Here is a 144,179-nt window from a genome sequence, read left to right on the forward strand (position 1 = left end):
ACTTACAAAAAAATAAGTAGTTAATTTTGGTTAAATAAGCTACTCCGGTCAATAAGATATCTTAAGTGTCGTGACAAACAGAGCCTAAGTCTCTTATAAAACCGCTTACAATAATACCGTGTAAAACAATTTACAAAATACGTTGATCCCTTCTCACCCCAAGCATGGTAAGTAATACGAGTAAGAAGTATAAAGTTATTTTATTGGGTTAATTAAATTAACCTATTGCTTAACAATTACTCCGTATTAATAATTGTGTGAAACGCCCATTTTACCCAATAATTTTAATGTTAAATATATAGGACTCTCATCCATTAGTAAACTATATTTTTTGCATTATTGTACTAACTCTACTTAATTAATTAATGTCTAATTAGTGTTATTCGCACGTTCTTTGACCTCTATTTATTAGATTAGTAATAAGCAATGTAATATATTATTGCTAATCTACTACAAGTAGTCTAGTACCGATCGAGGAATATGCCAAAGTACACAGCAAAATTTGCCATCGTATTCCCAAGTGTTAAGATGAGTTATTTTAAGTTAAGATGAGTTTATTTTTTATTGACATAATAGGATGAGGTTAAGATGAGTTGTGTTTACTTTGGATTTTATCGGTTGATGTTATTAATTCGGGTGAGTCGTGTTTAATCCAAAATTTAAATTTGTCGAATTATTATGATCTAAACTACTTGATGGGTTAGTTAGTTTTAAATTTGAGTTTTTCAATTTAAGGTTGATTAGTTTCAAATCAAGTTAAACTGAAATGTTTGTTATTCGATATTAGTTGTTAGTTTCGAAAAATTGTTTGTCAATAATTTGATTGAAACTAGTTTTAATCCAGTGTCAAAAATGCACGGGGTATTTTTAATAAAGAATTTTTACTAGGAAATGTGAAAAGAGTTAAACATTACGTTCATAAATACACTAAGCTCTATATGAATATTACATTACTCTGAAAAGATCGAAGAGTACAATTACTTAGAAAATTTGTGAAAGTACGTAAATAAGTAACTAACTAGTTTTTGAACCCGTGCACTTCACGGGTGGCAATATAGAGTGTTAATCAAGGTATATTTTAAATATTTACTCTTTCCGTTTCGATTATTTGTTTACCTTTTATATTAAGAATATAAATATTTAAGTGAAAGGTAAACAAATGATTGGGACGAAGAGAGTATCTTTTATATCTTCTAATTTTATTATCGTAGTTTGTGATTTTTTTTTTATTTTGTTAAATTATGCGAGTTTTAAGGAGATTTACTGTTCTAAGGGAGATCAGACTTAGTGTTATTAGATTTGTCTTCTCAGATGAATATCTTATCGTAGTTGCCCTTTCATGGACACATTTTACTTAATCATGGACTTTTTCTCATAATATTTCCATAGAATTCCCTTTCCTCGAAAAAATTCTCTCTAATCCTTCCCCAAAACCTCATCAAATTCCCCCAAACATTATAATTATGGATCTCAAATCTCATATTAACCAACAAATACATAAATTTTGTTTAAATTAAGTTGATTTACGTGTTATACTTTCATTAGGGTGTGTATTTTTTCCGATTAGGGTTTGTAGGAAGGGATGGTGGTGACGCAGGGGAGGGGATGGCAGGGGGTCGTGGCTGGTGGTCGGTGGTGGTCCGGTGCAGCAGTCTGATCTTGATCCATTGAGGGAGCCGCAGTGGGGAATTCACGGAGGAATCATTGAAAATATCGTATTACTATATCCAATGTTACTACAATTTTTTTTTACTCTTTAGGTATCCAATGAGTGTTACTATATCCTATTAAGGTTACTTTTATTACTCTCACAACTCGAAATAAATATATTACATATATGCATTAAATTAATTAAGTCGAAATAATTCTGAAATATTATACTTTTTGGAAATCTGGCTTGATTTATTTATTTTTTAATAGTTTCCAAAATATAATATACTTATATTATATTTGTTTATTTTAAAATATTTAACATCTTTATACTAATTAATACCATAAGTGGGGCATGTTTATTTTAAGGAAAATTACCATATTCCATGTTCTCTAAATTTATAATTCAACCAAAACTATATAATATTTACATTGAAGTCTCTTGTTCAGATCCATCGCACAGTGCTATTGATTTAAAACAATATAATATAATTAATTTGTATAAATTTATTTAATTACATCGAAGTCTCTTGGTTTCTGGAATTAATATATAATATTGATTGAAGTGAGTTGAATATGTATTCCCTCCGTCCCAGTCAATAGTTTACACTTACTTTATTTCCCTTCACAAAATAAAGCAAGTGTAAATTATTCACTGGAAAAGCAAGTGTAAACTATTCATTGGGACAGATGGGGTAGAAGATTCAAGATTGGGACTCCTCGCCTTCGCTTTGAATATTTTAAAGATTAAAGAAATTGCATTACGAACAATTTAACATTTTATTTATCCTCTAGATTTAGGGGTGAAATTAATGTTCCCCATCAAGAATTGATAATGTTTCAAGCGAGTATGTCTTGGTTTAAAAATTACTTTACCGAGTTTATTCTGATCGAATTGATAATCTAAGAGTTAATTAAAATTAGCTATATATTTTATATTAATCAAAACTTGGATTTTAACACATTATCATTCAAATTAGAGTAAATTAATAATTACCCCTTTTTATATATTACTTTTCTAAAAATTCGCTATTATAAACTTTTTAATAAATTGTTCTCCTCAAATGTTCACAGGTAAAAAATTACACCCATTTTGACTTTCAGGTGAAAATTAGTTTTTTATGACAGTTATGCCCCTATATGATAATATTTAGACAACATTCACTTTTGATTATCTCATCTTTTTTTTCTCTCATTTTTATCGACATTCAACATCAAATTTTAACCCTAAAATTTCCCCCAAATTTGAGCCTTGTTGAATCAAGCAACCCTAATTTATGGCGATTTCAATACTGCATTCATCATCTCTTTCACCTACTATCTCTCTAGTCATCTCTAACCTTGTCGACATTTTCATAGTATTTCCCTTGCTCCATAAACCAACTTGTTTTGGGGTTTGAAAACACCAAATTTTGGATTAAAAAGTTTTAGATAAGAAGAAAAAAAAAAGAGTAACAATCACTTTCGTCATCTTTTTGTCGCTAAGTTATCCTCACAAACTCTTTTTGTTCTTGATTTTAGTTTCTGGGTTCATTTTTGACAAATTTATGGGTTCGAAATTGTAAAGATAACACTAATCAGAATCAGTCCACTAATCAAGCCATTAATCAGGTAACTAAGTATGCTACTAATTCGAGTACAAAGGACAATAACAAGAAGTTTGACTTGTCCAAGAAGCAAGCTTACTCATACCTTAAAGCAAGGAAAAAGAATCATATGTAGTTGTTAGAATCCTATGTAATTGTTTTTCATATTTAGATGATACATAGTCTACTGCTATTGTCCTTTGTAGCCTATGTTAGTTGCTTTATCTGCTGGACAATGTCCACAACTTAATTGTCCAACTGCATATATCATTTCCCAACTGCATTGTACTTTCTCAACAATACAATTAATAAAAATTAAACATGAAGATCTTCCTACAGTTCTCTGAATGTCTTCTACTTCCTACACTTCATTAAATTCATCATGGTATCAGAGCCTCGGGAATGAGGAGACTGATAACTATCCATGAATTGAGCATTTACTATCCTTCACCAACTACTCATTGATTCACTGCCTATTTATAGAGCAGTATTTCTCTCAACAAGCTCACACCAAAAGTTTTTGTGAACTCTAAACAACAAATTCATCTCATGGAAAATCCTTTCTCAAACACTGAAAACATTTCCAAAACACCATCATTCATGGAGCCAACTGATCCTCTTTACCTTCATCCAGCAGAAAGTACTCATCCACTGGTAGTTGATATTAAGCTGTCAGGGATTGAGAACTATCTGGAGTTGAAGAGACAGATGGAAATAGCAATCTGCTCGAAAAAGAAGTTGGGCTTCCTAACTGGAGTTGTTAAGAGGCCAACTGATGATCCTTTGAGAGCTGATGCTTGGGATACATGTAATAGCTTGATCATTTCATGGATCTTTTACAATGTGGAGAAATCTATCAAGAACTTTGTTCTCTACACCAAGACTGCAAAGGAGATCTGGGACTACCTCCAAAAGCATTTCTCTGTCAGCAATGGCGCAAGAAAGTTCAGACTCAACAAGGAACTTGAAGATCTGGAACAAGATGAGAAGAGTATTTGTGAATACTTCACAGAATTGAGGATCTTGTGGCAGAATCTAGAGATCATGACCGACTGGCCTCCCGTCACAAAAGTGACCCCTGAAATCAATTCATGGCTTGATGCACAACTGAAAGAGCAGGAAGAGAGGAAGTTGTTTCAGTTTTTGAATGGACTGAACTCCTCCTATGCCACCATGAGGGCTAATGTGCTCATGATGATCATCTATCAACTGTAGAGGAAGTTGCTGCCTTGTTTCAGCATGAGGAGGCCTAGAGAAGGAACTACAAAGGAGCTGAGAAGATGGAAGTGGATAACTCAGCTTTTAATGCTAATCAGCATGCTGGTCAGAAGGATATTGACTTCATCCCTTTTTGTCCAATATGCAAAAAGGATGGTCATGCCAAGAATAATTGCTAGAAGATAGTTGGGTATCCTGCTGACCACCCTGTGTCACAAAGGTTCCCTGAAAAATCTCAGGAAAACAAGCTCAGAGGTGGATATCAGTGCTCTGGATCCAAAAGTGGCCACCAAGGCTCTGGAGGATATCAATGTGGATATCAGGGTTCTGGATCCAAGAGATTCAAAGCAGGAATGAACAAAGGAAAGCAAAATTCGATGTATAAAGGTGGGAAAGGTGCTGCAAATGCTGTTTTGGGATAAGGTTCCAATGATTTGCAGGCACTGTCACACTCACTACTCAACAATTTGAGCAACTCATGACGAGCAAAGGAAAAGGAGTGGGATTTTATCCAGATATTGAAGATGAGCTAAAAGCTAATTTTGCAGGTATAGCTTATCTAAATTGTAGCTATGCTCATAACCACTCTTATGAGTGGATTATAAACAGTGGAGCATCAGACCACATGGTATCTGACCTGACTATTCTGCAAAGTGTCAGGGAATTGCAAACTAAACCTAAAATAAATTTACCTAATGGTGAAACAGCTGTAGTTTCTCATACAGGAACACACACTTTCTCCAATGGGATAACTTTGAACAATGTTCTATTTGTTCCTGCTTTTAGACATAACCTTTATCAGTTCCAAAATTAACTCAAGATGAACAATGTTATGTGGTGTTTTATGCAAAAATGTGTGTGATACAGGACTCTCAAACCAAGACAACTAGGGGACTTGGAAGGGAGAACAAGGGTGTCTACTACTTACTAAATAATGATGGCACTAAACACCCTAAGTTAGCTGATAGTTCATCCAGGATTAAGTACTCTATTTTATGTAATGCAAGTGTGTCTGTACTCTCTAACAGTCAAGGAAAAGGAAAAAATTCAGGGGGCACAATTTTTAAGCCTTGTAGTGCACCGGACATTATATGTAATGCTTTGCCAATTTTCAATGATAAGAACTCTAATCTGTGGCATTTAAGATTGGGTCATGCCTCTGAAAATAAACTGAAACATATCCCAAGTGTCCAACCTTTAAATCCAAAAGGAATTTGCATTCCCTGTTCAATGGTAAAACAAACAAAATTGCCATTTCCTGTGAGAACTGATAAAGCTAGTGAGTTATTTGATTTAGTCAATGTGGATGTTTGGGGTCCTTATAGAAAAGAGACAAGAAACAAACATAAGTTCTTCTTTACTTTGGTTGATGATCATAGTAGAGCTACTTGGATATATCTAATGAAACACAAATCTGAGGTAGCTCAACTGCTAGTAGTTCTGCAGCTAGGCTTATTGCCTTTTCTGACTCAAATTGGGCTTCTTGTCCATTCAGTAGAAGATCTACTACTGGCTACTGCATTCTCCTTGGAGATTCACCCGTATCCTGGAAGTCTAAGAAACAATCTGTTGTGTCAAGATCCTCAGCTGAAGCAGAGTACCGAGCAATGGCCATGACTACTTGTGAAGTCACTTGGCTATTTCAGCTCCTACAGGATTTAGGTCTCAAACATCTAGGCCCTGCTCATCTCAAATGTGATAATCAAGCAGCCCTTGCTATTGCAGCTAATCCAGTGTATCATGAACGTACTAAACACATTGAGGTTGACTGCCATTTCATAAGGAAAAAGAATCAGCAAGGGTATCTCACAACATTTTATGTGAACACCAAAGATCAAGTGGCTGATGTGTTAACCCAATCATATCCTATATCGCAACACAAGTACTTACTCTCAAAGATGGGAGTTTCATCCAGCCTCCACTCTCATCTTGAGGGGAGAGTAAAGATAACACTAATTAGAATCAGTCCACTAATCAAGCCATTAATAAGGCAACTAAGTATGCTACTAATTCGATTACAAAGGACAACAGTAAGAAGTTAGACTTGTCTAAGAAGCAAGCTTACTCACACCTTAAAGCAAGGAAAAAGAATCTTATGTAGTTGTTAGAATCCTATGTAGTTGTTTTTCATATTTAGATGATACATAGTCTACTGCTATTATCCTTTGTAGCCTATGTTAGTTGCTTTATCTACTGGACAATGTCCACAGCTTAATTGTCCAACTGCATATATCATTTCCCAACTGCATTGTACTTTCTCAACAATACAATTAATAAAAATTAAACATGAAGATCTTCCTACAATTCTCTGATGTCTTCTACTTCCTACACTTCATTAAATTCATCAGAAATCCTAATTTATGGGTTTGAAACTCCCAAATCTGGGTTTAAAACCCCAATTTATGTGTTTTTAACCCAAATTCCTGGGTTTGAAACCCTAATTTCTGGGTTTAAAACGCAAATTACCTGCGCCCGAAATATCAGAATGTAATAGTCTTCATCAAACAGCAGCTCTTTATCGTCCCAAATCATTAGGAATCATTGACGTTGAGGATTACAAGTTAGAAGATATAGCATTTTACAGGTCGTAATTTAAGAAGAGGGGTGAATGAAATTTAAGATAGCATTTTACTTCTTCCGAATGGAGTGAAAATATAAGGAGAAGGAAGAGAAGACATGAAGTATATGATAGAGTAAAGAAGGGTATTTTCGTCATACTTTTAGGTTTTAAAATAGAAATTGAATTTTGATGGAATATGTCACCGGAATTTGAAAATGGGTGCAATTTTTAACCTAAGAACATTTGAGGGGAGTAATTTAATAAAAAGTTTTTAAAACGGAGTTTTTAAAAAAAGTGGTATATAAAAGAGGGTAATTATTAATTTACTCTTCAAACTAAGTTGTGGTGTACGTGTTATATAGAGCCCTAGAAACTATGCTTCTAAAATTCTGAAATATTTGTACGAGAATTTGCTTAATTATGAACTCAATATCTAATCACTTTCTTCATATTTTCGTGAAAACAAAAAGGAAATAAAAAAAGCATGCATTGTACTCCGTAGATAGAGTATTGTTAATGGGATGATAAACTAATTAACGCAACATGATAAGCCTCTTTATTTTCACAAAGGATAACGTTATTCAAACCACATACCATATACATAAAAAAGTACAATGACCCATGATGTTATGACAGAAGCAATAAAAGATAACTAAAAATGCAAAGAAAGTAACACACAGAATTACGTGATTCATTAACGGTGTTTTAGCCACGACCACAAGCCAGAAGCGAGACCCCTGTGATAGTCGTCCTAGTCTAGAGGGGCTACTAACAGATTCAAGGCACAAATAAAACATTTAACAAAGAACATCAAGTGTGTAGAACAAAAGAAAATCCATAATCCTTTAATTGCTTCCGAAATCCTGTCCCAGTCCCTCTCCAATATAAGAACCTTATCATCGGGATTAAACCCATTCGGAAAATTATTCAGTACCATCTGCTCGATATACTTGAATCGCGCTGCCTCAGATACCATTTGAATAGCAACCAACATAAACTTAGCTTCAGCTGGTATGCTACGCGCCTTCCCATTTACCGCATTAAGGTAAGTAGTAAGTTTTCCAATCCCTAACCCAGCTTGTTTTCTAGTTGTTTTGGCTGCCTTTTCAAGTGAGTCATAATTTTCCGCGTACTCTGTTATTACTTTCTGATTTTTTTCACCCTTTGCCTCTGCGAAAAGGTTATCTAATTGAGCCGAAGTAATTTGGCCTTTAAAGTAATATGCCTGAAATACATTTTTATCATTCTTTGTCAGTAGCGCAACCACATACAAGTCGCTACGTTTAAGTCCAAGGGATGCAGTTCCTGCAGAAAGTGTGAGATTGATTCTAAGATATGTGTTTGTGGGTGCTCCTATTACTGGTATACCAGTGGCACCGTAGTTGAGATTCGGGTTCCTCACGTTGTTTCGAATGCCAGTGAGAAAAGTCGAGTATTTAGCTTTGGTTGAAATTTTGAGGTCCAATGCAAATGAATTCTCTAACAAAGCCGATGAATGAAGGATAGTCCATGTTATTGTGACGATTAGCCAAGATTTCATTTTTTTTTGTGTACCTGTTACAAAACTGATCATCAACTTGACATATAAAATATAAACATAAAAAGGATCGCATTTTATTTTATATAAATGTCAACATATTAGTGTACTATTATAGTTTTTTCTATCTTCTTTTTCAATTTATGGTCAACTTTAAATTCAATGTAAATGTGGTGTTTGACTTTAATCGCTAGTTTTTACTTGAGACCCATAAAAAGGGTTAAATATTATCTCGAATGCGTGTATAGGACAAATATTTTAGTTTTTCCTAGATATTTTGCTTTTGTCTTATTCTTCCACATAGATGTATATACCCATTTTAAATGATAATTTGCCTGAATTTAAATTGAAAGAGTATAGTTACTATTGTTATAACCAATACTATCTAATGTAGATCTCGTGGGAATGCACTGATTTTTCGATTGTAATATATAAACAAACTAGATTTCACGCCCGTGCATTGCACGGACTCTAAAATATTCTAAATATAATAGTTTATTAAGACTGACATTTAAAAGTGATTTTTTTATTGGTTTAGTTTCTTCATTTTAAAAATAGGGTAATGATAAATCAACTACCGTTTTTACTACTCCGTATATACTTGTTTTATTATTTTTTTTTCTTTTTTGGATTTTTTATTTACTCATTTTTTCTAGTGTTTTAGAATAGTTGGAGTCTCTTACGGTGCCCGAAAAAACCCTCTTTTATATATATTGATTGATTGATTGATTATAACATATACGTAGTAGGTAATTAAATTTTAAATTTAGTGTTAAAAGTCTATAAATAAATATAATTTTTAAGATACATTTATAGTTAAAATGTGTTTATAATATAGTAAAATATATAGAAGTCTTATATATCGAATAATATGTCACACATTTTTTTATAACTGCTACCATGTACTCTATAATTTAGATTTTACCAACTGCTATCAAAGTAATATTTCTTTAAAAACTGCTATCAATATTGTTGGTTCAGATTAAAACTAACTACTACATCACGAAAAGAAGCAAATAGAAAATATCTCAGCCATCCATTTCAAATTGTCATCTTAAGTTGTATTTTTACTTCCTTTATTGCCCATACCCTCTCCCTTATGGTTCTTCTAATACATTTTTCAACAACTCCATTAATTTTCAAGTTCATCAAATTAAATTCTCATTCTCACCCTCTCTATTTACTTCATTATTCTCATCCTCATTTCTTATTTCATCTTTTATTTTCAAGTTTAGGTAATTATTCTATCTTTTTTTTACTTCCTTTATTTGATTTAACCATTGTATGTTTTCAAATTAGAGTTCTTCATTCTTCTTTTTTCTGGTTTTGTTTTTTTAATTGTTGTAGCAATTGTTGTACCGAAACATATCCCCTTTTTAATTGTTTTAATTGTTGTACCAAATGCAAAAAGGGAGGAATTTGGGGAAGAAGTAAAAACATACTTGGGATTGAAACTCATTGGGGATTTAGATTAGATGTAAACCCTAATCTGTGATTCAATTTGGAGAAGAAGTTTTAAGATTGAGATGATTTTCAGAATCTCCAACTTAATTAGGAAGTAATTTAGGTTTAGGTTGAATGATGGGTGAAGTTAAAAAAATTATGTAAAAGAGGGGATATGTTTGGGTAAATGGATGGTATGAACAAGGGGAGTGTAAAATATGGGTATTCTTGTCTTCTCATGCGCAAATAGAAAGTTCGTGATCACGCGTGGTAGTTAGTTTTAATCCGAACCAACAACAATATTGGTAGCAGTTTTTAAAAAAATATTATTTTGGTAGCAGTTGATAAAATCTGAATTATACGTATTAGCAGTTACTAAAAAACCCTAAAATAAATGATAGTGTAAAGTACTTGTGGACAGCGGGGGCCCACGGGGGCGCTTGGGAGAGAGGAGAAACAAGCGTTTGCATTTTTGTATGGAGTCGCCACCAATTTTTATGGGAAATTGGAACCGTTCGAATACCTTGTGTCATGTCAAGACACAAAGTAGAGACATGAACACTAAGCAATCATTACCCTTAGCATTCTATGTCTAGAATGACTCTCGTGGATGCCAATGAACACGGGTGTTCACAGATATCTGGAGTAAGGGGTGAGGGTACGTATTAGGAAGCTCTTTTGATCGAACACCTAATCCCGCCCGCCTTGATAGCGGCCTCTACTAATGATTAGGGAAGTTATTCGTACTCGATATATTGTCGATTATATGCATGCAATGCAACATCCAAGTTTTAATCCTAACATGTGAAGATTAGACTAAGTCGGTGAACAATTAGTTTAGCATACAATTAGGTCAAAGTAGGGATTTAATGCTCAATTACATGTGAAAACATTCAAGCAATAAAAGAAATACAATAATTATAAATTACAATAATGAAAATTACAATAATTACAATGAATTAGGCGATTTATGTCGAAAATACCTTTAAAACGGATAATTTGAGAAAAAGAATAAAAGAACAAATTAACGAACAGGAATTAGGCGATATTACGGTTAATGGTTAATTATACATAAGCTAATTAAACAGGTCAAGGCAGAACGGAAATTCAGAGACAGAACTCAGTCAGGAACAGGCGCAGCAGAGCTGCGTCCCTTGGAAGAGGCGCAACAGACGCTGCGTCTGTTCCTTGGCTCAGTTCTGGCTGTGAAGCCGTAATTGCAAGCCGTTAATGTTAATTGGTGATTTAATGATTGATTAAATTATTTACTCGGATGAAAGTGATTAATAGGTTATTTAACATATGAATGGGTCATAAAAACAGTAAAACATGGATGAGACGGAATTAAGATGAATTAATTACATGGATGAACGATTAATTAACGAATTACAAACAAACTAACTAATTAATTAGACTAAACATGATGAACTGATGACAAATTAATGATGAAGAACAGATACAAATATCTCAACGGTGAATTCCATAAACTCAATATGAACGAATTAAATCTCTAAAACCCGAATTGACTTTAATGACGAAAACCCGCAAATATGAATTATAAGGGATTTAAGTCAGATTTAAGGATGAACTAAACATGTTAATGATGATAAATAATATACATGTGATTATTATGCTATCATGTGAATGAATTAAAGAACAAACAATCGAAATCAAATAAGAACAACGAAACGAATTATAGAGGACGAAGGAAGAAGAAAGGAAGCAGGAACTGCGGCAGCCTCACAAAGAGGCGCAGCAGGAACTGCGCTCCTTCGAAGAGGCCCAGCAGTTGCTGCGTCCTTTCTCGACGGTTAGTCTTCTGGAAATTCGTAAAAAGAGGTTTTAAACAAGGTTTTAGAAATCGGTTTTAATTGTATTTTTGACATAAACCTTACATTAATTGGTACAATAAATAAAATACAATAATAAAAGAGGAATTATACACCCTCAGACTTACATGTTGACGAAACGAGATGAACTAAGATATCGATTAGTGATGCTCGACGCGAATGTAAAGAAAGTGCCCTGGTAAGAGGAAAACGATTAAATTAATTAAGTTGATTGATTGTGGAGTTGGTCAAATTGGTCGGTCATGCAAACGAGGCTGGTACTCAGAAAGATCCGAGCTTACGCGATCGAAAGATCAAGCATGTAGGCGCCAAAAAGTAAGAACAAAGGTCTAGAATGCAAAGGGAGAAGAGAAGGGCGGACACTCGCGTGAGAAATATGTGAGACCGAAGGTCTCTATTTATACTAATCACGCGGAGGAAATATGGTAAGAGTAAGATACGGAAGGAGAGATCCGGAAACAACCGACTCAGGTTAAACACGGAAACTTGGACAAAAAGAAAACCTTGAGGAAAAGGCGCAGCAGATGCTGCGTCCCTTGGAAGAGGCGCAGCAATTGCTGCGTCCTTTCCTCAGCGGGTTCCTCCTGCGCAAGAAAGCGCGTTTGACAGCCTGTCGTATTATAGGCATAACTTTCTCTACCAGACTCGGAATAAGGTGATTTCGGTGGCGTTGGAAAGCTAGAAGAAAGATCTAGAACTTTATGTGGAATAGGCCTGACCCAAAAAAAGTCGTTATCACCTCGTAAAATGGGCTTAAAGGTCGGGTTATCAACTTAGCTAAATGAAATGCACATTTTATAATGTAAATTTTAAGTTTAGCCTAATGAAGTGACATGGGACTCAAAATGAGATATATTCTCAACATTTTATGGCATCCTAACCTTAGGTAGACAAGAACATTGCTTTGACTCGGGTTTTGACGGTTTTAGGAAATGAAGACGATTTTTTGCCCGGACTCCAAATGTACTCTAATGACTGCCAAAACGACCGTAATGACACCTAGATAACAACTATGAGGTAGACACAAGTATTTGAGCGATCACTTGACGATAAACTTACGAACTGTCACAAATCGTTCTGCGTACCAAACATGCGGCCCAATCATCACCGAGTGGTTTGCGGGAGGTGCAGAAATAAGGTATCTACAGTACTTTGATAGAATATATTTTGTACAAATAATCATAAATAAGAATTATATAAGGTAGACCGACATTTGTATAGACTATAGAAGCGACAAAAATATGAAGCCCAATACTTGAGAATATGTACCAAACATGTTATTTTTTTTTTTTTTTTTTTTTGGCAGTTGTGAAGAAAAAGTTTTACATTATAGAGGTACGGCTTACTAAACCATACCTATAGGCTACAACTGTAACACCCCCATATTCAGAGGAGCCTTAACTAGGCCTTCCTTAGCATATAAGGGCGTTACCATCTCGGTTGTCCGAGGATAGTAATAATCAAATGTCGATAAGAGAACTATTATATTATATTACAAGTGATTTAAAACCAACTGATGATATAAAAGATACAACTCAAAGGCTACTTGCTAAAACTATCAAATCTCGTGAAGACTCATCCCTGCCCGGACTCCAGCTATCAACAACATCAACACCTGCTAAGACAGACTACTCAACATAAGGGATCACGGCAGACACATAACAAACAAAACAACCACACAAGGTCAGTACTGAGATAAACCCAACAAAGCCAACAACATCTAGCAACACAATGTAACACAATCAGCCACACACAAGTACACCCACGCCGATCAATCTCCGTCACCGACTGTCCACTGGACCAGCCCTGCCAGTGGGGGACCGCAGCCGTACCCACCAAATCCCCGCTCATCATACCGAGCGATAACCCTGTCCCATTAATGTGCACATCCCCTTCCGTGGCGGGTTCCACGAAGGGCGAAACTAGGGCGTGAAGCCACTCCCGCAAGTGACTCCACTCAGCCGAGAACGCATCTCGAGCACCATAGACAAACAATCACAATCACAATATCAACAACCGTCTGAATCCATCAACAATGTATAATCACAACCGTCTGAATACAATTACGATATTAAACAATCACAATACAACCACAACAACCGACACACTAGACTATCTACAGAAACTGAGTAGGCGAACCTACCTTTAAGCAACTGCAACCAATCCATGCCGACATACAACATATCCAGCAATCAAGCAATGCCTATAACCATAATACAATCATCTATTACTATCAAGCAAACCCTAACTGCAAAGATGAGGACACGGATGATGATTATGACATACCTATAAGGAGAAACCCGGCAAAAGACCGCTACCCGACTCAAGCTATGCTCTCCTAAGGCACAAGGACCTTCAAAAGGCTTCCAAGGAGGTTTTATGGTGAAGGGAAGGGATAGAGGCGACTGAAGGATATGAGGAATGAGGCGGAAATGATTTGCGGATTTAACAAAACGCGATTAAAAACCCTCGCTGAAAACTCGATACTCGATCGAGTACCCAACATACTCGATCGAGTGGCCCCCTACTCGATCGAGTAACCTCGCTACTCGATCGAGTAGCCTCTACTCTATCGAGTACCACTCATAACCTGTAACCCAAGATAGTTTTGGCACGCATTTCTAAGACTATTCCCGCTCCCAAGGTCAGTCAACGCTGGTCAAAGGGTCTCTAAAAGGGCGGGTATTACAGTCTTCCTCCCTTAAAAGAACTTCGTCCCCGAAGTTCAACTCACCTATCTCAACACACAAGACACGGGAAAACACGACATCACCATTCTTCCTACTCGAGTCATTACTCCCCGGAAACACCATCCCTCATGTCATCATCATCACCGTCTAACGTTCTATACATATCGACTCTTACAACTATCATACAACCATTATCATCATCCACTGTCACTCTATACGTATACATCAACTCTTACAAACTATCATATATAAAATATCAACCTCGCAATACAAACCAGCACAAACAACCATCACCCATCATCTGATGACAACTATCGACCCGAAACATATCTCATGTCAACTTCATGCTGCACGACTAATACCGCCTTGTTACTCAACAACGCGATTCTATTACGACACATTGCACCACAACTATCTCCTTATGACCGTCCTTTAAAATACTATCACATTCACTTCAATGAACTAAAGTAACCACTTACACTTCATATAAGCAATGTGATCAATGTACTAAAACAACAACAAAACATTGTAAATGAACAACAACATAATTTAAAAATTAGCCTTTTTATTTTGCGACATTACTCTTCCCCTCTAAAAGGAACTTCGTCTCCGAAGTTCACCACCAAAATTACCACACATATTACCTATTACTTGCATCATAACATAAATGAGAACCATATTATTTATTATGGACATTACTCGCTAAGCATACACTTGTTAAATTCAAAATCATACACAAACCACCGGAATAACTAGCCGCCGTCGATAAAGCATGTTAATATCATATGCACAAACGTATGAAGAGATGTAACTTCAATGGATAAATAGTAATATGGCATATGTAATATTAAAACAACAAGAAACCGTCACCACTTCACTAATTGTGACAAACATGCATATAAAACCCAAGCGCGGCTTCCAACATATGAAATTAACGGTTCAAAGGTGTTACTACGCACTAATAACCACATTAAACATCAAACTTGCAATTATAAAACAATTGCACACTTTTAATTTTCGAAAACCTCCTGTAACAGTGCTACTCGATCGAGTATGCAGTGGTACTCGATCGAGTGCCATGCTACTCGATCGAGTGTCTTGGCAACTCGATCGAGTAGCCCAAAGATCAGAATGCTTTTTATCCCTCTTTCCTGCAGCTACTCGATAGAGTACGGGGTACTCTGTCGAGTACCTACAGGCCAAGTTGCCTTACAAAACCTGTCATAAACCAACATATATATACAAAGTCGTCACATAACTTGAGTCGAGATGATTTCCCGACCCCAAAATTAATCCTGCAATAATGTTAACTAACAAATCCGGCCTTATGGCCAACAATACAAGTCCATAAACCAAGTTTCAACGAAAATAACTACCAATATCTAACGATACTACCCACATCTACTATCAATCGACCATAAACAAAGATAAAACAAGGAGCATCACTCCTACTGCTGCTCAACCATCACCTCATCATCACCAACACCTCTTGAAGTACCCGCTCCCGATGACCCAATCCCCGCATCTACTCCTGCTCTGGCTCCCGGACTCACGTACCATGGGGTCAAGCCACCGTAGGTAAAGGACTGAGGTGTCCCCCACATCGACTGATCCACCCCGTAGGAGTGGAAAACCCCTGTGTAGTCCCCAACTTCACTCCACCAAACCGGATGCGGTCCCTCGGTCTCTATCCCCTGAGTGTACGCCATCTCGTGCATGTTCCTGAGTGTCAAAGTAGATGACACTCTCTCTGCCAAGAAGCTAGATCGCGTCTCCGGGGCGTCGAGGTAAGGGTAGCACGGAAAAGGATGTTGCTGCTGTGGTGCTACCGGCCGTGGCCTAGTCTCCGAGGTCCTCTCCCTCACTCGACGGGGTCCTCTCCCCAACCTAGGTCTCTCAACCACCACAACCGCCACATTCTCGCCCTTCTTCGGCTCTGGCATCACCTCGAGAATCGTGTCGTCGATGAGGTAGGTCTGCAGGTGGCGGGGTCTATCAACATCCTCATCCTCCTCCTCCTCATCATCAGATTCCACAGTCACTATCGCCGGCTCCAAGGGCTCCGTCGGTGGGAGGTGCTCAGGAGCTGGAATCTTCATCCAACTCATGCCCCACACCCTCTAAGCTAGGCTACCGTCAGCCAAAGTTCTCAACCATTTCAGGTCGAGATAGTAGTCACGGTCCAGAGTGGGCACTGGGGTAGCTAGAGGCACATACTCCGAAGAAGCCTCAAAGGAGGTTAGCTTTTCAGCTAACCGAGTGGCGATAGCGCCACAACTCAAGTACCGGGAAGAGGCAGTAGTCATCAAGGCAAGGGTAGCACAAACCATGGAAGGAGCATTAAAGACCACTTTCCTGGCCCGCTCCGGGTTGAGGTAAGACATCAGAAGCAACACCTCATGATTATTCAGTTTACTGATATCCGGTCTATCATAAAGGAGGTTTGAAAGAGAACGGAGAAAGACCCTCAAGGTAACATGTTGAACGTCATTAATTAACATGTTACTTGAGGTAGGAGCTGGCTTTCCAGTCAGACAAGGCATTAGGCGGCAGACACCGCACTCAGCAGGGATATCAGTGATAGAATCCTTGGGAGGCTTGGCCAACCCAAGGTGAGACGCAAGCAGATCCATAGTCAACAGAAAACTGGTGTTCATCAACCTAAACTCAATGGTCTGGGCAGCTGGGTCATAGCTAAAGGAGCTCATAAACTCCAAGGTAAGAAAAGGATAAGAGTGTTTCCTCAGCCTATACAAACCCGTAAGGCCCAAAGTCTCAAATATGTGACGGACATCTGTCTCTATCTCCAAATCCTCCAACAATGTAGTATCTATACACCTCGTCGGTCTCATTTTGCGTTTTTGCAAAACTACAAAACGCTCTCGCTGTTTGAAATCGACAAAAACAACAGAAGGGTACTCCGGCACTGCGGGTACCACGGGTCCACTCCCCTCCCCAATCTCAGGTTGTGTAACCCTTCCCCGTTTACTATGACGGGTTCCTACGTTCGGTCTCGGCATCTGTTTCAGCATATGACTTAAGCAACTTGCATAAACACGTAAAGCATATACCTCATGTAATTTGGACTTTACATACTCAGCTAGGTACACAAATTCACCAACAAGTTCGACATGTGAAGCACATAATTCATGCCATTAACTTTGAATACTCAGCTAGGTACACACATTCACCAACAGTTTCCCAAATTTGATATATAAACTCAATTTACAGCTACTCATAAATCACAGTTGTGAAAAATTATCATGGTGAATACATATGCTCAACAAATTCTAACATCCTAGCATGATTCTAAGGCTACTCCATAACACTCCCAACAACATGTGAGGCAATTGAACAAGTTTATGGAGAAGTAATTTAGAACATATCATCGTCACCTTCAATATTAGAAACAAATAACTCAATTAAACTTGTCAGACGGTCTCTACAGCTGTAACTATTTGACATATTTTTTATCAATTATCATCACTACTATCATATTGAAGTTCAACCTTTACTTAATCAGCCATATACAACACCAAATTTCGAATATAGATCACGAATTTCCATTTGAGGCACTTTTAAGACGGAGTTTTAAGGCAACTTTTTAAGGTGAAAATCATCAAAATCCATCCTTCAATATGATATAAACAATGTATAATACTCAATTCCAACATCTAATCAATGTAAAACAATCAAAAATCAATTTCAATTTTGTAACCCTAGAAATTTCGGCTTCAATATTGGCAATTTCTAGCCTATTTTACAGCAATTACTCACCAACAATCAAGGAAAGAAGGCATGGGAATCATATTACAACAATTAAAACAACAAATTGATCATGTGAATCGAGATTTTCAGGTTATACTATCATCCTCAACAAATTTAAGGCATAAAAACATGTAAATAAGGAAGTAATCATACCTTGGTTGAGTAGAAAAGTAAGAAACGAAATCAAACAGAGAAAACAACCCCAAGAATCACCACTAACACACGAGATGAGGAAGCTTTTGAGAGGAATTTAGGATTAGGGTTCTAAATAGAAAGGAGGAATGAGAGGAATAAGGAAAGAATAGGGGTTTTAAGAAACCCGTGAGATTCACTGTATAGTAACCTACTCGATCGAGTGCCTAGGGTACTCGATCGAGTACCACCCTACTCGATCGAGTAGGAGCTATTTCGTCGAGTATCTGCAGGAAATCTTTCCACGTCCCGATGTCATAGCTTCCTAACTAGATCGAGTGAGGTCTACTCGGTCTAGTAAGCACTCGCACTCGGTCAAGTATAATTAATTACTCGGTCAGAAATACGAAGTAACTTGAAGATTCCTGCAAAACAACATCACGTGTCGATTCCAAACTAAGTCCGGAGTTTGGCACTAATTATCACACTCGTTTACGCATTATTATTATTACTCACGTATAACGGATCGTCTCAACTAATAAGGTATATGTCACATTACGCTACACAACTTACCCAACTCGGTTTACCTGCTACCGAATCATTCATAAACCTAATCACGTCATCGTATTACACTTAAACTTACTTTACACATTACTACCACACTCGTGTTCACTTCAATTTGAAGCATGCAATTAGCATTAATTCATTCTTTCATATAACATATAATGCATATTCTTCATGACAAATTAATCTATCATGTTTCAAATTCAATCATAAGCAAATCATCTTACACAAATCAATAATTACGCAGCGGAAAAATTTCAACTAATAAACAAGGCATAAACGCATTACTATATACTATGTTTCATATTATAACTCAACAAATCTATAACTATCATCATCGTAATCACGGTAGGGTTTATAAACTCGTACATGACTACCGTCATCATCAACTTATAGCAAACACCAACATGATCATTCTTCTATTATAGCACACCCATTCACATTTCCACGTATTTCTATCGAATAGACTTTTGTCACGTATCTCGAAATCATCACGCAAGCTCACTAATCATGTCAAAACTTCACTAAGTACCATCCAGACGCAACTACCACACCTATCTCTATGTTAGCAAAAACTCCACCACAAGTAGCTCCGACAAAATTATTATACACATCACACATATACACACGGACTCCACATTCCCACACCATGTGACTGGCTTAAGTATCATGGGGCCAAGATTTTGAAATGAGGGCGCCTACTCACCCAAAACCTAGCATCAGCTGGGGCTCCCATTACACATACACCAGGTTCATTTTATTAGACTCACTACGTTCATTATTTTTATTTGTTACAGGTTCCAAAATCGTCGCTCTGATACCACTTTGTAACACCCCCATATTCAGAGGTGCCTTAACTAGGCCTTCCTTAGCATATAAGGGCATTACCATCTCGGTTGCCCGAGGATAGTAATAATCAAATGTCGATAAGAGAACTATTATATTATATTACAAGTGATTTAAAACCAACTGATGATATAAAAGATACAACTCAAAGGCTACTTGCTAAAACTATCAAATCTCGTGAAGACTCATCCCTGCCCGGACTCCAGCTATCAACAACATCAACACCTGCTAAGACAGACTGCTCACCATAAGGGATCACGACAGACACATAACAAACAAAACAACCACACAAGGTCAGTACTGAGATAAACCCAACAAAGCCAACAACATCTAGCAACACAATGTAACACAATCAGCCACACACAAGTATACCCACGCCGATCAATCTCCGCCACCGACTGTCCACTGGACCAGCCCTGCCAGTGGGGGACCGCAGCCGTACCCACCAAATCCCCGCTCATCATACCGAGCGATAACCCTGTCCCATTAATGTGCACATCCCCTTCCGCGACGGGTTCCACGAAGGGCGAAACTAGGGCGTGAAGCCACTCCCGCAAGTGACTCCACTCAGCCGAGAACGCATCTCGAGCACCATAGACAAACAATCACAATCACAATATCAACAACCGTCTGAATCCATCAACAATGTATAATCACAACCGTCTGAATACAATTACGATATTAAACAATCACAATACAACCACAACAACCGACACACTAGACTATCTACAGAAACTGAGTAGGCGAACCTACCTTTAAGCAACTGCAACCAATCCATGCCGACATACAACATATCCAGCAATCAAGCAATGCCTATAACCACAATACAATCATCTATTACTATCAAGCAAACCCTAACTGCAAAGATGAGGACACGGATGATGATTATGACATACCTATAAGGAGAAACCCGGCAAAAGACCGCTACCCGACTCAAGCTATGCTCTCCTAAGGCACAAGGACCTTCAAAAGGCTTCCAAGAAGGTTTTATGGTGAAGGGAAGGGAGAGAGGCAACTGAAGGATAGGAGGAATGAGGCGGAAATGATTTGCGGATTTAACAAAACGCGATTAAAAACCCTCGCTGAAAACTCGATACTCGATCGAGTACCCAACATACTCGATCGAGTGGCCCCCCAGTCGATCGAGTAACCTCGCTACTCGATCGATTAGCCTCTACTCTATCGAGTATTACTCTTAACCTGTAACCCAAGATAGTTTTGGCACGCATTTCTAAGACTATTCCAGCTCCCAAGGTCAGTCAACGCTGGTCAAAGGGTCTCTAAAAGGGCGGGTATTACAACAACATAAAACACTAGAGTACTACTAATCACATAAACTAAAACAAGGTAAAGATTGCATCGGTTAAGAACATAGTGTTGATGGCGTAAGACGGAAGTCTGAACACGCTCTTCAAAATCCAAATCTACCCCAATCGCTAATGGATGAGCAACGCCGGCCCAAGGAAAATACCCATCTTTGTTTGTCTTGATTGATGTAGCGTCGGAGAAATACCTGCAGCAAAACCCAAGGAAGGGTCTCGGAGATTCATCTCCTTGGCTGTGAAAATCTTCCTCAGAAAGCCAACATGCCTTCGCAACCTCATTGTTACTCATCTTTATTGATACAACTTCGAATAAATACCTGCAACAATACCTAAGAGAGCATCTCGGAGATTCATCTTCTTGGTTGTTATACACCTTATCTGGAAACCAACTAACCTCTTGACCCAACGAGAGAGAACAGAGTGCACTTACGCCCGAAGGACGTAGAAATAAAAGGCGGAAAATAGACCACAAAAATATGTCTCCAAAGGAGAGCAAACTCCTACACTTTAGGAAACAACCCCCGCTGACCAGAACCTCGTAACCAAGAGGAGCGGGTAAAAAGGTAGAAAACAAAGGGAAAAACCATATAAATATTCCTCTAACCAAAACCAACTCTGGAGACTGAAGTGAGTTGGGCTCAACACTATCCCGATGCAATGTACCATTCATCCTAATTACCCCAGGGGAAAGGGGACAGGACACCCCAAACCATCCACCAGAGCTTATTATTTGAGTTAATAAAAAACAGAAAAAGACGGAAACACACATAAATTAGTGATGAAACCACCGCATCCGACCCACCAACAACACTACCCAAGAACCCGACTCCACCCTACCCAGCACCTCTTCAACAAACGTGACAAAACCCCAGCCAAGACGACGCGCCAATCCAAGAAACAAATGGCCCCAACCTGCCATCATGAGGAACCCGACAGACCCCACTACCTAATACATAAATCGAGACTCCAAATTCCAAAAAGACCCCCCAGGACCATCGGCTTGCAAGCAACCAAAAGATCGACTCAGACCGACACTAAAACCAGTAGGTGGAACCGATCAGTGGGGGAAGGGGAAACACCAAATCGTCCCAAAAACTAGCACCACAAATAAAAACTACAACAATATGATTAAAACTCATCGACCAAAACAGAAAACACACGGTGACCCGGACAACTAAGAGGAACATACCATGGGTGGGGAAAGGGACGAGGGAGAGGGGAACACTCCTGGGCAAGCAAGGCTTCGATGACAGGACAGGGGAATGGAGGAACGGACCGACCTCGGAGCACCGACACGACAACCAACGCCACGGCCAGCTGGACGATCACGGCAGAGACGAGCGCCGTCAAGGAGGAGGGCGTGATCTGTTAAGATATGATCTCGTATATGTTCTGTATATATTCTCTTTATCTTTTGTACCCTATTTTATCTTTTGTACCCTATTTTATATTTTGTATCTTTTGTAGTTATCTTATTGCCTTAGCTTAAGCTATTAGGTTGTATATATACTTATCATTTGTTAATATAATTCTCAAGCTTTATGCTATACAAACTCTCACATGGTATCGAGCCTTTGATCCGATATCAACACTAAAACCCTAAAACAAAAAAAAACTCCCACCCTCCTCCCTTCTCTTTCTCATGTCGACATCCACAAGCCTACCCAATCCACATGAGCCTCTAACTCCCTTCATTGTCCTCAACGCACACTCCGTCGAGAAACTCACCGGCTCCGACAACTACCAAACCTGGCAACTCCAGGTTGAATCTCTCCTTGTTGGGTATGGTCTCTTCGGCTACGTTGATGGCTCTGTCACGACTCCTCCTCAGACCGTGACCTCTGAAGGCGGTAAAAATGCTCCCAATCCCGAGTACCAAACTTCGTACCGGCAAGATAAGCTGCTTTAGGGTGCTTTAGCCGACACTCTATCCAAGACTGTTGGTCCCCTCATCAGTCGTACCAACACCTGCAAAGAAGCGTGGGATATTCTCGCTACTATCTACGCTAATCCCTCCCGAGGTCATATCAAACAACTCAAATTCAAACTTCACAACACCACCAAAGGCAACAAATCCATCGCCGAATATATGACCTCCATTAAAACCGTTGTTGATGAGCTTGCCCTCCTTCATAAACCCGTTGACCCAGAGGACATTACGGACCATGTTCTTGAAGGGCTTGATGACCCACGCTATCAACCCGTCATTGACGCGGTCCATGCCCGTGACTCTCCTATATCCTTTGCCGAACTTCATGAAAAACTCATCAACAAAGATGTCGTGACAAGCTAGATGCTAGGTCTACCCCTTGTGTCTTCGTTGGCTACTCACCCAGCCAACACGCATTTCTTTGTCTCGACCCTACATCAAACCGCGTCTATTCGTCTCGCTATGTCCGCTTTGTTGACCACTCCTTTCCCTTTCACAAGTCCTCGTCAACATCCCCACTCCCGTCTCCTGATGCGTGGTGTACAGTGACCATTCCCCTCGTCACTCAGCATGCCCAATCCACCCCTCCACCCGAAACCCAACCTGAATCACCTCCACCCGAAACCCCTCCTGACTCACCTCCTCCTGAAAACCCGTTCACCCAACCAAACTCCACTTCCTCAACTTCACCATCACCCCCACCCCCTCCACCACCTCCTCGAACTCACCTCCACAACACTCGCGCCTCATACAATATCTTCAAACCCTGTACCATGTTGAACCTGGCTGCCCAACTGACCCACACCGAGCCTCGCTCTGTCAAGGCTGCCCTAGCTGACCCCGTTTGGTTTGCCGCTATGAAGTCCCAATATGAAGCCTTGTGTGCAAATGAAACGCGGACCCTTGTCCCTGCCTCACCCTCCATTAATGCGGGTGGCTGAAAATGGGTCTTCCGTACAAAATATAACCTCGATGGTACTATCCACAAACATAAAGCTCGCCTTGTGGCCAAGGGATTCCATCAACGCCCTGGCCTTGACTACACCGAAACCTTCAGTCCTGTGATTAAGCCGGCTACAGTCCGTTTGTTGCTTTCTCTTGCTGTTACTAACTCTTGGTCCTTGCGTCAACTTGAAGTAAATGACGCATTCTTGCAGGGTACTCTCACCGAGGAAGTGTACATGGTCCAACCTCCGGGCTTTGTTGACTCTTGATTCCCCGATCATGTCTATAAGCTTCGCAAGGCCATATACGGTCTCAAGCAAGCCCCTCGAGCGTGGTACAATGAACTTCGCTCTTACTTACTCTCCGTTGGCTTTGTTAATTCTCTTACTGATACGTCTCTATTTGTTAACCATGGCTCCGCTCCTGTTTATGTGTTGGTCTATGTTGACGATATCATTGTGACTAGACCAAACTCTACTGCTGTTTCTGCGTTTATCACTTCTCTTGCCCGCAGGTTTGCTCTCAAAGATCTCGGTTCTCTCTCGTACTTTCTTGGTGTTGAGGTTCGTCCTTCCTCTCGTCGTATTCTTCTCAGTCAACGCCGCTACATTATCGACCTTCTAACCCGGGCCCACATGCTTGACTCGAAGCCGGTTTCCACTCCCATGGACTCCACCTCTCGGCTTCTTGCTAATGATGGTGATGTGCTCTCTTATCCCACACCCTTTCGTACTCTTGTTGGTGGTCTTCAATACCTGTCCATCACTCGTCCGGATGTTGCTTTCTCTGTCAATAAGCTCTCTCAATTCATTCATCGTCCGACAACTGTTCACTGGGCTGCCCTCAAACGTGTACTCCGTTACTTATCTGGTACTCTTGATACTGGTCTAACCATCTTTCGAAGCTCCCCAAGCTCTCTTCATGCTTTCTCTGACTCTGATTGGGGGGTGACCATGGTGACGGTCTTTCCAATGGTGCTTACATTGTATGCCTTGGTCGTAATCTAATCTCGTGGAGCTCGAAGAAGCAGCGTACTGTCGCTCGCTCTTCTATTGAGGCTGAGTATCGCTCTGTTGCTAATACGTCGGCTGAGCTCACCTGGCTCAGTAATTTACTACGTGAGCTCAGAATTCCTCTCTCTGGTACTCCTACTATCTACTGTGATAATATCAGTGTTGCTGCGCTAAGTGCTAATCCTGTTTTCCACTCCCGCATGAAGCACCTGGCCCTTGACTTCTACTTTGTTCGTGAGCAAGTTCAGTCTGGTACCTTACGCGTTACTACTGTTCATAATGATGATCAACTTGCTGACTTGCTTACAAAACCTCTATCTCGTCCCCGGTTTCAAATGTTCTTATCCAAGCTTGGTCTTTCGCTCCGCCCGTCCAGCTTGCGGAGGGATGTTAAGATATGATCTCGTATATATTCTCTATATCTTTTGTACCCTATTTTATCTTCTGTATCTTTTGTAGTTATCTTATTGCCTTAGCTTAAGCTATTAGGCTGTATATATACTTATCGTTTGTTAATATAATTCTCAAGCTTTATGCTATACAAACTCTCACACGATCAAGGCTTAGAGGGCAGAAACAGAAAAGGGAAAGGTACAATCACCGGAGATAGGTCCAAAGGTGAACCCATCTCCGGCGAAAGGGTAGGAGGAGCAGAGGGGAAGTGTGATGTGGGGGAGGCGGCGGAACAATGAAAAAAATTAGGGTTGGTTTTGTGTTTTTTTTAAGAGAGAGGGGAGAGTAAAGTTTAATTACTAAACATGTTAAGCTCAATTTATAACTGAATTAATTTGAGTGAGAAATTTCATAAATTCGCCTACTCTTTAAATAAGTAGAGGATTATTGACTTATTGTCACTGTCAGCCTGTCAGGTACCGGATATGAAATATGATAACAAAAAGTCTAACGTACGTTTACTATATAGAACACGAATCCAGTTTAGACGTCCCAACCACCGTCCAAATCCAAACTTTTTTTTCCATTTTTAGGTGAGACGAAATTTAGAATCACTTTTCCGTATTAGTCATACAAGAGCTCATGTTAAGACACCACTTGTGAAACATGAATTTTGACTCACGACTAAAATAATACCACAATTTCATTTACAAGAATAAAAATAAAGATTACTTTTACTATAATGTTATAAAAATACTCCTTCCGTCCTAAAGACGATAATGAGACGAGATGGATGTCTATCGAGCAGCTCGAGTTCGGCTATGTCAAACATTGGTCAAAGGTCGAGTCGAGAGCTGGATGAGTTAAGCCGACTTGATGTTGGCTCTGCTCAAAAAGCTCGCGAGCGGCTTAAACATGTGTGATTAAATAATATTTTGTTCTTTATTTTATAAAATATGTATCATAATTATGCGAAAGTAAATGAAAGAGGAATTCGATCAACAATTATATATAAACTTAAGTTTAACGCGTATTCAGCTCAAGCTCGTGTTTAAACACACGAATTTGATATCAAGCTTTATTTTTTCAAGCTCAAAATGAAGCAAAATAATCAAAGTACTTAATAAGTTTTCTTACCTTATCAAAAAAAAAAAAGAAAAAAAAAAAGAAAAGTACTTAATAAACTAACGTACCTAGTAACTTCAGTCGTATATTGGAACTTAATTAGACGGAGTATAAGCTTTAAGAGGAAATGTTATTTGTGCATGGTAGACTTCTAAATATGGGCTTTTTATATGGGCTAGGAGGTTACAATAAGTGGGCCCATTCATCTCTTTCGAGTCCAGCTATGAATGGTCTCTTTCGAGTATTTCGCAGCCTCCCTCGTGCCATGGCGGCTCTGCTACTCATCGTTGAATAATAATAAAATTGTCTTTTTCAATACTCCCGGTCTTTGTTGTTCTATTGTATTTTAGGATATCTCAATCAATTGTTATTATTTTTATTTTAGGGTTGCATTTAACGATTAATTTGTTCTTTTACATCCAATTTGGTACACTTGTTATCTTATAATTGACATCCTCCTTTTGCCTTAGTCGTTGTGTCAAAACCAAAGGACAACAATTGACCAAAACGGATAGAATACTAAATTAATTATTGTAATTGTCAGTTTGTCACCTTCTTTGATCTAGACTTTACATGATTGTATTTAGTGAGTAATAATGCAATATGCCGATACATGGAGACTAGAATTTAATTAAATTGACATGTAAAAACAGTAAAATAGTCCTCCAGATATTTTCCAAACTATTGAGATTCCCGTATGATCCTCAAATTATTTCCCATGATTATTATTGGTTGTTCCAAAATTTACCGCCAAAGCGAACAAAAAGTATGATAATCTACCGCCAAATTGCCTTTATAATATTCCAAGTTGACTGAAAGTGTATTCATTCATATTGCCGCCAAATTGTCTATACCCTATATTAGATTGCTTCCCATTTGTTAATCAGCCGTATTGCAAGTGATTAACAAGCATTAAACTACCATTGAAGTGAATTGTTGTGATCTTCATACTTTGCAGTCATACTTAATACTGTAAAACATGAATCAAATGTTGAACGATGACCGTCAATTTTGCGGACACGAACAAGGTACGTCTGTTATTTTACAACGAAGTAGGGACGATGTGATTAGGATTGGTACTTCTGTTAGTAGTGAAGAAGAAGCATATACATTTTACAATAAATATGCAATTGAGAGGGGTTTTAGCATCCGTAAGCATGTTTTCCGTCGTAACAAAGAAGGAAAAATCACTATCTACACGCACATTTGTATGTTCAAAGGAAGGAGTATCAAATGCAGAATCTGAAAATCGTTTGGATACTCGGACAATGTGTGAAGCGTTCATTAGGTTTAAAGAAGAGGGTGGTATATGGTCTGTTGTTGCCTTTTATGATGAACATAACCATGAAATGGCAGCATACGACGAAAAACACTTATTTAAGTAGGGTTGTGAAACAAAAACACATTCTTTTAAAGTCAAATGGTTTGAAACTATGTATGTATGAATACTTTAATCCATCATGACTTAATCTTATAATTTTTAAATAAAAGTTGGATCAGTTGCACAAAATTTCAAATGGTTTTAATTTTGGGTTATGCTTATTCATGGACATGATTTACTCAATTATGGACGTGATTTACACAATTATGGACATGAATGACCATTATACCCTTGTCATTTCTAACCTTCTTTCCTTTTGTTCCATAACAATAAATCCTCTCAAAATGATTAACCCAAGCTCCTACCAACCAATCACCAGCCGCACCACACAGACGATCGGACCACCCCCTCACCAATAAGCCAACTCGCCATATCGCTCCAATACCCGCATTCTGCAGTCATCCTGCTTGCAGTCCGGTTGAATAAGCGTCGTGTATTGAACCAAGGAAATTTATGCGCGTGGCCTCGTATGAACCATGAGCATTCAATTTTTCAGAGAGCTCAATAAATTTGCCATAACACAAGCACTATCGTGTTGAAGAAGTGTTGCCAAACAGTGTCCATCATGTAGGATGCAGCATATTTGGCCATGCAATTAGACTCCGACACAATTACTTTTCATTGACAGTCATTTCCTCAAACCCTAATTTCATTAGTATAAATTAATTTAATCTTCTTAATTTGATATAGCATAGTTAATAATTAATAAGTTAATAAATTAGGATTATTACTTGATCGACATGAGAATTAGCGTTCATAATTGAGTAATTTAACGGATTTGGTTAATTTGTGAGGAAGAGAATTAGAGAGAGATTGTTTATTTTGTTTTTTGTGATGGGTAAAGAATGGAAAATTAATGGTAAAATGTCCATGAAAAAAGTAATGTTTGTCCATGAAAGATCAACTACGTTAATTTTGGGTTGTCCTTGACAACCACATATGTTAAATATTATATTTGATACTCATATCTATCCAATAACGAACTAATTCTACTTCTAATCGCTCTAACTGAAACGAAGGGTTCTACAATATTTTGATTATTATGTTTTTAGTTATATCAAATGATGATCATCTCTATAGTAACAATATAGAAAGGGGTATTTGAAAAAATACAGTGGCAAGACCATCGTAACGATATGTTTTATCTTATGATAAAGTCTGAATCATTGGTTTCATGCCTACGTACACTTCCATCTCAATTGTCTTTTTTAACTAACCCAATAAACATCAAACTTTTTCTATGTTTTACTTTAGATTTATAATATCATAATACAATAACAATCCATCAAACATATGAGACAGAATAAAATTGTCATATTATTTTTGAAAATCAAACTATTAACCCCTAGTATAATAAAAATGCGTATTTACCAATTATTATTTTCACAAATTCTCATTTGTGACGGGTATATCCGTCGCAAGCTTGCGACGGACCAAATACAACCCACATGAGGAGATAAGACAAAAGTAAATTGTCTAGGGATTAATATTCTCTTTTGTCTTATTTACCCATGTGGGTAGTATTTGACCCGTCGCAAGTTTGTGACGGATATACCCGAGACTTGCTGTATTATTTTAATTAAAAAAAGTTGATGCATGGGAGGGGAAGAGAGATAATTGTCAAAAATGAAACCAAGGGCCTATTTTATGTACATTTACTTTGATCTAACTATTTCTATTCTTTGATGGACTTGTTCGCAAAACAATTATTCTCGTCTTATTGGACCTTGGTAAAGTTGATGCAGAATATTTTGTTAGACTTTTTTATAATAAATTGGACATGTTTTTTTATTTATATATAAGGGGGTAAAGGATGATAGGTTATTTACTTAAAACAAACTCATCAAATGTTACCTCCTAATAACTTACAAAATGTCACGGTATCTTATACGGTTGGTGTCTCATTGGTTCCTAAATCCTAATATAGTAGTTCTCCGCATATAAATTGAATACTCTCTCTGTCTATTTTAAGAACGAACTTGAGGATAATTTGATAATTCACACTCAATTTAGTCCACTTGTTATAGTAATTGACTCTCTCCTCTTTTCTTTGTCTTTGTGCCAAAACTAAAGAATATCAATTGACCAGGATGGAGTAGGTTTCTACGGATAATAGAAAAATTAATAATTCACTCCCAAAACCCGGTCATTATGCAAACATGTAGAATGAAAGACGTATACAATTTAGTTTGGAAGCAAATATTGTCATAATCAATATTATATATTAAATCCAGAAACTAAGGGACTTTATTGTAATTAAAGAAAGTTATACAAATTAATTATACTATATAGTTTTAAATCAATAGCACCGTGTGATAGACCCGATCAAGGGATCTCAATGCAAATATAATATAGTTTGGGTTAAAATTAAATTATATAGAAGCTTGGTAATTTTCTTAAACATGGTCAATTTCCTTAAAATAAAATAATTAATTAAGATGGTCAATTTCCTTAAAATAAAATAATTAATTAAGATGGTCAATTTCAAGGAGACTAAAACAAAGAAGATGCCTGTAATTTTCCTAAATATTTATAGAAGATGGTCAATTTCCTTAAAATAAAATAATTAATTAGTATAAACATGCACACTTATGGTATTATAATTATTATCATCATAAAATTATATATTAAATTTAAAATCTATGCAATTTTATTAAACTTTATAGTTTATTATATGTATAGAGATGTTAATTATTTAACATACAAAAATATAATAAGCAGGTTATAAATAATTCAAGTTAGATTCCATAATATATAATATTGCATAATTCTTTCGATTTGATTTAATGCATATATGTAATATATTTATATAAATATATAATCCTCTTAAAATTGCATGCCCAAGTAGTAAAAGTAATTTCGTCAGTAAAGAAAAGATTATAGTAACATTGGATATAGTTATATGATAGTAATCACTCATTTGAATAGTAAAAGTAACAATATTATCAACGAGATTAGTGAGAGTGGTAGAAACAACAACGCGAGTAGTGAAATAATCAAGATTAATGCGACAATAGTGAAAATAACAATAATTACGGCAGAAGTAGTGAAATTATCAATATTAATGCGACAGTAGTGACAGTAACAATAATTACGGCGGGAGTAGTGAAAGTAACAATGATTACGGTCAAGTAGTGAAATATTATTACTATTGTTTCACTAATAAGAGTAAAATATAAGTAGCGGTAGTAGTGAATTTATCTCAAAATTATTTCATCGTAATTTTAGGATATGTTATAGAAAAATATATTAATGATAAATTTATGGGTTATGCAACTTTAAGTAATTTTATTTAATGAAAAAAAGATTTAATAGTAAGTAGAGGTAGCCCGAGCGAAGTCGGGCACCAATACTAGTGAAATAAATAAAGTAAAAAGCAAATGGAAAATAATTTAGTCTACCAATTAAATAGGAAGTATTGTCCTTTTCCATTATTCAAGGATGTCCTTTTCCATTAGACTTACATAAACTGAATATTGTATCTCTAGCCGATCACGGATAAGTCATCTACCACCCTAACCCGTTTGTCATCTTACTACAAAACATATTATCAATCCAACCAAATTGGTAATTAGATAGGGTCATAGGGAAAAAAGAAAATTATCAAAACCAAAGACACCAATTTGAGATTACTTTCAATGCATAAATGGCTAACCCAAATTTTCTTATATAATCTCTTCTAATCTGACATCCAACTATTGTGATATTGCTTGGTATTCTTCAAATCTGTCATTAGAAAGAAAAAATATTAGTTAGATACACAAACACAATGACAACAATTATATCGTATAATAATCAAATCATATGAAAATCAAAACACACATTTTCAATCTAAGAAAAGATGTCAGAACAAAAATAAATTATGTTTGGTAATTTGGTATGAATGGACCGCTTTATATATGCTCGTATTTTGTAGTAATTTTTTCTCAGATTGTATGCCTCCCAAACTCAATTGTGAATTTTTTTTTTATTATTAAATAGGAAAATTGTAAATAAATGAACTCTTGTATTTGAGCTCATGTGAAAACCCTACATTAGAAGTTATAAATCTTATCATATTGGATAAGAATTTGTATAAGATAGAATAAAATCTTATCACAAGGATGGTGACATACGATCATTTTGCTAGCTGTTTTATTCATTTTTTAAAATTTAGTCTTTCGCGAATGTTGGACTCACTGTAATCGCTCGAAAAAAGCTTCCTTTATTAATATAGATAAATAGATAGATATAGATATTTTAGTCAATGGGCAAATAGAGCCAAATTGGCCCGAAAAGGCTACGGTTACCCTCAGTGTATAGAATCCTCTATACACTGCGAGTAATGTAGTGACACGTTGCAATAGTGGGGCATGAAATTGAATCTCTTTTAACTTATATTTTGGTATATTTAGAGCAAATATTGTGAAAATCAAATTTAAAATTTAGAACTTTCCATAATTATTACACCATAATGTTTTTCAAATTTGGAAAGATAAATATTTCACCGTTCTTTATTTTTTTCCAAATACCTCAACGCCAATTCCACCACCACCCACACCCTGCAAGTGCTAACTCCCCGCCAGTAACCACCTACTAGTTCCAGCGAAATCCTGCGGCCACCCGTGTGACTCCCGCTACCCCATGCGCACCAATCTTAATAATTTTAAAAGCTCTCAAGTCATCAACTCCTCCACCAGCGTGACCCCTCACTCGACCACGTTCACCACCTCTTCGTCCTCTCCATGCACCACCCTTATCGTTCCAAGTTGCCAACCACCGCACATGTCGTCATCTCGCCTTTGGCACACGCACAAATCATGGCTATTTCAGTTCTCGAGCTTCAAATAAATAGTGGTCAAGGGAATGTTGAAGTTCTCGTAAAAGGAGTATAATATTATCCACTGCTACTCTATTCATTATTCACAAATTTAATCAATTGAGATCCAATAATTCATTCTCAATTTTTGATCGTTTGGATACAGGCATACAACCCTTGCTCCAAATTTTTTTATTCAAAATAAACGTACGAGCTTCAGATACCGTATAAATTTACGATAATAGATTGTTAATAAAATTTTCAAAGATATGGATAAAGATTATGTGAAAATATAATATATTTAATTATGGTAAATATATAATTATTAATCATCCTACCAAAATTAATAAGCTTTATCCATATCTTTTCAAATTAATAATCCTACTAGTCAAATAGATTCCTCCACTTGTCGAAATTTAATTTGTGGTGTATAAAATCTTCTATACACCAAGTGTAACCGCAGCAACTTCCAAATTGGCCCAATTACAAAATTCCGACAATCTCTCACTGGAAAACTACCTAATTTTATGCCGAAAAAGTTACATTAAAGTTGAAGAAATCAAAATTCAATTAAGTAAAGAAATTTCATTATAAGTCGATCATCCTCCTGAAACCCAAATGGGTGAACCCATAGGCTTTCTATTCTAAAGTAGTGTACATATTTGGGATCGTAGTGGAAGGACACAGCTCGACGGGATAATAACTCCTCAATTTTAAAGCACAACTTTGTGATCATACCCTTATATTTTTTTTTTGCATTATAAATAAGTTAATTACCCCCGTTGCAACGCACGGGCATTCAAACTAGTATTTATAATAGTTGGAGCTCAACCATAGTATGTTGCTTTTCCACAAAAATTACTTAAAAAACAATGGCGCATCACAAATTACAATCAAATCACAATCAACACTGGAAAGATTTCCTAATCCCTTAAGGAAAATGAAAGGGCGTCCCATTAAAGAAACACTTTCCAAATCTCAACTCGCAAAACAACCAAACAAAAAACATTCAAATTACAAAAATAATCAACACGGTATTTTTCAATTTTCTATAAATAAACGCACCAAACCCTTCCACTTTCATCTCCATCCATATCTCTGCTATACTCTGAAAACTAAGTAATTAACAATCATTAAGCGTAACAAATTCCAGAAAAATTAATACATCCTACTACTACTACAAACTTCATCATCGTCGCCAATGCCGATAATTTCGAGATCGGTCTTGCGCGCCCGTAGGTATGAGGATGTTCGAACCCCAATATCTCTTTCCAACGGTGTTATTCACCTTTACTGCCGAGCTTCACCGGAAGTCACGGAAGTTGAAGGATTGGTGCGAAATTCAAGAGAGGATAATACTCTTATGGAGACTTCGATTGTTACGAGAGCTGGAAGGTACGAGGATGTGCGTATACCGGTCTCGCTATCAAATGGAGTATTCAAGTTTTATAGGCGGAATTCATCGGAATTTGATGGGGAAATTGACCGACAATCCTTGAAGAAGAAGGATGTTGCTGTTGCTGCGGGTCACAACTATAATGTGATTTTTTAATTTATTTTTGATTTTTCCTATTTTTTTTGGCAATCGCATAGTTGCTGAAGTGGTGTTTTATTTATTGTTTTGAATAGCCTGATGAAGAATTAGTATTTGTTTATTAGCAACTAGATCATTGTTGATGTTATAACTAGTATAAATCCCGCGCAATAAATGCGCAATATTTATAGAGTGTTTACATTTTTAATTTATTACTTATTATTCAAAATTTATACCTTAATTAATATTTTCATATTTCACCTATTTTGATATGAGAAAAAAATTAAACTACAAATCTAATAAAAAAAATTGGGTATGTCATGAGATCATTTTTTTAATCACAAAGCTAATGATTTCATTTATATCTTTTTTAAAATTATCTTAATGATTTTCTTTTTCACGAAACTGATAATTATTGTTTTATACAGTGTAAGTATGCATCAAGTCATTTTCTAAGAAAAATTAGCAATTTTGTATTTTATAATTTTATACCCCTTTTATTTTATTTTGATTAAAACATTATAATCATAATTTAGAATTTAATGAAAAAATCATGCTTTAAAGAAAGATAATAGTTTAATGGGAAAATATCATTTCTTTCCTTATATAAGTAGATGCTTTGGAGGGAAAACTTTTGAGAATTTTTATTCTCTTAGTAGTAGGGGATTGTTCCAAACTTTGGAAGTTTTCAGAAGTATAATGAAGTATCAAGTGAAATTGTGTTAATGACATGCGTAATTCATTTAGCGGCTTGGTATCAATGCATTTATCAGACGACATCAAAAGTGATTTGCAAGGCTTGATATTGTACTCGATCTGTAACAATGCGTCAATGCGAACAAACACATTCTGTGCACCCCAACTTATATACCACAGATTGCATGAACATTAAGCAACCACCTTTCTTCATAACCGGATGGTATTTCACTTGGATTACCAACCGGAATTGCAGACGGGCCTGAATCCGTGTGTCAGTTTTTCGTGTCTCAGAACCAAGGCCGAAATATTGTCCAAGTTCATGGCGGCATAATCCAGAGTTTCTTACAGGTACATTATCTGACTGGTTAAGACTGTTCTCTGGGATCCCCGTGTCACTTCTTCGTGTCATCAACTACTTCGGCATTGAAACTCGTTATACCAATGTTATATTAAGAAAACTAATATTTAGCCATATTCTTTCCTATTGTTTTAGTAAATACTTGTTCTCCAAGTTTATAATCTTTGTAATAGTTCTACTTTCCTAATTCTCGTTAACCTATCTAGCTAGACTCTTGTACTATAAATACATTGTATGTTATTGTTAATAAAATCAAGCTTTTACATAATATTACCGTTTCTCTTGTACGAGCAAGCAAGACAAAATGCATGAATATTGATCGGAGAATCACGATAGAGCTGTAAACCGAGAGTGAGAGTACCTTTGAGATAAAGGAGAAGACACTTGAGAGCAAGCCAGTGAGATACTTGAGAATCCTACAGAAACTGAGCAAACCGATTGACAATAAAATTAATGTTAAGACGAGTAATGGACAGATATTGCGAGCTACCAATGATGGCACGATAGTCACTTGAGTTGGAAATAGACGACCCAGTACCGAGAGTAAGGGAAGGGTAAGTGGCGAGGGGTGTAGTTGGAAATAACGCTTGTTTAATTTCGAGATGTTACAAATTTCGAGATAGTTGAGATAGTTGTTTAATTTCGAGATGTTACATTGTGATTTATGGAGATCATATTGCACCTCGTCTGGTGCGTCATACTTTTCTACTCTTAATTGACAAGACGAAATTTATTGACTTAAACAACTTACTTCAACCTCAGTGTTATTTACAGATGACAACGTTATTGTAACTATAACACCATATACAGTTCTCAAATCACACACCATTAATTACATTCGTTATTCATTATTTATTATTCATTATTCAACTGCCAGCATTCATTAAGTTTCATTAATTTTGAGCATCATTATCCTCAGAAGACGACTCCGATACAGCATTTCCCAGATGCTTCAGTAGTCCCATATCAAGTTCAGTCGCTTTGCTCACTGTCCAACTTGTCTTTACCTCCGGAGACTTCAACACAAGCGATGGCGAGAAAACTCCATTCTTAGAACCTTTAATTGCTGCCGAAATCCTGTCCCAGTTCCTCTCCAATATAAGAACCTTATCATCGGGATTAAACCCGTTTGGAAAATTATTCAGTACCATCTTCTCAATATACCTAAATCGCGCTGCCTCAGAAATCATTTGAATAGCAACCATCATAAACTTAGCTTCAGCTTGCACCTGACGCGCCTTCCCATTTACCGCTCCAAGAAAAGTAACAAGTTTGCCGATACCTAACCCGGCTTTCTTCCTATCCATTTTGGCTGCCTTTTCAAGTGATGCATAATTTTCGGCGTACTCTGTTATCTTTTGCTGATTTGCAGCACCCTTTGCCTCCGGGAAAAGTTTGTCTAATTGAGCCGAAGTAATTTGACCATTGAAGTAATAAGCCCTGTTTACGTTTTTATCGTTCTTAGCCAGTAACGCAACCACATACAAGTCGCTGCGTTTAAGGGCTAGGGACACCGTTCCTGTTGCAACAGTAAGGTCAATCCTAAGATATGTGGCAGTGGGTGCTCCTATTACGGGTATACCACCGTAATTGAGTTTGGGATGCTTCACATCGTTTCGGATACTGGTTAGACAAGCTGAGTATTTAGCTTGGGTGGGATTAGCGAGGTCCAGTGCGATTGCATTTGCTATCAAAGCCGATGATTGAAGAACGGTCCATGTTATTGCGACGATTAGCCAAGCCTTCATCTTTGTGTTTTACCTGTTGCAAAACTGGCTTACAAATTACAAATCACAAACGATAAGTTAGAGCTGATTAATTCGAACTTGATCCGGTCTAGTTGTCCATGATACGAGTTAAGTAACGATCACTTCTTCGGTCTAACTTAGTCCGAAATATAAATTTACCCAAATCCAATCTAGAATAGTTATTATCGCGCACCAGATATGAAAGTATTGGATACATATTCAGGTTAGATGTCATGCGATCGTCCAAATCCAAACTTTTTTTATAGGTGATACATGAAATTTTATATCAATGAAAGTATAGTAGAGTTCATTTAACATAATAAAATTAATAATTACACTAATTATAATGTGTTTTAATATTCTTCGCAAACTCTTACTAATATGCAATTAAATCAAAGGTATGAAGTATGAACGTACCTAGTAAACTCCGGTTAATAGTACGTAGGGAACTTCTATAAGTTTTATTTAAGAGAAGAAGAGTATTTGTAATTTGTGCATGGAAGTCTTACAAAAGTGGGCTATTTATAAGGGTTACAAGTTTCCGATAAGTGGGCCCATTCATCTGTTTCGATCCCAGCTATGAATCAACTAAACGGCTACGCCTAACTTACGTATCCCGGCGTCGCTGGTGCCATGTCACTCAAATACGTGTATCGTTGAATAAATTTGTCATTTCATTGCTAAAAACAGCAAATTTTCTTGCATTTTTGAATAAAATTGTCATTTTCATTCCTAAAAATAAACAAGTTTTCTTGCATTAATTTACTACTCTCCTTGTCAATGAAGTGTTATTCTACACTTTTATTGATCTTGACACTGCATTTGGTGATAATTCAATGCACACACCGTTATTAATCTAGTACTGGTGTCAAAAGTAAAAACAGCCCTTAATTTATTTAAGAAAATGGCGTCTAAATAAATAGGAGAAAACCTCAAGCACCTCCTGAGTGCACAAGGAATGAAACTCCAGCTTCTGTTACTAGCAAACGAGGCACCTGATGATGGTTGCCTTGGCCAATACCGTCTAATAGCAATGACACCTGATGGTGGTTGTGGTTCTGGAAAAGACGTCGCCCTGCTATTCCTATTCGGCTTATGTTGCGAATGAATACCAACACCACAGTTGAAGGCCTCTGCATTAGGAATTTGAAAAACACGACTTGATTGTCCTCCCAATGACCACCACAAGCTTTAAGGGCTCATTGGATAACATACATCTTCATATCCTTTCACATCTTTCGCATCAATATCCTCATTCTTGAGACAAAACCCCAAGTCTTTAAGCAAATTAGAAACATCCAATGCCATCTCAGAGTTTTCTACATCCTTCAAATGTATGAAAAAAAATGTCATTAGAATTTAGATATACCAAACTTATCGATAAATAAATCAATAATAATTCATCAAAAACAAACAACCTTTAATTTAGGGGATAAACAATAATCCAGAATGGCTGCGCGTGCTCTTTTTAATATTTCCATCATCGACAATGCAAACAATAAACATCCTTTCTGTTGGTGAAACGATATAAAAACAGAAAAAGATGAATGATTAATACTTGATTAATTATTATTGATTGAATACTTGTATCTTACAACAAACATATGACACATATTTATACTACACATAATACATCCAAACAATACAATTTTGAAGAGTCACTACTTTTCACATACAACTTTTCACATAAATAGACACACTGCTTCAAATATATATTTTGAATCATATTTCAACACTTCCCCTTGATTCAAAGTTACATACTCCTAATTTCATTCGGAAGAAATCATGCTTAGCTTGAGGAAGAGCTTTTGTGAATATATCCGCCACTTGCTCGTTCGTACCACAGAATTTTAGCGTTACCTTTCCATCCAATACGAGTTGACGAATAAAATGATGATGCACATCAATATGCTTGGTTCTTGCATGAAAGACGGGATTTTTACTCATTGCAATAGCAGCCCTATTGTCACAATAAATTTCCGTAGCTTCATTTTGCACATAACCAAGATCAGTGAGTAACTTTCTAAGCCATAGAGCTTGGCGGGCAGCCGATGTTGTTGCTGCATATTCGGCTTCCGAAGAAGATAAGGCCACAGTTTCTTGCTTCTTGGAACTCCAAGTTACTGCCCCTGAACCAAGACTAAAAATATTTCCCGACGTACTTTTCCGATCATCTATGCTTCCTGCCCAATCACTGTCAGTGAAGCCAATTAACTTCAGTCTTGATTTTCTAGAATACCAAATTCCAAATTCAACGGTTCCGGCAACATAACGAAGAATCCGCTTTGCCGCGCCAAAGTGTTGTTTGGTAGGATTGTGCAAATATCGAGATACCAAACTGACTGGAAAGGAAATATCGGGTCGAGTGTGTGTTAAATAATTCAAACCTCCTACTAAACTTCTATAATTCTTTGGATTTGCTCTTTCCGTTCCATCTTCATGCTGTAACTTTTCATTAACATTCATCGGAGTGGCTGCAAACTCACATTCTACCATATTAAACCTCTTCAATAAGTCAGAAGCATATTTCTTTTGGCTCACAAATATTCCATCTATATCTTGTTTCACTTCAAGACCCAAAAAAATCTTGTAATAATCCTAAATCGACATCTCAAAGGTCTTCATCATACTTGACTTAAAATCGCCCACCAAAGACTTGGAAGAACCCATATAAATTATATCATCCACGTAAAGGCAAACTAATAGAAAGTCTCTGTTACCATCACGTTTGGAGTAAAGAGTGGGTTCGTTCTCACTTCTTGAAAATCCGTTTTCACGGAAAAATAGATCAATTCTACTATACCAAGCACGGGGCGCTTGTTTTAACCCGTACAATGCTTTTCTCAATCTGTAAACTTTGCTTTCGGAACCATCCACAATAAAACCTTGGGGTTGTGACACATACACCTCTTCTTCAAGGTTCCCATTTAAAAATGCAGATTTTACGTCAAGTTGATACACAGCGAGGCTTTTTGTTGAGCCGACAAAGCCAACATAATTCTTATTGTTTCAAATCGTGCAACCGGAGAAAAAGTTTCTTCAAAGTCAATACCTTGTTGTTGAGAGTATCCTTTTGCCACAAGTCGTGCTTTATGCTTTTGAATACTTCCGTCAACGTTGTATTTTGTACGGAACACCCATTTCAGCCCTATAATATTCCTGTCTTTCGGGGCATCAACCAATTCCCACGTGTTGTTTCTTTCAATAGCATTTATTTCTGTTTTCATGGCGATTTGCCATTCTGCTTTTTCATTTGCTTCCTCAAATAAAGTCGGGTCCGTAACTATTAACGCATAGTTAAAAGAATTATAAATTTCTGCCAGTGATTTGTATTTTCTCACAGGAGATTCACTGTCACTTTCTTCTCTATTGTTGCTTCTTGGCGTTGGTGGTGGAGTGCTTCCAGGTGAGGAGGAACCAGATGGACCGTCTGGTTGGTCATCAGTTTCATCAAGTGGAATATGATGGGGAATCCCATCTTTATCAACATTCCACCTTAATCTTCCTTCTTCATTAAATATAACATTCCTGCTGATGATAACTTTTCCGGTTGCAATATTATATAGACGATATGCTTTGGAATGAGGACAATAGCCAATAAATATGCATTTCTCCGACTTCTCATCTAGTTTTGAACGATTATTAACCAAAGTATAACCCGTACACCCAAAGATTTTTAAATGACTTACTCCTGGCTTCTTGCCTCTCCATGCTTCAAATGGTGTACGGTTTAATACGGCCCTCGTTGGAGATATATTCAGGAGATATACCGATGTTGATACCGCTTCTCCCCAAAATTTATTTGGAAGACCTTTTGCCTTTAACATACTTCGGGCCATCTCTACCACCGTTCGATTTTTTCGCTCCGCTACTCCGTTTTGCTCGGGTGTATACGGTGCTGTGAGATCTCTGCGAATGCCATATGACTCACAAAAGGCATTAAACTCGTCAGATACAAACTCACCCCCTCTATCTGTTCGGAGACCAATTATACGTCTTCCACTTTGATTTTCCACTAGCGCCTTAAATTTCTTAAAATTCTCGAATGCTTCAGATTTTGATTTTAAGAAATAAACCCAACTCATACGTGTATAATCATCAGTTAGCAATAGAAAATATCTACTTCCACCTAATGACTCAGTTTTCATCGGTCCACATAAATCGGCATGAACAAGTTCAAGAGGCTCAGAAGCCCTCCATGTCGGCTCTCTAGGAAAAGAGGCTCTCCTCTGTTTTCCATACACACACCCTTCACAGAAATGAAGTGCAGTAATTTTTGGTAACCCAACGACCATCCTTTTTTTGACTTAAACACTTCAAACTTCTCACATTCAAATGACCATATCTCATATGCCATAAGTCAGATTCATCTTTCTCTTTAACAATTAGTGCCTTACTTACGACACTTGATACATTCAGCGGAAACATTTTATTCAGAGTCATACGGACACTGGCTATGCTATGACCAGATTTTTTATCAATGACAGCACACATATCATCATCAAATGTTATCTTATAACCATTACTCATTAGTTGGCCAATACTTAACAGATTATGAGCAAGATCTGGGACAAATTGCACATCGTACAAAATTTTAACATCACCTTGTACTGTTTTAATAGCAATGTTACCTTTCCCTTCGACTTTCATTTTCTTATTATCGCCAAGACGAACCTCTCCTTTCTTTGTCTCATCAATCATTTTGAACAAGGACTTTGTTCCGGACATATGATTTGAACATCCACTGTCCAAAAACCATATGTCATCGCTGTCTAGTGAACTCTGAATTTTTGAATATGCCATGAATAATCTGGACTCATCTTCTTCAATTTGTTCCGAAAATTTTGCTTGATTTGTTTCTACTTTTTGTTTGTCCCAACAATCCACTTCTTTGTGACCAAACCTGTTACAATAACGACATTGAATTTTTCTTTTGTTTTGACGGTCGGAGTCACTATTACTGGTATGGCCTCTGCCTCTACCGCCATCATAATTATTTTGACCTCTGCCTCTACCGCCATCGTAACCATATTGACCTCTGCCTCTACCGCCACGGCCTCTACTGTGACCACCACGGAAACCGCCTCTACCTCGGCCTTGATTTCCATAATTATTCGTCTGCCCCTTGTAAGACGAATCCTCTTTGACTTGAAAAGCTTTCTCCTCCATTTTAATGACGCTTTTCTTCATTCTACTTTCATGGGCTAACAACGAACCCATCAATTCATCAAAGGTATAAGTTGATAAATCCCTTGATTCTTCAATGGCAGGGACAATGTGACTCCAATCACTATTCAAACTTCTTAAAACTTTACTCACAATTGTTTCATTATCAATTTTCTCACCGTATGACCGCATTTGACCAACAATTTCAGTCACCTTAGACAAATAACTTTGGACAGTTTCTTTATCACCCATCGTTAATACCGCAAAATCACTTCGTAAAGTTTGCAATCGTACCTTAATGACTCTCTTGTCACCCAAATATTCCTGCTTAAGAATTTCCCAAGCTTCATGAGCGGTGGTGGCGTCCGTAATCCGGGGAAATATATCGTCATCTAGCGCCGTTTGGATGAAGAACAACGCTTTTGCATCTTTCTTGCGGCTCTCCTTCAATGACGCATCAAGAACGGCCGGTGCCGGGTCCGGTTCAACATACCCGTTCTCCACGATATCCCACAATTCTTGAGATTTAAACATTGTTTTCATTTTGAGACTCCAAAGATGATACTTTTCCCCTTTGAAAAGAGGAATCAAGGGTTGAGATGATCCATTTGCGCCAGGATTAGCCATTTTTGTTGTTTAATTGACTATCCGAGATATTGAATTTGGTTCTGGAATTTTTGGGAATTCTGGGTAAAGTTTGGGGATTTTGTTTATTTTATTGTATTTTGGTTGAGTGTCAAGGTGAATACGACCTTTTTGTTTTTGTTGTATTAGTTTTTCCTTTTTTTTTTTTTTAATGGATACCAACCTGTTGTCTGATACCATTAATGTTGGTGAAACGATATAAAAACAGAAAAAGATGAATGATTAATACTTGATTAATTATTATTGATTGAATACTTGTATCTTACAACAAACATATGACACATATTTATACTACACATAATACATCCAAACAATACAATTTTGAAGAGTCACTACTTTTCACATACAACTTTTCACATAAATAGACACACTGCTTCAAATATATATTTTGAATCATATTTCAACACTTTCTTCCACCTGACCTGCTGCCGTCCATTAGATTCCGCAGTACAACAAACTAACTTGGATTCCTTGTCGGCTAACATCCGCAGTTCACTCAAGATATGTTTTACAATAAATGAACTTCCTATGTCGTCACCATTATTATGTCCAGGTGAAACCAACATATCCCAGGACATCATGAGTAAAGCAGAAAGCTCAACCAATTTTCCTTCTTGTATTAACTGACAACTTATTTTTCGGACCACTGATATATCAGATGCTGCTAGTTTTTCAATTGTCTGCAATGCTCCTGTCTGCGAGGATGGAAAGGAACAATAAACCAAAGTAAGAATAATACCCGGATAGCATTATTCGAATCGATTAAACTTGCAGAATATAATGTACTGACCATCTCTGGCAGGCAAAATATATAGATCAACTTAAAAATTGATTTAGTAGGCATCCAATCACTGACATAAAGATGGAGTCTGCAACCATAGAGCACAAAGACAGTTTATCACCAAGGCCTTGTTTGTAATACTCCACTGAACCGAAGATGTTATCCGGGTTGGGTACCTTCAAGGTGCATTAATTGGCTTAAATCTGACTAGTGTTTAAAAGGGTTTGAAAGTACTACTTATATTGAGAAAGTGCACTTTCTTTTATGGTCATCCATGCAAAAGAACTCCACAATTAAATGTGCTTAGCTGGGAGTAGTCTTAATATGGGTGACCTTCTGGGAAAGTTCCCGGGATGCGCATGAGTGATGACAAAATGTGCTATAAAGGACTCGTGTTGATCTGTGGGCCATGTACACACCCTGGTGAGCTATCATAAGTAATCGCTCCCGACCCAGTTTGGGCCAGGGTGTTACATTGATGTAATATAATTTAGCGTGAAGGGAAGAAAAGCATAAACATATGAGAAGGCAGATAAGAGAAATAACCGTAAGGTGTTGAGCGCAAGCTCAAGCGGGTACATTCCATAGTAAGGTGAGCGACTACCCTTGCATTGAACGTTTGTCTGTGCTCCATTAAGCAAAAACAGATCAATTAGGCCAGGAGACATACTTGTAGCAGCAATGTGCAAGGGATACAATCCATCTTCCAGTGCACTATTCACTTCCATTCTTACGTTAGATCGGCCTTCCAACAGTATTGTAGCACATTCCACAGATTTATGATAACAAATGGATCTTAGCAATTCTAAAGCGGAAAAATCTCTGTTTTTGATCATATATTCCCTTTTCATTCGGTTTGCCACAAGACTGACGAAATTGTTCGAATCGTCAACACATATTGATTTGTCATGCTGGCCTTGTACCTGTTAACATTATTATTATGATTGGTTGTAAACGCAGTCATAACTTGTTGACTATAAGTAAGAATCTTGCCTTTAAATTTAAGAGTCCTTGTACATCATTCATTGCACCGTCGGGTATTTTGCCAATTCTATGCTGCCTTCCAGAAAGAATTGGGAATACTTTTTTGTAATCCTCAAAATGCTCAGGCAAATACCTACAAAAATATACTAGTATAATTTATGTAGAGTTATGTATGATGCATTCTGTGAAGATCTCAAGTACTTGAAAAGCACAAAATGTCAAACCTGTAAGAGAGATCGGACCCAAAATCATTCATGTATTTCGGGGAAAATCCTGCACCCTCCAATATATCTAATATTTCCTGCCAAGTCCAATCATCCTTTAAACAAAAAACAGCAATGCATTAATTACAAAAGTTCCGATACAACCAACTAATCGTGGAAGTTCGCTTGATCTAATTTTAAGTATCGAATGTGTTGAGCTTATTACCTTGGGGAGGCAAACATAATCAAAGAAACGGAGGCCAATTTTATCAAAAACCTCAAACCAAGTCAATGTGCGTTGCAAAAACAAGCTCTTGCGTGTGAGGAATTGAGGAGTAGCAGTAGCAGAGGACAATGCAGATGTTACATCATGGAAATGAAGCAATGCTATTTCCTCTAATAGTTGTTTCCTTAGTTGGGCGCGCATAGGCTTCACCTTTTCAGGAGCAACAAGTAACAATGCGGCAACCTCTTCAGACGATCCTTCCATGGCGTACTTGATCAATTCTTGTTGGAATTCTTTGGTACGATGCGCAGGAATTCTCACCGTCTCCAATTTGTTTATCTATTGAAATCCCCCGCCGCATAAGATAGATAATTAAACAAAACAAGCTTTAATTTTGAGATGATAACAACGGTTAATAAAGGCGACTGACATTTAACCAACGGCAATATTCCAAAAGAACCGTCGCCATTGACATGGCAGGATCCTTAATATCCGGATCGTGCAGAATAATCCTGAAAAACAATTCAATTAAATATAGTTAAAATTAAATTGAATTGAATTGCAATAGATAATTAAATAGTAGGTAGGTACAATGCGGCAAGAGCATGATTGAGTGGCAATAGATAGTTAGAATCCCTGAGGTTAGCGAGATCCGGACCGAAATGATGAAGCAAAAGGTTAACACAACGATGAGTTCCGTAATCACAGGCGAGTTCCATTAATTCGTTGGGAGGACGCATTTCCCCAATGATCCCCTTGGCTTCGCCATCTTCATCGAGAAGAAGAGTTAGACAATTGACAGAGTCGTATTCACATAATTCGTGCAACAACAAATCCTGCCATTTATAACCCGTATTGAAACTACTATCATCCTTGTAGCATTCCATACAAATGATTAATAATTCCGTATCATCATTCACAGCAACAACCGTCATATCATTATTCCCGGCGTCTTCATAGAAGTATTCGGAATAAGTTTTGTTCATGTTCTTCCATATGTAATCGGCATGGAATTCACTATTCTTTTTATAGACCTCCGGATCGAATATACATCCTGTTCCACCCGCCGACAAACTCGATTTTGAAACCAGAGCAGGAGCCATTGAGTGAAGGGGGAGGGAGGAGTTAGGAGATGTTGTCATCATTATACGGGTTTTGAGAGACTATCTTTGTAAGTGAAAGGAAGGCAAGTTTCATGGAGGTGAGGAGTGAAGCGTGCTGAAAGATGATACTCATACACGACGTGTATGAGTTTTTTCATACACGACCAATGAAAATGCGCCACATTGGCAAACTAGAGTTAACTTGTAGAGGTTAGAATAAGGTTAGATTAGTAATTTAACATATTGGGTTAATAAGTTAACTATAGTAGTTAACCGTTTTTATGGAAGTTTTTTAATTTGCTTTGACTTTCTTTAATTTATTTTAATTACTTAAATTTATGTTATTATTTATATTTTTTTTGTTATTTAGCTTTTATAATTAGGAAAATCGATTTTTTAAAAACAATAAAATAAAATAGATAAAAATTGAATTCAATTAATCAAACCTAATTTAATTTAGTAATCAAATTGATGAAAACCCTAATTCCCAATTTCGTATTCAATAATCAAATCGAATTCAAATTTTCGATTTCATTTATCAAATTGATGAAAACCCTAATTGTAAATTTCGATTTCATATAATTGATGAACCCTAATTGTAATCGTCAAAATTCAATTAATCAACTGTAATTGAAAATTTCCAATTCATATAATTGATGAACCCTAATGCAATAAACCCAAATTGAATTCAATTAATCAAACCCTAATTTAATTTATTAATCAAATTGATGAATACCCTAATTCCCAATTTCGATTTCAATAATCAAATCGAATTCCAATTTTCGATTTCATTTATCAAATTGATGAAAACCCTAATTGTAAATTTCGATTTCATATAATTGATGAACCCTAATTGTAATCGTCAAAATTCATTTAATCAACTTTACTTGAAAATTTCCAATTCATATAATTGATGAACCCTAATGCAATAAACCCAAATTGATTAATCGATTCCGTAATGAAATTGTAGATAAATATTTTGCCTTAATCAAAATCAAAATGAAAATGTTTATTAAATGATTAATCGAAAAAAATGAAAAAAAAAAATTGAAATCGAAATGAAGTAACCCTAACTTGAGAAACCGAAAAAAAAAAAAAAGCAAAAAACTTTGCTTGTAAGGAGATTCGAGCACGGGTTGTTGCTAGTAGAGGGCTATTGTTTGCAAAGAGTGTAGTAACCATCTAACCTAGGGGTATCAGCACGTCAAAGTACCCATTTTAATTCATTATATTGTTAAAAGTAAACCCTAATTCGGTTTTAAACCGTTCAATCAAGATAATTGTTTCCACGATTTTTAAAACTTCCTTATTTTAAAAACTACCTCATTTACAAATTGCCTTATTTTAAATTTTGAATTTCACATTTCCTTATTAGAAAACATTTTTGATTAATTTGTGGAATATTTATTTAAATATTTTATCTTATTGTTGAGAGATTTTAGAAAAGATCTTTCAATATTTTATCTTATTGTTGAGAAATTTTAGAAAAGATCTTCAATATTTTTTTGTGGTAGCAGTTACAGTAGAATATTAAAAAAAAAAATCAATCAGTTTATAAGAAATTTCACGTTTTGATGATCAAATTGCTTTAATTTGATCGAAAAAAAAACTTACACTAAAATGGATTTTGATTTGAATGTTCCTTGGGAAGAACAAAACAATGAATCAAGTAGTGATGTCGTTATTATCGATGATGATGTTAGTAACGATGTTGCCAACCCAGACGATATTGACGATGGTCCTGCAATTGTTGAAGGAGGATGGGTTGAAAAGGTCGGAAATATGTTAAACACGGGCGGTAATGGCGATTCGTTAGAAGTTAATACTCCAACCAGAGGAATGTCTTTCGTGAATGGTGACGAGTTTGCTGCGTTTGCGTACCTATATGCGTATAAAAACGCCTTTCAACTTTTTTGTAGGTGTACTGAACTAGTGAAGATGTACCAGGAAAGAGGTGTCAAGCGCAATGGTATGGGAAAGAAGCAACCTCGTTTCTATATGATGAAGCGAATTAGATTATGTTGCACAATGGAGGCCAATCCGAACAAAACAAACGGGTTTAAAGACATTGCAAATTTTGAGAAATGCAAATTTGCAATAGAAGCATCGTTACAAAACGATTTTGTTGTCATCGGTGCGTGTTCGTTGGAACACAATCACGTTTTAAAACGTGAAAATACTCGTCACATGGTAAGTTACCGGATGTTTGACGAATATTTCAAAAGACGGGCCTTATTGAACGACGCTGCCGGTGTTTCTATTGCCAATAACTTCCAAATTCTCGTTAGAGAAGCGGGTGGGCATGAAAATTTAAAAATCAACAAGCGTGACATACGTAATTTTCTTAATCAAGAACGAAGACGTAGTAGAATTAACGGGGATGCAGCGGCTTTGGAGGCTAGATTTATACAACTTAAGGAAGTGGATCCAGATTTTTACTACGCCATTCAGACGGATTTTGAAGGCAAGCTACTAAATGTGTTTTGGGCTGACGGACGTTGTAGAGGAATGGCAAAGGCATTTGGTGATGTATTTTCTTACGATGCTACATTTTGTGTTAACAGGTGACCAAATTTACGTAATTTATCAAATTTGATTTAAGATAATATTTTATTTCTTTTCGAAATAATTTTAGTAATTCGAAATAATTAGCTTAACTAATTCGAAATCAATAGTTTTACTAATTTTCGAAATCAATAGTTTTGTTAATTTTCGAAATCAGTAGGGTTTAGAAATTGGGCAATTCAATTGATTTTGAAATAAATAGCTTTAGAAATTAATCAATTAGCTAGGGTTTGCTTCTTTAGAAATTATTATTGTGCTTTTTTGAATAATTAGGGCATTTTAGTAATTGGAAATAATTAATGCAATTTTCGAAATGAGTTGCTTAAATAATTTGATTTTCGAAAATATTTTATTTATTTTCGAAGTAATTTTAGTAATTCGAAATAATTAGCTTAACTAATTCAAAATCAATAGCTTTACTAATTTTCGAAATCAATAGTTTTGTTAATTTTCGAAATCAGTAGGGTTTAGAAATTGGGCAATTCAATTGATTTTGAAATAAATAGCTTTAGAAATTAATCAATTAGCTAGGGTTTGCTTCTTTAGAAATTATTATTGTGCTTTTTTGAATAATTAGGGCATTTTAGTAATTGGAAATAATTAATGCAATTTTCGAAATGAGTTGCTTAAATAATTTGATTTTCGAAAATATTTTATTTATTTTCGAAGTAATTTTAGTAATTCGAAATAATTAGCTTAACTAATTCAAAATCAATAGCTTTACTAATTTTCGAAATCAATAGTTTTGTTAATTTTCGAAATCAGTAGGGTTTAGAAATTGGGCAATTCAATTGATTTTGAAATAAATAGCTTTAGAAATTAATCAATTAGCTAGGGTTCTGTTGGCATATGTTTTAATTATACTTATCTTATGTTTTAATTATAGGTACAAAATGCCCTTTACTCCATTTGTTGGCGTAAATCATCACGGCTAGATTCATTTGTTTGCTTCTTTGCCGCTTTGATTTCACATGAAGATGCGGAAAGCTTCACTTGGGTGTTTAGGAGATGGTTAGATTGTATGGGTAGAGCACCATCGGTTATACTCACGGATCAATGCAAGGGAATTGGTAAGGCTGTGAAGGACGTATTTACTAATACTCATCACCGTTTGTGTCTGTGGCACATAATGGTTAACGCAACAAAGAACTTGGGAAGTTTTGTCAGGTATCAAGAAATTATTGTTGACCTTTGGAAAATTATTGACGATAGTGCAGATAGCGATGACTTTGAGGAGGCATGGCATCTTTTTGTAGCTAAGTATGGTCTTCACGAAAATGGTTGGATCATAGACTCTTTTCAAAACCGACATTCGTGGGTGCCATTGTATTGGAGGGACATCTTTTGTGTAGGTATGTCATCTACGCAAAGAAGTGAACAGACGAACCGATTTTTCAAGACTTATGTCAATGTTGAAACTACTCTGTTCAAATTCTTTGATAGTTATCAAAATGCACTAAGATCCAAGGTGGAGGAAGAATTACTGTTGAACTTTGCTTGTGACGAAAGACCGTCTCCTTATAATAAGACAATCATAGCTGAGGAAGTCTTCCAAAGAGCTTACACATCTAACATTTTTAGTTTGGTGAAGGATGAGGTAAACGGTCTTATACACACCAACGCTGAGTCTAATTTGAACATTGGTAATTTCTCTTCATTTAATGTAACGGATGAGGTGACAACACCGTTTTTGAAGCGTCGAGAGAAAAAGTACAATGATACGGTCAACTTGGACTTCGGTGAGTTTAATTGTACTTGTAAACTTTTCGAGTTTAAAGGTATATTGTGCAGGCATATTATTCGTGTACTACAGCTGAAGAAAGTGCGGTTTATTCCCGACAAGTACATTTTGAATCGATGGCAAAAGGACTTGGTTCGGGGTTATGAGCACTTTCCTGTTGGGTACTACAATCCTGGTGAGTCTGAACGACTCAAGCGATCTCTTGCTGTCACGATGAAGAACGACTACATATATAGGCTGGCATTACATGATGATGAGACATATGCCTTATATGAGGCCGAATCAGCCAAGGTGATTAAGGCATTAGAGGCGCATGTCGGCATTGAGGTACTCAACGAAATGGGAGCAGGCTCCGATGTAACAAAGGTGTGGGGCCGTAAAAGATTACAACCGAAGGAGAATAACCTACGCCACATGGTACGGAATGCACCTCCTCCTACGGAAGGCGCCTTGAGAGACCCCATTGATAAAAGAGGTGCAGGAAGAGGTTCTAGGCCTAGGCAAAAGAAAGTAAGGAGGGTTGTAAACTTCGACGAAGCAGGTCCATCGTCGCAACCAACGCCGCGGCGAAGAAGGGTCAGTACGACCACACCTCGTAACACGCAGTAGAATTGAGCTCGTTTTTTTTTTTTGGCTACATTTGGAATCTATTTTATTACTGTTTGTTTTTACAATTATTTGTTTTAGTTTTTACATTTTGTTTTAGAAATTGAAACGAATTGCACGTAGTTGATTTGGCAGAAATTGGAACTGGAACGAATTGCAAGAAATTGTTGGGACTTAATTTCCGAAACTGATTTGGCAGAAATTGGAACTGGAACGAATTGCAAGAAATTTCAGTTTTCAATTGTTTACAATTTACTTGATTTGACACAAATTGCATGTGAGACATAATAATTTACTTCATCTCAATACTCAACCTTTAGTTCATCTCAATACTCAACCATAATTACGATTTGCATGAAAATCTTTACGATTTATCGACGAAATTTAGCATGATTAAAATACAAAACTCTGACAAATTAACAAGATTAAACCGAGTACAATGTCCACCATAACTACGAGTTGCATGTTTAACGAACTTTATCGAAATTGGACTTCTATCTCACGAAATTGAACGAAATTGAACGAAATTAGCATGATTAACAGACGAAATTGGACTTCTATCTCACGAAATTGAACGAAATTGGACTTCTATCTCACGAAATTGAACGAAATTAGCATGATTAATCTGAACGACTCTGTCAAACGAAATTGCAATTTTATCTATTTGCATATGAAGAAAGACAAAAAAATTCTTTGTTTTGAATTACCTGTCAATTGAACGATTACAAGCAGACCATCTCTATACTCAACCCATGTCATATGCAATACACCAACTTGACAAAGGAGTTAATGTTTGATAATGAAATTCTTATGATTATAAGACGGAAACGATTCCAATAGCGATTTAAAGAAAAATGGAAACGATGCAAATAACGAGTACAAGTCCCTGAAATTAAAGAAACGAAATTAAAGAACGCAGTTTCATCGTCTGATTGAGATTTGAGTGTCATGCAAACTTATCATAAACCGTATACAACCAAAAAAATACAGAATTAATACTGAAAATTAAACTTCATAAAACCGAGTACAATGTACATCATCTAATACACATATGTACACAATACGAAAGACTATACAACCCCTACTACTGCATCAACACAATACATGATTACCATTGCATGCAATACCAATTTTGCAAGCAAAATGATATCCCCATCACATCTACCCTTGCATGCAATCAAAATCAAATCTATTGCATGCAATCAGATTGGGCCGAATCAAAACCAAAATGAAAACCGATTGCATGCAATAGAATACCAGTTTTCGGCCTCATGGTTAAAACGTAAATAAAGCATAATCTAACATACGATTTTATATAATTAAAAACCTATTTTACATCACCCGGTTGTCGTACTCCCATCCACGGCCTCATGCAAGACCGTGTTTTTTTCGGAACTTCAGGTCTTGCCACTATGCCCATGCATGGCCCCATGCCTTGCATACTGCTACGAGATTACCACGGTCCCACGAATAACACCGGGGAATGATCTCGTGCACAACCAAATCATTGCACGAAGCAACTCGAAATTGAGGGCTATTCCCGTTGGTAGAACTAATGGATATAGTAGACGGAATATCTTTAATGGCTTTGGGTAAAGGAGGACGATAAGGGGCAGGACAGTAAATTGCCCAATTACGTTCTCCTTGGTTAGCCATGGATTCCTATAAGATAATTTTGTGTAAAAAAAATTAGGGTTAAGGGGAAGGTTTTTAGAGGGGAAGCAGTTTGAAGGAGATGAAGATTAGAAAATAGTGGGAAAGGAGGAAGTTGAAGGGGGTTTGGTTCCTTTTATAAGAGATTTTTACCAAAATTTTTACCTTTTTTTCCCTTTTTACGTTAAAAACCCTTTGTTTCTTTCTTTTATGTTCAACTTTTTTAACTTTTTTTTTTTTCCTTTTTCGTTCAAAACCTTTTGTTTTTCTTTTTGGTTAATAAAAATTAATAATATACATTGTACAAAAAATAACTAAAAAAAAAAAAATAAGCTAAAATATTTTTACATGAAATAGAGATATTAAACTATGATCGTTATAAGTAAGCTTATTTTCACATTTTTACGTGATATAGTTAAACTAAGATATGATCGGTATCGCTATGTACATTAAAATCAAATCGTAGTTATAATGATTGGAATTAAATTGAACCCTAAACCCTAATTACATAAAATGTCGATAATAAGCTACAATCGGAACTATTTAGTACCTAATTACATAAAATGTCGATAGTAAGCTATAATCGGAACTAGTTAGTACCTAATTACATAAAATGTCGATAATAAGCTATAATCGGAACTAGTTAGTACCTAATTACATAAAATGTCGATAATAAGCTACAATCGGAACTAGTTAGTACCTAATTACATAAAATGTCGATAATAAGCTATAATCGGAACTAGTTAGTACCTAATTACATAAAATGTCGATAATAAGCTACAATCGGAACTAGTTAGTACCTAATTACATAAAATGTCGATAGTAAGCTATAATCGGAACTATTTAGTACCTAATTACATAAAATGTCGATAGTAAGCTATAATCGGAACTAGTTAGTACCTAATTACATAAAATGTCGATAGTAAGGAGGGTTGTAAACTTAGAAACCCTAAACCCTATATTCTAAACCCTAAACCATATATTCTAAACATAAACCCTATATTCTAAACCCTAAACCCTATATTCTAAAACCCTAAACCCTATATTCAGTTTTGCGCCAATTGTATTAAATTCAACATTTCTAACTTAGTTTAAATTTCAATTACTCATTTTGCGCCAATTAAATGAAATTTTGATGAAAAAAAATTTGATTTTATGGGGAATCGAACACGGGTCACCTATGAATGCATGACTATTAGAAACCAGTTGAGCAAGGGGTATCAGCACGATTACTAAACAATTAATTTTCAATATATACTAAAACGAATTTAGGGTTATTGAAATAGTAACATATATTTTCCTTTTTAATTTCATTCACGCAATATTCTATCTCCCTTTTAACTTGATTCACGCAATATTATATTATCTTAAATATAATTATAAAATTCTAATTATTTCTATCATATCTACTTTTAATATTTTTTTTAATAATATTCAATTTCAATATCCTAAATAATAGGATCAACGTGATTTGGTGGGAAATAATGGCGGGAAAAAAAGGAGGGAAAATTTTGGAGGGAAACATTTCAATTGGACCCTATATAAATAACCCTAATTGCTAGATGTTACCTCCATTCCCAAATCAAATTCATAAGAAAAATAAAACTCGTTCCATTAAATCAAAACTTTTTAACCTACTGTCATGGCTAATCAAATTCAATATGCAATGTTAAATAAAGAGATTGTGATGGAAAGGAAGGCTCATGCTAGGGATTTGTTGGAGACAAGGATGTTTGTAAGGGAAATGTTAGACGTTGTCAAAGACAAAAGTAAAATTGAGGATGCTATAGCCCGTGCTCGGTGTAAAACCATAGAATACATATATGAAGAAGAGTTCAATGCCAAATATTCGGCGTTCCTACCCGATGAACACCTGAAATGGCGCCAAGTGGCCGGGGCAACGTGAGTACCTACCAATGCTGGTTCCCGATGATGTACTCGTTCGGGTTGAAGGAGGGGACGATAATTTTGATGCCCCTACTACTCCCCCTCCAACGAGTCCTCAATGGAGGTCGAGAGGAATATATGGTTTGGTTGGAAACAGCATAAGGCGCCTACAATTCTAGTGCTTAGTTAATTTTTAGCATTTTGTTTTATATTTTTCAAGTCTAATTACCACGGTTTTTAGTTTCAATTTACATTTCGTGTAATCGTTTCATTTTATTCCAATAAATTATATCTTATTTAGTTATATTCTTTTGCATTATTGGTTTTTTTTTTTAACAAACCCTAATGACCAGTTCTGAATTAGAGTAACTCATAATTTACAATTAGAAAATCAATTAGCCAAATTTGAAGAAAAACTAGCCTGCGGATTCGAACCCTAGTTGAGGTATTTTAGCAATTAATCGAAATAATTAGGGGATTAAGAAAAAAAAACAAGTTGTGGCTATACGGATTCGAACACGGGTTTTCTTGACTTAGCCTAAATCTAATCCTAAAAAATAAATAATCCCAAAATCTCTCAAAAAAAAAATAATATTCCTAAGATCAACTTAACAATATTTTTTTAAAAAACAAAACATATTTTATGAAATAAAAACGAAATTTTATAAGTAAGGCAATTTTTAAATTTAGGAAATTCATTGCCTAAAATCAAGCTAAGAATATTTTAAAAAGAAAAGATAAAATATCAAATGAAACCGAAAATCTTTAAAAAAAGCAATTTATATATTTAAGAAATTTATTGCCTAAAATCAAGCTAAGAATATTTTAAAAAGAAAAGATAAAATATCAAATGAAACCGAAAATCTTTAAAAAAGGCAATTTATATATTTAAGAAATTTATTGCCTAAAATCAAGCTTAACAATATTTAAAAAATAAAGATATTTTATCAAATGAAACCAAAATTGTTTAAATAAGGCAATTTTATAATTTAAGAAATTTATTGCCTAAAATCAAGCTACGAATATTTTAAAAATAAGGAAAGTATTAAGAGTTTAAAAACGGAATTTTAAATAAGGCAATTATTCGAATTAGGGTACATTAAGGTTTAATGAATTAAAGAAATAGATTCATAATATAATGAATTGTAATCAGTGAATGTATGTGCTGATACCCCTAGCTTAGTTGGTTACTAGTCTCTTTACAAAAATTTAATTGCTACTAATGACAACCCGTGTTCGATTCTTCACAACAACTTTTTTTTTTGGCCCTTTTATGCCTTAATTAGAATTATTCAATTAATGGATTAGGGTTCATCAAAAACTTCCCCCTTTTCCCATAAATCGATTTTAAATGGTTAAGAATAAGGTTATGATTAATGTTATGAAATTAGGGTTCATTTGATTTTAAACGATTTTGATTAATGTTATGAAATTAAGGTTATGATTAATGTTATGAAATTAGGGTTATGATCAAAAACTTCCCCCTTTTTCCCATAAATCGATTTTAAACGATTTTGATTACTTAATAGAATTTAATTAGGGTTATGATTAATGTTATGAAATTAGGGTTATGATCAAAAACTTCCCCCTTTTTCCCATAAATCGATTTTAAACGATTTTGATTACTTAATAGAATTCAATTAGGGTTATGATAATGTTATGAAATTAGGGTTATGATCAAAAACTTCCCCCTTTTTCCCATAAATCGATTTTAAACGATTTTGATTACTTAATAGAATTCAATTAGGGTTATGATTAATGTTATGAAATTAGGGTTATGATCAAAAACTTCCCCCTTTTTCCCATAAATCGATTTTAAACGATTTTGATTACTTAATAGAATTCAATTAGGTTATGATTAATGTTATGAAATTAGGGTTCATTTGATTTTTATTATGAATTTTTATTGCTTACGAATACGATTTGAAAAACAAAATTGATTGATTAAGAGGTCAAAAATAAATAATAATAATAATACAAAAAAACGTTAAAAACAATAATAATACTAATAACAATAATAATAATAATAATAATAATAATAATAATAATAATAATACAAAAAAACGTTAAAAACAATAATAATACTAATAACAATAAAAATAATAATAAAAATAATAATAATAATAATAATAATAATAATAATAATAATAATAATAATAATAATAATAATAATAATAAATCAAAATATGTCAAACAAAGGAAATTAAAAATTACCCTAAATATAGTTAACTACATGTGGTTAGCAAGTTAACTACATATGTGTAATTACTAATATAACCCTAAATTAACTACATATGATTCACTCTAGTTAGCCACATGGCGCAATTTAATTGGTCGTGTATGAGATTTTCATACACCTCGTGTATGATCAGTAGCCTTTTCCAAGCGTGCCTTAGGGTTTTTGTTTAAAGAAATAACGTGCTAAAATCGAAAGGTTTGAGGTCGCTCAATATATTTTTTTTTCGAGGTGATGACGTGGCATATGGTCCATCGAAATGGTAAGGTGATAGTGCTGATGTGGAATGTGGTTCGACGTACTATATATAGTGAAAGTGACAACGTGGTACATACTTCAAGGTGATGACGTGGCATGTGGTACAAGGTGATGAGTTGGCGGTAATGATGTGGAATGCAGTTCAACGTAATACGGTAAAAGTGACGACGTGACATACACTTTTAGGTGATGATGTGGCATGTGGTTTGAGATGATGATGTGACATACCGCATATATACATATATTTCCTCAAACAATATAAGTCATCAATAGCTATACAACAACGTGTATTTTAAAAGAGATATATTGTCTTGGTCCGCCCGCTGTTTACGAGTCAAAACGGGTTCGGGTATCTTTCGGGTTCGGATTGAAAAACCCGGGTTGTTTGCGGGTTATTTACGGGTCGAGTTGTTTGCAGATTGAAAAAACCGGGTTGTTTGGATCAGATCGGGATTTGACATACCTAGGCTTACTTATTCCTCTTTCGTGCCATGGTCGTACTTTGTTGAATGGATATCGTTTACATTACTAAACAACATTTTGTTTTTGCGCTATTGTACTAACTCTCCTCGATTAAATTATAATTTCGCTTGCGTTCTTTGATCTTGACTTAGCATAAACAATCAATAATTAAATACATTATTGCTAATCTACTAGTTGTACTAATCCGGACTACTAATTATCATTACAATACTTGATTATGACGACCAATTCACAATCTAAGCCAAGGTATATGTCAAAATTTAGCAATGTAGTCCCAATTGGCAAGTGCTATTGAGTAAAGCAATTGGTGTTTGGTCATGTTCATTTCATCTTAAGATAACATGAGTTTTTTTTTTATTAGAAAAACAACTAGATTAGATTGGTTGTGTTTTCAATAGTACGACAGTAAAGCAATTGGCCTTTGGTTGAAAATTTAATTTCAATGGTAAATTACTAAATACTTTAAGACATTGGGCGGCTGACGACCCCTAAAAAGAGGGTTCTTCTATTTCATAAGATCAACCGGGTTTTATCTCGAAAATTAAAGTTAAAGAGTTCGTTGGTTTATAATTATCTCATCTATTTTCAATACGGAGTACTCACATGTGACACATTATCATTTGAGTTACAATTGACATTCTGAGTTATTATAAGTAGAATCAAGCATGTATTGAGTTGCTTTTTAAAAAAAAAAAAAAATATGCGAAATTCGATAATGGGGATTGGGGATGCTTGGTTAGTTGGTTGTAATCGATTTGAAATATACGCAGTGTTATTCAAAGATGAAAACGTTATTGTAACCATAACGCCAGTACGCCGCATACATAGGACTCGATGAATCGATGACAAAGACACTCAAATGTGTCGAACCTACAATTCGCAAATCACATTTCATTATTCATTATTCATTATTCATTATTCATTACATTCATTATTCATTATTCATTATTATTATTCATTATTCGACTGCAAGAATTAATAAAATTTCAGCATCATTATCTCCAGAAGACGACCCCGAAAGAGAATTTCCGAGATACTTGAGGAGTCCCATATTCAGTTCCGTCGCTTTGCTCACTGTCCAAGAGGTTGGCACCTCTGGAGACTTCAACACAAGCGGTGGCGTAAACACTCCATTCTTAGAACCTTTAATTGCTGCCGAAATCCTGTCCCAGTTCCTCTCCAATATAAGAACCTTATCATCAGGATTAAACCCTTTTGGAAAATTATTCAGTACCATCTGCTCGATATACTTGAATCGCGCTGCCTCAGACACCATTTGAATAGCAACCATCATAAACGTAGCTTCTGCTGGTACTTTACGCGCTTTCCCATTTACGTCTCCAAGGTAAGTAATAAGTTTGCCGATCCCTAATCCCGCTTTTTTTCTAGTCATTTTAGCTGCCTTTTCTAGTGATGCATAATTTTCTTGGTACTCTGTTATCTTTTGCTGGTTTTTTGCACCCTTTGCCTCTGGGAAAAGTTTGTCTAATTGAGCCGAAGTAATTTGACCATTGAAATAATAAGCCCGATTTACGTTTTTATCGTTCTTAGCCAGTAGCCCAACGACATACAAGTCGCTGCGTTTAAGGGCAAGAGACACAGTTCCTGCAGCAACTTTGAGGTCAATCCTGAGATATGTGGCAGTGGGTGGACCTATTACGGGTATACCAGTACCACCGTAGTTGAGCTTCGGATCCTTAACATCGGTTCGAATAGCGGTGAGAAAAGTCGAGTATTTAGCTTGGGTGGGATTAGCGAGGTCCAATGGGATTGCATTTGCTATCAAAGCCAATGATTGGAAGACGATCCATGTTACTGTGACTACTAGCCATGACTTCATTTTTGTTGTGTTCACCTGTTAAAAAACTGGCTTAGCATTATAAATGATGTCATAATTATTTCATTTTTGGGTAAAACATAATTTTACTCAAATCCAATCAAGAGTAGTTATTATTGTTATGACCGATCTTATTATCAGGCACCCGATATGAAATATGATTACTAAAACATCGAGACCTAGTAAAGAAATCAACTATCTTGATTTTTGACTCTCAACTAAAATAATCCAAAGATTTTATTTAAAAGAATGAAAATAAAAATTAGATTATCAAGAGGAAATCAAAGATATAAACGTACCTAGTAACTCCGGTTGTACGTAGGAACTTTTATTATAAGCTTAAGAGAAGAAATGATATTTGTTGTGTTTGTAATTTGTGCATGGAAGTCTTTCAAAAGTGGGCTTTTTATAAGCGCAAATTTTCATTTCAAATCATTGAATCTGTTTCAGATTAAGACGGATAAAGTATTGGATTATTTTACAATAAATTTTGAAAAGTTGATAAAAAGTTACTATCAATTTATTTTTGTTAGAACCATTGGTTGGCGCAGTGGTAGCATGGGGCTGTGCTTGGTAGGGAGGTCTGCGGATCGATCCCCCACAACTGCGATTGGGAGGGGTTTAAATACCGTAATCCTTGGACACGCCCCGAAATCCGGATTAGTCGGCCCAATGTGGTTCGGATTACCGGATGGTTTAGACCAAAAAAAAATTATTTTTGTTAGAAAGTGACAATTTTTAATTACAAACTTTTTATCATTAGATAACTATGGAGTGCTACTTATTACCAAGTATAAAATGGTGATATTTTTCATTTACTACTAGACTTGGAAAACAGGTCAATCGATGTCAGGTTCGGGCTTCGGTCAGGTGAGTTCAGGTTTGGAGTTTGCAAGAATTCGGGTCATTTCGAGCTGATTGTTAAAAATAACAGTCAGTCTGTACGAAAATAAATATTCAAGTCGAGTTGATTAAAGCCAGGTCAACTCGGGCTGATTCGGATTCTCAATTCAGAGTGGGAATCAGATTATTCGGACGAATAATACAAATCGGGTCAATTTTACTAGGTTTCAATAAGTGGGTCGGCCCATTCATCTGTTTCGATTCCAAATAAACTAGACGGGTACACCTAGGGGTTGTTTGGTTACCCACTAAACAATGCAGGAACTTAAATTCATGTGAATTGCAAAATGGGTATATTGTTTGGTTACCCCAATTCACATGAATTTGAAGTTCCCATGAATTCCAATTCCTCCACATTGGAGGAAGTTGCTTACCTAGGCCCCCCTAGGTAAGTTAGAATGCCTACATGAATTGCACTTCCTCTATGGCAACCAAACAATTTTTTGCAATTCACATGAATTCCAAATTCACGTGTTTTATGACTTCCTAGGCAATACAAATTCCTATATGCAACCAAACGACCCCCTAACTTATGTATCCCCGCGTCCCTCGTGCCATGTTACTCATATATTGTTGAATAAAATCTATATAATATTATTAAAAGGGGAAGTTAAAATGCCACGTAGACAATGCCACCTAACATTAACAAAAAGCCACGTCACTTACTACACATGACATGGCAAATTTTGATGTGACATGGCGAATAAATATGACATGAATTATCAACTTTTTATTACATGACATTAATTTAAATATATTATTTTCCAAAATTTATGTAACCCTTATAAAATTTACATCAAAGTTTCATAATTTATAATTAAAATTGACATTTTAATTAAAATTTTTGTAATAAAACATATTAATAGATTAATTAAAACTTTTCATATTATTTACACCATCATTTTATTAAGTGTTTTTTCCTATTTAGTTCATTTTTTTTAATAAAACATGTTAAAAAATAGATTAAAACTTTTCATAATACATAACACCCACCAAATTAATTAATAATTTTTCCTATTTAATTAATTTTTATAATAAAATATATTAATAAATTGATTAAAACTCTTCATATTGCTTAACCCCCAGCATTTTCATTAACATTTTTTATTATTTAATTCACCTCTTGAGTTTCTCGACATTCAATTATCTTATTTAACAATAACACAAAATAAATTAAAAATTAAATTTAAATATTGGAATCTATGGTTGTGTAGTGGCTATGAAAGTTATAATAATACCTATAATAGTATATATTCACTTCATTTATTTATTTAATACCTAATTTCCATTTACTCATCAGTTTCTAAGTTGTGGGCTATATATTTTATAGTTTAATTTATTTACTTGATTATGATGAGAACATATATTTGTATGTTGTTGTTGTTGTTGTTGTGATAGTGGTGGTGTAGTCCTACAAAGTATATTTTAATTTTTATGTTTTTGGTTTTATGAATTGTTTGTTTGATATCAATTCATGTTTTCCATTTGCTTGGTTTTTAAATGATTTACATGTGACAATGTTATTATTCGTTTACCAAGTTCTTGTCATGTTAATGTTTTACCCTTTGGTTAATATCATTTATTTTTATTATATAAACTTTAAACTATCATGAAATGTATGTGACTACAGATAAGCAAAACATCATGTGGATAATTTGAAGAGGAAAGAAATACAAAAGGCACAAAAATGAGGTAAAATCAAAGGTAAAGAAAATGTAAGGTATAAACTCATAAGTTATGAATGTATTGTTTATTATTTGATAATCTCAAATAAAAGGGCACATATTTTGTGTCAAATGTCAATGGGTTGGAAAGTTTCTGGAATAATTTTTGGATATCAATTTTGTTCAAATAACGATAATTTATTTCATAATCTCATATTTGTTTTCGTAATTGACACAAAAAAATTAAAATATTTGTTTTCGTAATTCAAACTATTTATATTTTTAAAAAAAAGACGTAATTGTCTTGTACTATATATCTTAATTTGTGCAAGAATTTGTTACACATTTATACTCAAAGTTAAACATTGGTGTTCAATTTTACGTTTTAAAAATAAACGTCAAAATTATAATAAAACATAATTATTTTGCACAAATAACATTATACCTCCAGTGATACAATAGCATCATACAACCAAGTTATATCTTATCGAGCTTATGTGTAATTTTTTTGAGCTTTTTTAAAGTTAATTTTTTTTTATGTTTAAGTGAGTTCACAAATTTTATGGTATATCTCGACTTCTTTAAAACAAAACTCGATAACTTTATTATGTAGGTCGGATTCTAGAGCATACAACTGGGTACAACTGGTTGTAGGATCTATTAACTGATTATTTTGTTGGTTAATTCGTACTAATTACTGAGTTATTTTTTTCTAGGGACGATTCATTGGAGAACGAAGACGATATGTAGAAGTTAAATAATAGGATTAATTAAACAAATGGCTAAATTGATAACTTGTACCTTTAATAATACACTTTTTCAAATTTTATACCTAGAATAATTTTTTTTCAAAACTTATACCCAAAATCTCTATTTCTTTTATACCTAATACCAAATCTCGAAAACTGACCATTTTACCCTTAATATTAACCTATCACCCATCATTCCCAACCCCATAAACCCAGCACCCTTTTTCCCCAACAAAATAACATCACATCCACCAGACCACCACAAACCACCTCTTCCTTCATCGGTGCCGCTACTACGGTGAGCTTGACAGCCCAATCCCACGCTCAATCATCACCAAATTGCCTACTACAACCTGTCGCCCCACCGCATGACCTACCTCACAATGGTGGATTCAATCCTTATTCCGCCTCCACCACAATCAAATTCCCCCAATTTCATTAAAGACAATATCACAAATACTTCTCTCCACTTCATGAAAAAAATACAACGTAAACTCCATTTCCTCACATCACAATCAAATTCTCATTCAAAGACGATTTAATAGATGTGTAAATTTGCTAACAATCGCAAGTTAAATAACCCTTCGGTCTCTTCATAAATTTCATCAGGTTATATTACTTTTTTAATTATTTTGTTGGTTTTATAAGATGGGGAGTAGGGAGAGGTGGTCGATGGTTATTTTGGTTGATGGAGGTGGTGATTGTGAGTGGTGGTATTGTGGTAATGGAATATAGTCATGGTTTTAGCGGTGAAGGAGTTGTGATAAGAGGGATGAAAATGGTGGTGTTTGATGTTAATGGTGGTGAAGAATGGGGAAGGGTGGTGGTGATGCGGTGATGTCGGCGCCAATAATGGTATTGTTGGGGGAGGAGGTGGTCCATGGTGGAACGTAGCTTTTGTTTGGGACAGGGGACTAACGGGTTGGGAATGAGGTGGTGATAGGTTAATAGTAAGGGTAAAATGGTCAATTTCCGAGATTTGGTATTAAGTATAAAAGAATTAGATATTTTTGGTATAAGTTTTGAAAAAAAATTATTCTAGGTATAAAATTTGAAAAAGCGTAATATAGAAGGTATAAGTTATCAGTTTACCCTAAACAAATATATATTGTAGACTAACTACATACAAGATTGACAATATCAACGTGAATGACTAATATTTTTTATTTTTCAAATGTATGATTTATTTTGGTATTTGTTGGCTTTTTTTCATCATTTTACCTTTGAAAAAATAGCACACTTCACCTACTTGACTTATTTAATTTATCGCTTTTGATCTTTACGTTAACATGTCAATGCCCGTTATTTAAGTACACGTTCCATCATCAATTATTCATGAGACGATCTTACTATGTGGTTTGATATTTTACAAAATTACAATTTCTAAAAACACTAAAAACATCACACTAAAATCAAAACATCCCGTGAATTTCACGGGTCACAAAACTAGTTGTCATTTTCATTACCAAAAACAACAAATTTCTTGCATTATTGTACTACTCTCTTTTTGTCAATGAAGTGTTATTCTCACTTTCATTGATATGGACAGTTCACACTGCATTTGGTGAGCAATAATTCAATGTATATATCGTTATTAATCTACTACTAGTGCCACTAAAAAACCACTAAAAGTTTAAAATAATCAATTTTGGTGAACACTTATATTGACTATGTAAAGTATGTACGATGTAGCCAAGGAATATGCTACTCCCTTCGCCGAGTTAATAAATTACAATTGATTTATTAATGCAAAAAGAGAGGAACGAGTTTATAGTTATTACTAGTCCTAAACCCGTGCAAATTGCACGGGATTGTAATTTTAAGTGTTGCTAAGAATGTAAAAAATAATGATTTGAGTTTTGATTAGAGTTATATTTAAGATTTTTTATTAGTATAGAGTATATGGTTGACGTACTAAAAATATAGTAATATAAACACGATTTATGTCCAAAATATATCAAAATATAATGAACATAAATAAATTTGGAAAAAACATAATCACGTCACAATATACAATCGTAAAAAAATGGTACTGAGAAACCTTAAAAATTTCTTTACACATTATTATTTGTTTTATTAGATATGCATTTTCCATTGTAAAAAATCAGAGCTTTCAACCCATTTTTACTTGTGACCTATAAATAGCACAGTAGAGTTGAATATGTGTAAGCAACTAAACACCATTCTTGTAAGATAAAGACCAACATGCGGTAGAGATTTCCCTTCACTTCTTCTTTTTTCTGTCATTGCAAAAATATTGAGCCACTAAAAAATATTTTTATCAAAATTTAGAGGAAACTTTTTAGCACATTATACTGGAAAGGTTGTGTGTGTTCTCAATAGGTAGTCAAATACATCCAAATAATTGTTTTATTAAGCAAGACTATGCATTTTAACGTAAATTTCGTAGTTTTAATTATCAGAGTAGTTATTTTAGGCCTAAAGCCCATCTTGATTCGTATGCTTGCTTCATAACATATTCGGGCCTAACAAATAAGCATATGTAATTGGCTCGGCCAAGCCTAACCGATATATATGGGACACTGAGTGTGTCTTAGGCTGAAATAATTTGAAGATATTCGTTAGGCTAGACCTGTCAAAACCCGATCCGACCTATTTTTTGAAGGCCAAAGGCCCGTGAAATTTGATCGGTGACCCAAATGACCAGCTATTTTAGGGTCGAAACCCGACCCAACCTGTTCGACTCAATGGGTCAATGATAAATCGAGAATCTTATTAATTTATTTTATATTATATTTGAAATAAAAAAAAATAATTACTTTAATACTTTAAATTGCAAAATTAATTTAAAAATCAATTTGAAATAACTTTTATATCATTTAATAATAAACTAATATTATTTTATAAATGTGTTACAATAAATATGATAAGTAATACATATAATTATATTATTAATATTAAATATAATTTATTTTTAGAAAGTATGTTTTTCGGCTGAAAAATGGTAAAATAAAAGACATTATAAACATTTTTTTTACCCGTATTCTGACCTGATCAGGCCAGAGACCCGTATAACTCGACCCGTCCCGTATTCTGACCTGAACCACACGCCCCGTTTGTGAGGTTTACGTTGGGCTAGACCTGACAACTGGATAATTCGGGTCGGATCACTTTGGATCGGGTCAACAATTTATCGGTCACTTTTGGGTAGGGTCACTTCGGATTGGGTCGTTTTGGCACGGGTCATTTGGGTCATTTCGGCTCACGATAAGTTTACTTATTTGCAGAAATTAACTGACATACAATCAATTCTAAAATGGGCCTTAATTTGGTCTACTAAATTAGCCCATTCTTATTCACTAAAAAGCCCTACCAATATACCATCCGTCCATATATAAAATTAAACTCAATTATAAACTACACACCCACCATAACCCTAAATATACACATTTTTTTTCTTTTTTTGACAACAATATATATACACATGTTTAATGCAGCTTAATGGCTCAATACCTCTCTCACTTTGTCTATCAGTGTAATCGTCCACATGTCATGTAAATCTCACATTCTCACCCCATATAAATACATCTTATACATTATCGCCTCAATCTCACTTATTCTCACCTCGCTTTTTCTCCTCCTTCGTGCTCTCGTAAATCTCAACACACTATTGATGTTCATGCATGAAGTGTAGATTGATAATTGACATGTCCAACTGATATTATTGTATATGAGATTCTTCCATGAACCTGTTTTTTTCCCAGTTTTATGTTTCTATGAAATCCCTTAGTTTGTTGCCTTTATTTTTTATTCTAATGATAAGTTATTTCCTCTTCTTTTTTTTTCAGTTTTAACACATTTTTTTTAATTATTTTGAGTTTTTTTTTCAAAAAAAAACATTTTTCTCAACTTTAATCATAAGCTCTTTTGATTAAAAATATCATCCATGGTTGAAAACTCTCATCTTTTTTTATTAGCAAGTCATTTTTTTTCTCAACTTTTATTTTTTTTCATATTTATTATTAATTTTAATGATCAATTTTAATTTTGTTTGCCGTGTAATGATCAAATTAATTAGTGACAAAATCAGATAATTCAATGTTATGTATACTTCATATTCCATGACAAATTAATTAGATAGATGAATGTGCTCCTTAAATTGAGTAAAAGTAACTGTTGTTTGAAAAGTTGACTTTCAACCACAGGCTGACACATCAGCTCTGTGGTTGTTCTTTTAATAAGTAGGATAAAAATTAAAAGCAACTTGAAATGAGAAGGAAATATAACGGTCCTTACCCACATGGATTGGTTTTTTTATTAAAAACGAAAAATATAAATTACTAACTGGTACACCTTAAACAGAAAAGTGTAACTATTGACCGGGCAGAAGAGTAGAATTTATTATTGTTATACACTTGTACATCAAGTTCTAAGATAAGCTAAATAATTGATTCTTTTTGTTTTTTTTTTAAGCGAAGAAATTTTTTATTAATTTAAGTTATAACATGTAGTCTGTACATAATATGTTAAATTTTATGAGATACAAATTTAAAAAAAGCGGAAAAAATAAATTCTCCATAATACAAATAACTCAGAAATTAATTTGCTTCATTTCTGCACATCTTCTATCATATATTCCCTCTGTCCCGGTCATTTGTTATCCTTTTCTATTTTGGGGTGTCTCAGTCAATTGTTGTCCTTTCTATTTTAAGAATGAATTTGATGAGTAATTTGATCATTCACACTCAATTTATTCCACTTGTCATTTAGTAATTGGCTACCTCCCATTTCATTGGTCTTTGTGCCAAAATCAAAGGACAACAAATGATCGGGACGGGGGGAGTATATGTTGTTTCATAATACAACCTTTCATGAGGGATCTTCGAATTTTGCAATTAAGATTTGAAGATAATCAATTTTATCTAACATGAAAGATTTTAGTTCGCCGATATTCACAGAGTATCTGTAGTTCCATATAACGAACCACTAGAGCATTGATTTTTTGCAAATTTTAAACTATCAATGATTTAAAAACTCTAATATTAATTCTCTTATATTGAAAGAGAAAAATAATTGTAAGTATGAAATTATCTTACTAGATATTAGCTTAAGAAGTTTATTGGAGTATATTGACGGTATTGGAATGTACCGACAGTATAACTGGATAAGGCATACGCGGAATATGAAGGGGCGCTATTATTCTGATCGAATTGATGATTTAAGTGTGAATTAAAATTAGCTAGATAGAGTATTGTTAATGGATGATAGACTAATTAACATGATAAGACTCTTTATTACTCTCAGAAGACAACGCATGACAACAGTGGCGAAGCTACGATTTGGCGATAAAATATATACAACAGGTAAATACGCAAATCTCACAAGGAGCATTCATCAAACTTGAGCATAATTCTTCTCAGAAGACGGCACGAACAGAGCTTTTCCGAGATACTTCAGGAGTCCCACGTGTAGCTCCGTGGCATCGGTCACCGTCCAAGTGGTCCCTTCGTCCGGATTTTCCAATTTTAGAGGTGCCGGAAACACTCCCTTATCGGAAGCTTTAATTGCTTCCGAAACCCTATTCCAATTCCTCTCCAATATGAAAACATTATCATCAGGAGTAAACCCATTCGGAAAATTATCAAGTACCTTCTGCTCGATATACTTTTATCGCGCTGCCTCAGATACCATTTGAATAGCAACCATCATAAACTTAGCTTCTGCTGGTACGCTACGCGCCTTCTATTAGGGCCGGAATTAGGCCTCATATTATATTGGGCTTTGTCCCGTCTTATGATGTATAAATATTACTCACATGATTAATGAGAAGGGCAACACAAACTTAACCTACTCATAATTGTTATCATATTATCATGGTATCAGGGATCGTTTCCAATCCACGCTTAACCTAAACTTCCGCCTCCTGTCTCTTTTTTCACGATGACACAGGATCAATCCATTATCACTTCCGCTTCCTCTTCCGATCCTAAGATTGATCCCCTATCTCCGTTTTCTCTCGCTAACCAAGAAGGACCAGGGCAGACCATTACCCATATCAAACTCCGAAGCGACAATTATGAAGAATGGCGTCGCTCTATGCGTATGTCTCTTAAATCGAGACGCAAATTCGGTTTTTGTGACGGTACTATTACTAAGCCAACTGATAAATTCCTTCTTGATCAGTGGGAGGTGGTTCATTGCACAGTGGTGCAATGGATTATGCACTCGGTTGATCCATCAATCCGCGACAGTATTTCGTATTCTGAAGATGCGTCATTATTATGGCATGAATTAGCAGAACGGTTCTCGGTCGTTGACGGCACTAAAATTCAGACGCTAAAGGCTCAACTTAACGATTGCAAGCAGACGAAAGGCATGACAGTGACGACTTATTACGGGAATCTGAAAGCTTTGTGGGATGCGATTGCTACACATGAACCGCTTCTCGCTTGTAAATGTGGGCACTGCACCTGTGGTATTGCGAAAGAGGCTCTTGCACGCCAAGACTCGGAGCGCCTCCATAAATTTTTTATGGGACTGGATGCTTCTCTTTATGCATCCATTCGCTCTAATCAGTTAGCTCTTGATCCACTTCCGTCCCTTAATCGTGCCTACCAAGTCGTGCTTCAGGAGGAGCGATTACGGGCTGGCGATTCTACAGCTACTGCTGATACGTCGGAAGTTATGGCCTTCGCTGTTCGTAGGGACTCTGGCTCCTCCTCCACACCGGATTGGCGTGCTCTCCGTGAGCAAGAGCGGCAAGCGCGTCGGAAACTGACTTGCTCGTATTGTAGTGCCCCAGGTCATGACGTACAAGATTGTTTTATAAAATCCCAGAAATTTCCGGACTGGTGGGGACCTGACCGTCCGCGAACTTTGGAAGAGATGCGTGCTCGTACTGCTCGTATTGCTGCTGCCAAACAACCAGTTCGTGTAAATGCTCTTACCTCCGATCCCAGTATCTCTTCTCAGGACCGTCTTAGTGGTATGTCTTCCGACTGGATTATTGATACGGGAGCATCCCATCATGTCACAGGTGATGTTCGGTGGCTAAGTGAGTCTTATGAGATATCACCTCGCCCTATTACTCTTCCTAATGGGCAGTCGGTTCTAGCTAGGCTTGCTGGGACAGTTACTTTAACTCCATCTTTAATTATTAGTGATGTTTTATTTGTTCCCACTCTCACGTGTAATCTCTTATCCGTGTCCCAATTAGTTGATGCTACTGCGTGTGTCGTGAGTTTTACTAATCATTCTTGTCACATTCAGGACCATTCTTTGACGACGAGGATTGGAGTCGGTGAGTTGCGGGACGGGCTATACTATCTTCGTGCGGTGGCAAGACCGGTGGTACATCGGGTGAGCGCTGATGATACGTTTGAATTATGGCATAGACGGCTTGGACATCCGTCAAATAAAATTGTAGGACTAATTCCTTGTGTTCGTAATTTTTCTCACAATTTTGAACATGTCTGTGACGTTTGTCATCTAGCAAAACAAAGTCGGAACAGTTTCAATTTGAATGATAATAAGGCTTCTGCTATTTTTGATTTGATACACTGTGATTTATGGGGCCCTTATAGTGTTCCTTCGTCTTGTGGCGCAAAATATTTTTTAACCATCGTTGATGATTGCTCTCGAGCGGTATGGGTGTATTTGTTAGTCGATAAAACTGAGGTAACAAATATGTTCATGAGCTTCTTGGCAATGGTTGAGAATCAGTTTTCCAAACGTGTTAAAGTGGTCCAATCGGATAATGGGACTGAATTTCGGCCTATGGAGGGTTATTTTTTTAACAATGGTATTTTATTTCGAACATCTTGTGTTGGCACCCCTCAGCAAAACGGCCGTGTCGAGCGCAAGCATCGACCTATTTTAAATGTCGCTCGTGCTCTTATGTTTCAAGGTCATCTACCGATCTCTTTTTGGGGAGAATGTGTCTTGACATCTGCATATTTAATTAATCGGACCCCCTCTCTACTTCTTAAAAATAAGACACCTTATGAAATTTTGTTTGGTGTTGTCCCGTCATATCTTAATTTGCGAGTTTTTGGTTGCTTATGCTTTGTACACAATCAACATGCTCGGGGTAATAAGTTCGCTAAACGGAGTCGCAAATGTATTTTTGTGGGATATCCACAAAACAAGAAAGGGTGGAAGGTCTATGATATTGCTACCGGGGATTTTTTTGTCTCTAGGGATGTCCGTTTTTATGAAACCAATTTTCCGTATATTCATAATGATACCAGCCCTTTGGCTGATAGTGATTTGGGGCCTTCCGTCACGTTTTCCGAGGACGAACCCATTTCTAGCTCCTCTATGACTGATAGATCAGGGACCTCACAGAGTGAGCATGCCGAGCCCTCTGTTTCTATTGGTGTGGATACCCCTACTGCGGGCACTGATAGTTTGGGTGCTACGGGTACTGATGGTACGGCTGATACGGGTAGGGGTGATGCCGAGACCCCTAGTGCACTTGATCAGGAACGTGTTCCCACCGCCACATCTGACGCTCTTGGTCGTGGTAAACGGACTAAACGTCCTCCTCCTCATCTTAATGATTATGTTGTTGACACTACCACCGCGCCTGCCCTCACGCCTCCCGACTCACCGCGATCTCCATCCTCAGGTACTCCTTATGCCATTACTAATTATCTTAATTGTAATAGATTTTCATCCCGTCATCGTCAGTTCCTTGCAGCGATAACAACGGGCGTTGAACCGCCTAATTTTCGTGTAGCTCTAACGGACCCAAATTGGTGTAAGGCTATGCAAGACGAGATCACGGCTCTAGAAAATAATGGCACTTGGGAGCTCACTGACCTTCCCTCCGATAAGAAGGCTCTTGGTTGCCGTTGGGTTTACAAGATAAAGTACAAATCCGATGGGAGTGTTGAGCGTTTTAAAGCAAGATTGGTTATTTATGGTAATCATCAGGTTGCAGGTATTGATTATGGAGAAACCTTTGCACCTGTTGTCAAGATGGTGACCGTCCGTACTTTGCTTGCTGTTGCTGCTATTAAAAACTGGGAACTTCACCAGATGGATGTGCATAATGCTTTCTTGCACGGGGATTTATCTGAAGAGGTCTATATGAAGTTACCTCCGGGATTCAGCAAAGGTAAGGAAGGTAAGGTGTGTCGCTTACGTAAGTCTTTATATGGTCTCCGTCAGGCACCGCGTTGTTGGTTTGCCAAATTGGGTGCTGCTTTACGGGACTATGGCTTTCTTCAGTCCTATTCCGACTATTCACTATTCAGCTATTCTAAAAATGAGGTATGTCTACATGTTCTCGTTTATGTGGATGACCTCGTTATTGCTGGGAATAATTCTGCTGCTATTGCCTCTTTCAAAGATTATCTGGGCACTTGTTTTCATATGAAGGATCTTGGTACTTTGAAATATTTTTTGGGCATAGAAGTGGCGCGTAACTCCGAGGGCATTTACCTTTGTCAGCGTAAATACGCTCTTGATATAATTTCCGAGACTGGGTTATTGGGTGCTAAACCCGTGGCTACTCCACTTGAGCAAAACCATCAGCTCGGCTTGGCTACAGGTGCTCTCCTTGATGACTTCGAGCCTTATAGGCGTCTTGTGGGTCGATTGGTTTATCTTGCGGTCACTCGTCCCGATCTTTCTTACGCGGTACATATTTTATCGCAATTCTTACATCAGCCACGTAAAGAGCATATGGATGCCGCTCTCCGCGTGGTCCGGTACCTTAAAGGTAAACCGGGTCAAGGTATTTTGCTCCGGTCCGATAGCACTCTTACTATTTCTGGGTGGTGTGATTCGGATTATGCCGGTTGTCCATTGACTCGTCGTTCTGTCTCTGGATGGATTGTCTTTATTGGTGATTCGCCCATTTCTTGGAAGACTAAAAAACAACCCACTGTGTCTCTTTCTTCAGCTGAAGCCGAGTACAGGTCGATGACATCTGTTCTTTGTGAGTTAAAGTGGCTAGTTGGTTTATTTTCTAGTCTTGGGATTACTATTCCGCGGCCTTTACACCTTTATTCCGACAGTAACTCCGCGCTTCATCTTGCCCAAAATCCAGTCTTTCACGAGAGGACCAAACATATTGAGGTGGACTGTCACTTTATTCGTGACGCTATCTCGGATGGCTTGATTCTGCCATCTCATGTTGCTACTCATTTGCAACTTGCTGACATTTTTACCAAAGCTTTAGCTTCTTCTCAATTTGATTTTCTTCTCCGCAAACTGGGCATTCTCGATCTCCATGCTCCAGTTTGAGGGGGGGTATTAGGGCCGGAATTAGGCCTCATATTATATTGGGCTTTGTCCCGTCTTATGATGTATAAATATTACTCACATGATTAATGAGAAGGGCAACACAAACTTAACCTACTCATAATTGTTATCATATTATCACCTTCCCATTTACTGCTGTAAGGTAAGTAACAAGCTTGCCGATCCCTAACCCAGCTTGTTTTCTAGTTGTTTTGGCTGCTTTTTCAAGTGATGCGTAATTTTCGGCGTACTCTGTTATCTTTTGCTGATTTTTTGCACCCTTTGCCTCTGTGAAAAGTTTGTCTAATTGAGCCGAAGTAATTTGGCCATCAAAGTAATATGCCCGAAATACATTTTTATCGTTCTTAGCCAGTAGAGCAACGACATACAAATCGCTACGTTTAAGGCCAAGAGAGACCGTTCCTGCAGAAACTGTGAGATCGATCCTAAGATATGTGCTTGTGGGTGCTCCTATTACAGGAATACCCGTGGCACCGTAGTTTAGACTCGGATCCTTCACGTTGTTTCGAATACTAGTGAGAAATGTCGAGTATTTAGCTTCTGTGGGACTTACGAGATCCAATGCGATTGCATTTGCTAACAAAGCCGATGATTGAAGGATTGTCCATGTTATTATGACGACTAGCCAAGACTTCATTCTCAGTATTTACCTGTTACAAAATTGGATTAGCATTGTGCATAATCAGCTGAATATTCACAAGCATTGTACAATAATGTGATTTAGGAGCGATAACGAGACGAGATAGTTGTCGAGAAGTTAGAGTTCGGCTCGGTCAAAACTTGGCCTGAGCTGACTCGAGTTTGGGCACAACTTGAGAACTTAATGAGTCAAGGCCAGTTTTAACGTTAGCTCGGCTCAAAAGACTCGCGAGCTGTTTAAATTATACTTGTATGATTTGATAATATCTTACGTCTTATTTATAAAAATATTTATCATAACTTTATCTTTGTTTTCATTATCCAATGTTTTTATATATAACCTTCAAATCCCAAGTTTTTGAAAAATATCAAAGTGAGAAACGAAATGAAACAATTACATATAGACTTGAGTTTAGCTCGAATTCTACTCGAGCTCGGGGTTAAACTCACTGAGTTAGATATTGAGCTCAATTTTTTAAAGCGCAAACAAACTCAAAATCAATTCTCAAAATCAATTCGAGCTTGACTTTTGCTTCACGAGCACAAACTTAGCCTTACTGGGCTCGACTCGTTATCACCACTAGTACTCTCACACTCTTCCTATCATGAGTTACACAAGGCTTTTCCTATTATTATTATTATTATTATTATTATTATTATTATTATTATTATTATTACAATGAAGCAAAATATAATCAAATCAAAGTAATAAAACGTACCTAGTAACACCAGTGGTAATGTATTTGTGCATGGAAGTCTTCTAAAAGTGGGCTTTTTATATGGGCTACGAGGTTACAAAGTGGGACCATTCATCTCTTTCGAGTCCAGCTATGAATAATCTACACCACTAGTACCCTCGGTCCCGTTCATTTGTTTGTCTATTCTATTTTAGGGTGTGTTTAGTCAATTATTCGCCTTTATAGTATAAGAATGATTTTGATAGGCAATTGGATCCTCCACTCTTAATTTAGTATACTCGTTAACTCGTATCTAATAATTGATATCTTCCTTTTTTTCTTTATTTTGTGCATCAAACAAATGACCGGGATAGAGTGACTAGTGAGTATTTCGCAGCCTCCCTCGTGCCATGGCGGCTATGCAACTCATCATTGAATAATATTGTCATTTTGTGTACTAAACAACAAAATATTTTCGCATTTATTGTATTACTCTCCTTGTCTAATTATTGTAATTTTCACCTTCTTTGATCTTGACTCTACGTGATTGTATTATTCCAATAATGCACTTACGAGTTACGACAATATATAATCCCTTAGCTTTATCTCGATCAATAATTATCTATTACATTATTTTGGACACGAAGATTAAGAAAAGAAGAAATAGAGTGATTCTGAACCATACAAAACATCAAATCTTCACATTTGCATATGGAGATTGATGAGTCTGACAATGGTGGTATCTAACATACCTTTATTGCAAACAAACATAGCAATGGGAAGTTTTGTGTATTTAATAGGATTACAAGTAAAATGTCATTTGATTTTACAATAAAATCGTGTAAAAATGTATTACACGAGAATTTGTGAATCAAAAAAGATGCAGCATTGTTTCGGTCCCAATTATTTGTCCAATACTTTTATTTTTTGTTAGAGGTAATGTAATTAAAGGTAACAGAAACAGAAATCACAAACATTGATCAAAATTCAGCATAATATTCCTCAGAAGACGACTCTAATAGAGCATTTCCGAGATACTTGAGGAGTCCCATGTTGAGCTCCGCGGCATTGCTCACAGTCCAAGTGGTGGTTAAATCCGGAGTCCCTAAGACAATGGGTGGCGTAAACACTCCCTTATTAGAAGCTTTTATCGCTTCTGAAATCCTTCTCCAATTCCTCTCCAATATAATAACATTATCATCAGGGCGAAACCCACTTGGAAAATTATCAAGAACCGCCTGTTGGATGTACCCAGATCGCGCCGCCTCAGACACCATTTGAACGCCAACCATTATTAACTTAGCTTCAGCTTGTACGTTACGCGCCTTCCCGTTAACCGCTCCAAGGTAAGTAACAAGTTTGGCAATCCCTAACCCAGCTTGTTGTCTAGTCATTTTAGCCGCCTTTTCTAGTGCTGCATAACTTTCGTCATACTCGGTTATCTTTTGCTGATTTGCGGTACCCTTGGCCTCTGGGAATAGTTTGTCTAATTGAGCCGAAGTAATTTGGCCATCAAAGTAATATGCCCGAAATACATTTCTATCGTTCTTAGCAAGATATGCGACCCCGTACAAGTCGCTACGTTTTAGACCAAGTGAGACTGTTCCTGTCGCAACTGTGAGATCGATCCTAAGAAATGTGGCAGTGGGTGCACCTATTACGGGTATTCCAGTACCACCGTAGTTGAGCTTTGGATCCTTCACATCGTTTCGAATCGCGGTGAGAAAAGTCGAGTATTTAGCTTCGGTTGGATTAGCGAGATCCAATGGGATTGCATTCGCTATCAAAGCCCATGACAGCAGGATGGTCCATGTTACTGTCACGATTAGCCCATCCTTCATCTTTGTATTTTTACCTGTTGGAAAACTACTTTTAGACGTCATAAGTTTGAGCAGAAATTAAAAAATATACGATAAAATATTGATATCTAATAAGGTAATGATAACGTCACGTCACGCGTGAGAGACTTTCGTAAATGAGAGAGTACTTGACTTGAAAATAGGTGTCACCAATAATAACGCAATAGATACCATGGGTTTCGACGAGTTATTCCTAGACTATATCTAACGAAATGAATACAAAATTTTCATTAATTAAGTTTCATTTGTTTACCTTTAAATAAAAACTTGAAATATTCCTTAAAAAGAATAAAAAAGATAAACAAATAAATGAAATGAAGAAAATACACGCGTACCTAGTAATTAAATCCGGTTGTAGGTTGAAGTGATACTCTTGAAGAGGAGAAGATGTTTAATATGTGAATGAAAGTCTTACATTTAGAGGTCTTTTTATAAGAGCAAAGAGATTCCAAAGAGTTTGCCAATTCATGTTTTTCTCATCCAAAAATGAATAAAATTAACACCTAACATGCGTGTTCCCGCATCCCTCGGGCTAATGTCAATGTGCCTATATGCTACTCGTTAAACATATTTAATCATTTATTATTAAACAATAATTTTTTTTGCATTATTGTACTAACTCTAGTTAGTTAATTAGTGTACTTCTCGCATTCTTTGATCTTGATTTAGATTAGTAAGCGATAGTCTTTACCAAAGGAATCGAATCACTGACGCTGCCTTGATCTTTCTTTGTCTCGAAACCCAAACCCTTCCACTAGTAGCCAAGAAATATGCCAAAGTACTTAGATTGGCCAGGTTATTTTCATCACAAATACGAAGTACCGAGTAGTTTCGTTTGCCACAATAATTTTTTAAGCTACCCTGCTTTTTAACTACGTACTGTTCTAATGGCGAACTACAATATCTTGTAGCTTGTACGGGTCCTACATTCTTACTTTTACCTAATGAGAATTTATCCTTTATTTTTTTATTAAAGCAAACATGTAACTTGATAGAGCTACCATGCTTGTAAGCTGCATCTCAATTTTTCATCTTCAATGGTAAGCTACATGCTTACTATTTTGAAAAAATTGCAAGCAGGTCCTTAAAGAGAACTATTGCAGATGCTCTTATGTTGAGATAAGGTTAAATATTTCGTTTCTTGACCGAATAAGATGAAGTTAAGATGAGTTGTGCTTAATTTTGGATTTTATCGGTCAGTGTTATTATGGACAATAGGTCTTAATTAGGTTCGAATTTTCGCTCCTCTCTATTGAATGCAACTAAATGCGCGCTTCGTTAGAACAAAAAAATTTATTTGAGGTGAGTCGTGATTAGTCCAAAATGAGTTGAACGGCATTGTTAGAACACACTTGGTTGATGATGCCAAGTTTCACTGTTATTTAATTGTTTGCTTCTTAGTTATAATGTTTAGCATTTGAAGCACTCAATGAATTTCCAAAGAAGGTTCAAGAATGATCAAGATGAAGTTATGACAAGAAATCCCTTAGCCTTAATCAAATGTTGTAACGATGACAAATGCTTAGTGATTGAAGCAATCAAATGGACTCTTAAAGACGGCTTAACATGATCAAGATGAAGTCAACAAGAAGTCAAGACAATGATATGATCCTATCATTAATCGAAAAATGTAAGAGTAAGTATAACAATTCTCATTTACGTCAAGTGGCTGCAAAACCATGCAACAGTGCACTGCATGGTGGTTTCTGATACTACCGTATGGAGGAACTTTTATTACTACCGTATGGAGGAACTTTTATGTAATGAAAACCGAAAAGATTTGAAATGGCAATTTCTCTATTATTCATTGACCCGAAAATGACCCGACCCGCTTGACCCGGAACTGAACCGACAACAAACCCGAAACAGACCTAAAACCCGAAATGACCCGTCCCGATCCGAGTTAACCCGAAATCAATGAGAAACCAGAATTGACCCGACCCGAATTGACCTGACCCGAACCCGACCGTTGACCCGTTTTGCCAGGTCTACTTGTATGGTTGTACATCAAGTTCTAAAATAAGCTAAATAATTGATTCTTTTTGTTTCTTTTTTTAAGCGAATAAATCTTTTTATTAATTTGAGTTATAACATGTAGTCTGTACATAATATATTAAATTTTATGAGATACAAATTTAAAAAAAGCGGAAAAAATAAATTCTCCATAAGACGAATAACTCGGAAATTAATTTGCTTCATTTCTGCACATCTTCTATCATATATATGTTGTTTCATAATACAATCTTTCATGAGCGATCTTCGAATCTTGCAATTAAGATTTGAAGATAATCAATTTTATCTAACATGAAAGATTTTAGTTAGCCGATAATCAAGTATCTGTAGTTCCATATAACGGACCACTAGAGCATTGATCTTTTGCAAATTTTAAACTATCAATGATTTAAAAACTCTAATATTAATTCTCCTATATTAAAAGAGAAAAGTAATTGTAAGTATGAAACTATCTTACTGGATATTATTTTACGAAGTTTATTGGAGTATATTGACGGTATTGGAATGTACCGACAAGATAACTGGATAAGGCATACGCGGAATGTGAAGAGGCGCTATTATTCTGATCGAATTGATGATTTAAGTGTTAATTAAAATTAGCTAGATAGAGTATTGTTAATGGATGATAGACTAATTGTTGGAGATTGATACTATCAGTGTTAGTTAGGAAGTTAGTTAAACTAGAGTTGAGAAGGTAGTTAGTTTTCTGTTAGAGTTTGTTACAGCTGTCATACCCTAAGTCGGTTGACAAGCACTATATAAGGCATTGTATCTCACATATTGTAAACACACGATTTCATAATACAAAGATCAATTCTCTCTCTCAATCATAAGTATACAATTTTGTTAATCATCTTCTTCCTCCTTCACATTAAATCATCATTACATCATCACAAATACTTCATCAATCATGATCCATGTTGGTTTCCAACCCTAATTAACATGATAAGACTCTTTATTACTCTCAGAAGACAACGCGTGACAACAGTGGCGAAGCTAGGATTTGGCTATAAAATATATACAACAGGTAAATACGCAAATCACACAAGGAGCATTCATCAAACTTGAGCATAATTCTTCTCAGAAGACGGCACGAACAGAGCTTTTCCCAGATACTTCAGGAGTCCCACGTGTAGCTCCGTGGCATCGGTCACCGTCCAAGTGGTCCCTTCGTCCGGATTTTCCAATTTTAGAGGTGTCGGAAACACTCCCTTATCAGAAGCTTTAATTGCTTCCGAAACCCTATTCCAATTCCTCTCCAATATGAAAACATTATCGTCAGGAGTAAACCCATTCGGAAAATTATCAAGTACCTTCTGCTCGATGTACTTAAATCGCGCTGCCTCAGATACCATTTGAATAGCAACCATCATAAACTTAGCTTCTGCTGGCACGCTACGCGCCTTCCCATTTACTGCAGTAAGGTAAGTAACAAGCTTGCCGATCCCTAACCCAGCTTGTTTTCTAGTTGTTTTGGCTGCTTTTTCAAGTGAGGCATAATTTTCGGCGTACTCTGTTATCTTTTGCTGGTTTTTTGCACCCTTTGTCTCTGTGAAAAGTTTGTCTAATTGAGCCGAAGTAATTTGGCCATCAAAGTAATATGCCCGAAATACATTTTTATTGATTTTAGCCAATAGCGCAACCACATACAAGTCGCTACGTTTAAGGCGAAGAAAGACCGTCCCCGCAGAAATTGTGAGATCGATCCTAAGATATGTGCTTGTGGGTGCTCCTATGACTGGTATACCCGTGGCACCGTAGTTTAGACTCGGATCCTTCACGTTGTTTCGAATACTAGTGAGAAAAGTTGAGTATTTAGCTTCTGTGGGAGTTACGAGATCCAATGCGATTGCATTTGCTAACAAAACCGATGATTGAAGGATTGTCCATGTTATTATGACGACTAGCCAAGACTTCATTCTCAGTATTTACCTGTTACAAAATTGGATTAGCATTGTGCATAATCAGCTGAATATTCACAAGCATTGTACAATAATGTGATTTAGGAGCGATAACGAGACGAGATAGTTGTCGAGAAGTTAGAGTTCGGCTCGGTCAAAACTTGGCCTGAGCTGACTCGAGTTTGGGCACAACTTGAGAACTTAATGAGTTAAGGCGAGTTTTAACGTTGGCTCGGCTCAAAAGGCTCACGAGCGGTTCAAATTATACTTGTATGATTAGATAATATATCTTACGTCTTATTTATAAAAATATTTATCATAACTTTATCTTTGTTTTCATCCAATGTTTTTATACATAACCTTCGAATCCCAAGTTTTTGAAAAATATCAAAGTGAGAAACGAAATTGTAATAATTACATATAGAGTCGAGTTTAGCTCGAATTCGACTCGAGCTCGGGGTCAAACTCACTGAGTTTGATATTGAGCTCAATTTTTTAAAGCGCAAACAAACTCAAAATCAATTCGAGCTTGACTTTTGCTTCACGAGCATAAGGGCAAGCACAAACGTAGCCTTAGTGGGCTTGACTCGTTAATACCACTAGTACTCTCACACTCTTCCTATTATGAGTTACACAAGTCTTTTCCTATAAATTAGATTATTATTATTATTATTATTATTATTATTATTATTACAATGAAGCAAAATATAATCAAATCAAATCAAAGTAATAAAACGTACCTAGTAACACCAGTGGTAATGTATTTGTGCATGGAAGTCTTCGTAAAGTGGGCTTTTTATATGGGCTACGAGGTTACGAAGTGGGCCCATTCATCTCTTTCGAGTCCAGCTATGAATAATCTACACTACTAGTATCCTCGGTTCCGTTCATTTGTTTGTTTATTTTATTTTAGGATGTGTTTCAGTCAATTGTTCGTCTTTATAGTATAAGAATGATTTTAATAGACACTTGGATCCTTCATCCTTAATTTAGTCTACTTGTATCTAATAAGTTGGATCCTTCATCCTCTACTTTTCTTTATTTTGTGCCAGAATCAAAATCAATCAAATAACCGGGATGGAGTGACTAGTGGGTATTTCGCAGCCTCCCTCGTTTCATGGCGGCTATGCAACTCATCATTGAATAATATTGTCATTTTGTGTACTAAACAACAAAATATTTTCGCAGTATTATTCTCCTTGTCCAATTATTGTAATTTTCACCTTCTTTGATCTTGACTCTACGTCTCTACGTGATTGTATTAGGTGTGCAATATTGCAATAATGCACTTACGAGCTAGGTAGCACGGACACTTCTCCTAATTAGCCGTCTCGTGTCTAACACCGTGTCGGACATCGACACTTCTCGGTAGACCTGTCATACAGGTCGGGCGGGTCGGGTTCCAGGCCGGGTCCCGGGTCGGGTCATACGGGTCACGGTCGGGTTAGGGTCGGAATACGGGTCAATAAATAATTTTTAACGCCTTTTTTAAAATATTTTTTTAATTTAAAAAATATTTTTTAAAAAAGTAAAATATATTTAAAATTATTATTTTAATCATATTCATCATATACAATAATTATATTGATATAATTATTAAAATAATTTTTTTTTAATAATTTTTTTATTATTAAATATTATAAAAGTTATATAAAATTAACTTTTTAGTTGAATTTTTAATTTTAAGTAATTAAAAAATATTTTTTTAACTATATTTTAAAATATAATATATAAATATCAATATTTTTAATAAAATTCATGATTTTTCCTTGATCCAACGGGTCGACCCGTTCGGGTCAGGTCTCGACCCTAAAATAACGGGTCATTTCGGGTTCGGGTCAAACGGGTCGCGGGTCGAAAAAACCGGGTTTGTAACCCTAAAAAAATGGGTCGGGCGGGTCGGGTCGAGTTTTGACAGGTCTACTACTCGGACACGTCGAAATATGTCGGACACCTACAAAGCCGTGTCTAACTTTCTACATTTATTCGAGCACGTGTCTGACGCGTGTCCATGGTATTTCGGCCGTGTCCGACGCGTGTCCATGACATTTGGACATCATTTGGGGTGAATGATGTTCTTTAAGCGTGAAATGAGCTGTCGAAAGAGATAGATTAAAAGATTCGTTTGGATGGTAAATGAAAACGAGTTATAATCAAGGACAAGTTTTAGCTTCACTTATTTAAATTTAATATCAAATACTTTTATAAAAATAAAATCGAATGTTTATAATTATAAAATATATATTTTATTAAATTTAAATAACGTGTCCCGTGTCCTAAATTTCAAGGGATGCCGTGTCATGTGTCTGTGTCGTGTCTGTGTCTGTTTTGGTGCTACCTAACTTACGAGTTACGACAATATATAATCCCTTAGCTTTACCTCGATCAATAATTATATATTACATTTTTTTGGACGCGAAGATTAAGAAAAGAAAAAACAGAGTGATTTTGAACCATACAAACATCAAATCTTCACATTTGCATATGCAGATTGATGAGTCTGCTATAAAACGATTTTACAAAATAAAAAGTAACATTATAAACCATTGGAAAAAGTCAATGGTATGTAACATACCTTTATTGCAAACATAGTAAAGGGAAGTTTTGTGTATTTAATGTTATGCAAATACTGTAAAAGATAGAGGAATAATCTTATCTGAAAGAAGAAAGGTTGTGACGTGACGATAAGCCATTGTGCTAAAGTCAAAAATGGCACTCGATCCCAGGGTTAACACAATCGCTGCAACTTTGGTGTAGGCAAAGACGCAGATGAGAACAGGTAAGAACGTTGCCAGTGAAAACCTCAAGAATATTTTGTAAGAAAGAATATTAGAGAGATGTAGAACTATGATTGTTGTGTGTTTCAAACTGATTGCAAAAGCCTGTTTATATAGGCCAGATTAAGCATAAAATTTAACGGAATTATGTTTAGAAAATCTGGAAATATTGTAAACTTAAAAATCAGTTTAGAAGACTGCAGTAGTCAATTACGTAGACTGCACCAATCAGTCTCGGAAATTGAACCTTTGAAAACAGTAAAAAAGAGCTCCAAAAAAATGAAAGGCCCGGAGCCCTAGGCCCGGCCCGGCGTGGCACGCGCGCGTGTGGCCCAGCCCGAACTTATCGGCCACCACAAAAAGCCTAATCACAAGTTCAAACAAGAGGATAGCGAGGAACATTATAAATCCATAAAACTTGTTTTATTTTTTCCATGTGGAACAAAAACTTTTAAGCCATTATTCCAACATTTAGAGCATGTTTGGACTCGATTTTCAAAAATAAGTTTTTGTTTTTCAAGCTTAATTTTTTAAAAGTGTTTTTCAAAAGCAGAAACAACAAATAGCTGCTTCTATTTCTATGGGCAAAAATATGGGCTTTTAGTTTTTGAGAATTTTTTTTTAACTATTAGAAAATAATGTGTTTGGCCAAAAAGTGTTTTTGAGTCCAAAAACACTTTTATAAACTTGGTCAAACACACACTTAATAGGATTACAAATAAAATGTCATTTGATTTTACAATAAATTCGTGTAAAAGTGTATTACACGAGAATTTGTGAATCACAAAAGATGCAGCATTCTTTCCGTCCCAATTGTTCGTTCAATTCATTTATTAAAGGTAACGGAAACAGAAAGTCACATGCATTCATCAGAATTCAGCATAGTTTTCCTCAGAAGAAGACTCCAACATGGCATTTCCGAGATTCTTGAGGAGTCCCATGTTCAGCTCCGCGGCATTGCTCACCGTCCAAGTGGTCGTTACCTCCGGGGATTCCAAGACAAGCGGCGGTGTAAACACTCCCTTGTTAGAAGCTTTTATTGAATCTGAAATCCTTTTCCAATTCCTCTCCAATAGAATAACATTATCGTCAGGGCGAAACTCAATTGGAAAATTATCAAGAACCGCCTGTTGGATGTACCCAGATCGAGCCGCCTCAGACACCATTTGAACGCCAACCATTATAAACGTAGCTTCAGCTGGTACACTACGCGCCTTACTGTTAACACCTCCAATGTAAGTAACAAGTTTACCAATCCCTAACCCAGCTTGTTGTCTAGTCATTTTAGCCGCCTTTTCTAGTGCTGCATAACTTTCATCATACTCGGTTATCTTTTGCTGATTTGCGGTACCCTTCGCCTCTGGGAATAGTTTGTCTAATTGAGCCGAAGTAATTTGGCCATCAAAGTAATATGCCCGAAATACATTTCTATCGTTCCTAGCAAGATATGCGATCCCGTACAAGTCGCTACGTTTTAGGCCAAGTGAAACAGTTCCTGTTGCAACTGTGAGATCGATCCTAAGATATGTAGCCGTTGGTGCTCCTATTACAGGTATACCAGTACCACCGTAGTTGAGCTTCGGGTCCTTCACATCGTTTCGAATAGCAGTGAGAAAATTCGAGTATCCAGCTTCAGTGGGTTTCGCGAGATCCAATGCGATTGCATTTGCTATCAAAGCCGATGATTGAAGGATGGTCCATGTTACTGTGACGATTAGCCAATTAGCCTTCATCTTTGTGTTTTACACTTTTTTTTTTGTTACACAAAAGGTTGTTAGTGAGGCTTGAACCCAAGACCTCTTGGTTGAGATGCACTTGCTATTACCACTGTGCCATAAGCATCTTGTTTGTGTTTTACACTTTTACCTGTTGGAAAACTAATTTAGTCGTTATATGTTTCCTCGCAACCAATTTAGACTACAATGTTACTTTATTCATCCCAAAATAATTAATCGGTAATGATAAATACAGCCCTTAGGGCTAAAGGCTGTATTTAAGAACTAAATTACTTTCTAAAATGGAATTAAATTAGAAATTTAAGACACAATTACGCGTAAATTGATGTCATTAATGCTTGATTTAAGGTTTCATTCCTTTTTTTGCACTTATCATGTCAAGCCTGAGTAATCAAATATTAACATTCATCATGAAAAAGCTTTCCCCAAAATAAATTTTGAATGAAAAAACATTTATATAAAAAAAATCGAATTAAAGTGATGTATTGAAGACTGTGCAATTAAACTAGAAATATTAATTGGGCACATTACACCATTAATTCCTTAACTAGGTTAGACTTCGTGCATTAAATGCACGTCTTATAGAGTTATTTTTATTTCTACTACATTACATATATACATTAAAACTTAGGAGAGACGGTCTCTCACTAAGTTATTGAGAGATCAATCTTCCGTACCCTTTTATTTGTATTTCGTACCCTTTTTATTACTGATCGTCACATAGTAATTTCGTACCTATTTACATAATAAATGTACCCATTTTATTATTAATCATGATTTATACCTATTTTATTATTTTTAGTACCACTTTTTCTTAAAATTGTACAATAGTCTCTCAATAAAGCTTATTAAGAGACCGTCTCTCAGAAAACTTACTCACATATATAATAGTGATATGTCATTAGTTGTTCATTTTTCTCATCAATGCATTTTGTTTTGAAATATAAAAAGTTGAAACTGAAAATTAATTAAGAAAATTGAGTAGCATGTTGAAATTTATTTTTGAAAAAGAATTTTTTTTATAGCGCAAAGCTAATGATTTCAATTTATAAATTTTCTCAATTTTTACTTCGAAAATAATTAAAATGGTTTATTATTTTGTATTATGCCTAGTATGAGTCATATTATTCTCAAATAATAGCATTCAAATATTCAATTATTCATAGTTTGATATATTTTTTTAAATATTTAAATTAAAAGATTAGAGATAGTCAAAAAATAATAATTTGATGAAAAGATTAATTTTAGTGAAAAGATAATAATTTAATGAAATAAATTATTATAATTATTAGTTTCCTTACTTAGTTAATGTATACATAAATGTTATTAGCTACCTTATTTAGAAAGATGCTTTTTGGAGGGAAAATTTGTGAGGATGCCTATTCATTTAGTAGATAGGGGATTATGGTAATTATGAGTTCATAATTCAAAATCTCATGATATATTGGTGTAATTCTTTCCTTAATTGTGGGCACGTGATAGAAAAACCTTAATTATTTTAGGACGGAGAAAGTATGATTTTTAACTTACTAGGTAAAATTATACTCACAATCTGAGTTAATAACCATTAATATCATAATACGGAGTAATTGTCAAAATTAGTTTTTTCATTTAGCAAAAGCGGAATTCTATTTGCTTTACAAGTTAAAACAGACAAATTTAGATTATATCTTATTTTTGTCTAAGATTGAATATTAAATCACCTTTTTATTTTTATATTTATTAGGTCGGTCGCACACTAAGGTAAGATCTCAGAAGCTCTAAATATGTATGATGATGAAACAAAATACTATAAGATGTTGTTACCTTATATTGAACATAAAATCAATAATCAAATGATACGTGTGCACAATGAAAACCCTACCGAAAAAGACTAGAATAACTCGGTTTCTTCATTTACAAGGACGAAAATGACTACAAAGAAAACTCCATGTTATATACGAGTTAAACGGACTTTTGTAAAAGTGAGAATCTCCATAAAATAGTCGTTACTTGTTATAACGTGATAGCTACCAGTACCCCATGTTTCGACAATTAATTAACTAGAAAGTATACATAAACTTAGCAAAATAGCTCCCCTCACCTTAAGATAATGCAATTTAAAAAAGGAAAAATATATTAAAAAAAAAAAAAGAAAGAAGAAGTTTAGGACGTACCTTAGTACGATTGTAGATTGAAATGGTGGTCGTCAAGAGGAGTTGTTTGTGCATGGAAGTGTTCCATTGGAGGCCCATTTTATATGGGATACTGGATTCCATTGTGTGGGCCCATTTATCTCTTTTTCTTCCAAAAATGAATAAAATTAAACAATTTACATTTTTATAAAGAAAAAAAATAGGGATATTCTATATGGTACCCCTCAACTTTTCGACTTTCTACATGGTACCCCTACAATTTAGAAAACACACATGGTACCCCTATATTTTGTTATTATCACTAAACGTAACCTCAAACTTATTTTCCGTCAACTTAACTCTATTTTAGCTGTTAAATGATGACATGGACGCTTATGTGGCAATGACTTGGATATGACATGGCACTGAGGTGGAAAAGAACATAAGAACCTTTAGCTTGCAGAGTACATCATTCACTCGTGTCCTTTCATTTTCCTAGTTTCATTTTCATCTCCTTTTTCCTGTTTCAACTTCATCTGCCTCCTCTCAATTTCATCTCCTTCCTTCAACTTCATCTCACTTCACTACCTACGCGAAAAGTAAGTTAATTATTGGCTTCTATCTTTTGTTAGTTGACGATCAAAATAGGTTGATTATCTCTAAATTACATCGCATGTTGGTCGTGTGTCTTACCAATGTTATCCCTTTAGTTGTTTGATTAGTTTGTCTTATTCTAAGATTATTTAGTGTTAGTAATACATTTCATGTAAAACTTCATACTTGAAGTAAATTCAATAAGCTCCTTCTTCAACTCAATGATATCTTCATTCATTCCAACACTCATCACATCTTCATCTTCATGTCCACATCAATTTTTGAAAGCCTTTGTAATGGTGACATGGTCTTCCGATAACCACATTACAAAATGATTACAATCTTTCTTGGGCTGTTAACGGAACCCGATATCTTAATTACTGCATTTCTACCACATTGATTGCAACATTGGCTCATAAATTCAATACCGTTTATTGGTAATTTTTTCCAAGAGGATGAAGAAGACATGAGAGAAAAATGAATGAAAAAAAATACAGGAAATGAAGAGCATGGAGGAGAACACAAGAAGGAAGAAAGAGGAATAAAGGATACATGAACCGGAAATAAGAACATTCAAGGGTATTAAGCAGACAATTTTGGAGGGAAATGAAGGGAAGTTTGGAGGGAAATGTAAGGGAACTAAACAAATAATAAAAGATCCAAATAAGCAAACACATAAGCGTCCATGTCATCACTTAACAGTTAAAATGGAGTTAAGTTGACGGAAAATAAGTTTAAGGTTACGGTTAGTGATAATGACAAAGTATAGGGGTACCATGTGTACTTTCTAAAATGTAGGGGTACCATGTAGAAAGTCGAAAAGTTGAGGGGTACCATGTAGAATATCCCAAAAAAATAAAAGTTAAAAATTACACCTAACATGCTTGTTTCCGCGTTCCCCAAACTAGTGTCATCTACTTGTTAAAGCTCTATTTGGTAAAATTAGCTAAAAAATAAAAAAGTTAATTAAAATTTGAAAAGATAACTGATAACATATATTAAAATTAGGAGATGATAAGGTAATTGATTATATAAGGTGCTGTTTGGCCTAGTTTATGTGAAATAACTTTTACTTTCTAGAATGAGTTTTTTCATAAACTACTTTTTGAAAAAATTGTGGTTGTTTGGCCTAACTTTTGTAAAAGTAGTTTCTTAACAAATTGATGTGTTTGGCCTACTACTGTTTTTTAGTTTTTTTTAGTTAGTTTCCATAATCCTAAGAGTTTTTGAGAGAAGTAGAAGCAGAAGCATCAATTTGGTGCTTCTGTTTCTAGTAACTTTTTATTAACTTCTGACTTTTCAAAAGTAGTTTTTTATCTCCCTAAATTATAGTGTTTGGCCTTACTTCTACTTTTACAATTAGAAAAACACTTAGAAAACTTGGCCAAACACCTCCTAAGAAATGTTTGACAAACTAGCTGAAAATGTAATTGATTTTTGGAAGATGACGTAAGGATATGATAGTTATTTAATATTATAGATTAAATGGGTAAAAATTGGTAGATAATTTATTTCAGGTACCTAAAATCTCAAATGATACTCTAGGTAACTTTTCATTTCAAGTAACTTATTTAGTTAAATAAGCTAGTTGTCATACACTTACAAAAAAATAAGTAGTTGAAATTTTGGTTAAATAAGCTACTCTGGTCAATAAGTTATTTTAAGTGTCGTGACAAACAGAGTCTAAGTCTCTTATAAAACCGCTTACAATAAAATCGTGTAAAACAATTTACAAAATACGTTGATTCCCTTCTCACCCCAAGCATGGTAAGTAATACGAGTAAGAAGTATAAAGTTATTTTATTGGGTTAATTAAATTAACCTATTGCTTAACAATTATAAATAATTGTGTGAAACGGCCATTTTACCCAATAATTTTAGGGGTCGTTTGGTTCAACAGGTCGGAATGGAATGGAATGGAGTTTGAGAGTATGGTGGTATGGGGTTCTAAATCCATACTTGCCTAATCTTGTTTGGTTCACCACAAGTTATAGGAGAAGGGAATGGAGTTTGAATCCAAGGGGGAAGGGTGGGTATGTGATTCGAAGGGGTTGGGGTGGAGTTAAAATCCATTTGGTATCTAACTCCATTCCAAATCACCCCAACCAAACAATGAAACGGATCAAATTTATTCTATTCCATTCCAATATACCCAACCAAACACCCTCTTAATGTTAAATATATAGGACTCTCATCCATTAGTAAACTATATTTTTTGCATTATTGTACTAACTCTACTTAATTAATTAATTAATTAATGTTTAATTAGTGTTATTCGCACGTTCTTTGACCTCTATTTATTAGATTAGTAATAAGCAATGCAATATATTATTGCTAATCTACTACAAGTAGTCTAGTACCGATCGAGGGATATGCCCAAGTACGCAGCAAAATTTGTCATTGTATTCCCAAGTGTTAGTTAAGTAGAGTTATTTTAAGTTAAGATGAGTTTATTTTTTATTGACATAATAGGATGAGGTTAAGATGAGTTGTGTTTATTTTGGATTTTATCGGTTGATGTTATTAATTCGGGTGAGTCGTGTTTAATCCAAAATTTAAATTTGTCAAATTATTATGATCTAAACTACTTGATGGGTTAGTTAGTTTTAAATTTGAGTTTTTCAATTTAAGGTTGATTAGTTTCAAATCAAGTTAAACTTAAATGTTTGTTATTCGATATTAGTTGTTAGTTTCGATTTTTTTTTTTTTTTTTTTTTTTTGGCAGCTGTAAAAACGAGTTTTTATACAGATGGCATTTGACTCATTTGGTCAAATGTACTTATTTTAGTAATACAATAAACTAAAACAACAAGGAAACTACATCGGGTAACATAAATGATAGTTAACATGTGGCTGAATTCGGGAAACGTCCTGAGCAATCTTGGAGCGACGGACACAGGTGGCCAAAAGATCGAACCAATCCTTACTCATTTTAACCAACCAACGAGCAACTTGACCCATCGAGAATGAACAAAGTGCACTTACGCCACAAGGACGTAGAAAAGAAAGACGGAATGTAGACCATACGAGCATACCTCCAGAGGAGATAAATCTCCTACACTTTGAATAACAGCAGTCCCTCCGGACAAGAAACTCATAGCCAAGAAAAGTGAGAAAAAAAGATATGGAACAAGAGAAAGAGCCACATGATCAGCCCCCAAACCAAAACCAACTTAGCAGGACGGAGGAGGATTGACACAACACACACCAGATGTAAAACAACGAACTTCCTTATTGACACAACTAAACATATTGACACCATTAAAACTAGGAAAATAAAAGTAGAGAAAACTTTTATTTGGGAAAATAGGAAACACGATAAAAGAAGAAAGAACATCGACAAGAAAATTGAGCAATACTCCTCCTGTACTCCAGGATATGCTTGATTTTAATGATTGCCTTGCTTCCTGTCACCTTGATGACCTTACTTGCACTGGGGTTGACATGACTTGGACTAACAAGCAAGATTCTGTGACTAGGGTATGGTCCAAATTGGATAGGGTTTTGGCTAATCCTGGCTTTATTACCTCCTATCCTAATGCTTTTGGTCACTTTCAGGAGCCTGGTCTTTCTGATCACTCTCCTATTTTGGTCCAAATTTCTCAGGACAAAAAAGTTGTTAAGAGATTTAGTTTTATTAATAGTTGGGTTGCCCATCCTGATTATTTACAAACTATAAAAGCAGCTTGGATTACTCCTTTGCAGGATAGTCCTATGTACTGTTTCTTCCAGAAATTAAAAAGTGTTAAGCATGCTCTTACCCAATTTCATAAGCAACATTTCAGCAATATTTCTCACAGAGTTCAGTCTGCTAAGAATGCTTTGATGAAGTGTCAGCAAAAACTTGCCTCCAATCCTTTCTCTGATGTTCTTATTCAGGAGGAAAGACTCTTAATAGCTGATTATACCAAGCTTAAAGATCATGAATTTTCTATCCTTTCTCAGAGGGCTAAAATAAAGGATATCCAGGACTCTGATTGTAGCTCGAAGTATTTTTTTGCAAAAATTTCAAAGAGAACTCATCAGCAGGTTATTGGTGGTATTCATGATCACCATGGTAAGCTTCATATGGGGTTTTCTTCTGTTAGTAATGCTTTTAACCAGTATTATCAGGATCTTTTGGGGCATAGCTCTCCTACTGAAACCTTAGATACTGATTTTATCTCTAAAGGTGCCGTGGTTACTTCTTCTGATAGGCAATCCCTGATTAGAGAGATTTCTCTTGCTGAAATCAGAGATGCTCTATTCAGTATGGATTCTAATAGTAGTCCTGGTATTGATGGATTTTCAGCTGGGTTCTTTAAGTCTGCCTGGCAGATCATTGCCAAGGATTTTTGCAAAGCTGTGAATCAGTTCTTTTCCTCTAGCAAAATGTCCAAGCAGGCTAACTCAACTGTTATATCTCTGATCCCTAAGAAAGCCATACCTAATGTTGTCACTGATTATAGACCTATATCTTGCTGTACTGTCTTTTATAAGACAGTTAGTAAGGTCTTAGCCAACAGGCTTCAAAGTGTTCTCCCTTCCATTGTTGGTGCTGAACAAGCTGCTTTTATAAAAGGTCGTAGCATTTTTGAGAACATAATGTTATCTCAAACATTGGTTAAAGGATATAATAGGGCTAATGTTTTTCCTCGTTGCATGATAAAGGTGGACATAAGGAAGGCTTTTGATTCCCTCCAATGGTCTTTTATAGCTGCTATGCTTTCTGGTTTGGGGATTCCTCAGCAATTCATTGGCTGGGTGCTTGGTTGCATTCAAACTCCCTGGTATTCTTTAAAAATTAATGGTGAACTTTCTGGTTTTTTTCAAGGGAAAAGTGGGATTAGGCAAGGTGATCCCCTTTCTCCTTACTTGTTTGTGCTCAGCATGGAAGTTTTATCCAGATATCTCAGGACTCTTTGTGATAAACCTCTTGTTTCTTATCATCCTAAGTGCTCTAGACTTAAGCTAAATCATTTGATTTTTGCTGATGATTTGATGATCTTTGTCAGGGGGGATGTTCCCTCTGTAGCTGCAGTTAAGAGCACTCTTAGTATTTTTGCTGAGCTATCTGGTCTTCATGCTAACATTGAGAAAACCAACATTTATTTTGGAGGGGTGCATCCTGATATGAAGGAGGCTATACTTGCTGCAACAGGTTTCTCTGAGGGTCAGTTTCCTTTCAGATATTTAGGAGTTCCTTTGTCTACTTCTAGAGTCTCTGTGACAATGTTTGATTCCCTCATTCTTAAGATCAATCACTCTATCCAGCATTGGTCCTCTAACTTCCTTACCTATGCTGGTAGGGTTCAGTTGCTCAATTCTGTCATCTTTGGCATGGAAACTTTTTGGTGCTCTTGTAATCTTTTACCCCAAGAGGTTCTTCATAAGATCAATAAGCTTTGTAAGGATTTCTTTTGGGGAATATCTTTTTAAGGCAACAGAATGGTGTTTAAAAAATGGAAGGATATCTGTTTGCCCTGGGATGCAGGTGGGTTCAACATCAAGGATCTCTCTACTTGGAATGATGCTTTGCAGTGCAGATGGCTTTATCTGTTGGCTTATACTGCTGTGGGGAGCTGGGCTTCCTGGCACCAGGCTTACATTCTGCAGCATCAGACAATATGGAATATCCAAACCCATGATAGTTTTTCCTCTAGTTTAAAGGGGATCCTGATTGTAAGGGATAGGCTGGTTGCTCTTACAGGCAGTATATCTAATGCCTCCTCTTTGATAAATAGTTGGTGTTCTCATGGAAAATTTAGAGTCACTGCAGCTTATAACTATCTGAGAGGTACTGTCCTGGTTGGTCCTTGGGTTAAAGCTTTGACTCACCCTCGTATTGTTCCTAGTCATAGGATAATATGCTCTTTGGCAGCCCAGAAGAAATTAGCTATTGTGGATAATATGCAGCATCGAGGATTTTATATGGTGAATAGATGCTCTCTTTGTGAAGTTGCTCTTGAGGATCATGCCCACTTGTTCTTTAATTGCTCTTTTTCCAAGGATATTTGGCAACAGCTTATGTATTGGATGGGAGTGAATCGTGCTGGTTTATGCTTACTATCTGAACTTGAACATGCTGGAATTGGAGGTAAGCAGAATTGGAGAATGGCATGGTTTTGTACTACTTTGGCTGCTGCAGTTTACCAGATTTGGAATGAACGCAATTCCCGACTGTTTAGAGAAAGGAAGGCTACTGTACATGACATTGTCAGGCAGATTAAGTTTCTCGTTTCTACTCGTCTTCTAATGTGAACTCATCATAAGTGCTACTCGCTTATAGTTGCTAGTCTATGAGGTTATTGTATAGTGGATAGTCTTTGCAAAAAACTCTTGTAATTTCTTTCTTAATTGAATGAAATGATAATCTTTTTGCAAAAAAAAAAAAAAAAAAAAACATCGACAAGAAACGGAAATCACCGCGTCCGATCCAACCAACAACACTACCAGGAACCCGATTCCTCCCCTACCATAGACATCTAAAAAAGAAAGACCCATCCACCATGACCTCACACCATCCTAAGAAAACGACGACACAACAAACACAACCTGAAAGTTGCAAAAGTCCAGCAAGCACCAAGAAAACCAGCAAAGAACACCCATTTCACCAAGTGAATCCTCCCAGGACCACCGCCTTACATGCAAAAACCAACCTACATAGACACACAGGACAAAAAACCGGTTGGTGGGGGAAATTAGGGGATCACCAATCGGTCCCAAAACAGACCCGGAGAGCTAAGCTCATAAAACGAACACAACAAGGACCAAGGACCGATTGGTGGGGGAAATGGGGGGATCACCAATCAGTCCCTAACCGACCTGATGAGCAAAACTCTAAAAGAGACACAAACAGAAACAACCCAACACAAACAGTCCAGGCTGACCGAACGCAAACACCTCGGAAAACCCTGTCAGAAAAACCGCAACAAAACCACAACACCTAAACTAATAATCCGATTAACAGCCGGGTTTTAACATCAAAAGGCATTGCACTCAAAATTAAAAGATGAACCTTTTCTTAAAACTAGTGACATACCAGGGGTGAGGGGGAAAGGAGATCACCCCTGGGTTGCATGCAAGGTCTTCAGCGACAGGACGTGGAATCGGATGGACAAGTGCCCCACGGTTGAACAGGCAGCCACAAACAGCCTCACTTTCCGAACATCGAACCCGAAGACCAATGGGTGAGGTCAAAAAACGGGTCATTCAAGGGGAGAGAAGTGAGGGATCGCTGGAGAAGAGCCATTGGATGAACTCATCGCCGGTGACCGGGTAGGGGAAGAATGGAGGAGTGTGAGGTTAGTGTAACACCCCCATACTCCAAGTGCCTTACCAGGACCACTCAGGTATAAGGATGCCACCATCTCGGTTACCCGAGGCATGATAATCATAAGACAATGAAGAAACATACTTTATTAAATAAGTTTAAGTGATTACATTACAAAACCAACTGTAAGCAAAATACAACTGTTCTCAACTATAAACCAACTGAAAGGAACTGTCCTAACAAACACAGAGGAAGACTAAAGACTCTGATATGTGATGACTCCATCCCCGACTAGATACCACGCGTATCCAAGATATACCGCAAGCAATCGCTCACCACCCCGAATGGATCACCAGTTTTTAAAACATTTAAACGGGGTCAAGTACTAATCACACAATTAACATACATGTCACAATAAGATAAGCGCAGACGACTTAAGCGTCACACATACACAACCAACCCAACTCCAATCATCTCAATCACCGATCGTCCCCTTTGGGACCATTACGCCGATGGGGGACCGCAGCCGTTCCCACCTAAGCCCCGCTCATCATACCGATCGATAACCCTGTCCATTAATGTGCACATCCCCTTCCGTGGCGGGTTCTACGAAGGGCGAAACTAGGGCGTGAAGCCACTCCCGCAAGTGACCCCACTCAGCCGAGAACGCATCTCGAGAACCAATCAACAACAATCACAACCACAATCACAATACAATTATTATATCAAACATCCAATTACAACACATCACCAATATCCCATTATGGGACTAATACTGAGTAGGAAATCCTACCTGGAAAGCAACACAATCATCAGACGATCTAGCAAATTTGTCTCAAACCTCTCCTTTACAAATCCTTCTCCTATCACATAATCACATAATCACAATCTAACCATAACAAATCATAAAAACCCCCAATCCCAAAATTAGGGTTTAACCAAATCAAAGGAAAGACAATAAAAAGGGTACATAGATCTTACCCTCGACGCAAAGAACTCAACGGTATAAACAACGACAAGAACCGACCGTCTCGAACTCGGAATTGCTAAGAATGCGATTAAGAAGATGAACTTGTTTGCTTTCTCTCTTAAACAGAAATTTAGGTTTTGGAAAAGTGATTTGGAAACAATGACGGAAGTGTTTTATACTTTAATCGCATTATTAACAAAACCCGACAAAACAGCCCCCGTAAACCGGCTACTCGATCGAGTAGCTAAGGTACTCGATCGAGTGCCCCCTTACTCGATCGAGTACCCTAGTTACTCGATCGAGTACCCAACAGGTCAGAAACTATTTTATTTCGCAAAACTCCCTTACTCGACAGAGTAAGGCCTACTCGATAGAGTACCCAAAGACTTATAAATACGGAGTATTACAGTCTTCCCTCCTTAAAAGAACTTCGTCCCCGAAGTTCAACCCATACATAAAAAGCAACCATACTGACTCGACCAAGACACAACAACTTAGCTAAGGACTCAAGAACTCGACCGAACATAGAACATGAACTCTTAACCCCCATTCTACTAACTATGTTTACTTCCACAACATGATCACTATATCGTATCTACCACATATATATCTCTCACAACACTAACTCCATACACTACCAAAATACTCATAACATCAAACGGAATGTTACATTCTACCACCCTTAAAAGGAACTTCGTCCTCGAAGTTTACTCACACTCATAATCTCATCATCCAACTGTCAACACTAGTGAAATATTCTCACACTCCTAAACATCACGCTACTACAAGCACGGCCATGGCCTTTTAACAACATCAACCACAATATATACAACTCTACTTCGAATTATACTACGACATGCACTTCGAATTATACTACGACATGCACAATCATCAAATTCTCTTTTATCGCATCCTACTCCTCTTAAGACAAACGTTACGTCCTCGTAACTCACTAATACTAAATCCTAGCTATATCGTGTCATTATCCTCATCATCACCGCATGTCAAAGATAACCACTTATAATCTAAACACTCGCCATGCATATATCCAAGGCTCTCTTACTTAAACATTCCTCATACCTCAACTCATTCGCCACACCACCTAACCTATACCTCAAAATCTTTATCTTAACCCAAAACTTCAACTTTTCTACATTACCGCAACATGACATACCTCTCTATATAAAGCACTTATCTCCCAAACGCATAACTCACAATCCACACTCGTTACGTACACTCACACTAGATCCTCCAGTTCTTTTCTTCATTACCGCAAGACTCATACATAACCTAATATGACACTAATTCCCCCAACACCCTACACTCACTGTCCCAATAAAAGATTATGAACCACCTGCAGCTTTCAGATCATTACCACACATGTCCTACGGACCACTTGTCATTACCATGTCTACTAAAGCCTTATCTAGAACAAGATCAAAATTACTGTAACAACCTCTCACAACCGTGTCCCATCAATAGAACATCACTATACCATGACAACAACGAAAACATATACGACTCTATTTCGTATCATACTATACCCTCATTCCCAACTTAACTTGGTAAAGAAACATCAATAAACAAGACAACTGTCTATCTGCAGAAACTGAAACTCGCAGGGAGCAACATCAAACAAAACAACAAACTATGAATAACTGGTTTGCACTTTCGAAACTCGAATCACAATCATCCCGCCTACTCCACCACAACCGGTGACGGCATCACCACACCGCCACCAACAGCCACACCGTAGTGCGAAAATACCCGCATCACAACATTATGTACCGTTCCCGGATCACCGCCCGAGGCACCACAACCACACCGATAGACATCACAACTGCATACGATTCCCATAAACACTGACTGAGCATAACTTCTCAGACAAGAAAACTTACTCAAATCCACTTTATTAAATCACCACGCAACATATTATATGGATAAACAGATAAGCATCTCATGAACATCATCTCTACCATTTCACGGAATACACATGTGTTATTAATACACATAAAATTATAACTAGCCATGTCAAATTAATCAAGTTATTACCTTTTTGGATATTATTCAATTAAATTACCGTGTCCAACCTATATATATTACAGAACATTCATAAAACAACTTTATAATTATCACACCATACCACTTCTTGTGAGGTCAGAACCTCACACAAACATTTACACATATCATAGACCCGTAATCACAACCAACTAGTCAATCCTGACCACGTAAGTTACCACTCGATAAAGGTTACCTGTCGCCCGAGTTTAACTCATATGCCCCTCATAACATATTCCCCCATTCGCACAACCATCACTTCCTGCCAAATATAACCATACCTTTACTATTCAACTATTAGCATCCGCCTCATCTAACCACATCTTATACCCTCTCACAATCATACACAACAATCAGGTCCCTACCAAATCAACCTCTTTAGAATTGCTACCTTTCTAATATACCATCACTCTTAACCACTAGTGACAACACCACAATACCACCACTGCTCGTATATCAAACCTCTTACACTCATATCAAAATAACACGGTTTTTCTCCTATCTTTGGTTATCATTCCAAATAACGAACATCCAATCCATTAACAAAATTACCTCAACATTCTTCCCAATACTATCTTATTTGTGTTGTCATCCAACTCTCCACCAAATACCTCGTATCGTGCCAATACTCCACCAACTTCTTGCTCCCTTAATTCCTCGAAACTCATTATCAATCATGTTGTCCTGAAACTCCTATATAACCTTTAGCTAACATCCTCGTGATGCTATCACACATTTCAATGATTCCTTAGCTTTATATCACATAACTCCGGTGAATATTTTCCTCAGCTTACTTTTATCCTTCTTTTCTCTTTGCACTCAATAATACCAATTAATAGTTCAACTCCTTATTCCTTCTAGCTAACTCTTTAGAAATCCAGTTACCCCTTCGTTGCTCCAAAACTCAAATTCCATTATTTTCTACCGACATCATCTCACTCTTTCTTACCATGGATCTTCTCTTATTATGCTATCACTCACACTTGCCACTAATCTATCCATAGAATCAACGTTTAATGTTCAAACAATTGCATCTCCCTTTTTACATCTCTAGAAATCAGAATTCATTTAATACCGTTAATTACCCAAGGAAATCACACAGTAGTTTCGTCTCTCGATAACACAAATTTCCAAAATCAGTCACTACCTGCAAATCACGTCGCGACATGTCCCATTAAGTTCGCTATATACCACTATTTCCAAACGACCTTTCATTACATATGTTCTTACTCAACACTATTTCTAGCCATCTCCCTCCATAATTTATTATACATCTCAGGTTGCTACTATCCACATCCTTTCTTTCAATCTTTTCATTCTCACGTTCCTTAAACTTACATCATGCCTTGCCCATATTCTCTTACTTTTACATTACTCAACACACAATCATATCACTCATCCCGTCTCGCAAAACGTGCTCTATGCCTCAATAAACTATACCAATCTTCATTTTCTTTTTCCACCATCTATCATAATCACATATAACTCATGTCCTCCCCACCGAACTCATATTCATCATAAGTGCCACTCTTTACATCATAAGATTGGGTAACTTACGCTTCAGGACCAACACATACGTAAAACAATGCATAAAGAAGTAATACAACACCTTTGGATTAAACATAATATGCAACGAATGTCAAAAGATAAACATATGACCCGAAACACGCATATGACCAGACAGACCCCACTCGATCGAGTACGGAACCTACTCGATCGAGTTGAGGCTACTCGATCGAGTGCCCAACATGCTCGATCGAGTGCCCCGACTCTTAACCCAAACAGACCTTCGATCTCTCGACTTACTTCGACCGAGTAGCCAGGCTACTCGATCGAGCGACCCCATACTCGATCGAGTGCCCGAGGTACTCGATCGAGTGCCCAAAAACACGATTCTGGTCAAAATAACGACAAATACCCACTCGATCGAATCATGCAGACTCGAGAATACTACCCGCATGTTATCTCACATACCCCCATCGTACTATGCATTCATTATTATTTCAACATTATGATTACAACTATGCATTCAAATCTGCGCGACTCCTCATACAATCAACATAATAATCTACTTCGTGTTATCAAGTGCCACGTTGATGTGAACATTATTTGCGCACATTTAGTCCCCTAATTGAGCCTATTTTGCATACTATTATAACATTCTATGGCCATTTTATCCGTCAAAACCTTCCTATTTGCTTTTCTATCGCATTTCATATGTCTTGTAGAAAAGGAGATAATAAGGCGGAAATTCCCGTCTTTTCGTGCATATTTGGAAGCTTATTGATGATAATAGATGGACTAGTATGAAGAGGAAGTAAGGACTAAAGACCAATCTCGTAAGAATAAAAATGGAAATGAGCAAAAAGGGGAAGAAAAGAAGATGAACCACGGCTGAAGAACAATCCGAGCGGATTGTCTTAAATCCGCCCGTCTCCACAACACAATCCGAGCGTCCTGTTCTCTAAATCCGCTCGGATTGCCCCACTAGAATCCGTCCGGATCCCCATGAATCCGCTCGGATTCCTTGACCAGAATCCGGCCGTCCCGACTCCAATCCGCCCGGATTCCTTCACAGCATGATTTCGTCTTCTCCAAGCTTCAAAGAAAGAAGCCCTTCCTTCAAGAGATACCGGCTTCTCCTTGCTCAAAACTAAAAAGTGTAATTACTAGTTTAGCCCTTAGTTAACCCTAATGCATCCTCCCTAATTTCCACTATAAATACCCCATTTGTAAATAATTAAAGGGGGGCCTTTTTATCAAGTTTTCATTAGGTTAATTCAATCCTTCTTTAGATTAGATTAGGAGTAGATTAGAATAGATTAATCTCAATCTTTCCACACAAATTACACATTAATCTCTCCTTAATTATTGTTCAAGTTTATTATTCAAGTTTATTATTGGGTAATTGAAGATTATTGGGTTATTATTGGGAGATTGACAACCTTCCATCAATTATCAAGTACTTCTTTTATCGTTGCTTTATTATTGGAATCATTAGTAGGTATAATCCTCTTAAACCTTGTTTTAATTATTGTTAATCTTTCTTACTTGTTCATCATGTTTGGCTTTGTTAGTATGATTGACAACCTTATTAACATGTTAAACTTGATCATGAGTGAGTAGTTTCTTAGCTAGGGTTTAATGGGTGATTAGGGGAAACCAACATGGGGAATGATTCATGCTTAAATCAATATGCTTTCATATCTTATTTGCTTGCTTGTTTTGATCTTAATACATGCACATGTTATGTTTGATGAAATGCTAAGCCTATGAATCCTTGCATTTACTACCATCTCTTATCTTTTCAATGAGACTTGTAAGACATAAACCAACTCGAGTCTCATTAGACCATGCATGTTGTTGAGTAGGGAAGATTAAGTCGACTTGTAGGTGTTGTACAATCTAATCGATTCGGCTCCGGGACCCAAACTTTCCTAGGATTGTAAGATATAACCCAACTCAATCCATCACAACAATAATTGCTTGCTTATAATTTGAGAACATGTTTGTATGATCAATTCCCATGAATCCCCTATGACCCCATGATATCCTAGCATTTTTAATCAATTGTTTACATCTTTCCTTTTATTGCTTGTTTATTGCATCTATTAGATTAGAATCATCAACCCATTATAATTGTGACAACCCCAAGCACAACCATAATTAGATTGAATAATTTGAGTAACCACCGTCCCATGGATCGACCTCGACTTACCACTAACTAGTTGTATGTTGAGTATTATAAATGTGTTTGATTGGATGAGTGACGACATCGTCCGGATCAAAATGGCGCCGTTGCCGGGGACGGTGTTGTTTATTTGAATTGTTCTTTTGTCTAGTTTTAGTTGTGCTTCTTTTTCTTGAGTTTTGTTGTACTTGCATTATTTCATATGTTTAACATGTCTACATTCACTTTTTGGCAATATGAAAATGAATCATTTGATAAATATGTTGCAAGATTTGAAGATTATATGACTCATGCTTGGCATCATGGTTTTACTCTTTCAAATTATGAAGCATGTTGTGTTGTTTATAATGGCATGAACCTTGAAACCCGCAACTTGGCATTTCACTTGAGTGGTGGTAGAATTTGTGAGATGAGTTGTGAGGAATTTTGGGAATTTGTTGAGTTCATGACCATCCATTGTCTTAAGCAAATTGTACATGACATCTTTGAGAATGCCAAGGAAGGTATGAAAGTGATAAAAGCCACATTTCAAAAATTCATTGAGGAAAACTATGATGAAAATGAGATTTGTGAGGATGAGAAACCTTCCTATAACCTTGAGTCAACCCACTTTGTCCACAAAATTACCCCACCTTGGGAAGATGGAGTGCTAGATGAGGAGAGTGATGATGAGGAGGAGTACATTCTTGATTGTGAAACTAATGCTTGGATGCCGTCATCCTACTCTTCTTGTGTTTCAATGAAATCAACCTCCATGGAATTTGATGTTAATGGGCAAAGTGAGAGTGATATGGATGAGAGCTTGAGTGAAAACTCACCCTTTGAGGATGACATATTTGAGGGAGACAATTGTGTTGAACTTGGTGAGCCTTGTTACGACAACCCCTTTGATAATGGACCTTGTTGAGATGAGGAATATGATGAGGACATTTGGGAACCTCAAATAAACACCCTTAAAATCACCTTGGATGATAATGAGAGTACTTGCATTGAATGTGGTGATTTTGACTATTTGGAGGAAGAGTTGAGTGAATTGCCAACCAACTACCTATTTCATGTTCCTACCATCCATCATTTCTCTTATGATTTTTGTCATGATACTCTTGATATGCTTGTTCGGTCTTTTACTTGGGCATTTTTCAATTGCATAATCTTGTGTTGCTATGCATGCCTATTCATGTCCCACTCCCAAGAATTTGACCGACTTCTACGTGCTTTGAGTGCTAGTGATGATTTTCCATGAAATTGTTAATTGATAATCTTTGGTTTGATGGAGTCCCTTAAAAACCATTAATTTGTATATATGCATTTAGTGTAGTTTGCATTGTATTATATCTCGCATGATTCATGTAGTTAGTTGCATATAGACTAGAATTCATGCATAATCACTAATGACCAATCCTATTCTTTTCTACACTAGGAATAGTGTTTAAATCGGTTTGGGGAGGTTTGATCATAAGTGACCATTGTTTACTAGAAATCATGCATCATATAGTATAGTTTAGATTGCATTCATTTGTTATATATGTCATATAGAATTCATTTAGTTAGAGCATACATTCATTCATACCATATCATTGCATTTGTACTTTATTTCAAAAAAAAAATCAAAAATCCAAAACATGTATTTCTTTTTCATTCCTACTCCTACATGTACATTGAGGACAATGTCCAAAATAAAGTGGGGGATGGGAATTTATATTCCAAAAATGCATAAAAATTGAAAAATTTCGAAAAATCACAAAAATATGTCTTTTAATTTCATAAAAACAAAAACCATAAAAATTTGAAAAATTTAAAAATCCAAAAACAAGTTCATTTCCTTTGTAGTGTAGTCATGTATATATTATTGTATATATTGTGTTTGTTCATCCTTATTCACATTGATTGACTACGCCACATCCGAGACATGAGGATATTGAAGACCGCATGGTATGATCTTTCTAATCTCCTTTTTCCTCTTTATGTTAATGACTATATGGCTTTATTTTGATTAATGCGGTAAAAACAATGTGAATTTAGGATTGCATTTAGTTTATTTGGCATATTAGTTGGTAGAATCATTTGCATTAGGATGTTTATATGTTAGTTGCATCATGGCATGTAGTTTGCATGTTAGAAAAATTTTGCGAAACCGTCTATTTGGGAAGCTTGACAAGTGTATATAGGCCCTAGTAGATGCTTTTTATTCTTAAGACTTTGCTTGTTAGAATACTTGTAAAACACCCTAGGATGTGTCATGCTAGTATCCTTTGACCCATGGTTTAAGGCCTAGTCAAGAGCACCTTGTGGTGTGATAACTCCTTGGCTACCGTTTATTCCAAGGTGACCCTTGAAACCATGCATACTTCTATCATTCATCCATGTTCTACCACATTTTTGTCATCAAAGGGAATGGGCACAAAAAGAAATCAATTTGAGTTCAATGAAATGAAAAATGAAAGAAAGTTTGCAAAAATGCATCAAAAGAAAAGAGGAGCAAAAATAGAACTCCTAAAGCTTCAAATACAAGGCACCCTCGTTACTAATTGGGGTGACTTTGAAAATGTTCAAAAAGAAATTCAAAAAAGTTGTCAAGTATTGAAATGCCAAAAATCAAAAGAAATGGCAAAGAAAGTGTTCTCAAATGTTATATGCCACAAGAAATTGGGGGGAAAACAAAAACAAAGCAAACTCCCAAAGTGAAACTCAAATATCTATCGATCCTTTTATCCACCGTATCCATTTTTGTGCATGGTAGAGAGGGGACGACCCTTCTTCTTGTCTAGGCAAGAGGGGGAATTCCGCGATCCTCCAGTGTTTCTAACACCATAGGGAGTCTACTCTTGACAAAAGCATTTAACGATTGAGGACAAAGGTACCCTAGCTTGACACATTTTGGAGGTGATTTATTGGTATCCTTCTAGGCTTAGTAGTTTGAACAAATTGCATCTATGAAGGATTGTGTACCCTTGAATTGCTTCCCTTGTAGATAATTTCCGCCACTTAGATGAGGAAAGTGGCTATTCCTTTTGTAGATGCATCCATTACTTGTTTTGTGTGCTTAATGATTGGATGTGTCGCCATTTTGGCAAGACCCACCTTGCCTTGCAAGAAGGCAACCTACCTCATGGTTGTCTTGTTGTGAGTTGAAGGGGCGGAGTGAGACCCGCTAATTGTCTCATATCGGTTATATTAGTAGGTTAGTTTAAATAAAGGTCTAGTTTTTGTCACCTTTTTACTCGGGACGAGTAAAGGTTCGGTTTGGGGATATTTGATGTGAACATTATTTGCGCACATTTAGTCCCCTAATTGAGCCTATTTTGCATACTATTATAACATTCTATGGCCATTTTATCCGTCAAAACCTTCCTATTTGCTTTTCTATCGCATTTCATATGTCTTGTAGAAAAGGAGATAATAAGGCGGAAATTCCCGTCTTTTCGTGCACATTTGGAAGCTTATTGATGATAATAGATGGACTAGTATGAAGAGGAAGCAAGGACTAAAGACCAATCTCGCAAGAATAAAAATGGAAATGAGCAAAAAGGGGAAGAAAAGAAGATGAACCACGGCTGAAGAACCATCCGAGCAAATTGTCTTAAATCCGCCCGTCTCCACAACACAATCCGAGCGTCCTGTTCTCTAAATCCGCTCGGATTGCCCCACTAGAATCCGTCCGGATCCCCATGAATCCGCTCGGATTCCTTGACCAGAATCCGGCCGTCCCGACTCCAATCCGCCCGGATTCCTTCACAGCATGATTTCGTCTTCTCCAAGCTTCAAAGAAAGAAGCCCTTCCTTCAAGAGATACCGGCTTCTCCTTGCTCAAAACTAAAAAGTGTAATTACTAGTTTAGCCCTTAGTTAACCCTAATGCATCCTCCCTAATTTCCACTATAAATACCCCATTTGTAAATAATCAAAGGGGGGCCTTTTTATCAAGTTTTCATTAGGTTAATTCAATCCTTCTTTAGATTAGATTAGGAGTAGATTAGAATAGATTAATCTCAATCTTTCCACACAAATTACACATTAATCTCTCCTTAATTATTGTTCAAGTTTATTATTCAAGTTTATTATTGGGTAATTGAAGATTATTGGGTTATTATTGGGAGATTGACAACCTTCCATCAATTATCAAGTACTTCTTTTATCGTTGCTTTATTATTGGAATCATTAGTAGGTATAATCCTCTTAATCCTTGTTTTAATTATTGTTAATCTTTCTTACTTGTTCATCATGTTTGGCTTTGTTAGTATGATTGACAACCTTATTAACATGTTAAACTTGATCATGAGTGAGTAGTTTCTTAGCTAGGGTTTAATGGGTGATTAGGGGAAACCAACATGGGGAATGATTCATGCTTAAATCAATATGCTTTCATATCTTATTTGCTTGCTTGTTTTGATCTTAATACATGCACATGTTATGTTTGATGAAATGCTAAGCCTATGAATCCTTGCATTTACTACCATCTCTTATCTTTTCAATGAGACTTGTAAGACATAAACCAACTCGAGTCTCATTAGACCATGCATGTTGTTGAGTAGGGAAGATTAAGTCGACTTGTAGGTGTTGTACAATCTAATCGATTCGGCTCCGGGACCCAAACTTTCCTAGGATTGTAAGATATAACCCAACTCAATCCATCACAACAATAATTGCTTGCTTATAATTTGAGAACATGTTTGTATGATCAATTCCCATGAATCCCCTATGACCCCATGATATCCTAGCATTTTTAATCAATTGTTTACATCTTTCCTTTTATTGCTTGTTTATTGCATCTATTAGATTAGAATCATCAACCCATTATAATTGTGACAACCCCAAGCACAACCATAATTAGATTGAATAATTTGAGTAACCACCGTCCCATGGATCGACCTCGACTTACCACTAACTAGTTGTATGTTGAGTATTATAAATGTGTTTGATTGGATGAGTGACGACATCGTCCGGATCACACGTTATAAACAACCATCATGCTTTTCATCCAATTTGTTATACAAAACACATATCATTGAACCTCTATTCTTCATGTTACTACTTACCAAAAGCCAAACATTACCATCTATCATGCTTATATAACATTCAACTTTCAATCATGTATTACCCGCATGTTTTTAATTTTCATAACTTTTCATGACACAAACCACACCCTTACACTACAAATCCTATTTCCATGTTGCTAATACAACAACATTACAAATCCACTTCATCACATAAACACTTCCATAATCAAGAAATTCATATCCTTACGAAATTGCCACTTCATCTTTTCCAATCAATTCATCTAGTTCAATCACATACTTCATCTAACAAGCGCATATGATACGATAGTAGACAATTATACGAACTTAATATATAGCTTTACGCAAACAAAACTATGAAAACAAATCTTATCACACCCCCTAACCACATGTTATTAGGATTGCCTCATTATAAATCATTCATCCTACACATCATTATTCATCACATATAAACTATTTCCTTTTTCCACCACATCATTCGTCATTCTCACATACTTTTCCAACTATTCCAATCAACATGGTAAACCAAGTATCATCCAACATGCTTTCAACCAACAGCATACAAAATCACCCTTATACATGCCACACATCACCATATTATTACACAATTCACAAAATAAACACATAGCGATCCCGACTCATATCCCATGGTGACCGGTTCAAAATCGTAGGGCGAGTTCGCGACTTTAGGACGTCTCCCAAGCCTTTGCATTAACTCCTACAACCTTTACTCCGGGTTCATTTTAATTGACTCCCTATATTCATTGGATTTATTGGTTACAGGTTTCAGGATCGTCGCTCTGATACCATTTGTAACACCCCCATACTCCAAGTGCCTTACCAGGACCACCCAGGTATAAGGATGCCACCATCTCGGTTACCCGAGGCATGATAATCATAAGACAATGAAGAAACATACTTTATTAAATAAGTTTAAGTGATTACATTACAAAACCAACTGTAAGCAAAATACAACTGTTCTCAACTATAAACCAACTGAAAGGAACTGTCATAACAAACACAGCGGAAGACTAAAGACTCTGATATGTGATGACTCCATCCCCAGCTAGATCCCACGCGTATCCAAGATATACCTGCCAAGCAACTGCTCACCACCCCGAATGGATCACCACAGTTTTTCAAACATTTAAACGGGGTCAGTACTAATCACACAATTAACATACATGTCACAATAAGATAAGCGGATGACTTAAGCGTCACACATACACAACCAACCCAACTCCAATCATCTCAATCACCGATCGTCCCCTTTGGACCCCCCGCCGATGGGGGACCGCAGCCGTTCCCACCTAAGCCCCGCTCATCATACCGAGCGATAACCCTGTCCATTAATGTGCACATCCCCTTCCGTGGCGGGTTCCACGAAAGGCGAAACTAGGGCGTGAAGCCACTCCCGCAAGTGACCCCACTCAGCCGAGAACGCATCTCGAGAACCAATCAACAACAATCACAACCACAATCACAATACAATTATTATATCAAACATCCAATTACAACACATCACCAATATCCCATTATGGGACTAATGCGAGTAGGAAATCCTGCACGGAAAGCAACACAATCATCGACGATCTAGCAAATTTGTCTCAAAACCTCTCCTTTACAAATCCTTCTCCTATCACATAATCACATAATCACAATCTAACCATAACAAATCATAAAAACCCCCAATCCCAAAATTAGGGTTTAACCAAATCAAAGGAAAGACAATAAAAAGGGTACATAGATCTTACCCTCGACGCAAGGAACTCAACGGTATAAACAACGACAAGAACGACCGTCGAACTCAGGAATTACTAAGAATGCGATTAAGAAGATGAACTTGTTTGCTTTCTCTCTTAAACAGAAATTTAGGTTTTGGAAAAGTGATTTGGAAACAATGACGGAAGTGTTTTATACTTTAATCGCATTATTAACAAAACCCGACAAAACAGCCCCCGTAAACCGGCTACTCGATCGAGTAGCTAAGGTACTCGATCGAGTGCCCCTTACTCGATCGAGTACCCTAGTTACTCGATCGAGTACCCAACAGGTCAGAAACTATTTTATTTCGCAAAACTCCCTTACTCGACAGAGTAAGGCCTACTCGATAGAGTACCCAAAGACTTATAAATACGAAGTATTACAGTCTTCCCTCCTTAAAAGAACTTCGTCCCCGAAGTTCAACCCATACATAAAAAAGCAACCATACTGACTCGACCAAGACACAACAACTTAGCTAAGGACTCAAGAACTCGACCGAACATAGAACATGAACTCTTAACCCCCATTCTACTAACTATGTTTACTTCCACAACATGATCACTATATCGTATCTACCACATATATATCTCTCACAACACTAACTCCATACACTACCAAAATACTCATAACATCAAACGGAATGTTACAGTTAGAGGCGGCGGCGGATCAAACTTAGAATAGGGTTTTTTCTTTTGTAGAAAGAAGGGAGAGGATAGGCTTTTTTATCTAAGAGAGAAAAAACTAAACTGCTTGTTAGTTTCGAAAAATTGTTTGTCAATAGTTTGATTGAAATTGGTTTTAATCCAGTGTCAAAAATGCACGGGGGTATTTTTAATAAATAATTTTTACTAGGAAATGTGAAAAGAGTTAACATTACGTTCATAAATACACTAAGCTATATATGAATACTACATTACTATGAAAAGATCGAAGAGTACAATTACTTAGAAAATTTGTAAAAGTACGTAAATAAGTAACTAATACGAAGTGTATTTTGTTACTTTGTAAATAAATTTAATCTTACAATACAAAAATGAACATAGTGATCATTGTATTTTATTTTATTTTGATAAAATATAAGTATATTATATATATATATATATATATATATATATATATATATATATATATATATATATATATATATATATATATATATATATATATATATATAGATTTAGGATCCGGTGAGAACGATCACTCGGTGAGAACGACTTATAACCATTAGATTAATATAATTATACGGGCCGATACAATAAACCCAGCAAATTTATTAAGCCAAGTTAACTCCCCTCTGTCTCTCTCCTCATAAACCCAATACCTGATAACTCACTCACTGCCAATATTCCCATCTTATACTACTCCAACTTTCCCTCCCTCCTTAAACTCTGATTACTATCACCTATTGTCGCCGTCGCTCATTAACGCCGATTAATCACTGACGGACATTCCCAACGCCAGCACAACTCCTTATCTCCGTCAGTTCCCGGTGATATTACTCGCCGGAAAATAAAGCTAAAAAGTGTATGCAAAATCGCCAGATCTAATGCTGAAAAAAACACAAAAAGAGGTCGACGACAGAATTAGTGAAGATTGCGGATTTTAGATGTCGGAGATGCACGATGAATGTTGATGCCAGTGATGGTAAGCTGCATGGAATTAATGTATGTGGTTTCTATATTGATGTACCTCAAAGCATTTTTAATGTATCTAGGAACAAATTTGGTGTATTAATAGTAGATACATGATAATAGTTTGCAGATACATAAAATAATGTTGTACATACTAAGATACATTGTTTGTAAATACATTTTTTCACAGGTCACAACCAAACTCCATCTTCTCCAAATTCACCTCTCACCTCAAATCTTAACAGCCCCTCACATTCCCTATCACCTGCCGTCGTCACCTGCTACCAAAGTTGTCGCCGGCGACCATCACACGCATCTACAGCGAACCCGCCGTGAACTTCCCTTATTTCAGCACCTCTACTGAAGCCCAACCCAGTCATTTAACCCGCCGAAATTTTAACAAATCCCAACCTCCCTCTACCACCATCAACAGCCGTCGACGGATATCTGACCACAGGCAAGGATCACCTCACACACTGGTGAATGGACCGACGTTCACAAGGGTGGCAGACACGTCGTCGAAGGCATTTAATCGATACTATTTTTTTATGTATGTACACTAATTTTTGATGTATATAACCATTATTTTAATGTATCTTAACATAGATAAACAAAGTTACTTATTAGGTACATCAAAATTGGTTTGAGATACATCAATCTATAAACCATAGATTCACTAATTTCGATAAGCTCCGATAATGATGGATTTGATGATAGTTGGACGGAGGAAGCAAATTAAATGTGACGACGAAAAAATCTTGCTGGATTTAAGGGTAGGCATCTCGCGGATTGGATATTTGATCGAAGTTATGCCAATGATATGGTTGCAATGTGAAAGCAGAGGCGACGACGTCGGAGTGACAGTGAGAACGGCGCAGAGAACAGCTATCTTCACAGCAGCGCGGAGAAAAACGTGATAAAAAAGAGAGAGACAAGAATAGGAGTGTGCGCCGGCGTCTGGTGGTGGTGATGGTGTTCGGCGGTGTCATCTGAATTTGTGGTGGCAGTAGCGGTTGGTGCTGGTCGACGGCATCAGGTGGTGGTACCTGGTGGATTGGAATGTGTAACATTGATTTTGGGTACTGTTGTTAATAATAATTGGGTGGGCTTTGTTACGGTGTTTGTGCGAGGTTGGGTTTAGAGTTTGGACCGTGGATTTCTTTTTAATCCCATGATTAGTGTTCGTTCTCACCGTTTTCACCGAGTGTTCGTTCTCACCGGATCTCACCTCTATCCAATGCCAATTACTTCACCCTTTTTGTTATCACCAAACCTTACCGTGCCACCATTATATGCTTTAAGTGAGAGGAATTGGCTTCTATCACCCGTCATGTGACGAGAGCATCCACTATCCAAGTACCAATTGCGGCCGCCTCTCACCAAGCCATACACAAGATTAAACTTTGAGTTTAGGAACCCAAACAAACTTGGGTCCCCTTTTGTGATCAACATATCTTACGGTGTCTTTCCTAATCCATATTTGCCTTAAAACTTTGATGTTCTTGTTAATGTCATTAAATCTTTTTCTACAAGCATTGAAGACAGACCATTCTTACCATAATAGTTGCAAATAATGTATTCGGGAAGACCAACGTATTTCCTTATTCTAAAATCAGTTTTAGGCTTCTGGATGTAACAGCCTGTCTGACTGTTCCATTTGAAGCCCAAACCGCCAACTTTGTTACATCTTTCAGTTTGACTCGTGAGGAAGTTTAACACGGTTTGACTTCCTTCCCATTTCTCAGTGATATTTTTAGCATTTACAAGTTCTTTAGTCAAATCATTGACTTTGGTGAGGAGATGCAAGTTCTTTTCTTTATCGCTTTTGAGATCATCATTTTTCTCATTTTCTATGGACAACCTTTTCTCAATTATAAAGTCATGGGTGTGATTATTGAGTTTAGACACAAGATATCCAATTTTTTATTTAGACTCCTCATACATAGATGTCATTTCATTGAGACGTTTGTTTAGATCAACGAATTCGTCGGATCTTTGGTGAAGGTTAGATCTAGAAGTGCTACATTCGGGCATACCCTTTTGAAGAAAGGTAAGCCTTTCATGGAGGACCTCTATTTATTTCTTGAGACTGACTACATCGTCTTTTAGATGCTCGTTTTCATTGATCAAATACTTAACGTTCTCATTTGACTTGTCTAATTCTTTGTTGGATGCAACAGTTCCAGACACTGTTGCTCTTAAGTCTACAATCTCAACCACAAGGTCATACACTTCATTTTTGAGAGCATCTTTGTCCTTTAAAAGATCATCACGTTCCTTGGTTAGCGAGGAGACTTGCATCACCAAGGTAGTGTTGACATTTTCAAGGTCAGAGACGTTCGTGGGGGTCATCTTAAGACGCTCTAATTCTTTAGTCAATTGTTTGTTCAATTTGTTGATTCTCTTTACTTCATCATAAGCCTCAGAAGTGACAGTGACGCTGTCAGTTGCTTTTAGTTCATTCTTAAGGTTAAAGTTCTCTTGGACGATTTCCTCAATCTCATTTTGCATGACCTCAAGTTTATTATTTTGAAACCGACACTTATCAAAAAGTTGGTCAAGAAGCTTACATACTTTCTCTTTGGAGTAAGTTCTAGCCTTGGCCTTTAGATGATTTACCTCATTGTCGGAATCGGATTTGGAGTCATCGGGATTAGCCATGAGGCATCTAAGGTGTTCGTTTTTTGAAGTTTTTGAGACTTTGTCCTTAAGATGACTTGTAAGACACATTTTAGCCTCTAGCTCCTCCTCGATAAGTTCCTCATCTTCCTCGGAGTCGGACATTTCCCAAATAGCACTCATGACTATATGTTTGTAGTCCTTCTTAACCTTATCTCGTTTTTCCTTAGATTTGATTTCATCCCACTTGGGACATTCTTTAATTTGGTGAGTTTTATCACCACACTTAAAGCATCCCACGGTGGAGTTAGATCGTTTCTTAGGAAAGCGTTTTTTCGAGTAATTATTATTGAACCTTTTGTTTCCTTGACCATTGACTAACCCGGCTAAATTCCTAGAGAACATAGCAAACTCGTCTTCCTCCTCCTCATCTTCTCCATCACTTGGAGAGGATGTGAGGGCGAGACTCTTTCCCTTTGAGGACTCACTATAATGCTTATCGAGATTAAACTCGTGAGTCATTAGTGATCCCATTAGTTCATGAAGAGATAGGGTTGACAAATCTTTGGCTTCCTCTATGGCGGTAACTTTGGGTTGCCACTTAGAGGTTAGACTGCGAAGGATTTTTCGAATGATGTCCTCAAACTTGAAATTCCTTCCTAGACTTTTTAGCTCATTAATAATACAAGAAAAACGTGAAGAAAAGCTATTTATGGACTCGTCCTTTGACATTCTAAACATCTCATATTGTTGAATGAGAAGGTCAATACGGTGTTTTCTAACTTGGGAAGTCCCCTCATAAGCAAGTACAAGAGAATCCCAAATAGATTTTGTCATGGAACAACCAGAGATTCGGCTAACTTCCCCCTCACCAACACAACGTTGAAGAATCGACATTGCTTTGGAGTTCTTTTCGGCAAGTTTGAAGTCATTTTCATTGTAATCTTTTTCCTCCTTCGTTTTGGTGAAACCGTTTAATATATCGGTTTCCTCAATAACAAGAGGTCCATTTTGGATGATGGTCCAACATTGATAGTCTATACTTTTGATGTAATGTTCCATTTTGAGTTTCCACCATCCAAAATTCGCACCGGTAAAGACATCTTGGAGTGTTTCTCGGAATCCATTACCCACGAATCAAACTCTAAGGCGATTAACCTCGATCAAGAGCACGAGGCTCTGATACCAATTGTTGAGTTTATGGATACAAGTACCAAAGAGGAGGAGGTGGTGAATTAGGTACTATTTAAAAAATTTTAACTTAAACTTTATTGAATTAAAGTAAGTTGTTTGATAATATGGAGGATAAGTGAATACATCGATTAATATTGAATGATTAGACGAGTATTTAAAATATACGTTTGCTAAAGTCTGAAGATAACAATGGTTCTGACTGTTTCTATCCGTCTTAGCAAATGGAGTAAAGGCTACAGACCGAATGTGACAGTATTTGGAACTGTTACTCAAGAGTTAAGCAAATAATAAACTAAACGATATGAAAGGCAGCGGAATAAAGAACAAATGAAGATTAAAACACAAGATTTTTGAATTGGTTCGGCAAGAACTCAAGTGCCTACGTCCAATCTACTTTTTATTGATTAATGTTAGTGATCTACTCCGACTACTAAAAAACCCGTACAATAAAAAGACCAACAACCTACTCCGGTTGTGGCACGAGTTCAAGAACTACTCCGTCCTAGAACAAGGTAACTCGCAACCTACTCTGGTTGTAACACCCCCATACTCCAAGTGCCTTACCAGGACCACTCAGGTATGAAGACATTACCATCTCGGTTACCCGAGGCAATGATAATCAAATAACAATGAAGAAACAACGTTTATTATTTAGCGAAGAGTTACAAATCTCAAAACCAAACCAAAAGTACGATACATGTTCTCAAACTGACTGTTCTAACTGAAATGTAAATACTAATAAGCTACAGCGGAAGACTCCTATCATCATGTCGTGGCATCCCAGCTATCCCAGTACTCATCTCAATACTTGCCCAATATCTGCTCACCATCCCCGAATGGATCACCGCAGGTTTACAAAACAACACCGGGGTCATTACTAATCACACAATTCAATATATACTAACAATAAGATAAACAAGACAGCTTAACTGTCACACACACACCCACGCCAAATCCAATCATCTCAATCACCGATTGTCCTTTGGACAGACCCGCCGAGTGGGGGACCGCAGCCGTACCCACCAAATCCCCGCTCCACATAGTGAGCGATAACCCTGTCCATTAATGTGCACATCCCTTCTGTGGCGGGTTCCACACGAGAAGGCGAAACTAGGGTGTGAAGCCACTCCCCGCAAGTGACCCCACTCGGCCCGAGGCCACGCCTCGCGAACCATCAACAACGATCACAACCACAATCACAATACAATTACTATATCAAACAACCAAACACAATACATCAACCAATATCCCATTATGAGACTAATACTGAGTAAGAAATCCTACCTGGTATGCACACAATCAGACGGTCTCTACTGCTGAGTCAAAAAGCTTCTTCTATGAACCCTCCTCCTATCATACAACACATAGAGGCTACCAAATCACATACTACACATAAAACCCCCAAATCTCTAAATTAGGGTTTAACCAAATCAAAGGAAAGACAATAAAAAGGGTACATAGATCTTACCCTCGACGCAAGGAACTCAACGGTATGAACAACGATAAGAACTGACTCTCCAAACTCCGGGGATTGCTAATAATGCGATTAAGAAGATGAACTTGCTTGCTTTCTCTCTTAAACAGTAATTTAGGTTTTGTAAAAGTGATTTAGAATAATGACGACAAAGCTTAAATACCTTAATCGCATAATTAACAAAACCCGAGAAAACTTCCGGTAAAACCGGCTACTCGACCGAGTACCCGAGGTACTCGATCGAGTACCCCCTTACTCGATCGAGTGCCCCAGCTACTCGATCGAGTACCCAACAGGTCAGAAACTTTTCTAAAACGCAACTTACCCTTACTCGACAGAGTAAGGCCTACTCGATAGAGTACTCCAAGACTTATAAATACGGAGTATTACAGTCTTCCCTCCTTAAAAGGAACTTCGTCCCCGAAGTTCAAACCACTTCTAAACAAAGGTACTCTCATAACATTCCCGACTCAACAACCACAACAAAATTCGACATAAAACATGTTACTAACCCAACTCATCCCGACAAACATCCCGACACAACATATAAAAGGGTATAAAACTCTTAAAAACTGTGCGCGATCATCTCCTACCCCCCTAAAAGAAACAAGGTTACGTCCCCGTAACCATACATACCTGATCAAAAAGGAAAGGGTAACGCTCTTTCATAGCCTCCTCGGGCTCCCACGTAGCTTCCTCAGTCTCGTGGTTAGACCAAAGGATCTTGAGCAGAACTGTCTCACCATTCCTAGTCTTTCTAACCTTTCGGTCGAGAATCTGTTTAGGCACCTCAAGATATGATAAGGACTCATCAAGCTCTAAGTTATCGGCCTCTAACACATGTGACGGGTCACTCACATACTTCCGCAGCTGCGATACATGGAACACATTATGCACTCTCTCTAACGCAGCTGGTAAAGCCAGACGATAAGCAACTTCCCCAACTCGCTCTAAGATCTCATAAGGTCCTATAAACTTCTGACTTAGCTTGCCTTTCTTCCCAAATCTCATAACCCCACGCATAGGAGACACTTTCAAAAGAACTTTGTCCCCCACTTGAAACTCTATGTCTTTGCGATGTAGATCTGCATAACTCTTTTGCCTATCCCTTTGCTCTCATCCGTTCCCCGATCATCTTAATCTGTTCCACCATCTCATGCACCATCTCTGGTCCTAAAACCATTGCCTCAAAGACTATCGTCCCCCAGATTGGACTCCTACATCTCCTCCCATACAAAGCCTCAAACGGTGCCATACCAATACTAGTGTGATAGCTGTTATTGTAAGAATATTCTATCAAGTCCAACCTCTGCTCCCAGCTACCACCAAAATCCATCACACAAGCTCGCAACATATCCTCAAGAGTCTTGATTGTTCTCTCAGTCTGCCCGTCTGTCGCAGGATGAAATGCTGTACTCATCTTCAAAGTTGTTCCCAACGATTCCTGCAACTCCTTCTAAAACCTCGATATAAACCTCGCATCTCTGTCAGACACTATATCCTTAGGGACTCCATGTAGCTTCAGCACGTTCTTTTGATAGGCCATAGCCAGTTGTGCCTTAGTCCATGTATCTTTCATTGGAACAAAGTGAGCTGACTTGGTTAGTCGGTCCACTATTACCCAGATCATGTTGTTACCTTGTTGACTCTTTGGCAAACCCACAATGAAATCCATGGAAATGGATTCCCACTTCCACTCAGGTACCTCTAAAGACTGAATCTTACCTTGAGGTCGTCGCTGTTCCCCTTTAGCTCTCTGGCATGTCAAACAACGGGACACAAATTCAGCTGTCTCTTTCTTTATCCCAGGCCACCAAAACGTTTTCTTCAAATCCTTGTATAGCTTGTCACCACCTGGATGTACTGAATATGGTGTACAATGTGCCTCTGCCATGATAGTCTTTTTCAACTCCTCATCATTAGGAACACACCACCTACCATCAAACCTCAAACTACCATCTGTATGAATAGAAAACCGGGACACTGTCCCTTTCTCTACTCCAGCTCTCCACTCCACTAACTTAGGGTCCAACGCCTGCTTACCTCGAATGTCATCATAAAACTCAAGATGTACTGTCATATCACCCATGACATCTCCTTTCTGCATCATATGTATCCCAAAACTCGCTACCTCATCTCTCGGCCTCATCAAAGATAGAGATTTTGTACACGAGGGAATGTACACTCTTCCTACTCAAAGCATCAGCTACAACATTGGCTTTCCCTTCATGGTAGATGATTTCCATGTCATAATCGCTAATCAGCTCCATCCACCTCCTCTGTCTCATGTTCAACTCCTTCTGAGTGAAGATGTACTTGAGACTCTTGTGATCAGAAAATACCTTAAAGATTGCTCCATAAAGGTAATGTTTCCATATCTTGAGAGCAAACACCACCGCACCCAACTCCAGATCATGAGTAGGGTAGTTCTCCTCTTAAGGCTTCAATTGCCTAGAAGCATAGGCAATCACTTTACCATTCTGCATCAACACACATCCCAACCCGTTCTTCGAGGCATATGTATAAACCTCAAAGTTCTCGGTCCCTTCCGGCAATGCTAAGACAGGAGCTGTGGTCAAACGCTCCTTTAATGTTTGGAACGCCGTCTCACAACTCTCATCCCAACGGAACCTGTTCTCTTTCCTCATCAACGCGGTCATAGGTCTAGCTATCTTGGAGAAATCTTTCACGAACCGTCTGTAGTATCCAGCTAAACCCAAGAAACTCCTAACCTCAGCAACATTCTTCGGTGCTTCCCACTTTGTCACTGCCTCAATCTTCGCCGGATCCACAGCTACCCCATCTTTAGAGATCACATACCCCAGAAAAGTAACTTTCTCTAACCAGAACTCACACTTAGATAGCTTAGCATACAACTCATGGTCCCTCAAAGTTTGCAACACGATCCTCAGATGCTCCCCATGCTCCTCCTTAGTCTTAGAGTAGACTAAGATATCATCGATAAATACCACTACAAACTGGTCCAAGAACTGTCTGAAGATTCTATTCATCAAATCCATAAACACTGCCGGTGCATTAGACAACCCAAATGGCATCACCACATATTCATAATGGCCATACCTCGACGTGAAAGCTGTCTTTGGTATGTCCACCTCTCTAATCTTCACCTGATGGTACCCCGACCTCAAATCAATTTTAGAAAAGACTGATGCACCACTCAACTGATCAAACAGGTCATCTATCCTTGGAAAAGGATACTTGTTCTTTATCGTCACTCGGTTCAGCTCCCTGTAATCTATACATAACCTCAAACTCCCATCTTTCTTCTTCACGAAAAGAACTGGTCCTCCCCACGGCGATACACTTGGTCTAATGTATCCCTTCTCTATCAAATCATCCAACTGCTTTCTAAGCTCCTCCATCTCCTTAGGACCCATGCGGTACGGTGCCTTAGAGATTGGCCCCGTCCCTGGTTTCAACTCAACGGTGAAATCTATCTCTCTTCCCGGCGGCAACCCGGAATCTCCCTCGGAAAAACATCGGCAAACTCTCCCACTACTGGTATCTCATCCACTGTCGGACTCTCTATCCGGTCATCTCTCATATGGCATAGGATCAAAGGGCATCCCTTCCTCAGATAAGACTTCAAGGTAACAGCTGCAATCAACTTAACTTTGGGTTTGACTAGAAACCCACGATAAGACACACTAACGCCCTTAGGACCTCTTAAAGACACTTTCTTTTGATGACAGTCTATCTTAGCTTTATACTTTCCCAACCAATCCATCCCAACTATCATCTCAAAACCGTCGAAAGGAAACTCTAGTAAGTCTATAGGGAAATCAACTTGCCCAACTATCATAGATACATCTCTAAACAATCTCCCACATGATACAGACTCACCCGAAGGTATAAAAACTCGCTCACTAACAGACTCATATACCCTCAAACCCAACCGTTTAACATGACTCAAGACACAAACGATCGAGAAGCCCCGAATCAAACAAAACAAAGGTATGAACGCCATTTACAAGAAAAGTACCGGTGATAACGTGCGCATCTTCCTCGGCTGCTTTCTTCTCCATCATGAATAACTTGCCATTTGGTCTTACGCCCACCTCCCTGGACAAGATCTTGGCTCAAGTGGTCTTAGCACCCGACCCTTGATTGTTGTTGTTGTTCGTTGGTGGTTTTTGATAAGAATTTCCGCCGTTGCGGTTGCCTCCACTGTAACTCGACTTCCCGGTTTGGCCATGATCCAGCCGGTCGTTGCTCGCGAATCTCTGCGCGAGGTCTCTCGGAAAGATCCTGGTGCACTTGTGCACTCATGTCTCTTGTGGCCTACACCACCACGCCTATAGCAGTCACTCCCCAACTATTACTCACACTTCCTCGGCCACGCCCAAAGGAAGCCCCAAAGATCGAACCACGACCCTTAAGAAAACCCCTTAGACTGATTGTGGTAGCCTTTATTGTGATTAGGTTGGCCACCACCCTCGCTCTCAGACTTCCTCTTCTCACCACCTAACCTCTCCTGAGCCATCTCCACCAACCTCTCAGCTCTCCCAGCCCTCTCATATGCGTCGTTAACATCAGTAAGGACTCCCACGGGTAACTTATCCATAATCTTAGGGGTCAACCCCCTCTCAAACCTCAACGCCAGGTTCTCCTCACTCAAACCCATATCCTCAGCATACCTAGACTTCTCATTGAATTGCCTGTAGTACTCGGCCACAGACATCTCAGCGGTCATCTTAAAACTGTCAAACTCTTCCCTCAACTTACTCCTCACATGTTCTGGTACAAACTCCTTCCTCACAGCCCTACGAAACTCCTCCCAAGGTATAGCAGGTAACCCTTGGTTTGTATATATTTCCTTAGCACTCACCTTCACTGAATCCCACCACTTGCCAGCTGCCTCCCTCAGATAGAACGCAGCCTGTTCCACTCTCATCTCATCCGGACAGTGAACCAAATCTAATATGTTCTCTATCTCTCTCAGCCAACTATCAAGAAGGTTAGGCTCCCCAACTCCCTTGTACTCTTTCGGGTTAAACCTCGCAATATAGAGGCTGATTTTAGAATGGTCAACCTCCTTTTCCTTATCCTTATCCTTATCCTTCCCCACAGTCTTTAAAGCCTCAGTGAGAGCATCCTGATGCTCCAACATCTTAACGATGTCATCTATGTTCATAAGCTCAGCTCTCGCGTACAAAGCAGTCTTCTTGGGCGGCATCTTGAAGCTATATATAAGAAAGGGTAAACATAAACACACGTACTAAACCTCAAAACATGAAAACACGCTGCCCAGAACCTACTCGATCGAGTTCCCAAACACACTCGATCGAGTAACGGGCTACTCGATCGAGTGCCCCACATACTCGATCGAGTACCCAAACTTCAGACCCCAAACGGACCTTCGATCTCTTACATACTCGACCGAGTAGCTAGGCTACTCGATCGAGTGACCCCTTACTCGATCGAGTACCCCTAGTTACTCGATCGAGTACCCAAAAACACGATTCTGGACTCAAAACCGTCAAAAACCCACCCGATCGAGTCAGTCCCACTCGATCGATTCATGCCAAATCATAAAAGCTACCCGCATGCTACGTCATATTCTAACATGCTAAACTTTATAAACCACATTATATCATAATAAACATGCTACGCATCTTTTCCTACTATCTACGAGATCACTTCATCATGTTATTAAATGCCACGTTGTAAAACATTCAACATGCTATCATTCCATCAACAGTTTCCACATATTTTATTAACCTTTCTTTAACATTCTCAACCTTCAACTTCGAACATCCAACAATTAACACATTTCATCACATTCTTACACAAGTTAACCAAACACACATACGACTCGACAAACACTCCCCCCATGTGACCGGTTCAAAGTTGTAGGGCGACCCCGCGACTTTAGGACGTCTCCCAAGCCATTGCATTAGCTCCTACAACTTTTACCCCGGGTTCATTTTAATTGACTCCCTATGTTCATTAGGTTCATTGGTTACAGGTTTCAGGATCGTTGCTCTGATACCATTTTGTAACACCCCCATACTCCAAGTACCTTACCAGGACCACTCAGGTATGAAGTCATTACCATCTTGGTTACCCGAGGCAATGATAATCAAATAACAATGAAGAAACAACGTTTATTATAAATACTTAGCGAAGAGTTACAAATCTCAAAACCAAACCAAAAGTACGATACATGTTCTCAAACCGATCGTTCTAATGAAATGTAAATATTAATAAGCTACAGCGGAAGACTCCTATCATCATGTCGTGGCATCCTAGCTATCCCAGTACTCATCTCAATACCGCTCAATATCGCTCACCATCCCCGAATGGATCACCGCAGTTTACAAAACAACACCGGGTCGTACTAATCACACAATTCAATATATACTAACAATAAGATAAACAAGACATGACTTAAGTCACACACACACACCCACGCCAAATCCAATCATCTCAATCACGATCGTCCTTTGGACCAGCCCCGCGATGGGGGACCGCAGCCATACCCACCAAATCCCCGCTCCACATAGTGAGCGATAACCCTGTCCATTAATGTGCACATCCCTTCTATGGCGGGTTCCATGAAAGCGAAACTAGGGCGTGAAGCCACTCCCGCAAGTGACCCCACTCGCCCGAGGCCACGCCTCGCGAACCATCAACAATGATCACAACCACAATCACAATACAATTACTATATCAAACAACCAAACACAATACATCAACCAATATCCCATTATGGGACTAATACTGAGTAGGAAATCCTACCCGGTATGCACACAATCGACGGTCTCTCTACCGCCGAGTCAAAAGCTTCTTCTATGAACCCTCCTCCTATCATACAACACATAGAGGCTACCAAATCACATACTACACATAAAACCCCAAAATCTCTAAATTAGGGTTTAACCAAATCAAAGGAAAGACAATAAAAGGGTACATAGATCTTACCCTCGACGCAAGGAACTCAACGGTATGAACAACGATAAGAACTGACCCTCCAAACTCCGGGGATTGCTAATAATGCGATTAAGAAGATGAACTTGCTTGCTTTCTCTCTTAAACAGTAATTTAGGTTTTGTAAAAGTGATTTAGAATAATGACGACAAAGCTTAAATACCTTAATCGCATAATTAACAAAACCCGAGAAAACTCCCCGTAAAACCGGCTACTCGATCGAGTACCCGAGGTACTCGATCGAGTACCCCCTTACTCGATCGAGTGCCCCAGCTACTCGATCGAGTACCCAACAGGTCAGAAACTTTTCTAAAACGCAACTTACCCTTACTCGACAGAGTAAGGCCTACTCGATAGAGTACCCCAAGACTTATAAATACGGAGTATTACACTGGTTGCCAAAGAGTCAAAGGACTACTCCGTCCTAAACTCTACACACTAACTTAGAACGTTTTTATGGATCAAGTTTCCACAGACTGATTCTTTAACAAGAATTGATATGGACAACTTTACAAGATCAAATGGTTCATAAGTGAGAGAGTTTAGTACTTTAAAGCAACAGTGGCTATGGTTGTAACACTTGAAGACTTTTTAAAGCTTTGCAAAACAATGACACGGTTTTTAAACTTTGAAAATAATTTTTGCAAACTTGATTAAATTCTCAGGAAAAGTCTTGAGGAAATGATGAGATGAGGCACTTCTTTTATAGAGAGGACAAGCAAGGTGGTTGATTTAGGGTTTTGAAATTCAATGGTCATCACATGTGGTGAAAACCAACTCTTCCCCAAATTTGCACAAAAGAAGGTACTCTTTCAAAAAGCAAAACAAGAAAAAAAGGTTTGTAATTAACCAAAAGAAGCCTTTGGTTTTTTTCAGAAAACAAAGAGTGGAAAACAAGTCACATGATGACAAGCTTTCACAAAAATGGCAAAAAGCAATCCTTGTTTTACAAAAGACCAAGGAGTCAAATTGGCACAAAGAGGAAACAATTTGAATTGATAATTAACTAAACCTTTTTTCTAGAAACCCAATTCCTTAGAGAAAAATATGAAAGTTATATTTTAAGTCCAAGTCACTTTTAGAAAAACAACAAGGATTTTTGAAAAGTGAAAATGAATTTCAAGTGTTACGGACTAAGGAGACAGTCCAGGCTATTGTTACTTGCAAGGGTAACAGTAGTCTTAACTGTTTCTATTGCTTTTAAATACTCTACTCCCTAACTTGTACATTAGATGACACAAATAACTATACTTTAAGGATCAACAATTCAACACATCTTAATCCAAACTTGATTTGATCATAAAACCTGAAAATGTAAACTTAAGAGAACACACATTAAATGGGCATGTTATCATCAATCAAGGAAACCCAACAGTAACCATAGGGTACACATACAAGTATATAACAATAATCACCGATGGGGATGACTATTACAATCAAATGTATGTGTAGAAAACGCAATTAGCTAATCATACAACATTGCATTCATTATTAAACTACAAACATTCATTCATCAAATTTCAGCATAACTATCAACAGCCGATGACTCCAACAGAGCATTTCCGAGATACTTCAGAAGTCCCATATTCAGCTCCGCAGCATTGCTCACTGTCCAAGTCGTCATTACCTTGGGAGTTCCAAAGACTTGCGGTGACTTGAACGCTCCCTTTTTAGATTCTTTAATTACTTGGGAAATCCTGCCCCAGTTCCTTTCCAATATAATAACCTTATTATCAGGAGTGAACCCATTCGGAAAATTATTTAGTACTAGCTTTTCGATATACCCAAATTGTGCTGCCTCAGACACCATTTGAATGGCAACCATCATAAACTTGGCTTCAGCTTGAACCTGTCGCGCCTTCCTATTTACCCCTCCAATGTAAGTGACAAGTTTGCCGATTCCTAACCCGACTTTCTTTCTATCCATTTTGGCTGCCCTTTCTATTGATGCATAATTTTCCGTGTACTCTATTATTTTTTGCTGATTTGCAGCACCCTTTGCCTCTGGGAATAGTTTGTCTAATTGAGCCGAAGTAATTTGGCCATTAAAGTAATATGCTCGATTTACATTTTTATTGTTCTTAGCAAGATACGCCACTTATAAGTCGCTACGTTTTAACTTTTAAGCCAAGTGAGACAGTTCCTCCAGTAACTGTGAGGTCGATTCTAAGGTATGTGTTTGTGGGTGCACCTACATCGGTTTACCGGTACCACCATAATTGAGTTTTTGATCCTTGACATTGTTTCGAATACTGGTGAGAAAAGCTGAGTATTTAGCTTGGGTGGGATGTGCGAGATCCAGTGCGATTGCATTTGCTATCCAAGCTGATGACTGAAGGATGGTCCATGCTATTATGACGATTAGCCAAGCCTTCATTTTTGTTTTAATGCCCTGAGCTACAAATCCATTAACACCACAGGAAAAATGAGATGGTGCCACCAATTGTAAGATAATGAATTGCTTGATTATTTACGAAACATGAATACAGTTTATATACTAGGTTACAAGGCTAAGATGCTAGGGTTACATAATTACAAAATAAGGAAAGCGAGATATACATAAGATACGGAGCTAGATATAGGAAATATATACAATAACGAAATATATTACAATGACGAGAATTAGGCAGTCGATATATTCTCAATACACCCCCTCAAGATGGACGGTCTGGAGACGAGGCCAATCTTGGAAGCGAGAAAGAGAAAGCGGTCTTTGGGAAGCGGTTTAGTTAACGTATCAGCCAGTTGATCATCACCGTTGATATGTTGAACACTGATAGCACCTAATTGCACCTGCTCACGGACAAAATGAAAAGCAAGGGCAAGGTGCTTCATTCGGGAATGAAAAATCGGATTAACGGAGTAGTTCGTGGCTCCCAAATTATCACAAAAGACAACGGGAACCATAAGACCTCAGCAGTGGTGTCAGCAATAGCTCGATATTCAGCTTCGGTGGATGAACGGGAAAGTGCACGTTGTTTCTTAGAAGACCAAGAAATCGGATTCTTACCCATAAACACAATGTAACCGGTCATCGAAACATAGTCAGCTTGATCGCCACCCAAGTCAGCATCACAAAAGGCATGCAATGTAATAGGTGAGCAACGATGAAGAGTAATGCCTCTATTGAGAGTGCCACTAAGATATCTTAATAAACGCTTGAGGGCAGTCCAATGATCATAAGTCGGATGAGACAAAAACTGGGCAAGCTTGTTGACAGGAAAAGCGATGTCAGGACGCGTCAGACTAAGGTACTGGAGGCTACCTATAATGGCTCGATAAGTCGACTCATCATGTATGGGAGCAGCTGGTTGTTTCACCAACGATGGGTGAGCAACCATGGGAGAGAGCATAAGGCGACTATCAAGCATATTGTGACGGTGTAGCAAATTAGCCAAGTACTTTGTCTGATTAAGGTGAAGACCCAATGAAGAATACGTGACTTCAACTCCAAGGAAGTAGGACAAAGGGCCCAAATACTTAAGGGAGAAACGAGTAGACAGTGCTTTGATGAAGGAGGCAATGTCAGACGGATTAGGACCGGTGACGACAATGTCGTAAACATAAACTAAAGTATATATACAAACATTATTACGATTATAAATAAATAAAGACGAATCGGATATAGAATTACGAAAACCAAATTGCAAAAGATAAGTACGAAGTTCGTTGTACCAGGCACGAGGTGTCTGTTTAAGGCCGTAAATCGCTTTACGCAATTTCCACACAGAGGACGGATGAGTGGGGCTCGAAAAACCAGGAGGCTGCATCATATAAACATTGTCAGTAAGCGTACCTTGCAAGAATGCGTTGTTGATGTCGAGTTGACGGAGGGACCAACCATGTGTAGTGGCAAGGGTTAAAATTAGGCGAATGGTGGTTGGTTTAATGACGGGGCTGAAAGTTTCAGAGTAGTCAATGCCGGGACGTTGATGAAACCCTTTAGCAACTAGGCGAGCCTTGTGTTGCTTGAGAGAACCATCGGGGTTGTATTTTAAGCGGAATACCCATTTACATCCAATAACATTTTGAGACGGGTCGGGTGGTATAAGGGACCAGGTGTCATTGCGTATAAGGGCATCGTATTCTGACTGCATAGCAGCGCGCCAGAGGGGGTCAAGAAGTGCCTGTTTTACGGTATTAGACGTGGTGTAAACAGGAGTGGCGGTGGAATGAGAGAACTTGGCATAGCGGGGGTTTGGTTTACGTATATTGTTTGAGAGACGGGTGACATGAGACGGGGGAGGAGGTGCGGGAAGAGGAGGAGGTGGGGGAGGTGAGGTGAGGGGTGTAGACGGGGTGGCAGGGGAGGCAAGGGAAGTAGTTGGGGAAGGAGGAGTGTCGGGTGGATTGTTGTTGGCAGAGGAGACAGGGGAAGTGGTGGTGACGGGTGTGGTGACGGGTTCAGGAACGATGGGTGTAAAGGTGGTCGTAGGTGGAGAGGGAGTGAGTACTGGAACCGTGAATGAGCACCAGTCCTCGGCAGTCGTGGAAGGTGGTGAAGCTTGAAGTTGAAGAAGTCGGGTATAGGGAAATTCGTTATCGAGAAAACGGACATGGCGAGATGTGTAAATTCGAGAAGTGACGGGATCGATACAGAGATAAGCACTTTGTGTGGGCGAATAACCTAGGAAAACGCATTGAGTGGAGCGAGGATCGAGTTTGTGAGAAGTATACGGTCGAAGCCAAGGGAAACACAAACAACCAAAGTTGTGGAGCTTCTTGAAGTTGGGCTCCTGTTTGAATAAAAGAAAGTATGGTGATTGATTGGAGAGTGTGACGGTAGGCAAACGATTAATAAGATAAACTGCCGTTGTGAAGGCGTAGGGCCAGAGATCGAGAGGAAGTTGAGCGTGTGTGAGGAGGGATAGGCCGGTTTCGACAATGTGTCGGTGTCGGCGTTCGGCAAATCCATTGTGTTCGGGAGTGTGGGGTGGTGACGTTAGATAAGTGATACCTGTGTCGTGGAGATGAGGGGTGATGGTGATATATTCACCTCCATTGTCGGAGTAAAATTGTCGAATTTTCCGTTGAAAATAATTTTCGACTATAGCACGAAAACTGTCAAATGTGATTTTGGAGTCGGATTTGCGTTTAAGCGGATAAAGCCAAATATAGTGAGTAAAATGATCGATAAAGATTATGTAATATTTGAATGATTGACGGGATAAAATAGGCGAGGTCCAAACATCAGAAAAAACAATATCGAGAGGAGCAGATGATTTAAGAGACGATGTGCCAAAAACTAATTTATGACTTTTATTGATGTGGCAGGAAATACATTCGTTGAAATTGGAAATACGTAAATTAAATTTCGAATTTAAAAATTTTAAAGTAGCAATAGACGGATGACCAAGGCGATGATGCCAAGAGTCTTGAGCGGGTAGGAGAGCTGCGTGTGCACGAGGTGGTGTCGGATCCCAGACATACATGCCATTAGTGCGACGGCCTTGAATGAGAATTTTGTCCGTCAGAGTTTCCTTAATGAGAAAAGAATCGGGTAAGAAAATAGCAGTAGCTTTGTTGTCAAGACAGAATTGAGACACTGAAAACAATTTACGAGAAATTTGAGGAACGACTAAGACGTTATTAAAAATAAGATTTGAGACAGATGAAGGCATGGTGAAGGAACCTGTGTGCGTGATAGTGAGAGGAGAGCCATCACCAATTGTGAGATCATCGGGTCCATCATAAACCGAGTGAAGTGATAGAGTATTCAAGTCATCGGTGATGTGATGAGAAGCTCCACTATCAACGGTCGAGGTGTGCGGCGGTGGGACAGGTGCGTGAGAGGCAGAGTGAGCTTGAGGTCGGGGTTGACGTGGTTGGCGAGTAGGAAAGACAACCATATGATAGCATTCCTGGAGGAGACGACAGTTTGAAGCGACATGGCCGACGGTATCACAGAAGTGACAACGACCTTTGTACGGATTTTTGTACTCGGATTGCGGGTTGACAGTGGAGTTGGACTGTGGCGGGTTAGGTGTGTAACGAGGGGTGTAATTGTTGCGAGTGTTGGATAAGTTTCTCATAAAGAGCCTCAAACGAGATAGGTGTGTCACGGGCACGAATGACTTTTATGACAGAGCGATAAGTATTTTGGTTAAGGCCGTTGAGGACTTTAGTGGTAATGTCATCCTCGTCCATGGGTCTTTCAAGTTGGGCTAGGTCATCGGTGCAGGCTTTTATGGCGGTCATGTATTCGGTTATGGTCATATCGGTGCGAGAGATGTTTTCAAGACGGTCTTTGATTTGAAGACGGTGGCCACGAGAAGAGTTAGCAAACGTTTTGGTGAGGGTTGTCCAAGCGGCATGGGAAGTGGGGTCGTTGACAATGAGAGCGGCGACGGGTGGGGCTAGGGTTCCAGCAAGGGCGCCAAGGATAAGTTGGTCTTGACGATACCAAGTGGAGTAGGTCGGGTTTGGTATGACATCGGTTTTGGTGTCGGGTGGGGTAGGTTCGGTGGTGAGAGTGTCGGGTGGAGGTATGGTGGTACCATCAAGAAAGCCAAAAAGTTCAAGTCCGTTCATGATAGCACGAACTTGAAAGCGCCATTGACGGAAGGTGATGGTATCCTTGAGTTTGGTACAATTGTTAAAGGTGACGAGGGTAAGCGGGTTTTTGGGTTCGGCAGAGTTTGGGATGTGGAACGGGGTGGGAGACATGGTTGGTGTCCGTCGGATTTGTGACGTGAGGTCTGAGATTGACGTGAGGTCGAGAGAAATTTAGCGAGGATCGTTGTGGCTCGATACCATGTAAGATAATGAATTGCTTGATTATTTACGAAACATGAATACAGTTTATATACTAAGTTACAAGGCTAGGATGCTAGGGTTACATAATTACAAAATAAGGAAAGCGAGATATACATAAGATACGGAGCTAGATATAGGAAATATATAAAATAACGAAATATATTACAATGACGAGAATTAGGCAGTCGATATATTCTCAATACCAATATCATCTTACGATAATTTTAAATCAATATTAAGATCGCCATTACGACTTTTTTCATATTACAAAAAGTGTATACGGTTGGAAAAAGATCATGCTCATCGTGTAGATTTGAACTTGAACCCTTTAACTAATTGCTTAAAGCGGATAAACATAAATTCACAAATTCTCATTTGTGACATCTTACAACCGGTTTAGATATATATCACAGGTATCGATTTTTTCGTCACAAGCAGGAATAACCGATATAAATTAATGTTGTTGATATTGACAAATGACAAGGGTATATAATAGGCTTAGCAAAATTAATGTTGTTGATATTCGTCACAAGCAGGAATAATCTATTTTTTCATATTAATGTTGTTGATATTGACAAATAACAATCAAGAAAAAGAAAAAGAAATGGTATGATACGTCTCATACTAACATAATCAAGAAAAATAAATGGTATGAGAATCAGTGTAAACATACCTAGTAACTCGCGATGTAAATTTAACAAGCTTTAGGAGTGGACGATGTTTGTGTTAGAAAATCCTTCAAATTTGGCCGTTTTTATAAGGAATACGAAATTCCTCTTTCGTGCCATGGGGTTGTACTTTGATGAATGGATATCATATACGGAGTACATTACTAAACACCAAATTTTATTGCATTATTGTACATGTTGGGTTCCTTAAATTGATGATAACATGCCCATTTGATTTGTGTTATCTTAGTTTACCTTTTCAGGATTAATGATTAAATCAAGCATGGATTAAGAAGTGTTGAAGTTGTTAATCATCCCATTGTATTGAGTCTTAGTGTCATCTAATGTACAAGTGAGAAAGTAGAGTATCTTAGAGTAATAGAAACAGTCAAGACGACTGTTACTTTCACTAGTAAACAACTGCTTGGATTGTTGCCACAATTCGTAACACTTGAAGCCTTTTTATCTTTCAAAAATCTTTTACGGGTCTCTTATTTTTGAAAGATAAACTTCAGATTTTTATTAGGATTTGGTCTTCAATAAAGAGTGGTTTGAATTATTATTATTTTCAAAATATTTCCTCTTTATGCAAATTTGACCCTTTGGTCCTTTAGAAAACAAGAAATGCGTTTTGCCATTTTTGTGTAAACTTGTCATCATGTGACTTGTTTTTCTCTCTTTGTTTTCTGAATTTGCATGAGCTTTTATGGATAACTTTCAAACACTCTTTCTCTATTCTTGCCTTTGCAAAAGAACCTTCTTTGGTGCAAGTATTGGGTGGTTGTTGAAGCTCTTCACATGTGTGGTCTTTGACCCTTCAAAACCCTAGCAACCCCCTTACTCACTTCCTCTAAAAGGCGAGCCATTCCTCCTCAAAAATCTTAAGACTTCTTTCTGAAATTAATTTCAAGTTTGCAAAATTGTTTTTTCAAAGCTTTAAACCGTGTGTCCTTTGCAAAACTTCTAAGAGTCTTCAAGTTGTTACAGTCGTGGCTACTGTTACTTTAACATACTAAACTCTCTTGCTTAAGAATTGTTGATCTTGTAAAAGTTGTCCATCTCTATTCTTTGCTAAAAATATGTTAGTGGAAACTTGATCCTTATAACATTCTAAGTGTGTTAGTAGAGTTTAGGACGGAGTAGTCTTTAACTCTTGGCAACCGGAGTAGGTTGCAAGTTGGCTTGTCATAAGAACGGAGTAGTTCTTGGACTCGCCTTACAACCAGAGTAGGTTGGTGTCTTTTATTGTACGGGTCTTTTAGTTGTCGGAGTAGATCACTAAAAGAAATCAATAAAAAGTAGATTGGACATAGGCACTTGAGTTTCTTGCCGAACCAATTCAAAAATCTCGTGTTCAATTGTCTTACTTTATTTCCGCTGCTCTTTTATTTTTGTTTGTCTTGCTTTGCTTACATTTGAAAGTAACATTCATCATATTTGTCACATTTGGTCTGCAGATCTGTATTCCATAAACCGAGACAAATAGATACAAGTCCGAAACAGTTGTTACTTTCATACTTCAGCAGGCATTCATTTTAGTACTCGTGTAATCTCGCAATATTACTCGAAGTATTCTCTCTTCTCTTTTGTTCTCTTAACTCACTTTAATTAATAAAGTTGTAGTTAAAATTTTTAAATAGTACCTAATTCACTCCCTCCCCCTCTTAGGTACTTGAATCCATAAACTCAACAGTACAGCTCTCCTTGATTAATATGATTAATTATAGTTTTGCTCGCGTTGTTCAATCTTGACTTAGCATAAGCAATCAATAATTAATTCAATATATTATTATCGCTAATCTACTACAAGTAAATTTCGTCTTTTCAAGTTGTGATCCGTGACCGTGGTCAGATCTCTAGGATTGTGGCATAGACGGCTGGGGCATTCGACTCGTGTTTTAATTAAATAACGCTTGTGATGTGTGTCATCAAACCAAACATATTAAGAGCAAATTTCCTATCAGTGGCCGTTGAGATAGTTGTTGGTTTTGTTGGATATAATGCCTAATAGAAGAAGGCAAAAACTTGTTTTGTTGTCCCACATCGGTGGGAAACAACAAGTTTCTCTTGTTTATATATCCTTCCTCCTTTGTATGGTTAAGAGATTGGACCAAGGAGGCTTTTGTGGTGGTTATTGGGCCTGTGGCTTTTGTGGTGGTTATCGAGCTCGGGTAGAGCACCTGCGGTGCGGGCCAAAGGCCCCCTTTTGTCCTTTGTTTTTGGTTTTTAATCGGTCTTTGTGACTGTTAGTGGGTGCGATTCTTCCTCCCCACTTTCAGTCCTTGATTGCTCGGTTTTAGGAAGCTGTTTACGCTCCTCTAACTGCTCCTATTTTGCTATAAATAGGAGCCCTACCGTCACAGTAAACACACACAGAAAATCAATCACTCTCCTCTCCTCTTCTCTTCTTATAATTCTGGGTAATGATAATTATTTTCGTTCCAAGTCTCACAATTCCGAGTGGGCGAAACTGAGTTGGAGACTGTAGTGTTATCCTTGGGGAACTACCGGCACTAGCTGATCGCCACCACGGTCGTACCGGAATATAATTTTCAAGGCAGTGGCTCTGTTACCACGGCACTACGATTCGAGTTATATCTCTTCTGTTTTTTTGCTTTTCATTGTTGCTGCATCTTTTCTCCAATAATTTGAAAACTATATATCTGTTGTTGTTAATTGATGTAACAATGTCGTCTGTTTTAGCAAAAACTCTTCCTGATTTGACTAAACTGGAAAAATTAGACGGTCATAATTATAAGCGTTGGTCACAGAAACTGTTGATGTTTTTCGAACAACTGGAAATTGATTATGTGTAATACTCGGGAATTGTAGGAACGCTGTTGACCGATCTTGTTGACCAAACAGACCTTAGGGATAATTGGGTGAGGGATCAGACTGGTAATAGGGGGCGTATAAGTCAGTCACTCGACCTAGCGGAGGCCACTCGGCCGAGTATCACCAATACTCGATCGAGTGGAGTCTACTCGGCCAAGTATTCCTATACTCGACCGAGTATGGCTGCTGTCGACGTGTTATTATAAATGCGTGTTCGCGAGATTCATTTCTATTTTCTCATTTCCTCGACAGTTTCTCTTTCTCTAACCCTAGAACATCTCCCTACTCTATCACTCCATAGCCTCAAACCTAAAAGGGATTAGCTTAAAACCCTACCATGGGAATGTTGGGATTCGCGGAGCAAGGAGGACGTGGGTGGTGGTTGTTTATGTCATCACCGATGTGCAAGGTTAGGTAAGTTGCTGCCTTGTGTCCTTTTGATTGATTCTTTGAGTATAGTCGTGTAATAGGACATTGTTATTATTGTTAGGGTGCTTATTGGAGTCGTGTTTTGTAGTTGGAAGTCTTTCATGCTTTGCGATGAGGTAGGGTCTCCTACTCGGTCATCGTTAATTGAATTGAATTTATGATTGTATTGTGATTCATGGCTATCCGCTGATCATCGGAGTATAGTGGTTGTGGTAATGATGACGTTGTCATGTGACAACCTGCGATGTTGTGATTGAGATTGTGGTGGAGTCACTTGGGAGTGGCTCCACACCCTAGTTGCCCGCCCTCCGTGGAACGCGCCACGGGAGGGGATGTGCACATTAAGGGACAGGGACTGTTAGTCGCTCGTTGAGGAGCTGGACTAGGTGGGGATGGGCTGCGGTCACCCACCGGCGGCGAGGATTACCTGTTGCGATGGGTAATGCGGCGGGGCTACACACTTCGTGTGTAGTCGGTGTTGGTACGAGGTGATGAGTGTGGGATAGTGGATGATCAGCTATTTACTTTATTGTTTTATCTTATATTTGGTTAGTCAAGATCGACCCGTGTTGTTTTGTGGTATCTGCGGTGATCCATTCGGGGATGGTGAGCGGTTGGTTTAGCGGTATTGTTGATTACTACTGCCGGGATTGGAGGGATCGAGTCATCACGCTACTAGTCTAGAGATGTAGAATCACAAGTGTTGTAATTGAATTGTACTTTAGGGAACTTGAATAGAATGGTAATGTAATAGATGTTCTAATGATATAACATTGTTCTTATATTGTCTAATTTGATCTACCTCCTCGGGAAACCGAGATGGTGACACCGTCATATACTGGAATGGTCCTTGGTAAGGCGTTCTGGTGTACGGGGGTGTTACAAAGTGGTATCAGAGCCGACGATTTTGGAACCTGAACTAACGTAATTAATGAACATAGGGTGTCAATTAAAATGAACCTGGTGTATGTGCGTTGGGAGCCCCAGCCGATGCTAGATTTTGAGTGAGTAGGCGCCCTCATTTCAAAATCATGGCCCCATCGGACTTAAGCCAGACACGGGAAAAGGGTAGATAGTGTGAGTCGTGGATTGCTAAGTGTTGTGTGTTGTGTGCATCTATTGTGTGAGTATCTACTACTAGAGGGGTATGTGTTAGTTGGATGTGTAGGAAAGTGGAAGTGAATACGGAATTGTTGCAATGTGTGATCAGTGACAAATTAATCAATTTGTTTTATGTTGAATGGGTTAGGTGTGAAATTATTGTGTTCCAAATGTGAATAAGGTGTATGTCTGGTGATTAGCTAAGTAGAAATGATGTGATATAGAGCTAAACCCGATAGTTACCGTAATTAGATTGTGACATATGCCATGTGGGTACAGTAAAAATAGTTTCTTGGCATAGTAAGGGATGAAGGTAGAAGCGATGATTGTTTGGAGATGAATGTACGGATATACGTGTTGTTATGTGTTTACGTGGTAGGAATCAGTTTTAATTGTGACGAGCCGGAATCCCGGAACTCCGAACAATATTATTTGATTTTGCAGGAACAGTGAAAAGTTACGACTCCTTCTCTATTTCGAAAATTAGATCGAGTAGATGCGAGTACTCGACCGAGTAGAACAAACTCGGCCGAGTATCATGTTACATAACCGAGTGCCCATTTTGTTAGAATAATAATCTATTCTGGTCTTCAAAACTCGACCGAGTAAGAATGGTACTCGACCGAGTAACGCACACTCGGACGAGTATCCTAAATACTCGACCGAGTAGCGAACACTCGGCCGAGTATTCCCAACACTCGACCGAGTGTTGCTGTAGCAGGCCAATTGCGGGTTATACAAAAACCCTAATTTCGTGCCTTCTTTCTTATTTCCGCCTCCCATCTTCATCTTTCCTTCTCTCTAAAACTCCATACTCTTCCTTTCTCAAGCTTTTGGGTAAAATCTTGGTGTCACACTTGTCCTTAGTTGCCCTAACTCCGTTTAAGGTAAGATTTAGACTCAAATTCCTTTATTGTTTTCAAAGACATTGTGTATTAGCATGCTATACTTCGATTTCTTGTTCAAAACAATTGAAATTCAGTCTTAAACTCATTAATTTTTCGAATTCGACTTCATATAGACTTTGTGTACATCTTTGGTTGATTGTTTTATGATGTAGGGTTATCAAAAAAAAAAAAACGAAATTCTCATTGTGATTGTTGAGTATTCTCTAGATTGAAGTGATTTAAAATTGGAACCATATGAGTAGTAGGGTAGTTGGTGATTTTCTGATAGTTGTCTTAAAAATATTGTTCCCAAATCGGTATGCAAGTGAAACAGTCCGTCTTTTGTGCTAAGAGTTTCAATGTCAATCCTTTGTTAAAGATAATTTTCTTGCAGTATGGTGAAAACTAGAGGTTTACCCAACAAGAGACCTCGCGCGAATGTCCAACTCGAGGTTGGGCAAGGTAGCAGTGGACCGGTTGTACCGCCGGTGGAGGCCTATCCATCGGTAATTTTCGCTAACTTCGATCATCGTAAGGCTTTCGTGGCTCTTATGCGCCGTCCTTTTCGCCCCACCCGTTGTGTCAACCCTAGTATCCTTGAGACTTTGGGGATTAAGGAGGACATAATTCACATTTTCAAGATTTTGGGCATGGAGGGGTTGTATCACTTGAGAAAGAAATCATACCCCCACTTGACCTTAGAATTTTTGAGCTCTTTCGTTTATGATAGGAAGGGCAAGACTGTCTCTTTTCGTCTCATGAATGAGGATCATGAGCTTACCCTTGATGAGTTGGCTGACCATTTGGGTTTAGAGGCCGAGGATGATGACTACCTTAGTGACGTGGCCAAGAACAGTGGCGCACCTCAGTACCTTCCTTATTTGACGGGCAGACCCGCCCCTACCGTCAGTGCCATGTTGATTAATGATATCCAAAGACGTTTCCCTTCGTATGTTTCTAAGGATGTTGACCTGTCTACTTTACTCGAGAGAGGACGTGAGTAAACTCAACTCTCACGAAGTCATGCTTCTTGTGTCCTACCTTAACCTCCACCGTCGGAAACCGTTTTACTACAGTGCTCCTAGTATAGTGTGCTCTAGTCTGGAGCGCATGGCACAGTCTGAGACCCGATTTATTGCTTGCGGGGCCATAGTGACCCGCCTAGCTCGGCCGATCGACCGACTTTGAGGCCCCACCTCCCGAGGGGAATGAGTATGTTGAGGTCGTGCCCACCATGGACGCCCAATATCGGCGCCGAACCGATGGTTGAGGAAGATGGATGATGGGTCGTATGCTTGGAGGGTGAGAGGTACTATGTGGATGGTGCTTAGGACCCAGCTCACCTCCCCGTTGTTGATCATTTGGCCGAGTGGGAGCCTTGTGGCATTCCTAGACCGAGCCCGGTCTTACTCGATCGACCCTCGGATCCTCCCGGACTTACCCGAGCCCGTCACCGTACATGAGGGACGGCGAGCAGAGCACCTCCCCCACCTAGGGAGCGTCGTGGAGTTAGGCGGCCTAGGGTAGACCCGGTTGTGTCCGAGCCCTCTTACTCGCCCCGTCTCTTACCCTTACCACCCCTACCAGTTCTCGCCGTACCCTACGGTGCATGACCCTAGGATGCAGCCTCATGAGCTGGCTGAGCGGATCTCTTCTAATTTGGTGCTCCGCAACCTTCATGAGATGACCCTTAATCGGGGCATCGGACCGATTTGGCACACTGTATGGTGGAGAGGACCGGGAGTGGATACGGGAGTGTTCCACAGTTATGGGGTGGACCCGAGTTTCTGGAGACCTCCAGAGGAGACCGAGTTTGGCTACCTCGCGGGACCGTGGGGAGCCAACTCCGGCAGTCAGCTGGGAGGGGACTACTCAGCAGCAGCAGGTTTTCCAGGTGCAGGGAGTTCAGGTGCAGGTACTTCTGGCGCTGGCGGTGGTGATGACATGGAGGAGGGTCCTCATTGCTGATCTTGGATGTTGTTTAGTTGATTTCTTAGATGGTAGACTTATTTAGTGGTGATGGACTTGTTTTGTTATGTCGGATTTATTGCCTCTTCTTTAGACGTTGCTTTCAGTATTTGGTGTCTTCTGTTGGATGATTGTATTAGGCCATAAGGCCGTTACTTGGTTAACGTATGGAGACGTGTTTCATGTCACTTCAGGTAGGAATTAGTCATGTGTTAAACCATTGTGAAGTATTGTTGCAGAATTGTTGCAGGTTGTAGTGATAGCCAAGTGATATCGACAAAACGCTCTCTGGCGGCATCACTCGACCGAGTATGGATTACTACTCGACCGAGTAGAGCTTACTCGGCCGAGTATTCCTATACTCGACCGAGTAGAGCTTACTCGGCCGAGTATTCTTATACTCGACCGAGTAGAGCATACTCGACCGAGTAGCCTTTCATACTCGGTCGATTATTGCGACTTCAGAGGGACATTGACAGTTTGTTATGAAAATTTCATAATTACGTGATAATTGTGTGACAAAGCTTGTTAGATACTTGGTTACTATGTTTTAGTAGATAACGTCCTACAGATGGATCATTATGGTATCATGGATTTGTGAGTGTTGGTATCGGCTATAAATTTATGAATGTTTTGTGGTATAAAACAGGTTAGTTATTCTAAGGGAGGGGGAGATACCCTAGACATTTAATTATATGAAGGTAATACTTTACTCATATCACGTGCTCCTTTGTGAGAAATTTTTATACGCATGTATATGTTTGGTTACAATGATAATTGTTTCAATGAGGGTAAGTATAGACTGTTTTTTTTCGATTATTCTAGATGTTAACTGTCGCTATAAGAATATATATGTTGGTTGTTGAAGTATTTGGTTTTTATAAGTCATTAAAGTGTAATGTCGTAAAACAAGTTGAGCTACATGAGTTTATAAGTAATGTCACCGTCATGTGGTACGTTTTAGCGTTGGGTTTGGGAAAATGATTACTGGTGAACTTCGGGGACGAAGTTCCTTTAAGAGGGGAAGAGTAATGTCGCGGAATTAAGTATTTAATTATGTAAAATATGTGTTTAGTTATACCTATGATTTTGATATGTGTTTAGTTATACCTATGATTTTGGAATTACATGTATGTAGTTAACATTCGGAATTTATGTTCATGTTTCTTGAAGCGATAGCTATGTTGTATTCGGGTAATATAAAGGTTATGCGATAGCTATGTTGTATTCGGGTAATATAAAGGTTATACTATGATGTCTCAACTAAATTTTATGACAAGTATTGTATTTATGAAAAAAAAAATGTATCTTCTTCATGTGTAAGTATTTAATTTTATAAGATATTGGGAATCATATGTATGTTAGGTACGCTCACATTCGGGATTACTGAATTACAATTATGTTTTCTTTATGCTACATCTATGTTGGATTCAAGTAATATGAAAATTTTAGGGCGCAAGGGTGTCAAGTAATATGAAGAGTCGATTCAATTGATGATAATTGGTATACGTGTTCGGAATGTGGTGATTGTGTACTTCTGTACTTTACAATGGTGTGTCGCTTGACAATTGTATATTTAATATAAACGTATGGAACGTAGTAGTTACAAGGGTGTATGGTTTTCTTACATTGTGTAAAGCGTTTCAATTGCATACTTGTGTAAGTATAGAGTTGAATGCCGTTTTGTATAATCTCCGTATGTATATGTGTAAGTTGTGAGTAGCATTGTTTGGGAAGGTAGCGGTGGTAAGCGATTGTTGTTGAATAAGATGGCTTGTTGTTGAATAAGATGGCTGATGATAATTGATGGATAGTGTGAAGTTATATACCTTTGGGTAGGTGGGTAAGGCCATGGTACCTTTGTATCGACGGCCTGAACTTCGGGGACGAAGTTCTTTTAAGGGGGAAGATTGTAATACTCGGGAATTGTAGGAACGCTGTTGACCGATCTTGTTGACCAAACAGACCTTAGGGATAATTGGGTGAGGGATCAGACTGGTAATAGGGGGCGTATAAGTCAGTCACTCGACCTAGCGGAGGCCACTCGGCCGAGTATCACCAATACTCGACCGAGTGGAGTCTACTCAGCCGAGTATTCCTATACTCGACCGAGTATGGGCTTTGTCGACGTGTTATTATAAATGCGTGTTCGCGAGATTCATTTCTATTTTCTCATTTCCTCGACAGTTTCTCTTTCTCTAACCCTAGAACATCTCCCTACTCTATCACTCCATAGCCTCAAACCTAAAAGGGATTAGCTTAAAACCCTACCATGGGAATGTTGGGATTCGCGGAGCAAGGAGGACGTGGGTGGTGGTTGTTTATGTCGTCACCGATGTGCAAGGTTAGGTAAGTTGCTGCCTTGTGTCCTTTTGATTGATTCTTTGAGTATAGTCGTGTAATAGGACATGGTTATTATTGTTAGGGTGCTTATTGGAGTCGTGCGCGGTGTTTGTAGTTGGAAGTCTTTCATGCTTTGCGATGAGGTAGGGTCTCCTACTCGTCTCATCGTTAATTGAATTGAATTTATGATTGTATTGTGATTCATGGCTATCCGCTGATCATCGGAGTATAGTGGTTGTGGTAATGATGACGTTGTCATGTGACACACTGCGATGTTGTGATTGAGATTGTGGTGGAGTCACTTGCGGGAGTGGCTCCACACCCTAGTTCGCCCTCCGTGGAACCCGCCACGGGAAGGGATGTGCACATTAAGGGACAGGGATGTTAGTCGCTCGTTGAGGAGTGGACTAGGTGGGGATGGGTGCGGTCACCCATCGGCGGCGAGGATTACCTGTTGCGATGGGTAATCTGGCAGGGCTACACACTTCGTGTGTAGTCGGTGTTGGTACGAGGTGATGAGTGTGGGATAGTGGATGATCAGCTATTTACTTTATTGTTTTATCTTATATTTGGTTAGTCAGTACTGACCCCGTGTTGTTTTGTGGTATCTGCGGTGATCCATTCGGGGATGGTGAGCAGTTGGTTTAGCAGGTATTGTTGATTACTGCTGCTGGGATTGGAGGGATCGAGTCATCACGCTACTAGTCTAGAGATGTAGAATCACAAGTGTTGTAATTGAATTGTACTTTAGGGAACTTGAATAGAATGGTAATGTAATAGATGTTCTAATGATATAACATTGTTCTTATATTGTCTAATTTGATCTACCTCCTCGGGAAACCGAGATGGTGACACCGTCATATACTGGAATGGTCCTTGGTAAGGCGTTCTGGTGTACGGGGGTGTTACATTATGTGCTGTTTAGTGGCCCGCCTGCTCCTGTTAAAGAGGCTGCTGTTACTGAGACCGCAGAGAACACCCCTCCTGCTAAATCTGTTGTTAAGTCAAACGAAGAGGATATTAAGAAATTTGATAAGGACAATAAACTTGTTAGATGCCAGCTTCTAAACAACATGACCGACACCCTTTTTGACCTATTTATGGTTCATAAGTCCTCCAAACTGATATGGGAGTCCTTAGAAGCCAAGTATGGGGCTGATGATGCGGGGAAAAAGAAATATGTTGTGGGTAAGTGGCTGGAATTTCAGATGGCTGATGGGAAACCCATCATGGAACAAGTTCATGTCTACGAAAACCTTTGTGCTGATGTTGTTAATGAGGGTATGAAATTAGATGACATTTTCGTGGCTAATGTTCTGTTAGAAAAGTTCCCTCCCTCCCCGGTCCGACTATAGGAACCACCTTAAGCATAAGAAAAAGGACCTGTCTCTCCAAGAACTAGTAGGACACATGAGGACCGAAGAGGCAAATCGCCTTAAAGACAAACCTGTTAGTCAACCTGTTAAAACTTCTGTTGCTGCTGTTAATGCTAATCTGGGTGAGTCTGGTCGTCCGTCTTATACTGAGAAGTTCAAGGGTAAGGGTAAGGCCAAGGTTGGTCAGGGTAAGAACCAGGGTCGGCTAAGAAGAATGGTCCAGGGAAGCATACCAAACCAGATTGCTAAGATTCGAAACCAAAGGGTCCCATTGTTTGCTACGTCTCGTGGGAAAATCGGTCACAAAGCCTACCAAAGTGCATCGAAAAGAAAATGCTGAAGCTAATGTTCTTTGTGATCGACGATGTCATTCTTCTTTGTGGTTGTGGAAGCTAATCGGTGGGTAATGTTCTTGAATGGGTCTTGATATCGGTGCTTCTAGACACCTCTGGCCGATAAGGGGTTATTTCTTTGAGTTTGAGGAAGTAGGCGATGGGGAATGTGTCTACATGGGTAATTCTTCATCCGCAATCATCACAGGCAAAGGCAAGATCTTTCTCAAACTCACCTCGGAGAAAACACTTGCTCTCACCAATGTTTTATTTGTACCCTCATTGCGTCGAAACCTCGTGTCTGGTGCCTTATTGAACAAAGCTGGTTTGAAACTTGTTTTTGAGGCTGACAAGGTTGTAATGTCGCGTAATGGGGAATTTGTGGGCAAGGGATATCTTTCTGGGGGTCTTTTTGTATTGAACACTGATTCAGTTTTTTATAATAATGCATCTACTTCTGCTTATATTGCTGAGTCTATTGATGTTTGGCATGGTAGATTAGGTCATGTGAATGTTGACTATATTAAAAAACTTAGAACTATGAGTTTAATTCCAAGTTTGACGAGTCAAGAATTCTCTAAATGTGCTAGCTGTGTTGAGGCTAAATTCACAAAGAAACCTAGTAAACCTGTCACAACTAGGAATACGAGTCTTCTTGAGTTAATTCACACCGACCTAGCTGACTTCAAAAATGTGGCAAGTAGAGGTGGAAAGAATTATTATGTCACCTTTATAGACGACTGTTAAAGGTACACCCGTGTCTATCTGCTTAAGACTAAAGATGAAGCAGAACAATCGTTTATAAACTTTAAAAATTAAGTCGAAAATCAAATCGACAGAAAAATTAAAAGGGTAAGGTCTGATAGGGGTGGTGAGTATAAATCTAGTCATCTAGCCGACTTTTGTGCCGCTAACGGTTTAATACATGAGACTAGTCCACCTTACTTACCTCAGTCTAACGGTGTAGCTGAACGAAAAAATAGAACCTTAAAAGAGATGATGAATGCTATGCTTTTAAGTTCTGGCCTATCTGACGATATGTGGGGGGAAGCAATTCTATCGGCTTGTCACATTCTTAACCGTGTACCTCATAAGAAACTTGACAAGACACCCTACGAAATTTGGAAGGGCTATCCTCCTAACCTGAGTTACCTTAAGGTATGGGGGTGTTTGGCTAAAGTGGGTTTACCGGACTTTAGGAGACCTACCGTTGGACCAAAGACCTATGGTTGTGATTTTATAGGTTATGCTCAAAATAGTTCTGCTTATAGATTCATGTCTTTAAGTGATCGGCCAATTTTATCAAAAACCTCAAACCAGGTCAATGTCCGTTGCAAAAACAATCTCTTGCGTGTGAGGAATTGAGGTGTAGCAGTAGCAGAGGAGGACAATGCAGATGTTACATCATGGAAATGAAGCAATGCTATCTCCTCTAATAGTTGTTTCCTTAGTTGGACGCGCATAGGCTTCACCTTTTCAGGAGCAACAAGTAACAATGCGGCAACCTCTTCAGACGATCCTTCCATGGCGTACTTGATCAATTCTTGTCGGAATTCTTTCGTACGGTGCGCAATAATTCTCACCGTCTCCAATTTGTTTCTCTATTGAAATCCCCCGCCGCATAAGATAGATAATTAAACAAAACAAGCTTTAATTTTGAGATGATAACAACGGTTAATAAAGGCGACTGACATTTCCCCAACGGCAATATTCCAAAAGAACCGTCGGCATTGAGATGCCAGGATCATTAGTATCGGGATCGTGCAGAATCCTGAAAAACAATTCAATTAAATATAGTTAAAATTAAATTCTATTGAATTGCAATGCGGCAATTCAATAGAATCCCTGAGGTTAGCGAGATCGGGACCGAAATGATGAAGCAAAAGGTTAACACAACGATGAGCTCCGTAATCACAGGCGAGTTCCATTAATTCGATGGGAGGACGCATTTCCCCAATGATCCCCTTGGCTTCGCCATCGTCATCGAGAAGAACGGTTAGACAATTGACAGAGTCGTATTCAAATAATTCGTGCAACAACAAATTCTCCCATTTATAACCCGTGTTGAAACTACTATCATCCTTGTAGCATTCCATACAAATGATTAATAATTCCGTATCATCATTCACAGCAACAACCGTCATATCATTAGTCCCGGCGCCTTTATAGAAGTATTCGGAATAAGTTTTGTTCATGTTCTTCCATATGTAATCGGCATGGAATTCACTATTCTTTTTATACACCTCCGGATCGAATATACATCCTGTTCCACCCGCGGACAAACTCGATTTTGAAGCCGGAGCAGGATCCATTGAGTTAGGAGATGTTGTCATCATTATACGGGTTTTGAGAGACTATCTTTGTAAGGGAGGCAAGTTTCATGGAGGTGAGGAGTGAAGCGTGCCTTAGGGTTTTTGTTTAAAGAAAGGTGAGGTCGCTCAATATATTTTTTTTTTCGAGGTGATGACGTAGCATATGGTCCATCGAAATGGTAAGGTGACAGTGCTGATGTGGAATGCGGTTCGACGTACTATATATAGTGAAAGTGACAACGTGGTACATACTTCAAGGTGATGACGTGGCATGTGGTACAAGGTGATGAGTTGGCGGTGATGATGTGGAATGCAGTTCAACGTAATACGGTAAAAGTGACGACGTGACATACACTTTTAGGTGATGATGTGGCATGTGGTTTGAGATGATGATGTGACATACCGCATATATACATATATTTCCTCAAACAATATAAGTCATCAATAGCTATACAACAACGTGTATTTTAAAAGAGATATATTGTCTTGACCCACCCGCTGTTTACGAGTCAAAACGGATTCGGGTATCTTTCGGGTTCGGATTGAAAAACCCGGGTTGTTTGGATCGGATCGGATTTGACATATCTAGGCTTACTTATTCCTCTTTCGTGCCATGGTCGTACTTTGTTGAATGGATATCGTTCACATTACTAAACAACATTTTGTTTTTGCGCTATTGTACTAACTCTCCTCGATTAAATTATAATTTCGCTTGCGTTCTTTGATATTGACTTAGCATAAACAATCAATAATTAAATACATTATTGCTAATCTACTAGTTGTACTAATCCGGACTACTAATTATCATTACAATACTTGATTATGACGACCAATTCACAATCTAAGCCAAGGTATATGTCAAAATTTAGCAATGTAGTCCCAATTGGCAAGTGCTATTGAGTAAAGCAATTGGTGTTTGGTCATGTTCATTTCATCTTAAGATAACATGAGTTTTTTTATTAGATTGGTTGTGTTTTCAATAGTACAGTAAAGCAATTGGCCTTTGGTTGAAAATTTAATTTCAATGGTAAATTACTAAATACTTTAAGATAATGGGCGTTTGACGACGCCTAAAAAGAGGGTTCGTCTATTTCATAAGATCAACGAGGTTTTATCTTGAAAAGTAGAGTTAACGAGTTCGTTGGTTTACAATTCTCTCATCTATTTTCAATACGGAGTACTCACGTGTGACACATTATCATTTGAGTTACAATTGACATTCTGAGTT

The 144,179-nt window shown here is 37.6% G+C and overlaps 8 protein-coding genes, 1 long non-coding RNA gene and 2 pseudogenes across 12 annotated transcripts; 2 read left to right on the plus strand and 9 right to left on the minus strand.

Annotated features, from left to right (window-relative positions):
* The first annotated feature begins 3,836 nt into the window (after nt 1-3,836).
* On the plus strand, nt 3,837-4,451 carry LOC141648733 (uncharacterized). The gene has a single exon (XM_074457451.1). It carries the CDS (start codon nt 3,837-3,839, stop codon nt 4,449-4,451), a length of 615 nt encoding a protein of 204 aa, XP_074313552.1.
* Nucleotides 4,452-7,765: 3,314 nt separating this feature from the next.
* LOC141648734 (ribosome-inactivating protein saporin-7-like) lies at nt 7,766-8,554 on the minus strand. Its single transcript, XM_074457452.1, has one exon. It carries the CDS (start codon nt 8,552-8,554, stop codon nt 7,766-7,768), a length of 789 nt encoding a protein of 262 aa, XP_074313553.1.
* Nucleotides 8,555-31,360: 22,806 nt separating this feature from the next.
* Nucleotides 31,361-31,939, minus strand: LOC141645951 (uncharacterized). 2 transcript variants are annotated; one of them, XR_012545241.1, is made up of 3 exons: nt 31,779-31,939; nt 31,612-31,682; nt 31,361-31,491 (listed from the first exon to the last, which is right to left on the minus strand). It is a non-coding gene; the product is annotated as an uncharacterized LOC141645951 (long non-coding RNA). The 2 variants fall into 2 exon arrangements; XR_012545240.1 differs by having other exon boundaries at nt 31,361-31,682.
* Nucleotides 31,940-36,085: 4,146 nt separating this feature from the next.
* On the minus strand, nt 36,086-37,581 carry LOC141645952 (ribosome-inactivating protein saporin-7-like). Of its 2 annotated transcripts, none has more exons than XM_074454091.1 (2): nt 37,511-37,581; nt 36,086-37,106 (listed from the first exon to the last, which is right to left on the minus strand). In XM_074454091.1, the coding sequence occupies exon 2, from the start codon at nt 37,091-37,093 to the stop codon at nt 36,239-36,241; it is 855 nt and encodes a 284-aa protein (XP_074310192.1). In that variant the 5' UTR covers nt 37,094-37,106; nt 37,511-37,581; the 3' UTR covers nt 36,086-36,238. The 2 variants fall into 2 exon arrangements, with proteins under 2 accessions (XP_074310192.1, XP_074310191.1); XM_074454090.1 differs by having other exon boundaries at nt 36,086-37,117.
* Nucleotides 37,582-58,473: 20,892 nt separating this feature from the next.
* On the minus strand, nt 58,474-59,853 carry LOC141645953 (ribosome-inactivating protein saporin-7-like). The gene is made up of 2 exons (XM_074454092.1): nt 59,767-59,853; nt 58,474-59,485 (listed from the first exon to the last, which is right to left on the minus strand). The coding sequence occupies exon 2, from the start codon at nt 59,468-59,470 to the stop codon at nt 58,589-58,591; it is 882 nt and encodes a 293-aa protein (XP_074310193.1). The 5' UTR covers nt 59,471-59,485; nt 59,767-59,853; the 3' UTR covers nt 58,474-58,588.
* Nucleotides 59,854-68,017: 8,164 nt separating this feature from the next.
* LOC141645954 (ribosome-inactivating protein saporin-4-like) lies at nt 68,018-74,440 on the minus strand (annotated as a pseudogene).
* Nucleotides 74,441-75,223: 783 nt separating this feature from the next.
* LOC141645955 (ribosome-inactivating protein saporin-4-like) lies at nt 75,224-76,607 on the minus strand. 2 transcript variants are annotated; one of them, XM_074454093.1, is made up of 2 exons: nt 76,527-76,607; nt 75,224-76,187 (listed from the first exon to the last, which is right to left on the minus strand). In XM_074454093.1, exon 2 carries the CDS (start codon nt 76,171-76,173, stop codon nt 75,313-75,315), a length of 861 nt encoding a protein of 286 aa, XP_074310194.1. In that variant the 5' UTR covers nt 76,174-76,187; nt 76,527-76,607; the 3' UTR covers nt 75,224-75,312. The 2 variants fall into 2 exon arrangements, with proteins under 2 accessions (XP_074310194.1, XP_074310195.1); XM_074454094.1 differs by having other exon boundaries at nt 75,224-76,198; nt 76,527-76,594.
* A 2,546-nt stretch (nt 76,608-79,153) lies between these two features.
* On the minus strand, nt 79,154-80,878 carry LOC141645956 (ribosome-inactivating protein saporin-7-like). Its single transcript, XM_074454095.1, has 2 exons — nt 80,846-80,878; nt 79,154-80,136 (listed from the first exon to the last, which is right to left on the minus strand). Exon 2 carries the CDS (start codon nt 80,121-80,123, stop codon nt 79,263-79,265), a length of 861 nt encoding a protein of 286 aa, XP_074310196.1. The 5' UTR covers nt 80,124-80,136; nt 80,846-80,878; the 3' UTR covers nt 79,154-79,262.
* Nucleotides 80,879-83,688: 2,810 nt separating this feature from the next.
* Nucleotides 83,689-86,824, minus strand: LOC141645957 (ribosome-inactivating protein saporin-4-like). Its single transcript, XM_074454096.1, has 2 exons — nt 86,775-86,824; nt 83,689-84,748 (listed from the first exon to the last, which is right to left on the minus strand). Exon 2 carries the CDS (start codon nt 84,613-84,615, stop codon nt 83,752-83,754), a length of 864 nt encoding a protein of 287 aa, XP_074310197.1. The 5' UTR covers nt 84,616-84,748; nt 86,775-86,824; the 3' UTR covers nt 83,689-83,751.
* Nucleotides 86,825-92,753: 5,929 nt separating this feature from the next.
* LOC141648735 (uncharacterized) lies at nt 92,754-93,566 on the plus strand. Its single transcript, XM_074457455.1, has one exon. It carries the CDS (start codon nt 92,754-92,756, stop codon nt 93,564-93,566), a length of 813 nt encoding a protein of 270 aa, XP_074313556.1.
* Nucleotides 93,567-123,457: 29,891 nt separating this feature from the next.
* LOC141648736 (ribosome-inactivating protein saporin-7-like) lies at nt 123,458-124,321 on the minus strand (annotated as a pseudogene).
* Between the last annotated feature and the right edge of the window lie 19,858 nt (nt 124,322-144,179).

This window comes from Silene latifolia, chromosome 3 (assembly GCF_048544455.1).
Source record: "Silene latifolia isolate original U9 population chromosome 3, ASM4854445v1, whole genome shotgun sequence".
Classification (NCBI taxonomy): domain Eukaryota; kingdom Viridiplantae; phylum Streptophyta; class Magnoliopsida; order Caryophyllales; family Caryophyllaceae; genus Silene; species Silene latifolia.

What these genes read in the sequence shown, in the direction of transcription:
- LOC141645957 (XM_074454096.1), bottom strand. Translation starts at nt 84,615, where the DNA reads ATGAAGGCTAATTGGCTAATCGTCACAGTAACATGGACCATCCTTCAA.
- LOC141645953 (XM_074454092.1), bottom strand. Translation starts at nt 59,470, where the DNA reads ATGAAGTCATGGCTAGTAGTCACAGTAACATGGATCGTCTTCCAATCA.
- LOC141648734 (XM_074457452.1), bottom strand. Translation starts at nt 8,554, where the DNA reads ATGAAATCTTGGCTAATCGTCACAATAACATGGACTATCCTTCATTCA.
- LOC141645952 (XM_074454091.1), bottom strand. Translation starts at nt 37,093, where the DNA reads ATGAAGGCTTGGCTAATCGTCGCAATAACATGGACCGTTCTTCAATCA.
- LOC141645955 (XM_074454093.1), bottom strand. Translation starts at nt 76,173, where the DNA reads ATGAAGGATGGGCTAATCGTGACAGTAACATGGACCATCCTGCTGTCA.
- LOC141648733 (XM_074457451.1), top strand. Translation starts at nt 3,837, where the DNA reads ATGGAGCCAACTGATCCTCTTTACCTTCATCCAGCAGAAAGTACTCAT.
- LOC141645956 (XM_074454095.1), bottom strand. Translation starts at nt 80,123, where the DNA reads ATGAAGTCTTGGCTAGTCGTCATAATAACATGGACAATCCTTCAATCA.
- LOC141648735 (XM_074457455.1), top strand. Translation starts at nt 92,754, where the DNA reads ATGGTGTTTAAAAAATGGAAGGATATCTGTTTGCCCTGGGATGCAGGT.